Source organism: Lipophrys pholis (assembly GCF_963383615.2).
Source record: "Lipophrys pholis genome assembly, chromosome: 10".
NCBI classification, from domain to species: Eukaryota; Metazoa; Chordata; class Actinopteri; order Blenniiformes; family Blenniidae; genus Lipophrys; species Lipophrys pholis.
Window position 1 is genome coordinate 21,618,411 of NC_137640.1, and position 142,722 is coordinate 21,761,132.

Below are 142,722 nucleotides of genomic sequence, written 5' to 3' on the forward strand. Positions count from 1 at the left end.
AAAATCAGTTTCGCACGCAGGACAGTGACTCGCCGCGTGGAACTGATTGACGCAGATATAGTCAGCGAGTTAAACAAAAAGGCGGAGTCCTTTAAGTTATATTCACTAGCACTGGATGAAAGTAACGACATAAAAGACACTGCTCAGCTCCTAATTTTTATCCGAGGGATTAACGGCAGTTTTGAGATAACGGAGGAGCTTTTGAGCATGGAATCACTGAAAGGGAAAACGCGAGGAGAGGACTTATATGAACAGGTGTCTGCTGTCATCGAGAGAATGAAGCTACCTTGGAGTAAACTTGCCAATGTCACCACGGATGGATCGCCAAATTTAACTGGAAAAAACGTCGGGCTGCTGAAAAGAATCCAGGATAAAGTGAAAGAAGAAAATCCTGACCAGGATGTTATTTTTCTTCACTGCATCATTCATCAGGAGTCTCTGTGTAAGTCTGTATTGCAGCTTAATCACGTCGTGGATCCAGTTGTAAAACTTGTTAACTTCATACGAGCAAGGGGACTTAATCATCGTCAGTTCATTACGTTCCTGGAAGAAACTGATGCGGATCACCAGGACCTACTTTACCACTCTCGCGTCCGCTTGTTAAGTTTGGGGAAAGTGTTTCAACGAGTCTGGGAGGTCAAAGAGGAGATTCGCTCATTTTTGGAGTTAATGGGGAAATCCGACGAATTCCCCGAGCTGAGCGACACAAACTGGCTTTGTGACTTTGCGTTTGCTGTGGACATATTTTCACACATGAATGAGCTGAACGTGAAGCTACAGGGGAAAGATCAGTTTGTGCACGACATGTACACAAATGTGAGAGCCTTCAAATCCAAGCTGGTTTTATTCTCCAGGCAAATGTCAAACAAATCTTTCGCACATTTTCCCACACTAGCCGTGCAGAAAGAGGCCGCCCGAAATGCGAAGAAATACTGCAAATCACTGGACGACCTGCACAGAGAATTTTGCCGTCGGTTCTGTGATTTTGAAAAAATTGACAAGTCACTTCAACTGGTGTCCTGTCCCCTGTCACAAGACCCCGAATCAGCACCGCAGGAGCTGCAATTGGAAATGATCGATCTTCAGTCTGACTCCGTCTCAAAGGAGAAGTTCAAGTCTCTTAAACTGAATGACTTTTATGCTTCACTTAACGAGACCACGTTTCCAAACCTCCGGAGGATGGCACAGAAGATGCTGGTGATGTTTGGCTCGACCTACGTGTGTGAGCAGACGTTTAGCGTCATGAAAATCAACAAAGCCCATCACAGATCCAAGTTAACAGACCAACACCTCAGATCTGTCCTGAGAATTGCCACAACAAAACTAACTCCAGACTTTGATGCACTGGCAAAAAAGGGAGACCAACAACACTGTTCCCACTGAAATTGGTGAGTTTTTCTGCTGTGTTATGAAAAAATGCATATGGAAAGTTTGGAAGTGCGTCTTTTAATTAAGAGTAATGCGCATTTACGCACAGCAGCGGTACAGTAGCTTAATTAACACGCCGCACATCGCTCTTAATTTCAATTTCAATTATCAGCTGCAGGTAGGATATTTAAAACAGCCTATGTCTGTGTGCTTGGCAAAGATACACGTGTACTGTTTGCGCGTGAAGGTGAGGGCGTCCGTGGCGAGTTTGTAGAGCGCGCGGTCAGGACAATCCATCCAAGATTTTGCGGGGTTTAACACAAGTAGATATTATTGAGCTTGAGTATATCGTTGTGTAATAATATGTTTTGAATGTTGAAAGTGATTCCATTTTTCAATAAATGTTGATTTCTTTAACTTTGCACCTTCGATTGAAACTTATTAAAAACAGATGCAATCTTGATAAATCACAGTGCGTATGCTATTTTAATCTATTTACATTTCCTCCTCCCAGTATCATGCAAAATAGTATGTAAACGCCATATCTTGCATATTCCTTGAGACAAACTTATTAACTGATAAGGGATATTTTTCACATTTGAAAGACAGTTAATAAATTGGGTTGTAGTGTTCTTACTGTGCTATGAGGTTTGCACACACTACATGTAATGCTTTAGTATATCCGGCCCAAACACTCCATCCAAATGCTCCTCTGTCAAATTTTAGAACCCATTGTGGCCCGCGAGTCAAAAAGGTTGCCCACCCCTGCACTAGCTTCATGGAGCTAAACTTCCACTTCCCCAGGTTCTTTCTTCTCAGTTGCATGTTTAAGCTTTTCCCAGTTCCCAGTTCCAGCAGCTTGTGTTTGCATCAGGTTACTTGGAGGAGCGCGTCGGTCCCACCTGCTGGGCGTCTCGCCTTCTGCGTCCTGTCTGCTGTGTGGCGAAGCGGTGAGGAGGGAGGATTCAAACACGGTGACCTGTAACAAGCCGCAGTGTTCCGGTAAACACCGACACTCCAACACAGGGGGGAAAAGACGAGAACAAAGCGTCTGTGTTTTTAAAAGATGTTTACAGTCTCTCTGCTCTGATGTCAAATCATCATATAGAACAAAAACCTCTGCAGGTTCTCCTTTAACTTCTAACAAACACTGTGAATCCTCCATTGTTCTTGTTAAATCTACTCACAGAAGAGCAGAAACTATTAATTGACCATCGAGTTCATGAGCAGAACTGAGAGTGCCAAAAAAGTTTCTCTTGTTTCCACGGAGCAGTTTTCAAAAGGTTCTGTTTTAAGTGACCGAGTGTAAATGGGGGGAAAGTGTTGTCCTGATGCTGCTTCGTCTCGGCGAACTTTACGAGCTGCTGTCCTGTGTTCGCAGGCCTGTACTGCCGGCCATGTTTCCAATCTTTAGGAAACACGTGCGTCGCTTGCACGCAACGTCTGACCTTCCAGGATGACAGCGAGGAAGAGCTGTAAGTGTTGTTTTGTCCTCTGACAGACCGCAGCTAACAAAACTCAAACAAACAATGAGATGCTCTCAATGAGTTTCTTTTTCTTCGTTCTGTTACTTTGTGTTTCTTTGTGAGTTTCGGACTGATTTTGTGCGCCTAAACTCTGGGTCCCATTTCCACCCAGAGACTCTTCAGACGACGAGCAGCAGGGGTTATGGCCTGCAGCTGTGCGCTCGCCTCACCTGAGCGACGGGACCCAGCGGCGACCCCCTAGACACGGCGCAGTGCGAGAGGGGGACAACTCAGACTCGGAGCTCAGGTGGGACTCTGAACACTCAGCTTCTACCTTCACAGAGTTGCAGAAGATCAACTTGTCTTTTGCCACTCTGACGGTGATCAGTGAAGAAGATATGACCTACCAGGACCAGCCCAACACTGACGAGTCCGATGGCGACGACTTCAAGGACGATGCGCTCAGCATGGTCCTTGTACACACACCAGAGCCACTGCAAAGCCTCGAGGACCTTCCAAGACCCTCCGGGCCCCTCCAGGACCTTCAAGCAGCACAAGCTCCACTTTGAGCCACCATTTCTGTAAATAAGGCATTTGTTTTTATTCCCTTGTGCCATCCTATTCTTCTCAGTTTCCACTTGATCTGTTAGAATTCAAATTCATTCAGTGACTCTTGGTTGAGATTGTTCATTTTATTTTCTGCAGGTTAAGTCTTGCATTTGTTCAAACTGAACTGTCCTACATAAATAAAAGCACACATGGAACGAAAAGTTAAAGTTCTGCAGGTTTTTATTGGAACATTGTGTCGTCACATTTCTACAGTTTTTGTGTGTGTGTGTGTGTGTGTGTGTGTGTGTGTGTGTGTGTGTGTGTGTGTGTGCTCAGTAGAAACAGTGTGAGTCCTCCCACACTCTTTGCGTGTCTCTGGGGCTTTGCGGGTTTTTCCATGAGTATGGTGGATCCTATTCTGGTGGTTCCTGGGGCTTCCTGGGGGCAGTGGAGGCGCCAGTGATCATTTTCTGCTGGTTATGGGAGCTCGATCTTTCAGTGACAATGCTGGGAAATTTAAGCATCTCTAGTTTATTTTCTACTGTAGCACCGACAATATGCATGCATCGCACCATGCATGTAACAGTCGTGCACATACAGTCAGAGCCAAAGATGAGAGGTTTACAAGCCTGCCACTTAAACACACTTCTGAATGTAAACACAAGTATGTCACTGACAGAGAGGCACAACAGCAGCAGTAAGCAGAACACACAGCAAGTTTTCAATCCCACACACAAATAGGCAATAATCATGCACTTTGCATTAGATGTCATGATAAAACGATACGTTGGTTGTTGTGGTTCAGAGCAAATGCATCAATGATTTTGTGACATTTTTTGTAATAAGTTTTATAGTTAGCGCCCTCTATTGGCCAGCTGTCACTAATTCTAACACAATAATTCCCATCTGACCTGCTGACTCAAAACCAGTGTTGGGTTGTATGACTATACCGATGTTAATTTTGACAAGAAATTCTGATTTAGTCTTTTGAGTAACACACCATTTAGTTTTAGTTTAGTCATCTGAAACCGTTTTTGTATTAGTCTAGTTTAGTCAATAAAATATAAGTTTCAGTCGACGACATCCACAGTGGACTTAGTCGATTAAGTGTTTCTCCAGAATATCCAGTCATTGGAAATATCCACCAGTATGGTATAGAATGGTATTCAAGTTTTAATATGCAATACAGACACAGGTTTAACAGCTGTATATTACAAAACATGTATTTTATGTTATTCTTACACACACACACACACACACACACACACACACACACACACACACACACACACACACACACACACACACACACACACACACACACACACACACACACACACACACACACACACACAATCACTATAATAAAACACATTTGATTCAATTTGAGCACATTTAATATTTATACTTATACTCATGTTAGTTCAGTGAGTCAATCTTCTAATCAATACAGTTCAGAGGTAGTTTCTTTTAGCTTCTCTTTTATTCCAAGTTTAGCTGAAACGTGGTGGTTTATCTAATAAAATAACCTCAGCGTGTGTGTTTACCTTCACATGTAATTCTGGATGAGAAGTCTGTCAGTGCCGCTTGAGCTTGGTGGAGTTTTCCCAGTGATTTCTGCTCCACACTGTTTACAGACGGTCTTCTTGTCCTGGTTGTCACGTGTGACGTGTGGCCAGATGTCATTCCAGTAGTTTGTGACCTGCTGCTGCTGCTGCTGCACGGCAACACACCTTCTTCTAGTGCTTAACGAGCGAACGTAAAGTGATACTGAAAGTAAACTGGAATCAAGCAAAGCTGTGTAACTAAGACTGCAACTTTACACAATATTAATATAATGTAATCAATGTAACTGATGCGTAGACGTCCTGCAAAATGTGTAAAGTTTAGACGTCTCTTAAAAGTCTCAGCTGCTTTCACTTACAGCCACCTGCCCTCTGAGCTTCGCTCTGATTGGCTGTCTTCACAACTTGCCCCGCAATGAGAGCAGCTCTGATTGGATCTTTTGTCTGTTCGTCCCGCCCTAACATTTTCGTCTTGTTTTGATTCGTTGACTATGTCAAGACCGTCTCTTTCTTTTTATTTAGTTTTTATTCAGTCTTCGTCCGTGAAAAAGGTTAGTTGATTAATATTTTTCGTTAGTCTTAGTCGACGAAATTAACACTGAACTATACACACTTGTTCGGACGCACATGCTTTTAATTGTTATAAATTATATTCCGCCTTTTATGAAAAATACTGTATTTTTGCTCAACAGCTCTTATATCGCCTACTGACTCCAAATCAGTGGAAGATCGCATAACTATGCAGGCTGATTAAGATACAGCTCTTTCCATTAGATTGTAATGGTACTAATAATTTAGCTCAATAACTCCCAGATTACATCATCTATCGACTCCAAATCAGGGTTGGATCACATACTGATTAACATAAGGCTCTCTACAACTAACTAATGGAAAACCAGCGGATTAAAAAAAAACAATTTATCTTTTGAGCTAACTGGAGATAATCTATGTAGGCACAGAAACATAATGCAAGCTCTGCATATAAAACCATTTTGGGAAGTGAACCTGGCTCCTCTTGTTGTCCAGTGAAGCTGATAAATTGTTTCACGATCAGGTCCTTGCATCCATCTTCTGTACTGTGGTATCCAACATACAGTAAGGGGCTGGAGCCAATCCCAGCGGATGACGGCTGAAGACAGACACCCTGCAGACGTCACCAGAAGCTCCAGTGAGACCACTCAACCTTCCATCTATGTCTCCAGAGTGAGAGCGAAAGAATCAGGGGATCTTGAGTAAAGCTACACAGGAAGAGGGAGAATATGGAAACTGCACAGAGAAGGATGCTGGTATGGACTCAAACTCAGGCATTTGCTTGTGATGCGACACTGCCACTGTTACAAGAAAAGCCATAAAATGAGTTTATCTTGGGAGCATGTATATCACCTTGTTAGGTGCATCTAAATTGGTTTTAATGTAAATAGATGACGGGATATCCATTACAGTATCTTTTCTTCTTCAGTACTAATTACTTTGACCATCTTAAGAAGACCCAGTTGTCCTTTGATTTACAGTATGGGGAGGATGACCAGCATTTCACACTGTTGTATTCAACCAACTTCTCTTCATGCCTTGGTTTGCAACTCCTTTTTGTCCGTCTGTGTAGATCCTCCTCGGTCAATTTCATGGGCCAGAAGATTCAAAGAATTTTCTGAAAACACTTTCTCTAAAATCTGTTGATCTCGTTTGCCTCGGTCACTTATTTTAAATCCGGTTTAAGTCACAACCTGACAGCCTGCTAGTTTTCTCTTGCATGTCGGTGTACTTAAATCAATTAAACTATTTATATAGCACTGAATACAACAGCACTCTTGCAGAGAAACTTAACTTACTGCGATAATCAGCAAAGTGAAAATCCTCCAACACAGATGTAGATTCCCAGCGTAGATTTCCAGTATACGAATACTGCTGTATTAGTATCAGGTTACATGTAGAACCTGAGCGCCTCTTGCGATTCTGACCATTTCATACAGCAAGAAAAAACATCCAGCATACTCAGTACCCCATGATGCATTTATTTTTCGCCAGACATTTAAAAATAGCATTTACTAAACATGAGCAGACAAGACTGTGCATAGCAGCACCTCTGTACAACATTTTTGAACATGGACACCATAAATAAAAATCTATAAACATTGGTTAAGTAAAAACTCTCTCAAGATCCATTAATGACACACAAAAATAATAATTGTACAAGTCTTACAAAGTATTTCCCCCTTTTCTGCACACATATTTTAAACATTTACATCCCAGTGAGAAGCTGTACAACAGAGAGTCAACATCTAAACCAACCATTCTCCACATTTTCTCCCAGTTAGCTCACCAAGAAAGTGAAAAACAGACGGTGTGTTCTACGTGTAGTCGTCGATGGATTTCCCATTTCGTCCACTGCTAACAAGGCCTCTGTCCTGTGGTGCACCGGCATCAAAGAGTTTACGGTTTGCTTTTGGCAACATCAGCAAGGATGTGAGGGAGGAAAAAAAATGCCCAAACTGAAGAGGGAACTATAATCAGCCACTGCTGATAGCCAGAATAAACAAACATTATTTGCTCTTCAATGCTGGCAGAAGTTCAGAACTTTAGTCCACCAGCATCGAAAGATCAGAATTTGATTGTAGATTTCTTTAAGACAAGCAAAACTAGACAGCAAAACGCATGTGAAAAAGACCTTTAAACCATGATGGGATGTAGAATATTAGTTGGATGGTTTCAGTTTGGACGCCGTTTCCCAGGGTGGGACTGTTGACATAAACTGAAACACATTTAAAATGATACATTTTTCAGAACTCATACAATCACAATATTTTAAAACAGACGTTCCTTTGCTCTTCTTAATGAGTCTTTATTGAACTGTCCAATGTGGATGTAGAGTTAGTCGGATTTTTGATGACCGTCTTTGCCAAAACGGAGCCTGTACTACTAAGAGGACCTCTTGTTATTTGGCTTCACTTAACCAGGAAGCCACAATCTAGAAAAATGGGATTAACGAAGAAGGTTATTAACTCCATGACTGAACCCAGGCTCTTCCAACGCACCCTTGTGGATCCACAAAATGCTGGCTGTTGGCTTCTTAAAGAAAAAGGAGGAAGAGAGCATTACTTTATTGATCTCTTGTTGGAATTACTTTACTGCATTATACCCATCTTAGTGGAGGTGAACCTTAACTGCTCATGCTCGGAGCCCTGAGCTGCCACAGTGCAGCATACAAGAAGCAAAAACCACTGCAGCAGTCAAAAGATGGAAGGAGTTAAGGTAGAAATTCTCCGGATTAAAATATAAATTCCTCTTCATAACGACGCATGTCAAATTTCTGAAATTTGTTCCGACATGACCATTTTAGCCTCATTATTTCAGACACAGCAGATTGTGGATTCACTGCAGTCCTTCTGCAAAAGCCCCCCAATATCAAATATAAGAAATTAATGAGAAAATCAAAGAGCTCTGTCCCCTTTCTGTAAATTCTCGCTCTCATAGACACGCCGCTGACCGTTAATCCACCTACATTCACAGGATTGTCAAAGAATGAATGATACGGTAAAAAAAAAAAAAAAAAACAACCGATTGGATCGTAGGTTGCCTTTAATGCCTAATGGGCTTCAGAAAATAACCCCGTTATGGGACAGGTTAAGCACTCAGCATAAGTTGCCATAGCAGCATACTTTAATTAAAAAGCTAGCCACAGTCATAGCACTAACACTGAGGCCTAACGTCTCGAAGAAATCCTCTCCTCTGATGTGCAAGTTTCTAACAAGATCTAACCGACATTGAAGCGAGGAAGATTCCAATCTTAAAATCTACGAACCGTTGACGATCAAGAGGTGATAACGAGAGATATTTTACTTTCGAATGCTCAAGACTTCAGAAAACCAAAACAAAGCCGTTTCGAATATGTAAAGGTGAAAGCATTAGAATCGAGGTGACGGGCGTGCCTCTGGTCTTAGTGCAAGACTTCTGGCTCTTTGTAGAGACTCTGATGAGTTCGTCGCCTTAAAAAGGATCTTCACTCATCTCCAACTCTGCTCCTGACATTGTTCTTCTCAACAGTCTGGTTTGTTCTCTGTATCTGCTGTTGACGTGATCTCACCTCGTGTCTCAGCCGATCAGTGGCGCTTCAACAAGAATCAGAAGGTAAAAGCAAACATGTGCAAAAACGTGCAGCTCTGAAAGCAAAGCAGCAGAGAAGGGTTTCATCTCAACCGCTTCTGCAACAACTTGTAACACTCACACCACCGGGTCGAGGCTTTCTGAGCTGAATTGTTCTAGTAATGTCAATACCATGTCAGAGAGGTTTTCAGTGATCCGTCCTTTAAGCTGCGGTGTCTGTACGACAACTCTGCATCTTAAAAAGGACAAAACACACTACAGCCACAAAGTGTGCAGAAGTCGACACACGATTCACAGCAAGGGTAAACATCTGAAGCCCGTTGAAGTAAAATACAGCTGAGTCATTATTAATAGCCTGGTCAGTTAGAGACAAAGCTCCTAAAATGATTCAATATGATCACGAAGAGGTAAACGGAATTGTTTGTGAAACTGGCTCGTCTCCGAGGAGTTAACTAAACCCTCCGAGCTCATTGACCGTCCTCTTGGTTTTGTTTTTTTTATACTGAAATACTATGACAGTGCTCAAATGTTAAAACAAATGAAGTCACGTCATCAAAATTTGACCACAAATCCCCGATGAGGGATTGCAGCTGATAAAACAACCATAAACACTCCACCTTATGCTCGATGCTGTCGTCGCTGATAATTACACCCTTTATATTGCATCTTGAGATGATGAGGTCCATCAACAAGAGAAACAAGTGTGAAAAATATATATTCTTTAAATAAAAGATCATTTTCTTCTAAACACCGCAATCAATAATGAAGTAATCCCACCTGAAGTTTCAGCTGGCTCTTTAATCGCAAACCAAAACTCTGATCTCATGCATTTCTCATCTTAAACTGACCTTCTGACACAAGTGTTGTCAGTGAGTAGATGACCGACTGTCACAATCTGCAGAACACATTCGGCTGTTTCATGATGTGCAAACCTGACGAGAGCCTCCGTTTGAAAGCCAAACAGAAACACGAGCAGCTTTGGTTCAGGCTGAAAAACGCCTGACAAGATAGAAAGTTTAAAGTCGGCCTCAGAGGCGTCACAACTCAACAAATATCAATAATCAATTAAGATGTTTTGTTTCAAATCAGTTCTGTGAAGCCACATTATAGCAAAAACTTTTTCTTTACATTATGAATAATTAGATGAAACAAAGGGCAGCAGCTGTTCTACTGCACATGGATGTGTTGTTTCAGTGAATCAAATTTTAACATTTACATCCGACTGTAATTTCTCTATTTCGGTGGGGAAAAAGACTGGCGAGCAAGAGGTCATTGACCTTTCTTGATACAGTGGGGGTCTCGCTCTTAAAACTCTGGAAAAATGGACACTTTGTGCTCACTTTCAGTTGAAAAACGCTTCTCGACAAGTCCGATTTTAATTTTACTGATCTTGCATGTGCAAAATGTTTACAAACAGGAGCTCCTTGTTGACGCCAGGAGTACATTTGTTCGTTTTAATTTAAGGGTAATTTTTTTAATCGTGCGTATGCATTATGGGCGGGCAGATGTGATATCGGGGAAGACGGCGATCACAGATCTTCTGTAATCTCTAAACATTGATGCAGAGATAATAATCATTGACAGTCATGTGATCGTCATTGTGTCATTTTAAGTTCAATGACAATTAAATTAGAAGTTGTTGATATGCATTTGTCTCGATTAAAACAACAAACCAACTGACTCTGGCATCGACAAGCACAAGTACTGATCAAATTATAAATGCCATAATAGAAAATAATGTGTTCGCACGAGTCCCACCAACTTCAAACTTTGAGGTTTACTTACTATTTTATCATCTTCTCATCATTACAAGTGCCTCGTGAAAAAAAATCTTTATCCAGAAATGCCAAACAAAAACAAAACAAGCAAAGAAAAGAAAAGAACCCAACAAAAACAAAGAAAACTTTAAGGCCGTTCATGAGACTAAGTTTGTTACAACTTTTAACACAACAGACCCCTGATTATTTGTACAGTAATGTTCACAGACGCAATCTTTTTCTTTTGAAGATAAACAAAACTATTAAAGAAAAAAAATTAAAATATATATATATATATATATAGCAGGTTTAGGAAACAAAACTCAAATATTTCCCGTCGGTAACGAGGAGATATTTTTTATGAAACCATCTTTCACTCGTCTACCTGCTGGGGCACATTTCTATGCCTGCAGAAAATGACTTAATCCATCGCAAACTTGTTGTGAAAGTGGCTTGTCAAAGTTTTGTTTTCGGTCTAACCGTGCCATACAGGTGGTACCAAAGTAATGAATGAACAATGATGGACAGCAGAGCTGCTCAAAGATGAAGTTTAGACAGGAAGGGGTGTGGGAGAGGTCACGTCTCTGCCCATCAGGATCAACTCGTCTCGTTCTTATGACCCAGAACAAACAGCACTTGCCTTCAGTCTTGAGTTTAGAGTCGGTGGCAAAGTCCCGCTGCAGGGAGGGCGGCTACACACAGTAATGTCTATGACAGCGACCCGGAGTGAGGCCAGACTCCTCCCCTACACCACATACTGGTGGTTGGTGCTGGAGTTCATCGTGTAGGCCTGCCGGCTGTACTGGAAGTGGTCGGTCGGCACATTGTTCCAGCTGTGCTGCTGCTCTGAGCTGTGAGAGAAAGGCACTGACCCGTTGGCCTGGATCTTGTCCAGCGCCGGGTTGTCGAAGGACATCAGGTCCTGCTTGTTGCCCGGCAGCAGCTTCTTCTGCTTGTTAGCGTCATACTTGGCCTGTTGGCAGAGTGAAGAGCAGCAAATGGATTTTAAATGACTGGTTGCTGGTCTCCTGGTGCCGCCCACTCATAATTCACATCAAGCTCAGTAGAAAGGTGCTTCAAGTTTTTTTTTTTTTTTGCTCTTGCTCGTCTAAGGAACGTTTTCATCAGACGATATCTTTGTGAAGTAAAGCACTTTGTCTTTTCTCATCAACACCACGTTTAGATCTCAGATTGACTCACCTTGTTGTAGAGGAAGACTCCGACGATGGCCGTCATCATACCGAGGACGTTTGTGAGGGTGACCGGGTTGCGCAACATCAGCAGAGAGATGCTGATAACCATGATCCTCTTGGTGGCGTTGGCGACGGCGTAGCTGAGTGGGCTGACGAGGTTGAGAATGCTGAACGCGATGACATTCTGGGCAAAGTTGCAGAAGCCGCTGATGAGCAGGAGGACAAAGGTGCCCGTCCATTCAGAGACCTCCGACTGAAAACAAAGCAGCATGTAAGCTTTAGAGTCGCAGAGTTCAGCTTAAAGGGTTAACACACAGATACATTAAAACATTTGTTTATTAAAAAATATATATATATAAATATACATATATAAGAAAAAAAATCAGATAGTCATATGATCCATAAGAGAAACAAGAACATTGACGAACATCAAGACAATTTCATGTAGAAAACTAATAGATGAAAACCAAAACACCATAAAAACAAAGGAAGGCAGATTACATATAAACAAAATATTTCATGCCATTTTATTTTAATCATCTCAACTTGTAAGTCAAGAAAATAAAAAAATAAAAATTATACAACAATATTTCAACACAGATTTTTTTTTCTTTTGTTTTATTTCATACGGGCTGACAAAATTCCAAAAATCAATTCAAAGAGTTTTTTTTTATTTTGAATGAATGCAGAAACATCTAATAAGGTTCATAATGTTATGGTATTTTTATCAGTTGTGTGTGCATATTATTGTGCCGTCGATGAAACAAGCCTGGTAACAGAGATGTCAGGTTGCCACTCACCAGGTCTCCATTTACAAGAAACACAGAAAGGTCCACCAGAACCCAGGTGGGCAGCATGAAGATTACAGCATTAAAACCCAGGATGTTGAGCAGTCTCAGGTGGTGGATTTTTATGTCACGCAACACCTTTATAAAGAAAAAAAATAAGAAGACACCAATTACAAAGAAAGACAGAAAAACAAAAACCCCACAGGAAATGTATCTAGTCACATTTTTAAATTGGCAGTTGGGGAAAAAAAAGGTAAGAGGTTATTTTAGCTGAAAACATCTGAAATCATGCAGCCTGATTATGTCTTGTTGTGTAGAGATAATTTGAATTAGGCTTTCCGCTGACAATTGAAGAAACTGTTAGCTGCAAGTTTGGTTTCTTCTGGATAAGGTCTCTGAAAGAAATTTCAGTGATTTAGGTCTTTTTTTTTTCTGGTTTCTGCTTCACGATTTATTGCCATTTGTTGATAAAACCACTAGGAAATCCTCGTCATGGTCAAAGTTGTCGCTTTGAACGTTATTTTCGGCGAGATCACCAAAGATAACCCAAACTGATAAACAACAGTCAGGTACGATTTACAAATTATATTTGTAGACGAGTTCAAGATGAAAACTTTGTACCTTTTTGGAGAAGATGTTCTGCAGAGAAAAGCAGAGTGTGGCAGCCAGAGCGCTGATCAGTCCTGAAACGTCAAAGGACAGCTCGGTCACTGTGGCCAGCAGCACTCCACCGATGATGGGGATGAGGGATACATACACCTGCCACAAAGAAAACGACAAGACACATAATCACATACACTGGACAGTAAATTACTCAAACACTAATCCCTGCTACCAACAGTGCTTTAGATTAAAATCAAGTTACTAATTAATTCTCTTCGTTTAAAATGTAATTGTACTACAGTATATGTGTAAAGGTAAAAATCCTACAAACACCTATTAAGAGCTAACAAAAACAAGAGGATGTGTAAAGTTATATGTTAGTTTTATTTTTGCTTGACTGGTACCAAGTTTCCTGGTTTTGCATGTAAAACCATGCAGATTAGCTTTTTCAACAAACCGAAGGTCACCAAATGTCCACGTTCACAAACGTCTTCCTTTAAAAAAAACAACAACCCATGAAGTACTAACATTATAGAAACCAGAATAACATGAGAATATTTTACATAGAAGTTTGTGCTAAAACATCTGCTTCACCTATACTCAGGTTGTGTGTCAGTCAGTCCGTCCAAAAAATACTTTGGCAAAAAACCAACAGGAAAAAAGAAAAGGAATTCGCCAAAAATCTTTCCAGCAGGACCTGTGCTGGTGCATTTAAATAGTTTGAGATTGAGTTTCATTTCCAGTCACAAACTACAACAACACTACTTCTACAGCTGCAGCTGGACCGTTCAGTCTAAGTTTGAAATTCATGTCGGCAGAAAATACTATCTGCAGATGCAGGATCAATTTCTATGTTGAAAATGTTGCAGTGAGAATTGACAAGAGACTGGCATGTGTTATGAAAGCCACTTGTGCCATTCCTCCTATCAACCTACTACTCAGTGCAAAGCTGAGAAAAGACAAGACGGAGTACTAACTTTTAGCCGCTTTATGTTCAACTGCCAATGTGTGCAATTATCTTTGAAACAGGAACATTATTACAAAACAAATGAAGCAAAAAAAAAAAAGAAAAAAGCACAGTTAAATCTTAAAAAAAACTATCTCCATTCCTCAAAGAGGAAATAGCACTTTCAATACTTGCTGTACCAGTTGTGAGACGGCACCAGTGGCTTTTGTAATGACTTGGCTGACGATCAAACATGATTCACTAAAAGGGAGCAGCTCCCAGGAGGAATTGATTCAATGCACTCCTGTTAAAAAGTTACAGATTATCTTGAGTACACACATGATTAATTGATCCCACTGCTCTCTGTCATACAAATACCAATGTTTTAGGATAAATACAAGGCAGCTGCCTATCTCCACCACATATAACCTCTGCTATTTTTGTATAGACCTACATTTCTGGCCCCATTTCAGGTGATCTGACTTCTTTAGAATTCATCCTGTAGGCCCATCTTTGCCAATAAAGGACAGTTGGACATGATCCAAATGTATTAAAAGACCATTTAGTCAAATGTTTAGCAGCTTATTGTTTTTTATAGGCCATAAATGCGATGTGAAATTCCTCCAATATAAAAGCAGCCTACCATTTAACCCATTGTTCTGGAAAAAAATTAACCACGTTAAGAACTACAATTAAGCACTGAATTGTTCGTCTCAATTAAACAGCAAATTTACAACTGGTATGACTGTCCGTCCTCAAAACAGACAAAGAGGGACTGAGCAATCTAATAAGAATGTTCTTATTACTAAATGCTTTTCAGAGATATGGTTTTCACAAAAGGGGGCCAAATGTGTGACCACAGTGACCTTTTGGAATTGAAAACTAATTAGATCGTTTCAACAAGTTTCCTTGAGGCAAGAGGCAGATATTACATTGAGAATGGGATCTACCGATGGACAACCCCAGACCCTCCCATCACCAGGCAGAGACATAAAGAAGTGACACCTGGGCTGTCGGCGCTGCCCAGCCTGTCTGAACACTGAGCTGTAAAGTAAACATGACGAGGTGATGCGAGACTCAGAGGGGTTTTTTTATGCGTATTTAGCAAACACAGTTCCACAGACAAGAGGGGGAAACTGTTCAGCAATGCAGACAGTGTGAAACACTGTGAACTTTTAGTTTGACGCAGAAGACGTGACGGATTTCTACAGTGAAATAAAGTTTCTTCAACAGCGACTAGACACTGTCCAGGTCGCCCCTTTTTTTTTTTTTGCTTGGTAAGGAAGAGCAGCAGTGTGAGAAAAGAGTGTGTCGTACATGAATGGATTATGTAGCACAGTGTATAAAGACAAATACTACATATATATACACAGCAGTTAGGAGCTGTGAAATATTTGTCATGCTCATTCCTCTTTAACCAGAAAACAGGTAAATCATCTCTCAACAGTAAAAGAAAACTATCTTTTCATATTGAACTATGTCATCTTTCACAATCTGAGACATTGCCGTTTTCACGTGCATCCATGATACGATACCGATTTCTTGCAGTTTATTAATCATGTGCAGAGAAAAATCTATATTTTAGGCCGGCTACAAACTGCGATTTTAACAATCTTATAGGTTTCCACTGTACCACATGAGTCTAATAACTTTGGGCAGGACTTGAAGTGTGCTGTGAGCAGATTGCACAATGAAAACCTAAGTTGAATCGCAGCCTACGATGTATGCGAGTTGATGTGATTGTGCAAGAATAAAGAGTCATAAGTGTGCGCCACCTATACACGAAAAAGATATTAGCAAAACATGAACGGAGCCCTCACCTTTGTGGCATTTATTTGTTTGGAGAGAAATCCCTCAAAAAGACTAAACTGCACTAGGCTGTCTTCTTTGTTTAATCCCACATACTTTTTTTTCATGTGTTTCACCATTGTAGCTGCAAAGCATCTATTTGGGTTTAGCGCCAGCGTCGCGTTGATAAGTCATTTCATACTGCATTTCTATTGGTTAGTTAGTTGACGTAGGTCACAGCATCAGTCAAACTGAGATGATCACCCCGACTTACTGACATTGTCAGAATTGTATCACAGGTTGTCTTTGGTTGCAAGAGCATGACAACAATCGTCCTTGAACCTCAGTGCAACGTAGGACCACTGATTTAGAGTCAAGACCAAAGACACTGACCGTTTTAATTCAATACATTTTCCCGATATGCAGTGAGGGCCACATGGTGAGACGTTGGTTAGCGCTCTCGTCTCACAGCGGAAAAACTGTCTCTACTTTTTGAGGTGGCTGAGGTCCTTCAACATCAGTCGCACTTTGATGAAGGTCTTCTATGAGTCTATGCTGTTGAATGCTGGGGCAGCAGGCGGGAGGGTGGCCGATGCCAACTGGCTCAATATACCCATCAGAAAGACCAATGACGTGGTGGGGGGTGGAGATGGACACTGTGCAGGTGGTGTCAGAGAGGAGGATCTGGTCCAAACCAACGTCTATCCTGAATGACGACTCTCCCCCTCTATAAAGTCTTGGTTAACTGCAGGAGCTCCTTCAGTAACAGACCCATTCCACCAAAGCGCTCTGCAGAGAGTCACTCCTTCACTCCTGTGGCTATCGACTCAATGAATCTTCCCTGTAAATAGTGTTTGCTATGTTTCGCTGTTAATACATTCTTTCGTGCATTTATTAGTCACTGTTAAGTCTTGTACATTGATATTCAATTCTTTTTCGGACTTATTAGATTTTTGAAAACTCTATTATAATCTATTCTGTGTGGAGCAACGCTGTAAAAGAATTTGCCTCTGGGATGAATAAACTATTTCTACTCGATTCATATTCTCTGGACGTGTTAAACTAGAATTGCTCAGCCTGGATGCATGCAAATATTTTAAGATGGAAGATGTCAGCGTACAAAAAACAAAGAGCCTGTGCACACCTCCAGGGCTGACGTGAGATATATTTTTCCTTTATGCGTCATCTAACCAACTTAACTGGTCGACAAAAGTTCAACCTCCAGCAAACCGAGCAGGTTTGCCATGTATGATGAAAACATGAGGAACATCCATCACACTGATCTCTGTTCCTGTGCTGACAAAAGAGGTTATTGTGGGAACTTAGTATTTAAATGTGGGCTGTTTGTGTCAAAAAGTTCGCATTTCTAAACTACAACCGTGTCACAGAACGTTTCATCTACTTGAAGTACAAAGGTATGACACAGAAGGCTGTAACAAGAGATGCAGTGGTGTGCCACATCACCACTGCTGAGTCTCGGACACGGGGACTGAAACAAAGTGAGCGTTGTGCCGCGTTTCACCAACTCACCTTCGTGGTTTGCTTCTCCCTCATGATAATTCTTGACAACAACACAACCCATATTGGCATTGTTGCTTTGACTGTGAAGAGAAAAGCAAAATCAAATCATTCCGTTTCCCTTATATATATATATATATATATATATATATATACACACACACGTAACAAATGTTATTTAACAGCAGAAAGCACAAACTTAATGACAAAAGTCGAAACGATTTACAGCTTTGATATCAGTCAGATCCACCCTCTGCAAACATTCAACTTGTCACTTAGGCATTTACACGCCACTGCAGCGTTGCTTAGATTTGATGAAGAGTGACGTTCTATTACACTCATCCTGATGTGCATCCGGATTACAGGGTGGGAATAGTACACAACAGTAGTGTCAAACAAAGTTATTAAAATGATCCACACGCCTAAACCATTTGGACTGGTGTCGGCACAAGGCAAGAAGCTGATCACTAAACTAAAAAGACTGAATAGTATTGGCTGCGTGTTCAAAATTGCATTTTAAATAGCATTTTAATAGCATTTAAAAGGCCTACAAGTAGACAAATAGTTCCACTTAAAGTGTTCTGAATTCTTGTGGCGGTAAGGAGAAACTAGCAGCAAAGAAAGGTCTAATTTTATTCCTTCACTGTGTCTTGTTGCCACAGTCACAAATGTTTGTTAGTTTTAAGAGATGATGTTCCACCTATATGACCACATCAGAGGCTGGATCTTCTTCACACTGAATTTCAGGGTGCGCTTGATGACCGTCACCATTCAGCATAAAGAGAAACACTGCAGCACTGTATACAGCCACAAAGTGGACTGTGCAGCGCTGCAAGGCAGCTTTAGCAAATAACTGCACACAAAGTACAATTTAATGCAGGACTAGAAGTTCTAAGAATTCACCAGTGTTTTTTTAACTCAGATATTTAAATTTTGACCTGTTCAGGGTGTACCCTATCCACGCCCTATGTTTAGGTGGGATCGGCTCCAACGCCCTGCGACCCTGCACAAGGTAAAGCAGTATAGACGATGGATGAATGTTTTAATCTGTTCGGAGTAACTTTGAAAGTTGTCACTCGAAGGACAGACACAAATAGCTAGTGATCACCATATTTTTTTCTGTACTTGTGGTTGTGTAAGAAAACAATGTTTTACCATTATTTTAGATAACTATGAGTGAAAAATTAAGGATGATTACAATCAGCTCAACTGGAATGTTGCTGGGTAACTACAAACTATAATATGAAACTTGGTAAGCAATTTTGAGAAAACTGTTCACGATCCAATGAGAAGCATCAAAAACTGTATTATAGCAATAAAGGTTTATCCCAAGACCCAAAGGGTGTCTGAAAACAAAAAAAAAAAAACATGTGCACTTCATTCCGTTTTTAAGTAAAATACAGCATGAAATGGTTTTTGTAGTATCAGTATTTCTAAATAGCTTTCAAGTATTCAATTGGTGTCATTCTATATCCAAAAGATCAGATCTAAGAATATATTCACCAGCTGATCTTCTTGGATTGATTTCAGGGTTTATATAAATAATGTTGTGCGAGTCTGTTATGCATGAAACACTCAGCTTGCATTTCCACTAGTTCGTGAGATTGGGACATCAGCATGAATGGAGTCGGTCTTCATATAAAGCCTTTTTATTTCCAGTCATTATAGTTAACTCTATACAGTATATAAAGCCCAATAACCACTCCTACTGTGTTTTATGCTATGATTATGTTGTCTGACTTCAGCTGACAACACCTGATTTTTTGCAATTAAAAAAAAAAAGAAAAGAAACCCTGCTTCTCCAGTGGTCCAGTTCTTGGTATGACAAAGTTTATCTTGCTTGGAAGACGTTAAGTTGAAAAAGCTGCTCATTAGGATTTTACAATCCTGTGATCATTACAGATTATTTTGGAAAGACTGACTTTAGAACAAATTGACATTGTTCTGGTACACTTAACGTCATCCGAGTGTTTAAATCACCACTTTGATTCCCAGGGTTGTAGTTTGCAGTGGGGTTATTCTGGACATTATGATATTTGTATTTAATATTCTGGTTACCCTGTTAACAAATACAACAAAAGCAGAACGCTGTAAATGCATCACAAGTCATACTCAGAGATGAACATTCTGTTCATTCTAAACACCTCTGATGGTTTTAAACAACCTTGAACATTGCCAAGTCAGGGTTCATTGAAAACCTGCTACACTGGATCACAATGGATTGTACACGTTTCACCATTGCATGCTATTCATATCATGTGATCTCTCTCCCCACTGTGCTCTTTTCCTGTAACCTCCTGCAGTATCTCTGACTGTGGAGGTGGAAGTTGATGATTGGCAGAGTCTGATATCAACATGTTTGAGTTTTGCTCTCTGTCATTTTCTGTTTCACTATCCCCAAGCCCCTATGGCAGCAGCAGAAAAGTTGCCATGTGAGTTTAATTCTGCAGTTTCTTCGACAGTGTTTTCCCCTTCTCCACTGGCGCCTGTTTGTTTGAATGGGAGTGTCGTTCTCCTCTGTAAAACTGCAATGAGATGGGCGATGTTGTAAATGTTGTAATATAAAACTGAATATAGGTGCGCTTAATGAAGTGGCTGGTGACCATAAAACTAAATTTCCAGAATTGCACTTTAAAAATCTGGTCTGAAGTTATAAGAAGAGTGTTTTTTTTTATGTGATGCTTGACCAAAGTACAACAAGTAGTAATTTGTGAATGAGCAATAATTTGTGGAGTATTCAAGAGTTTAAAAGTTCCCATGCTTTGGAAATGTAAGACATTTTTCGTTTTTTGCTAAAAGGCTGAAAATATTTATCTAAAAAGTGAACGATAGTAGGGCCTCTGTTTCAAACTGCATGACCTACCAATGAGAAGAGGGTGGATTATCCGGAGTAATTTATATTTAGTTAGAATGTAACCTGGGAACCTGACACCATTTCCGCGTTGTGCAGAATTAGTGAAAACGTGGAGCTGCGGCGAGATTAAAGTTCGGAAGCAGCTTCAGGAGTCGGACCCTCCCCCTCCTCCGCTGGACAACAGGGCTAATTAAGCATGCTATGCGGCTAACTGGCGCTCCAGAGTCCCTCGGAGAGAAGAACCGCGGTTAACTACAGTCAATAAAACACCAAAGTTCAGCAAATAATCCTCACGAAGGCTCGCGACCTTCAGGCCGCCTGGTCTACACGGGGCCCACGCGCTAGTTAAATGTCCGCGTCCCCAGCTGTTGGGGGTTAGCCGCGGAGCTAACGTCAGCTGACTGCAGGGACACATCATCAAGTTTCCCCGGCTGACGGGCTCCAGGTGGCCGCGCTTCATCCCCCCCAGGAGCGGCGGTACTCACCGGTGTGCGCGTACGAAACAGGCACCTTCCATATGCTGAAGTGAGCCGACACCGACGCGAAGTACTTCCCGAAGGCGAGAGGCAGGATGTACCAGCGGTAGTACCTGCTCGGCAGTTCTGTTTTGGGGACTCCCCAAGCCCGCAGCAGCGGCGGGAGGAAGACGACGATGGAGATGATGTGAAACAGAGAAACCGTGACCGGGTACGGGAATCCATTCAGGATGATTTTGTTCACCACGTTGCCCCCCGAGCTGACCGTGTACCAGCAGAAGCACAGAGAAACTATCCGGATCCCTTCCCTGACCGGGACCCGCTCCACCGCAGCCATCTTCCAGAGCGGAGTGACGAGTCACCGGCGGAGTGTGTGTCTGGATGGACTGGGGGAGGGAGGCTGCTCCGCTACCGTCACACCGCCGGCATTGAATGAAGCGCACCTCCCCTGAGCTCGCGCTTCACAATAAAACAGGAACACGGACGTGCGCACATGGTTGTGACCTGCAGTCCAAAGGCTCAAAACTTGACCGATACGTCAATTTAACAGGCACACTAAGGAATACATTTTCCAATCATTTATATCCCAATGAAATCAATATAAACGGATTTTTTTAAATATTAAAAACAATGCAGTCTATCGTTATTTATTTTGCCAGGTGTCATGTGTTTATCAGCTTCAGTTAATTATTATTTCCGGGGAACCACAGACATTAATGTGTCATGTTCCTGCCATTCAATGAAAATATCATTGATTGGGTGTCAGACATACAATAATAATCATAATCATAATCAACTTCCGGGTTTCCAGAAAGCTTTCATGCTGTTTCTTTCTTACAACATTGCCACCTACTGGATGAAGCTGGTATTACGCGTTGTAGTCGTAAAGACCAATTAATTGTGAAAATATTTTGAGATCCTGTTATTTTGTAACTATCCAAAATAAGTCCAAAACCTGAAGCATTACAGTTCATCTGTAACAAATCTCAAACATATGCTAGTTTAGCTTCATGAATTCAATTGTGGCTTGTATTTATAGACAGATTTAGCATATTTTGATTTTAAGCATCAAAATTTATCTTTTTAATCTTAATAGCATAACATTAAGCATTACCGTTAATACTGCGATTCTTTTTTATAAATTGTATACATACATTGTCATGGCAATATATACAATCTATCTTACAGGGCATTTAAATTTAAATGCACAATTTTAAATGACTTGAAGTCTTCCTCATTCAAATCACCTGTAGAGCTTGTAATCCGACAAAACAAAATCTAAAATGTTACATTTTGAATTACTGAAATATCTGACTTCCAATTTGCAATATATAGATTTTACATAATTTCCATAATCATTTACAGTATTTATTATTTTGCAAATTCATCCCAGTATATTTACCATCTTTCTTTTTGAATTACTTTCTTGCAAATTTTAGTTTCACAACTGACAAGTTTAATTTTAAAGTGCTTCTTGCCATCAAAGTCTGTTAAGCACCAGAAAATAAAAAATAAATAAAAATGGCAGCACCAGGTGTGTGTGACCAACTGTAGTTTTTCATTTTGATAATTGAAATGTTCATTGTGTGTAATTATCAAAATGTTAAACAAACATTTTTATCAGATCTAGATTAAGGTCCACAGTAAAAGTAACTTCTACCAGTGGAATTGTGTTGTATATCTGAATTGTAACTCAAATCATTTCACTTACGAATACAAGTAATAATCAAAAAAAAACCAAGCCAGTCAATCGAAGAGAACACAGATAATCCTTCCGTTTTTTTTATTAACACATAATCAACATGTCCATGTAGAGGACTTAGGTAGCAAATATGTTCTTTTGCATTCAACTGAACACAAAAGGCTGAGCTCTGTACATTCACTAAGGCTCTGTCTTCAGAGAAAACACAGGGGTTTCCATAAGGCAAACAATATCTAAAGGAATGCTATGAAGTACTTCATCCGTAATGTAAATGTATGTTCCTCCTCCTCTGGACAGTACAAAGATGTCAGCTATTCTGCAGTTTCACTTCATATTAAAATAACCCAAACACACAGTTCAGGGAAAAACTCCAATTCAACACAATCATAACATGCACAATTTTGAATCGCATTTCCCCTGCCTGTGTAACATATGAACTTTGAGGAGAAGATGGCAAGTCAATGCTCCTTAATGGAACAAACTATAAACAAAGAAATTGAACAAAAGACGGTTTCATGTCATTAAAACATGTGTAAAACCTTTCTTCATGAGCTGGTGTGGGTTTTTATAAGCTTTAAGCTAAACCAGCTTTATTTTCTTCTGATCTCTTCACAAACGGCTCTCATTTCCAACAGTTTCATTTTACTTTATAAGAGCAGAAACGGTAAAGAAAAAAAAAAAAAGAAAAATGCCTGAAAACCGACGTCAGCTTTTCTTGCTGCTAAAAGTCACCATTTCATGCGGGCATGTAACATTGGAAGAACTGCTATGACAATAGCTTTGATAAACATGGTAACACAGCAAGTTGTTAATATGAACGTTGTCCAATTTAAAATTGCTTTTAATCCAGATTTAACCACTAAAATGCTGCTGGGCATTAGTTTCAGTCATGTCATGACGACTGGGTTATAAAAATTGAATCTCAGCTGTCTGTACAAAACATGTAAACTGTAATGAAGAACCCAGTCAAACAATGTCTTAGTGACAATTAATTTCCACAAAATTACATATATCCAGTGAAAAGACATTTTCCAGATTTGATTGATATTTTCAGTCAGGACACTGGCTAGATGTGCGCCGCACAGCTCCGTCACTTTGTGTGGAAACGGAAAGCCGGCGCTGGTGTTGGCGCAGACACTTTCAAAACTGTATTTGCATTTGTCTTGAACTTAGAATTTCCTCATTCTAAGTTCAAGACAAGATACAAATGCAGCTCTAGAGTGCAGGATGACTTGTCAGACACTAGACACTTTCTTACAGGTTGAAAATACGGCAATATAGATTTTGGGGAGTTATTTGACACAAGTGAAGGGATAAATGTTAAAAGTGTCTTATGGACAAGATAGAAACTAAGGGAAATTACAATGGAGTCTTTGAAGTCCTGCACAGTGCACTAAACATGCATAGGTGCCAGAAAAAGAAAAAAAAAACATTAGTTGCATTAAAAGAGTAATGTGTACACTATTTAAAAAGAGTTTAATATGAATTAATTGTATATAAACTAGGAAATGAACAGCAAGGCTTCGCAGCGCCTCAATAGAACCCCTGCTCTGTCTGATATTCACATTTCTTAAACACTAATAATTAATGGATTAGAAAATGCATAGCCTATTCCCTTCCCTCTCACGCAATGTTAACAAACGTATAAAAACACTGGTTACCTCCCCTCCACTCTACCACACATTAGAGCGGGCAATACACTTACTCCATTTCCAGCAGAAGTTTAAAACAGCAGCAGTTACACATCCGGGGTGGAAAATTCCTTTTCAGAACCGAGTTCAGGCTCAGTCCAGGCAGACGTAGGGCAGTATGTTCAGTCTGCTCTCATCCCCGTGTGGGTCTAAGGAAATGCACTCCGTCCAGTCATACCAGCTCCCCTTCGTATCGTAGCAGCCATTCACCCCGGGCCAATGTTGCATGTGTAATCTACTCAAGTCATCAGTGGTCACCTCTCTGCAAACGCCTGGTAATTCCCCGGGCTGGCTGTCGGATACCAACACGTGGGTTTTCTTGACGTCCTTTTTCCTGTGCTCTTCTTTTTTCAAGAACTCCGTCATGAAAAAGTGAGCGCCGGTGGTGTGAGCGCCCGAGGACGTGAGCACACTGCTTTGTTGGCTGAGATACGACTGGATGATTTCACTCCTCGACAGCTCCTTCCAGTCTGTCTGCTGGAACGGGCTGGGAGGAACCGGAGGACTCTTCTTCAACTGTTCGGACCACTGGAGTTCAGATCTGTGGGCTAATTTCACCTCCTCCTCCTGGAAAGACTCCTTTTGAATGGAGGTCTCAATTTTCCCTGTCAACGGATCATATGGAAGTCTCCTGTCTTTTAATCTGACTGGTTTAGTGCAATCTTCTACAGTCTGCCCATCTAGATTGACCACATAATCCTTAGACCTGTACTTTGTTCTTTTCCTTTTCCCTGTATTGCTCGCGGGACCCTCGTCTTCAAAACTGATTGTGTCACTGCAAGCTGAGGCGGCCGACTTGTGAAGAGGCGCACTGGGGAGCCGGCTTTGAGAGTCCAGTTCCGGCGGCCGAGAACCGTCGGCGTGAAAACCCTGAACTGAGCCACTGAAAGGCTGAGGAGACCGCTGTAGCCCGGAGGTGTCCGCAGTCCCGGACCTCACACTGGTGCTGGAAATACTATGTGCTTGGGGTGGAGATTGTTTAATACCTGCTTCTGGTTTTGAAGTCTGTGGACTGTGCAAGGAAAAGCGTGGGCTCCGTGGTGGACAACGCATCCCGCCGGCAGTTTGCTCCCGTCGGGCCTGCTGCTGCAGCAGAGCTGATGTTTTGAGGGAAGAGGAACCCCTGGGGGGCTTGTTGCATCCCAGGGCACTTGGATGAGGTTTCACAGGATTGATAGGTATTTTACTTAGTCTCTCGCCGTCTAAAGGCTCAGAAATCTCCTTGTCCAAAGGCTCAGAAATGTCTCTGTTTGAAAGCAGATGTGCCCGAGTATCCGTAAAGGTTTCAGAGCCAACACCGTTGCCGTTGGTTATGAGCAAGCTGGCGTTCTGCGTCTTGTCGTTGAGAGTTGTGTGAGAAATCTTGGCCGGTACGAGCTGTCCTGTCTGGTCTCCCTTACGTTTCCTGCTGCTTGGTTTTTCCACTCTTGGGTTGCAGTTGTTGAAGTCATTTCTGCTTTTCAACTCGGGACCCTTCTTACCAGATGTGAGCGTGGCAGCTGCAGCGGAGATACAGGAATGAGCGCCGCCTTTGGAAGACCATGATGCAGCAGCGTGCCCGTTGGAGAACACGTCCCCTTTCACTGGTTCAATTAGCTTCTGCCAGTTCCTCAGGAGCTTCTTGGCCCGTTTCGCAAGGTCCTCGTTCTTGGTTTTCTTCCGGACATCGTTAATGAGCTTGCCAAGACGGGTTTCCTTTGACAAGATGGAATATTTGATTAACAAAAGACTTAATAAATGATCGATATTACATTTCTAAAGCACATGTAAACATGACCTACTTCCAGCGCCTCTTTGGTGATTGGGTATTTCTCCAAAAACGAGATCACCTCCATTACAGCCACCATGTTGCATATCTGCTGAAAAGACGAGACATGCATCATAATCCTGAGAGATTGTTTTGCGATGGTGCTTTTTATCAGCACGGACATTAAAGAAGCGGATGCCGACATCTTCGCTCATCTTCCTGCCTCAATGCCAAACAATTTTTTATGACTTTTGTCACTCTGAACTGCAACACACTGTTGGACAAGCTAAAATTGACCACATCAGATTAACGTTTGGTTGGTAAAACTTGGTCCAAAAATAGAAAATGCTACATTATATGTTCAAACAAAACCAAAAGCACAAATACATCAACATCAGACCCCCAAATTGTTCAATTCAATTTTGAGCCTGTTATTTTTTCACGATATATAGTACATTCTTCCCTTTGGATATATTTTAGGCAAACATTGATTTTGATGGTTATACACATGATTTACTATTTAATATCCCACTGAAACTTGGGACAATGGCTAGAACCTTCTTTTCACACTGTGTTCCTAACATCAGGAATTGGATGTTGAACTTTTTTTGAACAGAAAACCTGAACAGAAACTGATGGTGAAATCATCAGTTAAACTTGCCTAAACTGTCCCATGTCTTTCTGATACTCTCGGGTCGTTTTCAAAAATACCACCGCAACCTCGGTGTGCCTGATGCAAATCTTTGTAGTCGCCATGATTGTGCAGTCTTATTCAGTACTATTACTGCTGAGACTTTCACAAAGAATCACATGATTTCTTAGTTCCGCTGATTTGAAAAATATAACGCTTGATTTTATTTGATCTAAATTAGATAATGTAACTCCCTTTAATCGGTTATTATTTCACATTAATGTAGAAAGGCACCGGCAGAACTGAACACAGCCCTTGGTGCTGCCATCAGTTCCCTGTGATTTAAAAAATGATAATTATAATTTTAAGATGTTACTTGTGTTAAATCCTTTAATGATAAGGCTATTCCCTAATTACAAGATCTTTAACTCTTTTCTGAATATGTTCACTGTCCAGGCACTTTGTAACCATGGATTTAAAAAGGGCTTCACATATAAAGCTATTATGATTGTTTTCAGTTTAATGGATTCAAATTCAAATGGAATGCAAATTTCTCCACATGCGAGATAAATAAAGGGATATCTTATATCTTATATATCTTATAAACCACAGAAATGGAATAGTCACAATAAAGAGCCCAAAGAAATGAAAAAGGTTCATTCCAGTGCAGCACATGTAAATAAATACCTAGTAAAAGGCCACATGAATAAAATCAAACTGTGAGTGAAGAGTTTGAGCATATCTGCAGTGTTCTGTATTCCAATTGTGCTCCATGTCTGATGCAATGCTGGGCACCACACCACATAAAGAGTGATATATCCAAAGGCAAACTCTGCTCCTTCTGGGATGCTATTCTACGGTTAAATCAAACTGTAATGGAGGGCGTTTGTAGCCAACGAAATGCTGGACACACAGCCTATCAGCTGTAGAACACAGTAGAGGCTCGTGCTGGTGGCTTTGCCATTTCTACGAGGGATTGGATGATTAATAGAATGATCAAACCTGGAGATCAACAAGACATTTGAATTGGGAGTGTGTCAACCGCCGTAAGTAAACCTGAGCTGAATATCTTGGTTTTTACGGGAGGTGTTTTTTCCCCCCAAATGATGTGCTCAGAAAATCATTTGTGCGATTTGTTTTGAGATGCAGTGTATACTAAACTAATACAGAGCGGTGTGTGTGTGTGTGTGTGTGTGTGTGTGTGTGTGTGTGGTGGGTGTGTATTCAAATGAAGGGAACTCTTTCATAGAAACATCATTTGAATAGACTTTCAAGTGTGCACCTGCATGTGTTAAAACAATATTCTCGTACTGGTTTCAGGCTCACTATGAAGAACTGAGACGGGATGCAAAGTTGCCTGAACATCCGTCAGGATGAAAAAAAAGATGCAAACGCCTCTTTAGAAATCCTTTGTTGTCAACACACAGAGTTAGTTTAGCATTGTTAGGGAGACCTATATAACGTTGACAAGTGTACCTAATGCTGGTTAGCTCTGCTTTGAACTGGTTGTTGTGACTGAGGGGGGGTTTACCTTTAAATTAATTTAATAAGTGAATATTCAATATTTTGCTCAGTGGGGGTGCAATGTGTCTTGTCTTCACTGATCGCTTTAGTTCTCATCACTTGCTTTGGTGTTTTGAGGGGTGCTGAAAGTCTTGTAATTTAATAAAGACAATATAAATCTCAGCTCCTATGCTTGCTTTTGCTCAAGGTACTGTTCATAGTATGAGGGAGAATCACTGATGCAGAAGATATTACTTTGACAATATCACAGTGGTGATCACATCATTAATGATAATGTCATCAAATCTACGTGCGGGTTTTTATCTGGCTCAAACTCCTTCACGATTGGCTGGACATTTTAAGACAGATTTGTCTATAGTAACGTCCTATGTGAGGTCTGCGGTCCTCCTCCACCTAAACAAACATAAGTTGGTGTCCAGCAGCAGCCAGGTAACACTGCCTCCACGTCCGCCAGCAGTAATACAGAAGTGGTCCAGTCGCTCCACTCGGTGGCTCTCCGTGCCTCTCACAGTGACTCGGCCTCTTTCCACTCCCTTTAAATAAGAGGACAAAAGTATCGGACACACTCACATTGCTCTGGCCGTCGATAGCCAGCAGCAGCCGGTCTCTCATCACCTGCGGAGTCGCTGTAACCGCTGTCATCGCCTGGCGGTGTCGCGGGTCCGGACGGACCCAGACAGCAGAATCTCGCGCACGCTCACAGGCCGCGGCGCGCGCCGCATCGGGAACCGGGCATCACGCTGCGGATGCCGCTACCGCCGCTCCTGCTGGCCGCCGTCACGTCCCGGGCGAAGCGGCACCGAGCGACCGACAACAGAGGTCTCCTCTCCGGGAATCGGCTACCCCCACCGGCCGGCAGCCGCCTCCTCCTCCTCCTCCCCCTCCTCCTCTTCCTCGAGCTTTTTGTCAAGAGCTGGCGAGGAGCATGACGGGAAAGTTTTGACGCAACCGACGTCCGCGCGTAAACTGTGCGTGCTGGTGACGAGTTTAAACAACAATCATTTTATTCTCATTGACAGATCATCTGCTTTATAAACATGATTTCAGAGGCACAAGCTCGGTTTTTTAAATATCAATATTAGATATTCATTTTCTGAGAATGAAGGTCGTCTATTGCATCTTGTTGTTTATCAATATTAGCATCATTAAAAACATATTTTTATCATAGTCTCCAGCAGAAGTCGCTTAATCTCTCACCAAAGATCACTCGTTTCATCCACATCCTTTCTATACCTGTTGATGTTTTTTTTCCAGGTTTGACGTTATTTGAACATGTTATCCGATTAGTTTGATTAAAAATAAAACATTAAGAAAACATAAAACGTCAGTTCCCAAAGAAAATCCTTACGATAAAAACAAGGAGATATTTTAAGCTTTCTTACAGCAACAACACGTGAAATTATAACACCAGAATATTTTAGTACCGATTTGTACAACGGTTACCATCCAGACCAAACTCGAGGTACACTAGTGTCTCCAAACACTGAGCCCCTCATTGTCGTAGCAAAATATTTGAATCTTAATGGAGGAACTGCACCCAGTGCAGCCACAGGAACCAAACACACCACTATGAGTCCGCTGCTTCCACATGAACCAAACACATTAACAGGCTTATCACTTAAGCGCGTTGATGACCTGCCGGCGGGTTTGCTTAAGGACTGTCCAATAACACAAAATCAATGCAGCTGGAGGCTGTTTGACATTTACAATTCAATACATTGGAATCTGATATTGCTTTTACTATAACTATTATTTCCTAACTTTTTGTTTCGTGTTTAAAAATAGTATTTAAATACGATTTGTTTGTACTGATTTATTTCCATCCTTTGTCTGAGTTTATTGTGCATGCATTGCTATTTTCTTACATTGTCACTTGGCGGCACTGTTGCATTCCGTTAGTGACAATGTGTGCCCCCTTTGTTCAATATAGTGTGTATTTGATATACCTCGGGATATAATATCCCAAATATAAAGGGCTTGAAGTACTCCGAGGTTGTTGTCAGAGACATAATTGTTCTTAATCAAGACTGAATGGTATAAACAGTAAATTTGTAAATAGAATAAGTATGGATATAATATTACCCAGTGGTGAGAATTTATTTATTTATTTTTTACAATTTGACCTGATTTGTCGGATATAATCTTTATAAAATACGCTCTGTGTTTTAAACTCTTTTAAATGTCCGTCTGTTTATACTGTTGACTCTTTTGAACATGTTGACTCATTTAAATATAAATTCTAAACGATGTTGCATGCACTTGAGAAATATGAGGACGCAAGATCAAGTGAATTAAGTACGCATGCACACACACGCACACACACACACACACACACACACACACACACACACACACACACACACACACACACACACACACACACACACAATGAGAATATACGATATCCTCTGATCCATCAATAAGATGATGGATCAGAGGGAGACAATCAACAAAATAAAACCCAATTGATTGCCCCCACAGGAAAATACATTTCGAACAGGTTTAAGTGCAGGGCAGAAAGAAAATCGAAATGACTATGTATAGTATAAAACCAACTAATCTATACCACTTTAACATTCATACAAAAAGAAAAGCTCACTCAAATGACAGTGCTGGCTCTCATTACAAGACAAACACATTTCAGAAACTACAAGCAGATTAGAGCATTGATCAAGACAAACAGTTACCGCTTATTAAAAAAAAAAAGTAACAACTGCACCAAAACAGCAAATCTGAGAAAACAAACAAATATCCAAACCTTTAAGTGCATTTGTCATATAGACATAATATGTTAAGTACATTTGTCATTGAAACACATCAAAGCAATTGTAAAATAAATATAATGTGCAATTATTGTTAAAACATGTAGTTCTGTCTAAAAGCAAGTTATGTAAAACAGTCATCATTCGTTTGTTGAGCACATTGATGGAAAAGGGAACAAAGGACATTTAAAATGCTTGAGTCCACACCTTAGAACTCTAAATCATCTCCAAAAAGATACGATTTTACACTTGGAGGACATAAAACATACACTCCTCTCAACAGTGACAACCCATAAAGCTGATTTGGCGTGTGGTTTCTTTATTACAAATAATATCCATGCAGGTCTGAACAACACAGTCAAGTTTCGCTTTTTTACTTTTACAAAAACATTCCCATCGCAAGTCTGAATGTATTTGAGCTTTTCATACAAAGACATACCGTTCTTCTTCCCAAGCAATCTCTGCATTCTTGACAACACAAAAAATAAAACATCCTCAGTTGAAATGTTGAAACAGGCAGTCAATATACATATTCCCAAAAAAAACAATTCATCAATATGTACAGGGCTTTTGTGACCAGCTATTAGGTCAGTTACCATCTCATTTGTTTTATTCACATTAAAAATAAGATGTCAGCGTCACATCAGCTGTCAATTTCAGAAAAATATAAAGTGCCATTATCTCTTTGCTAAAAACTACAATAGTCTAAGAATGTAAAGATGTCGTCCTCTCATTTGTCTATGTTGTGAAGAAAACTGGAGAGCTCAGTGTTAAATGTGCTGATTGACATTCAGTCATAGTGTTTTGAATCGTAACTAATGAGACTATTAGTATTCATCGCAAAGAAAGCCTTTTTTAAAAAGGCTGTAGTGTATTAAATGCAGAACTGAATTCTACAACAAGTATATGTAGATAGAGGATCTAATGCTTTGAAGGTGTTTAAAAACCTTTTCCCTGTTGAAAAGCAAACTGAAATGGATCGAGCAACGGTTTTGTATTTGCTTTAAGTAATGAAGCTATAAAATTCTCTAAACATTTCACAACGGAGGAAAGAACACTGGGTTTGTCATCAGTCTTCTTTATTTGACAAGGTTTTTGAGAACTGTTGAGAAAATCCTTTTTTCCCCCCCTCCAGAGGGCAGGAACAGAATCTAGCAGTCGTTGCAAAACACGGCAACAAGCGGCACTCAACTCCTCAGCCAAGGTCTTCAGCATGAAGGCTCATATGCCATCTGGACCAGTAGATTTTCTTTTACCTGATAAAGCAAAGACTGAACCTTGTTCTCGTTCAAGGGATTCACTATAACTGGAGATGGACTGCTGTACCATATTGCAATTTCTGGAGAAATCATGTCTCAAATATAACCTGTTTTCATGAAGCTCATTAACATAGGTTACCACCAGTTTTGGTGGTGATACATTGTCAGTTACTGGATTTCGATTTTGTTCAGGCTTTCACGGACTTCCTCTTTTTTTCTTTTTTGTGAAGGTATCTTCAATGCCGACTCTTATCTGAGCCTCTACAAACGGGCTCTGTTAGTCCAGTTTTTAACTATATGATTTTAAAGTGGACCCGGACCGACTCAAACCAAACCATCATCTTATTAATATTTTTAACACGAGAGGCGAGATGAAAAGCTTTTTTTTAATAGTCAAAATCTCTCCCCGGAAACACAATCTAAGTTTGCTCAATCAAAATATATTTAAAGGCGTATGTGCGGAAATGGTTATTTCTTTGTTCTATTATCAATATCAAATTCTGACTTTACATGCTCACACATCTTATACAAGTCACTTCTTGCCTTCTACGTCACTCAGTACAGGAAAGCTGATGGGCTTTATGGTGCGTTCAAGACACCTCGGTTCCTTTTTTGTTCTTATATTCATTAGTTGAAATACACACAAATGTCATTACTGTCTTGCTCATTTTCTACATATTATTGTTCTACATGTGCCCAGGCATGTCAGAACTGTCAGTTACTATGATGAAAGTGATCTATTTAAATGTAATGTACTTCTGGACCTTCCACTTATTTTCAATGAATGCATCACACCTGATCCATTTAAAAGGATCAAAAGTGCATTTGTGTTTGTAAAGAGTCTGTCAATAAACATAAGTGATATGAAATCATTTTATTAAGAATACAGACACATTTCCAATATACATTTAGTCAGAGCACATGAGGCTGGAAATAATGGAAAATGTAGATTTAATATAGGAGGATGCAGAGACAGCAGCAGCTGAGGGTGACATCAGTGAACACACATGAATGAGAGGAGATGTAAAGTTAAAAAAACAAAAAAAAAATCACAAAGACGGCTGTGATTTTTCTGTTTGATCTTGATCCGCTCACCACAAAGAGGAGAGAATAAAATAGAATTTCAGGTGAGCAAACTGACACATTTGCAAACCGTTACAGAGGAACACACATTGGGAGTGAGTGACAGCTGAAGAGTAGTAGTATGTGAAAGGGTAAACAAATACATTGCCTCAGACATGTATTGCAAGTCATAAACAAATGTATTAATTAAAAGGGCCAACAGAAATGAAAAGTCCCATCAAAGAGGAGTTTAGAGCATCTATGCTGAGAAGCCAGCATCCTGTTGGAAGTCCAGTAGCCGACGCTGATGATCAAGATCCGAATAACCTGTGCAGATTCACAATATACAGCTTGTTAGATAAACTGTAAGATTACAGACTTGGACTCTTCACAAATATTAAGGAAAATGTTGGAAATCATATATGAGAAGAGCTGTGCATTCACTAAAAAAAAGACAAACCAATCATGTTATACCAGTTCACTCCAATGGTACTTTTTGGTTTCCCTACAGTTGTGCAACCTTGGTTAGCCAAAACCGAGACATAAAGAGACCGCACAACTTTCCTCTCAAAATAATGTGTGTGATAAATTGTCTTGTTTAAGAAGAAAACCCAGCGAAAACCCAGCGAAAACCCAGCTACAACCTGTGACTGAATTAAGACAGTTCACTGCAATCTTTTGAAGAACACAGTATGTGTCAATTACACTGTGTGTGAGGATCACATCCACAACCGCATGACTTCTAGGCTCCAGTGTCAATAACGCCATTGGTATTATAGATTACTATGGTACGCAACCCCACAGGTATCTGCTCCACACTTCGGACAGAACACAGAAACACATACCCTAAGCCGTTAAAAAACACTCAACATTTCTTTTTAACAAAACGCAAAATTTGAGTAAATAGTCACCCGTAAATAATTTTCCACTGTAATTTAATAAACCATTAATATTCAGTGGTGGGACTATACAGCAACTTAATAAGAACATGAGGAGTGAGATGGGGTCATACATGGTGTACTTAAACAGTGGAATAAGTATCATTAAATTGAACAGGGTGTCCCACTGATATGGTGTCAATAGGTTTGAGACAAGTGGAGCTGCATGACACAAAGGGAGGTTGTGGTACTGAAAAAGTATCTCCAGGCATGCCGGTAAGCAACACTTGTTAGTGAGATAAGTTGAGACTTCGCATGGAATTCGGTTGACAGTTTAATTAAACCTTACAGCGATCCTAAAGCCAGAAAAAAGATTCAAGTGTCTTTTAAAAAGAGGCTGGTCGTTTCACATAACATTCACCCACGGGTGGGCAGTGTGATTATGAACAGGAAGAGTTTTACTTACAGGATCATACAGAACATGATGAAAATGTTCCACAAAGCGATAAAGATCCGAAAGTACCGCAGGCTGAGTAGAAACTCTCTGATATTGTCACCTGAAATTCACACAGGTTAGTTTTCATTTAATGTCCCAAAAACAAGCAAGAAGTTTGGCCATATACCAAATAATCTGATCTGTCTGTGAGGTATACAAAAACTTGATATCATTTCAGAAAATGGTATAAAGTAACATTTGCCTTTATGTGTCGGTTCGGATCACAAAGCAGAGCAATACTACTACTAGTACTACTACTACTTCTACTAATAATAATAAAGACAAGTGAAGAAACAAAATGGTGTTTGGTTTGTTTTTGTACTCACACAACACAGCACTAAGGCCAGATTTCAGTGGTGCAGCAGCAACATTATTGTAAACTAAGTATCATGAGCATCAAAGCCTCACTGTGAGGGTGAATATTATTAAAAAAAATCATGGAAAGCAAAGGCTGCAGACATCATGTGCCCTGAGAAGTAAAAAGTTTGATTTTAACATTTGCCTGGAAAAACAGTCTGGCTGACAACATTTCTGATGTTATTTTGCTCTCTTTATTGAAAGCAAAACAAAAAACAACAACAACAATTAAGCACAATAATTGGTTGTAACAAACAAATATTTGAAGGATGAAAACAAACTATACTTGGCAATAAACCTGATTCTGCACAAGCAACACATTGAAAATGATTCGATATGATTAGTTTTTGTTAACAATTGAGCTTTTTTTAAAATGAGATATTTATTCAAATGAAGCAGACATTTGGAGGTGTTATATGTAAGTTATGCTAATATTTTACAGGCCTGGTCGCCCAAATTAAGTTTGGCACTGATGGTTTAAACCAAGTCCAAATCAAACGATCGCCTATCTTGTCCAGGTCAAATCTGAACAAGAATTTACCAGTGAGTGTGCAGGGAGAATAAAACACGGTTTATGATTTGTGAAGTGACACGCTCACCTGTTGTCGGTGCGCTGGACTCATCTCCAAATCCCTGCGCATCCTTTCGTTTACCCCTGGAAGACAAAAGTTACACATTCACGTGTTTGCTTAGCTTTACCATGCTGCTAAAGCTTGGAGGAAAAACTGCCGACTATAGTACTCACAGCTTGAAGTTCAGCACAGCCCCCGCGTTCACCAACAGAGTCCTAAACACAAAAGAGGAGCATGTTTTGTTGTTTATCCATCGCTGTTGTTTACCTGCGTGACAGCTGCTGAGCTGGCATTAGCACCAAGCTAGTTAGCTCGTAGGTTTACGTGTCACTTTACAAACGCAGCTCATAAACACATAAGAATACACAGGTGAAACTACACAGCGTGATATTAGTGTCGTGGTGCGGAAAGAACGCAAAGAGTGAATGAATTACCCGAATAACAACAGATCTGCGATCATCTCGGCTTCACATCACATTCACGGAGCCACGACTTCCTGGTTCGTGACTCAGGCGGCCCGTCGACCAATGAGACGACAGCAGCCTGATCCGCGCGCTGTCAAACCATTAAGATTATGTCAATATGATAATGAAAACTGATTCGTTTGGATTGGTTTGTATCTTTTAGTGATAATATTGTATATTTGTCCGGTTGTTTATGCTTGCTGTGTTTCTTTTGCGTATTTTGTCATTTGATCTGAGTTGTTTGATTATGTTATGATTATTTTAATTCCTCTAGTGTGTGTCATTGAATTGTTTTGCTTCTTGCTGGTAATTTTATGGTTTGTATGTCTCTTTGCAGTGGCCTATGTCTCCTTTGTTTAATTTTATATCTTTGCATACTTTTCAGTCTTATATAAATGTATCTGCTTTGCGTTTCGCTAGACCACTTGGCACTTGTTTATAAGAGCTACTATTAAGAATTGTACATACTAATATTTAATATCCCCTTATTTAATTTTTCTTCTATTGAATATATTTGATATGAATTTCTATTCTATTTATTATATTGTACACTGTGTGAGGCGACGCTCTCAAATAAGTTCCCTCTAGGATTAATATCGTATAGCTATTCAATTCAATTCAATTCAATTCAATTCAATTCAATTCTATTCTATTCTATTCTATTCTAACCCTCCATTTGTTTCCAGGGGTAATCGATAATTGATTGCATGTGCAGATTGAGATTCACTTTTTGAAACTAGTAAAATAATACGTATTGGCAGATGACAGCATATTATCATCATCATCATCATCATTATTATTATTATTATTATTATTATTATTATTATTATTATTATTATTATTATTATCATTATTATTGTTGTTGTTGTTGTAAACAGGGCAGTGAAAATGAAAAAATCTCTGATTCCCTGTACACGTTCACTAAAAGTGGGGAGCAAAGCAAATGAGGGGGATGATAGACTTTCTTCACTTCTTGGGTCTCATACACAGGATATGGGGACATATATCACTGTTAGAAAACCATTATAAAGTGACTTTTGCATGATATGAGACCTTTGAGAATAAAGACAAGGCAGGTATCTCTGTTCTGACGCTTTGGTACCCTCTGGTGGACATAGGTGTTACAGCTGTAGTTTTTTATTATTATTATTATTATTATTATTATTATTATTATTATTATTATTATTATTATTATTATTATTATTATTATTATTATTATTATTATTATTCGGTAGACTGTTGACTACGGCCGGTTTGGTTTCGCTGAGTCTTTCAGTCTTTCACTTCAACATTTGCGCATCGTGCGTGAAACTGTAAACAAACGACAAATGCCGGGATTAAGGCCGATCATATGGCCGTGAGTCCGCCTCGGTGTGGGATCTGATCCGGATTGCCTCATGTTATTATTATTCTTGATGATGAACTGTGCTCAGTAGTAAGCGGATGTTATGGCGTCTCCGAGCGAAGTCAGGCCCCCAGCAGCGTCTCTCTCCCAGCTGAATAATAATGAAGAAAGGAGGACGAGCCTTTTGTTTTTGTGCTCCATTTTCACCTCGCCAAGATCGCCTGTCGCCTAAAAAGCAGAGCAGCTGGCACGACGCGCGCATGAGGATGATGATGATGAGGATGATGAGGATGATGATGCTGAGGTTGTGGAGATGAGTGGTATTAATAGGAGGGCTTGGGTGTCACAGGCTTTCACTGTCGAGACCGGGGGGCTTGGTGGAGAGTCGGCGGACCAGGTTGGGGGGGCTTCCTGACCACACTGCGCGGTTGGAATAAAGGAAAAAGAGGAAAACAGAGCCAGAGGTTTTTTTCTGTGTCGCACAGAGAGGAAACATGGAGGTGCTGTCAGTCCTGAATTTGGGCGATTTCGCCCAGGCTTTCTCCAAATTGGGAATGTTTCCCGTGTTTGATCTCGCCTATTACATCGTGTCCATCCTCTACCTCAAATACGAGCCAGGTGAGTGTGACTGGGTGTCAGTGACACATTTTTGTGGACTTTTCAGTGCGATTAAGTGGTTGTTTATTTTTATATGCACAGTCCACATGGTGGGACAGGTGTATGTACTACAGAGTTGGGGGACTTCTGCCTGAACATGCTGCTTTTGAATAAAATAACGTCAAAGAAGGAAAAACAAATAATCTTTTGAAAATATAAAATTCTATTTAAAAAGTTAATCTAAAGTTTAAAATTACTATTATTTAGCGAGCCACAACTTGGACAAGAAACTATTTAGCTGAAATGTTCTTTAATTCATGGTATTTTCATGTTGTAGCTATACATTGCCTCAATACCCCTACAAGGACTCTGGCCTGCTATTATCCCAGAAGTATACCCTCTCCTTAAAAAGCATGACCTGTTACATAAACTCTGAAGCTCTGCAGCTCTATGTGAGGCAATGGCCCCATTTGCACTGCAGAAAGTCGCTGGAGTAGATCAAACCCACTCAGCCTTGAGTAAAGCTTGATGTTTTTCATAGATTTAACTCTTTTGAGCAAGAGAGGGGGGGTGAAACCAGAGAGAAGGCCTGTGCATACCAGAGACCCAAGCAATAAATAGAGGAGCCTGAAATAGACCGAGTCAGAGGGCCTGTGAAACCCCTCTGCTCACAAACAGGTATAACTTTAACGCCCTAAAGTAAAGACTTTTTCAGAGGGTTTAGTTGATTTTCACTTTGGTTCAGGAGCAACACACACCAACATTATATCATATATTTATATCCTTTTTTTTAGAAAGTTGAAAAAAAACAAACCCTTATTGTTTCTATATCCTTTTCTGTGATACTGAAGTCACCTCTCTGTCACCTAAAATGCAGAAGATTTTGGATAAATAACAACATTTTGAACTAATCGATATTTAATCATGGAGACTTGTTTTATATTAGATGAGCTCTGTGTAGTGTTAGATATTCTATGTTGTTTTGATTTAAAGTCCGTCTGCAGGTTTGTGTGTGGCGATCAAAGTCAGTAAAAATTAAAGTTTCGTGGTTTCGTCAAAAAATATCCCTTCATCGAGTCCAGTCCCCGAAACTAAAACCAGTTACAGTTTTAAATGTGTCTGCAGCCCTCAAGCTTCTTTGTTGTTTTGAATGGAGCAAAACAAGTGATGCTATTCTAAAATACAACCTGAACTGCAAGGGTGGATTCATTTAAAGGGATAAAAAGTCTGATTCTGTCTTGATTCAGATTTGTTTTGAAGCTGCACTTTAGTCAGAGCTGCAGTCATTTTCTATCCCGAGCAGTGAATTTGTACTCCACACATAAAGCTTCGTTAGAGTCCTCGCAGCTTCCTGTGGCCCAATGAAGATCAAACTCTCTACATGTGGTCTCATCACCCTATCCACTGTGTAAAGCACCAAAAGTAGTTTGAAATTAACAAAATAAAAGTTTATACTTTTCAGAGCTCGGGCCGACTTCCTCACGGCAACTGAAACGACTCCATCTCATTTTCATATCTAGAATTTCACAGTCAAATGACGCATGTTGTCAGCATCTTCTGCATGTGTCTTAGCGCCGAGCGCAGATTCACGCCACCTGTTAGACGAGCACATGAATGAGTCTTTCAGTGGTCGACGCAGAGACATAAGTGTAGGGTCAAAGGTTAAGACGGGCCTGACAGTTGCAAGGCGGGAGGAGCGGTGGAGCGAGTTATATTTATAGGACGGCATTTCTCAGGATCGGATTGCTCTCAAACTGAGCGCCAGTCTCACCAGGACACCCTTGCCCACCTGTTGTTGGAGATTTGCACCCGCATCTCGACTTACTGTACTTCTTCAACAATGTTCAACACTTCAACAGAACAGCCCCGGTCGTTTGGACCTACAGTCAGATCACCTGATGCAAAGAAAGATGCTACTTAGGAATCAACATTTGCAACATGAAAGGAATGATGGGAAATCAGCGTCTTTACATGTCATCCTCCTCTGAACCAGTGCAGAGGCACTAATTCCACTGGTGCCAAATGTTTTTTGAGATACTGGTTGTATTTTGATTTTGCTGTTTGTACTTATTCCACCTCTTTTTCAGGATATTATGTTTCGCCGTGTCTATTTGGTCATTCGTTTGTTTGTCAAGCGGTTAGTGAAAGCTCACGATCAACTTATTAACAGCTTAAAAGCGACAAAACAATATCAATCTATTAAAACTTCAATCACCAAAGAAAATTACATGTGTCTGTAATATGAAATACAAGTGGAATTACACATTTTAAATGCATCCCCGTACTTTAGTCGTATTTGTGTTACAGTGCCTGTTTGTTTTAAGTGATACTCACAATTGAGAACATGTCATCTCCCTTGTTAGTTTTAATATTGTGTACATTTCTCAGAGTTTTCTAACATTTTGATCGACATGGAGCCAATGACAGAGAAAGTTGCTTTTATATATTTATCTTTGATGACAAAATAAATTGCTCATAAACTGTATTGTTCATCTGAAATGTTCTCTGAACGATGACGTCTTATTCAAATAAATGGAAATAGATTCTGCATGAATGCTTTAGCCACATGTACATTGTGTTTGCAGCTCTCAGCATGTGTTTTGCCACTGCCTTTACAGAGGAACAGTCACGCCACTGTTTGGCTCATTTGATTTACTATTACCAATGAAAAGTCAATTTGACCACAAGACATTTTTTCCAGGATTTTTCCACACCAGTATATAGATTTGCGTAGCTGTAGATCATGTGTAATTCTAATGACCCAACCACATACTAACTTTGTCCAATTTGTGTCAATCCTTGAAACACTGTACGCGCCCCACACATTATACATTTTACTATAACACCTTAGTCATGCAAAAGAGCTTTCATTCATTTGACTGGAATCATGCGGGAAGTTTTGGAATTTCATAGAGTCGCTCAAGTCTGTATCCTTCAAGGACTCCTCATCTTGAGTTAATATTAGTTTAAGATTGAAAAGGCGGATTATCAGGGTGTGACCTGACATGACAGTCCGGGTGCAGACTTAAGATACAGCTCGCAAGACGCTTCAGGGACCCACTGATAAAACAGAACCTTTTAAGGCCACCGGTAACAGCTTGGTCTTTCGAGGCTGACCTGAAATGTCCCAAATGGACATTCTGGAACATCTTTATGTCCTAGGAAACAGTGAGCACGGTTTCAGAGTGCTCTGCTGTCTCTACTGAGACTAATAATAATATTGATAATAATTATTAGAATAATAATAATAATGATAAACCCACAGGCACATTTAAAGTCTTTATTAACCCTTCGTGGTGATGCTCTCATTTTCACACCCTGGCCTGTGTTTGTGACGTCCACTGACAGCTCAGCCTCTGCCTCTGTGTGTTGCAGGCTCGGTGGAGGTTTCTCGCCGGAGTCCTGTGGCCTCCTGGCTCGGTGCCATGCTCTACTGCTTCGGTAGTTACATCTTGGCAGACATCCTGCTCGGACACAGTCCCCTCGACTATTTCCAACACAACAGCCACATCCTGCTGGCCTCAGCTGTCTGGTGAGAAACTCCAGTCCCCCGGGCAACTTTTAGTCTTTTAGTTTGCTTTTAGTTTGCTGGAAGCACCAGTGTACAGCCACTTCATTGTTTTAATTATTATCAAGCCAGAGATATTTAAAGAATCAGGTAATTTCTTTATTATTTTTTTTTAATTTGAGGTCCTGGAAAAATAGTTTCCAAAACATTTCAGTATTTTTTTAATGTCACACAAGTAAAATGTGTGTTTTTAAATTAGATTATCCTGAATGTATCAATGTTGGATTCAAGTGGGATCAATTTTACATAACTTATTAACTGAGTGAAGATTAAAACAAGCGTCATCGCAAACGTTTACATTATTTTTTCTTTATGAATGATACATTTCTTTTTGAGCTTTTAAAAGTCCTTTAATTTGCCTGTTCAGGTCAGTTGATTTAAAATTGTAGAACTGCAGAGGTTGCAGCTATCTGCATGTCCAGACACAGCACTGCAAAGCTGAAGCTAAACAGTGATTGTTCATCATTGCTCTCAGTTTCACAGCAGAAACAATCAATTTCTCACACTTGCATCTTTATGCTTCAATAATTCAAATTTTTAATAATTTTTTTTTATCTCCGTATAAAATTCGAATGCAGGTACCTCATCTTTTACTGCCCGCTCAACCTCTTCTACAAATGTGTGGCTTTCCTACCGGTCAAGTTGGTGTTGGTTGCACTGAAAGAAGTGGTCCGCAGTCGTAAGATTGCAGCCGGTGTTCACCACGCCCACCATGCCTACCACCACGGCTTCTTCATCATGGTGATTGTTGGATATGTCAAAGGTCAGTTTTCTATCATTTGTGATGCAGTGCCCAAAACAGATTTTAACACAGCAAAGTGCACCCAACGTCAACGTCTATTCTCAAAGGGACGTTTTGCGAGTGCTCCACGTTAACAACAGTCTTCACATATTCCTTCGGCGAAATTGCAGTTGTTGTCTGCTGTGGCAGTGCGGGCCGACAGCTGCGATTCGTGACAGAAAGCGTCATCAGTTGACAGCATAACAGCCAGATTTAAACATGAATGAGCCGCTTGTGTGGAATGCCTGCAAGCGAGGATGACCGACTCAGCAGCCGCCTTCAAAAGGTGCAGCAGCTGCTTTGCGTGAAACGATTTGCAAAGGAATGAATACTCACTAAACCTGATGGGAGCAAAGGTTGTTTGTTTTCAACCAAATTCCCATTTTAATATGTTGTACATAAATCATATATAGTTTTCAGCGGACAAAGTGTCTATATAGATATTTATTATCATTTTCAGAAAAAAATGGGAAATTTAGCAGCTCTAGTTATTTGTGTGAAATTAAAAGATGGATTACTGCAGTTATACACTGTTTCATGGACTACTTCCTGACGGGGGAAATAATTATTTGCAAATACTCATAAAAAGAACAATCTTTCAGGGCTATAGCAGATTCATGTGTTCCTAATGAACAATAATAATTTATGAAACGCTTTATTTTAAATCTACAAAATACTGTTAGAAGCTACTTCATCCTAGTTTGTAGACATCAAAATGCCTGTATCTGTTAATAAGTTTGGTTTTCCATCATGTTAGATGTTGAGAATTAAGTCAACTACTCATGTATACCGTTACTATATGTATGTAAACTGAACAAAAGCTGCATTACTTCAGTGTGGTGGTAAAACAGAAATGCCATTACAAGATATTCATAAAAGGTTCATCCAGGTCAAGCGTTTCGGTTTCTGCCTGCGAAAGTCCCAACCCGCAGAAGAAAAAGTATGTGTGACAATCTGAAGTCGGAAAAAGCTGGACTGATTTAATCCTCCTTTTGTTCTATTTTTATCCCCCCAGGATCTGGAGTTGCCCTTATGTCCAATTTTGAGCAGTTGCTGCGTGGTGTGTGGAGGCCCGACACCAACGAGATCCTCAACATGTCATTGTAAGTGTGTGTGTGTGTGAGATAGAAATCTATACATGAAACCAGAACTTACATTGACGATAGAGATGGAAATAAATTCAAAAAGTGGACAAATAAACAAACTTGATCGGTTCAAAACGTGTTGGTCTGTGGAAGACTTCAGGTCACATTCACGAGTCTTTGGTTCCCCCTAGTGGTCTTGTGTGAACTGACACCATAGATACAGAGTTGCTTACTGCATGAACACAGTTACTGTCGAAATAAATCAAAATATCTCTCTCAAGTAGAGGCAAACATATAAAGTTTAAACCTTTTTAACCAATGTTACCTGGTTCACAATCTGCTATGCCGTCACTCATCTTCACTGGTCTCACATTGTCTTTATTTGTTGCACAATTTATTGTTAAAAAATGGTGGGTGTGTTTGTAAGTGATATTTTGTTTGTGAACATTTTTAAAAAAGTTTTTTTTTTTTTTCTTTTTACAAGCATCCCGAAAGACTATGTGCAAACAGTTTACAAATTAAAGAATAAAAAGGCTAAAATATATATACACACACGGCAATGTAGACCGCCAGTGTGTTCATCAACAAGAATCTCCCTGTGCTATTTATAAATATTTGAAAGAAATGAGTCACAGAAATATGTTTTTTTGGTTTTGATCTATATTGATGTACAGTGTTCAAAAAAAGGAAATTCTATATGTATATACTGAGCTACGATCAGCTCCAGGCTCTGCTGCTCTGAACAGGACAGAGCAGTCGCCTATTGAAGATGACTGGATGGATTATATACATTTCTATGATGTTATTTCTTAATTATTTGCATGTATTGTTTTTGCATATCACCGTCTTTATCCCCGGCGTGCTGTACTGACCGTGTGTGTTTGGTCTCTGCAGCCCGACCAAGGCCAGTCTGTACGGAGCCATCCTCTTCACCATGCAGGAGGCTCACTGGCTGCCAGTGTCCAAGAGCACTCTCATCCTCGTCTTCACCCTCTTCATGGCCACTAGCAAGGTACGACTGGACTATGAATGGGTGATGTTTTTCCTTTTTTTTTTCAGACACAGAGAGATTAAACAATCTTCAAAGTCAAAGAGCGCTCCTGAATACCTCAATTTGTTGTGAGTATTTTCTCATCATCAGCCATGTTGTGTGTCTTCTCAGGTGGTGATGACTGCCCGACACTCTCATGGCTCCCCCTTCGCCCTCATCGAATCCTGGATTTGCCACGTGCTGTTTGGCTCTGCCCTGGGTGGCGGCGAGGAGGACCACCATCACGCTGCCGCCGCCGCTCCGTCTTCACCTCTCAAAACCAAGGAGGAGCTGAGCGAAGGCTCTCGCAAGAGGAAGGCCAAAAAAGCTGAGTAGTGCGCCACGCCACGTCGATGGAACAGCGTCCAACTCGTCCCCGCGGCCTGCGCGACGTGGGACGTCCCATTTCTTTCCTTGGAAAAGGGAGGTTTGATGTTTTGCCAAATGAGACCTTTTCTATTCAAGCAAGACGGTGCGTTCAGCGTTCTTACACAGCAAGAGGACTCTGTGAATACCAAGGCAAACGTTTTCACCCTGCAAACCCCAACCCGGACATTTTTAACCTATTTATTTGTGTCTCTGTGAGCGTCTGCATCTGTGCCCAACACTGTGTGGTGATCCACGTGAAAGAGGCCGCCTCCAGATGGCCTTCATACCACATCAATAGTTGTGTTAACTGAGTGTCAATGGTTTCATTTTAGTCACTCAAACCTTATTTCAGCTCAATCCGACTCATGATCAGGACTTCAAATGATAGAGAATAACATCTCTGGTTGTTACGCTGAGATGAAACTGACTTCATATATTTCAATAAAATCAAGAGAAACGTTGTTTCCCCAGTGTCTGTGTTATTTATATGATAAATGGTCAGAAAACACTACAACTTTTCTTTTTTTATCATCCTGGGTCCACGAACACTAACCAACTAAAAGCCTAAAATAGCATGGTGAAACAAACAAAACAACAAATGATTTAAAATTTACTCTTTCAGTGACATTCCATCATACTACAGCGTTAGAAGATCATACTTTTATGTTATATAAGATGTTGTATGGTCATACCACATATTCCAACTATTCTCAAATCATGAACTCATCTCTGGATTTGTTTTGATTCGAGAACTCAATAACAAACAGAGTTAGTTCTTGTGTGTCTGTCCTGGGCTGGAGGAAGCTGACACAAACACCAAAGCTTCATGCACAGCAGCTTCCTGCGGACTCGTCCAGGGCTCCATGAGTGTTATGTAACACGGCGGCAGCAGGGAGGTGATAGGAAAGATCTGAGGTGAACCTCAGGTCGCGTCCTCAGAAGCTCACGACCCTCCTGTCGGGTCCACAAAGTCCCAGAACGCGGGCAGTAAAACATGTGTAATGAAGTTTGCAGGAGGTTGTTACACTCGACCTTTAACCTGAAAATTCCTCCCAAGCAGCAAAGATCAGGGAGGAGAAACGTCCTTTTGCTTCATTTTCACGAGCACTGATAGACATCACAAGCAGACCTCGGACAACTTAATTAGTCAAGTAATATCCTATGTATTAACAGAAAAATAGACCCAAAGTATGACTGCAAATCAATGCTCAAGAGATTTCAATTCTATTTCAACATCTGCTATAGATGATCAGCTTTGCTCATTGGTCAAGGTGCAGATTTAGTTTTAACTGTTCGTAAAACTGTCGTATAAGAGTAGACAAAACAGTAGAATGTTTACTGTTTATTACAAAGAATATATGTATTTATTGAGGCTGTTATATTTTAAATGATAAAGATCAAGTTCACCTTATAATTTCTAGTTTGTTTTTAACAGATGATCTGTTTTAAAACATTATTTATATTGGAATTTTATAACAATCATTTGTGATACTCTTGGCCTGATATGTTGTTGACTTAAGGTGTGAGTTATTAGTAAAACCATCAGGTAAAAGTATTTTTCACTATTTGGACTCAGATGATCTAACTGTCATGGAAGAAAGTAAGATGAGACTTTTAAACCTGATAAACTGATAAACCTCCTGAGTCACATAGGCTGTTAGTTTATTGCATCATCATGTATCACAGTGGTTTTCCAGTCGATCACAGTGAAGAAAAACTATGTAGAAACACCCAGGACACTTTTCCGCACAAGTCCAACAAAACAGAAAGTACAGAGAGAGAGAGAGAGAGAGAGAGAGAGAGAGAGGAACTGGTGAAAGAACATCTGGTGATGTCATTATGGACACACACGCACACGCACGCACGCACGCACGCACGCACACACACACACACACACACACCTTTATTGATATAGATGTTAGTGTTGCTTAAAGCAAAATAAACGACCAATGATAAATGTGTTGTTACTTTAAAAGAAAAGAAAACCCAAACATAACTTAAAGTTAAATATTTTCAAAACTTGTGGAAACTGTTCTTCTCTCAACAACTAACAAATGAACAAAGATACCAACCATTTCAAAAACCCAGTATTGAAGTGACTGACCATCTGACTCACCGCTCAGCCAACCAACTACTTCAAACCGCAATTTGTTAATCCAAAGAAATCAAAAACAAAAAATGTTGAGGAATTATAAACTCACTAATTTCTGCTTGTCATTAGCAGTTTGTACTACATACAAACATACACATAAACAAATAGCTCGCAAAACGTAATCCAAATAACTAATAATATTAATTAGTATTTGTAGTGCGACAGTGCGTCCACTGCTCTCTGTCAAATATAATTTAATCTCTGATTGGACGACCACAAGAAAGGTCCACATTACTAAGCAATCATCAGAGAAACTATAATCCAGACACAGTGTCATTACCAAAAGAAGTCTTCAACTTCAGCAAAAAGAAACAGACCGTTCTTTAAATGGTAATTCATGGTGTAAGTCTTGCCTTTCTGGGAGCTTCAGGGGAAAGGATGGAGACCAGGAGGGGGGGTGGGGGGGTGGGGGGGGGGGGGGGGGGGGGATATAAAAACCCAAAGCAGGGGAGGAAAACTAAAAAACTTTGCTGGACTCAAGTTTGTGGGGGGGAGTATTGAAACTGAGCAGAGGAAAAGAGAGGAGACGGAGTCGCTGCACTGAACTGATCGACTCAGAGCAGAGATCCAACCATGCTGTGGCTTCTGGGGCTGACCTGTGCATTCTGCGTGGGGGGACACACTGCGGCGGGACAGAGAGGTGAGAAAAATGTGTCCGTTTGAGGTTTTTTTATAGTGATCGCCTTTCGTAAATCAGCAGGGGAGGAACTAGACTGCTACGATTTTATCACGCAGTATAAAATAAAGCTATTGAGAGTCAGCGTACAGTTCCTGTGCCTGAGGTCAGAAGAGGGCAGATACAATAAAAACATGATTTAAAAAACACAAGCACAGTTTGCTTTGGGCTTTTCATCTGGGAAACAATAAAATGAAGTTTGATTGATATTTCCGGGGAAATCGCTTCAAAGTTTTTCTTTTAAAGTTGTGCCCATCCGTTTTTGTTTGATTTGCTCAAATATTAAATTAAATAAACTCAGTCAGCAGAAATCCATTATTGATTTAATAAAGTATAAAACACAAACCTAATTCAAGTTCCGTTTGTTCAAAAGAAGATTGATTATTTAATCAAATATCAAAGAATTGAAAAATAATAAGATTAATAAACAAATGAAAATGAGAATAACGTGTAGATTGTGTAGATAATAATGATTGAACACACTGTGCCAATCTTCGTGTATACTCTGTGAGGGGAAAACAATCTGTGGTCCAGATCTCCACCTCTCTATTAGTGAAGAGAGTGATTTATTTCCAGTATCTCCTCTTCCTGCTGTGGAATTCATTTAGTAAACAGAGTCGCTGCTAACGAGAGGAACACATTTCCTCTGCTTCATGCTCAGAAGGTTTTCTGCCCTCACACAGCTCCTCTGGGGCGGCAGTGATGCCTGGTAGAAAGAAAGGAGCCTGGAGGGAGGGGTGTGGGGGGGGGGGGGGGTTGAGGTCTGTGGATCAATAAATACAAGCAGTACGGGTCATCAAGATGTAACACCTCAACTTCAGAACTAAAACACTGAAGCAGAGTCTGTAAACCCAGGATGTCGGTTCTTTCTTCTGGTGGAAGTGTGTTAATGATAAATTAATAAAAACAACAATTCATATTTACATTATAACAATGAAAACATGTTTAAAAAAAAAAGAATCCTTTTAGAGACATTATGTTATATATCATACTGAAAGTCATCAAGACTTATTACCAGAGGGGGCAAATACATAAGCAGATGTTTCAGGTATGTGTATACGTTTTCTTCTCAGACAGAGACTATGCTCCGGCTGATGGTTGCATTTTGCTTCCAACATCTTTCAACCAGCAACACTGGAAATATTTTATATTTACAGACAGATGCCTATCAGTAGCAAGACTAATACATAAAAAACAATAGTCACAAAATAAATACGAACACAGCACAATACCTGCTCAGAACAATGGAAATGTGTTATCAGTAGGTTTCGCCACTGTATCACAAATTAAAGTGTATCATTAAAAAAAAAATTCTAAACATGTAAAGTATTAATATATATACACAAAGAAAATGTGCAGCTGTTATCACTTTCCCAGACAGTTACACCGATGACACTTTTCTTTTGCTTCCAACATTTGTTTTATCCTCTATGAGGACAAATCAGAGTTTTCAGGGAAGCATATGGCAATATCAGTTATCCATATTAGAGAAGGTTGCAAACAAATGAAAGTGATCTGTTCACACCAAAATCACATTAATGCCAACATTTCTACTTCCACTTCACAAATGAACCCCCCCCCCCCCCCCCCCCCATGAAACATATTGAGTTATGATCCGTGACATTGCTCAAGATTAAGTTGCGGTTTCGGTGCCAATAACATAGCACAAAGGTTTATTAGTTTGGTTGTCTCTGATTGCCCCCACTGTGTGACTTCTGGCGGCTGCGTGTTGTTTTATTTTGAGAAATGGTTTAAAATGTAACTGAGCACCATCTGCCATGCATCAAGCAGCAGATGAACATCGCTGGTAAACATGGTGGAGTATTGGTGGTGAAAGAATGAAGCATTGCCCTTTGAGGGAGGTTCAAAACTGGAGCTGAAAGACGGTAAGACCCCCCCCCCCCCCCCCCCCCCCGCCCCCCAAATGAACCATGACAGGCAGTGTATGGCCCATTCAAGAGGAAACCGCAGGGTCAGGTTTGCATGTTTTTAGGATTCCAGAGAAAATATGCCTACAAGCACTTAGTGATGCATGATAAACTATAGTAGTATTTGTTAAGTTATTCAGGTTGAAACTTGTAGCACACTTTTGCTGCAATGAGTGAGACGCTTATTGAGATATTTAGATATATGTGATTTCTGGGAGAACTTCAGTTTGTATTTCTTTCTCACTATTACATATTTATGAACTGCATCTCTTGACCATATACTATACCAGGTGTGTAAAGTGTTGGTGGAACTGGGAAAGTTACCAGTTGGGAAAGTCCCATCTTCAATTTTGAAAAGTTTACATGACAACAAGAGAAGGCTGAAAAATGGAACCTACAGAAATGTACCAATAAATGAAAACATTTGACGTATCTAAACTAAAACCCAGATGAAATGATGCTTGGAGAGCCAATCATATTTATAGACTTTAATTCACTACACATGTAAATACTGCTGGTTGTTGGCCTCTTCCATCTGCTAATCTCATCAAGTCGTCTTATTTTCACTTTATCTGCTTTTGTGTTTGTTGGTTGCACTGGGAATCATTTAGAAATATGATTACTCATAAGTGTATAAATGCTGTTATTTTTAGTAAAAAAAAATTTCTTAATATTCCAAGAAGTTCCAAGTTCTAAAGAAGTCAGATGTGCTTCCCATTTGTAAGTATTTCCCACTTTCCAGTCAGTCTTTTCAGTCATGCACCATTACAGAACAATAAAAATCATTCTCTTTTTCAATTGCTGACGACTCCTTTGGGAACAGAAAGGGAATGTCTCAGTTAGTTAAAAAGTCAATTTTCAAATGTTTAGTTTTCAATAGCTTTAAATATGTGGAAGAATTGTTTCTTCCCTTTTGACTATGTAGAAATGATCACATTCACACACATTTCCAATACATAAATCACGGAATATTCCGCAATATATAACCAGTAGGTTTTTGGACAACAGTAGTTGCTATGAAAATACATTTGCTATTAAAAAAAAACAACAAAACTATTTAATTGTATTAAAAGTCTGCCTACTGGTACCAAACCAGTTGTTGCAGCTACAGTAGCACAACTCAAGTGAAACACATTTAGTAAAGACAGGATTCATGTTTCAGTCTCTATTTAAAGACAATTTAGTTGTTATTTTCTGTGTAATCTATCTGCAGCTATTTCTGAATAGACGAATGAGTGTAAACCTGCATGGAAAATCTGGATTGGATTCATACTTACAGTGTTGAACCACCAAGACGCCCACAGAGTGTAGTTCCTGTAAGCTTGAGAGCTTGAGAAATGTATCTTCCAGAGAATCTTGTATCATCTCATATCTGGAAAGTCAATTTTGCAGCTGCAAGCAAAACATTTCTGACTCCAGTGAATGCGTGGGTCGTGGATACAAATGAGGCCTGTGGTGACAGAGGAATTCCAGGTATTAGATTTTGGTATAAGACAGGCACAGGATCATACTGAGCAAGACCCTCAAAAACATCTAGATTTTCTCCCCAGAGGGCATCAAGTCCCAGAAATTTGGCCAAACGAAGCTTACCAGAAAAAACATGATGAGGTGCAAATGGAAACAAACCAGTTTTGCACGTTTCTCACTTGAATTATTTACAGATATACCAAAAAAGAATTGCAGGTTGAGTCATTGTTCATTCCAGAGCAGATGTCTGTAACATTCACAACTACAAGAGCCATTTTTGTCCACTTCCCACCACATAAAATGTTTCATATTCAACATGCAAATATATATGCAAGTTTGCTTAATATGTAAAATTCTATTCCAATATTTTGCCATTTTAGCTGTTTGATCTGTTTGACTCTTTTAATTTCATGATTTGGTCATTCTTAATATATCAAATCCACTATAATTTGCTTGAAAACAGTTCGAACAATATCTCGGCTCTGTTTGCGTTTGACTGCAGGAATTTCACTAACGTCTGATCGTTTATTTGTCAAAAGGTGAAGTCACAGAGTGAAAACTGCATGTGACTGCACAGTTGAACCAGCTGATGAAAAGTTTGTGTTTTCTGCTCAAATCCAGATGGAGAAATTATCAGTCAGATTAAGATGACCAACCTCGCTTTGGCCGAGATTAAAGAGCTTCTGAAACAACAGGTAAACATCTTGATTACGTTTGATGACAGTCTCATTCCAGACTTTAAAAGATTGAATCAGTTTTGTCATCGCTGCTGTTTTCTACAATGTCAAAGTAATATCAATAAAAATTGTTATTAGATATTTATATCATACATTTTACTTTTCCAGAATAAAGAGATTGTATTTCTGAAGAACACGGTGATGGAGTGTGAAGCCTGTGGTGAGCTGAACTGCCCCTTTAAAAATGATTTTCCAACATTCATTACTTATGTATTTGTATTGCTGGGTTTAATGTCCTCATCTGGATTCATTCAATCTAAATTCTTTTGTAACTGTATCTGATCTTACATAGTTGCACACAAGCATATGCCGAAGTAGACTGTCATTTGACAAATTCCAGTAATATCTAAGTATTACGGTAGACTATGTGATGGCTAACAGTAGAAGTGAAAACAGAAATAAAAGATGTCTGTGTGCCGTAAAACAGATGACGTGTGATTGTCTCTAATCTCAGGTATGGGGGGTCTGCAGCCTCGGCCATCATGTGTGCCTAACCCCTGCCACCCAGGGGTGAAGTGCCTGGAAACACCTCAGGGTATAAAGTGTGGACCCTGCCCTGATGGCATGGAGGGAAACGGTACCCACTGCTCTGATGTGGATGAGGTCTGTAGAGCTGTGATCGTCATGTGGCAACCGATACATTGCTGAAGCTGATTGAATTGTAAATACAAGTAAAATGTCAGCATAATGCCATCCTTTGTGGCCAAACTAGCAACCTAAAGTTCATAGATTGGCCTGAATGTTGTCATTATAAAGAGTATTGCTAAACCCAATTAATACGGAGCTCATTTAAATGCAGTAAAGCCATTTGGCGTGTCACTGATAGAACTTAAACACACACATTTCTTTCATGAAAAAGGTGTGATGAAATTTCTCTGACTCTCCTACTTGTTCTGTTACATATCTGTCTTTTGTCTTTGGTTTGACAAAACGGTGAAAATCATTCAGCTGGAAAATAATAAAAAAATCCAGAGTTTTTTTCTTATTTATGTTGAATCCTTAAAACACAATAAGGCTAGAACTGGCACTCGGCAGAGCGCATACCTTCGCCAACGCCACATTTGTTAGCAGATCTGAGTTAGCATCGTTAGCACGTTAGCCATTAGCTCATATCGATGCTAAATAGCCTGTCAGACGGCAGCATCACTATGTGAAACACGGAGCGGGGGCTCACAGATAAACTGCTACCCGAGTCAATAATATCTTACCTCTCAGGGAGCTGTTCGATCCCCAAATCTAATCGATTGGTCCTTAGATGACGCCAACTCATCCCTGAAGATTTCGTGCAATTCAGGTCAATAGTTTTTGCAAAAAGTCGGTAAAATACATGCAAACCAATAAATACATGCCGACAAAAACCTAAGCTTTGGCCCCAAAGTTCGTTGGCAAAGGTAATGAGAAGTGTTGTTTGACCTTTTTTTGATAATACTACCTGTGTTTTATTGTCTTGTATTGGATTTGATGTTGTTTTATACTTTCGTGAGATGACCTTGAGTGTTTAGTAAGATGCCCATATATAAAATGTATTCTCTCTCTCTCTCTCTCTCTGTCTGTCTGTCAGTGTACTGTGATGCCTTGCCACATGGGAGTGCGCTGTATCAACACTTCCCCGGGTTTCCGTTGTGGTTCCTGTCCTGCTGGGTACACAGGGCCTCAGGTCCAGGGAATTGGTCTTGCCTATGCTACCGCCAACAAACAGGTTTGCCTTTGTACCAAGAAGCACTTTACCTAAGTTGGTATAGTTGAACATACAACACTAAGAGTGGTAGGGATGGAAGTGTTATTATTAGTATACCTCTATGTAAATCATAAAATCACAGTGAATTATATAGTATAGAATGTTTTGTCTGATTTCAGTATATTGACCTTTTTTTTCACTCATCTACGACCATTTCTAATATCAAGCTTCGATTGAACATCGTCCAGATGCGCTCAGATGTAGAATTGGTCAAATCATCACTTATCGTGTCACTATCCTTAGATTATTAGGCTGAGATATCGCCCATATCTTGCATCCATTAGCAACACCTGCTCACCTTCTGTTTGTCAAAGGCTTCCGCACTGTATCAGCACCAACACAAGTGTCTTCAATCCACTGCTCTTCATCTGTTCCTCTTCGAGTGCAGGAGTTGACTGAGGTTCTTGAATTTCCTTTGCATTCCTCCTCCTCAAGGTGTGCAAAGACATCAACGAGTGTGAAGGCCCCAACGGTGGAGGCTGTGTGGAAAACTCTCTGTGCATGAACACTCCTGTGAGTAGAAGATATGCAGACAACTACAGTATATTATGCTTATAATATCATGTAGGAAATATTACTTTTTATGCATCACACATTTAATGATTAACAAGGAGGGCTCCACCTGGTGTGGGCATGTAATGTACATTCAATATGACTGGTGATGACGTAAAAATCTAAAATAAACTATAACATACCAATCCTTTTCAAAGCGGTTTCAATGGAAATAGCGATACAGGTCTGTCTATCACAGGGCAAACACAGAGAGACAGACAACCGCAAACACTCACAATCATACTTACAAGTAAATCAGTCACCATTTGTTTGGAAATGTGGGAAGAATCCAGAGTACCAAGAGAACAAAGATACATGCACAGAAAGAAAATGCAAACTCCACACAGGAAAGCTTCAAATTGACGGTATTCTCAGTGTGAGACGAGAATGCTAACCGCCACGTCTCCGTGCAGCCTACAACTATACAAAAGTTTAAAACCTGTTTTAAAGCAGGGGTGAGGGATTTATTCCACCAGAGCGCCACATAAACACACTGAAACTATCATGGACAAGTGAGCTCTACGTTTTAATTAGTTCCATTACATATGAATATATGTCTTATTTAAAAGTTGTGCATTAAAATCCATCCCTCTTTATTTAGATAGCACATTAAAGACACCACAGTAGACCAAAGTGCTGTACAAACAAATAAATAAGATTTAAAAGTGCACAGTTCACACGTTCACATAAAAGGGATAAAAGAAACAGGCAGCTTTAAAAAGCTACTGTTGCTGCTCTGCATCGAGACTCTCCAAATCATATTTTGTGTTTTGTCTAATAAAAGGGATTTAAATAAAATCTTTTTTTTAAATCACATTTAATGTAAGTATAAGCCAGAGTGCATATGAGCCATCCATCCATTTTTTAAATTGCCTGATCCAACTAAGAGTTGTTAGGTTATGGAGCTGATACCAGTTAACAATGGACGAGGGCAGGGTACAACCTGAACAGGTCTCTCCAGTCCGTCACAGGGCAAACACTGAGCCAGACAACTCCACAAACTCACATTCAAACAAATGGACAGTTCAGAGTATCATGTACAGTAATTCTCATTCATTCATGATTCAGCATTGACCACAGAGAGCTTACGTGTGGCCTGGGGATCTTGTTCATATACCAGGGTTTCTCAGTTTTTTGTCTCCGCCCTGCCTGTGTTTAGTGTGGAAGGTCAGATTGTGTGTGGGAGGAGTTGATCCCTTCGTGTTTGACCAGGGCTCGTTCAGGTGTGGACCCTGTAAGCAAGGCTACGTTGGGGATCAGCGGCGTGGCTGTAAGCCTGAGAGAGCCTGTGGGAACGGCCAGCCCAATCCCTGCCACGCCAGCGCCCAGTGCATCGTCCATCGAGAAGGGACCATTGAGTGTCAGGTGCACCACATTTCACTTTGTTATTCACACTATCACCTTGCCACCGAACCACTGCTGCCATCAACACATTTCTATACTGTGACTACAATGCAGTGTCTGACTTACAGGTCAGTCATGCTCATATTAAGAAACCAGAAATCTGTTGCAGCACTTGTCCTCATTTGATCCTTTCTGACTGTATTTAGGACACGGAACTGCCAATAAAAACGGTTTCCCCAAAAACATTTTCCATCCTGACAGTGTGGAGTTGGATGGGCTGGAAACGGTTACCTCTGCGGCGCCGACACTGACATTGATGGTTTCCCTGACGAGAAGCTGAGCTGTCCTGACAGGAACTGTAACAAGGTGAGTTTAGTTCATAGCCAGCAGAAACCTCTAAAGACTACTGACACAGAAACACAGTCATTAAACTAAATATTCACTTCTCTTTTTAACTGCAATGAATAAAAACAGATACATAGATGTGACATAATACTGCACTGTACAAAAGTTTTGGGGAATAAAAATCTAAAAATCTAAAACAACAACAAAGTTTGTTTATACAAAGTTTTCAAACAACAGAGTTACAAAAAACAAATGCCGGACAATTAAAAAAAACAAAAAAATAAGTGGCTTTGAACAGTAAAACAAACAGTAAACAGACGAGATAGGAGTTCTCTGGTGTTTTTTGGTCCTTTTTAACAAAAATGAAGACAGGACTCTGTCGGTGTTTACAGTCTCTAAATGTTGATCTCTCTATAACAACTAAATAAGAAAATGATCATATTTGATAACTCAGTTGCAACCTTTTGCTTTCGTTCATTGTAATCCCCAATAATCCCGTTATTTTCACCGCAGGACAACTGCCTCACTGTGCCCAACTCTGGTCAAGAAGACGCTGACGGGGACGGGATTGGAGACGCCTGTGATGAAGACGCAGATGGAGATGGGATTCTCAACACGCAGGTTACTGCAGAAACAACCCAATGAACTTGTCACACAAAGAAACTCGAGTGCAGGAATGTCTTCTATCCCTCACAGGATAACTGCGTGTTGGTGCCTAACGTGGACCAGCGGAACGTCGATGAAGATGACTTTGGCGATGCCTGCGATAACTGCCGCGCAGTGAAGAACAACGACCAGAAGGACACAGACGTGGACAAATTTGGTGATGAATGTGATGAAGATATTGATGGAGATGGTAAGTTCTGTGTCCTTATTTCAATGGACAATCCCCCTCATCAGAGGAGATTCTCTTATTTCCACACTGGTGACATAGAGATGATTTGTTATTAATCTGATGGTTTACAAACACAATGTGACCCCCTCCTCAGTTTCAAAAGAAAAAAAACCAACCTACAAACCAAACTGCACATTCACATTACAATTACCTGGTTGCAATATAAGTCCTGATTGTAGGTTTCATTGACATACACAGACTGTGTGTGTGAAAACATTGAACATGCTTGCACTATTTTGTCATTTTTACTTGAATTCCAGGGATCCTCAATCACCTGGACAACTGCAAAAGAGTTCCCAATGCTGACCAGAAGGATCGGGATGGAGACAAAGTGGGAGATGCCTGTGACAGCTGTCCCTACATTCCAAATCCTGACCAGGTGAGAAATCTCTCTTTACTCTTCAAGTGCACAAGTTGGCATTTAGTCAGTGGTGGAGTCTGAGCAGCTCAACACCAGTTACTCTGAAGAAGAAGAAGAAGAAGAAGAAGAAGAAGAAGAAGAAGAAGAAGAAGAAGAAGAAGAAGAAGAAGAAGAAGAAGAAGAAGAAGCTCTTAAAACTTGGTTTAACAGAAGGTGTTTGTATTTCAGAGGAGATCATTATGGCCATTGCTGTGTTAGTCACCCATATGAGTGCCTCAAAACCAACAGAGGCTCCCAGATAAAGTCCCGTTAAAAACTTGAGTCATGTTTCTCAGATGGATGTGGACAATGACCTGATCGGAGACCCATGTGACACCAACAAGGACAGGTACTGTGTGAAGTTTCCACCATGCAGTGTTGTCTGGTGAGTGTCTGCATCATTTACTGACGGGCAGAATCTTCACAACTTTCCTCCAGCGATGGTGACGGCCACCAAGACTCCCGGGACAACTGTCCAGCCGTCATCAACAGCTCTCAGCTGGACACCGACAAAGATGGAAAGGGAGACGAGTGTGACGACGATGACGATAACGACGGCATCCCGGACTTGCTGCCCCCGGGTCCTGATAACTGCCGTCTGATCCCCAACCCTCTGCAGGAGGACTCTGACGGTGAGCGAAGTCCCTGAGGCATTAAGGTGCAGGAGTGATACATATAATAAAACATCGATCCGTTCATCCTTTCAGGTGACGGCGTTGGTAACGTGTGCGAGAAGGATTTTGACAATGACACCATTGTTGACACTATAGACGTTTGTCCAGAAAACGCTGAGGTCACCCTCACTGACTTCAGGGAGTATCAGACCGTCGTGTTAGACCCAGAAGGAGACGCACAAATTGATCCCAACTGGGTGGTGCTGAACCAGGTCCAGTCACAATATTTTGTCTTGTTCTGTTTTTGCATCTTTAAGCCACCAGATACATGACTTAAGATGACTCTTGTCTGAAACATCCTCTTTCTTCTGTGCAGGGAAGGGAGATTGTCCAGACAATGAACAGTGACCCTGGTCTTGCTGTTGGTATGAACAGTTCACACTAACAGTTTCTCACACATAATTGAATGAACCCAATTCTTCCATAGAATTCTTTCCTCTGACTGTGATGTCAAAACATAGGAGCTTCTGAAATGTCACACTGCCAGTTTGAGATTCATTTAACATTTAAGAGATCACCAATTTCTTGGTCCTCATTTCCAGACCTATGATACTTTAGGCTCCATCATCTAAATAATGTGAATCTGGTTGTTCTTTCAGATACTGAACTCTGAGTGTAATGATCTCTCCCTCAGGTTACACTGCTTTCAGTGGCGTGGACTTTGAAGGAACGTTTCACGTCAACACGGTAACAGATGACGACTATGCTGGATTTATCTTCGGCTACCAGGATAGCTCCAGTTTCTACGTGGTGATGTGGAAGCAGGTGGAGCAGATCTACTGGCAGGCAAACCCGTTCAGAGCTGTGGCAGAGCCAGGCATCCAGCTCAAGGTAGTTTAGAGTTTGATAAACCACTTTGAGCTTGTCTGGCAGTTCAGGCCTGCTTTGTGATAAATATGACTGACAAAAGAGATGTGCTCTGCTAAGGAGGAGCCTGATACTCTCATCCTGTTGCAATAATAAGTTGAGATCAGTCTATAGATGGTCTGTCTCAAAAGGTTTCTCATAGTTTAAAAAAAAACTGCTTTCAGATATGCAAAAGACACAAGAATGAAACTATCAGGACCTCGTTGAGAAAACAAAAGCATGAAGCTGGACTTATTGTATGAGATACTCTTTCTTTTTTAACAGCAGTCCTGTATAAATAATGAGAAAGTAGAGGTGAAATGTCGGTGTTTCTCCAGAGCTGGTGTAACTGAAAACTTAACTCCTTGTCTGATCTACAGTACATATCAGTAGTTGACAATACTTCATTGAATGTCTTTTGCAGCTGAGACAGAGACAAGCAAACCCACAGACTTCTTGCTATGTGTTGTTTTTTGTTTTTTTCAAAGGCTGTTAAGTCAAACACAGGTCCAGGTGAAAACCTGAGGAATGCCCTGTGGCACACCGGAGACACGAGCGAGCAGGTGAAACTCCTTTGGAAAGATTCTCGCAATGCTGGCTGGAAAGACAAGACCTCGTACCGCTGGTTTCTCCAGCACCGGCCTGCAGATGGCTACATCAGGTACTGACTGAAATGAGTCTTTTGAGCTTTGAGGAATTAATTCATCTACGTGCGGCCGTGTCAAAGCCGTGCTGTGAAATCCTTCATAAAATGAACCTTATAAATATTATCCACTCACACCTAACTTATCATCCATCCATCCATATGGGCGAAATCATTCAATTTATTAGCGTCAGCAGCTTCTGCAGCTCCACCTGGAGCCTGGAGATGTTGTTATTAAGTGAAGTTGCAGAGAGGGTGGTGCGGCGATGACTTCATTGTTTTCTGCAAATGTGCATCTTTAAAATTTACCCACTCTTGAACCTGTTATATATAAAAAACACATTTTCGGGTTCTGAAAATGCTAAGGGATGATGGATGATCGGCCAAAAACGATGTGGTTGTGTGAAACGGCGTTCTAGTGTGGACAAGCCCTTAGAATACCTGGAGAAAACATATGCCTGCTCAGCGACAACAAGCAAACTCCAAGGCAAGATTCAAACTGGGATTACTTTCACTTTTGAGGCTGTAAAGAACCACCATGCCGCTACTACCAGGCCAACAAATGTATAATCATTTATCCTTCATTCATGTTTTTTCGTATAAGCTCAACTTGTATTGTTGGGACAAGGACAAAGTTCTGAGACTCGCTGAACTTAGTTTGATTCATCCTCTGGAAACCATAAACCTTAAAGTCAAGGGAATCCATCAGAATAGATACGATCCGTTCTAGTGAACTACCACACACACACACACACACACACACACACACACACACACACACACACACACACACACACACACACACACACACACACACACACACACACACACACACACACACACACACACACACACACACACACACACACACACACACACACACACACACACACACACACAGTCATGTTGAGTAAGACCTTTGTATTTGTGCAGAGTTCGTTTCTACGAGGGTCCTCAGATGGTAGCCGACACAGGCGTGATCATCGACACCACAATGAGAGGAGGCCGTCTGGGCGTCTTCTGCTTTTCTCAGGAGAACATTATCTGGGCAAACCTGCGTTACCGTTGCAACGGTGAGTTGAAGCGTTCAGAAAAAGTCCTCCTCCTTCAGCGGCATTGTTGTCACTCCATGCGTCTGTGCTTCAGCTACTTTCTCACTGAACTCAGAAGAAATGTGTTTCAGTTCAGTTCAAGACCTCCCACATGCAACACGTGGATGTAAAAAGCATCATATTGAGTGTAAAGACATGTCTGCACATTTTTCTTCAGTGTGTTAAAAGCAGAAACTTCTCCAGATTCAGAAGTATCGTACTTCTGTATTAGTTGTAATCATAACAGTCCCACAGCTTCTTCACCAGAAGCATGGAGATACTGGTTTACTGTGAGACATGACACGGTTCCCAGTAAAAGGGAGGGTCCAGACTGACAAAACACCTTTCAAGACTGGCTAACTCTTAGTGGGTTTCTGATTTTGTGCTTCCAGGAGAGATTGTAATAAAAATGCTAAATCAATGTGTGGAAGCAGACCGAAATTAAAATGTGATTTTTCCCAAACTGTGTCTCTTTTTAGACACACTTCCTGAGGACTTCGACACCTACAGAGCCCAGCAGGTCCAGTTCGCAGTCTGACGACAACAAAGAAGCTCGAACAAAACTCTTTCCAACGCACAATTGGGTTTCGGAGAGAAAATCAGTGCAAAAGTTTTCGTGAAAGGTCAGAATTGATCAGGACAGGAGGAAACTTCACAGCTGTAGAAACTCTTCAGAGAGGAACAGAAATATGAGACGGAATGTTTGAAATCTTATCAAATACCTGTCTCAAATGTTGTGGCTACAAAATATTGTACAATGTATATTTTCATTTCAGTTTCTGCAACGATTTTAATAAATGTGAATTTTACTAAATGATGACTATGCGTGAATTTCTTCTGCTGCTCATCCGTGCATATTAAAATGTACTCGTCAGGACTATATACTGGATTTCTGCATCATAACATGGTTTTCATAGCCTTTATAGAGTTACTGAGGGGTGGATTGATTCAGAACGAGCACTGCTGCTCACTCTCAATCTTTCATTATGCTGAAAGACTCGTATCCCCGCACCAACACATCTGAATCTAATGCTTGTGTCATTACTAAGCTCCCATGAAAGCCTGACAATGAGCCACTACTACGATGGAACTGAGAGAAACCTTCAACATAAGAGACCGCAGCCCTCCAGGATCGGGACTGGAAACCTGCGTGGTGAACCAGGCTTTTAGTCCACCGCAGGGCTGACGGAGCGACGCACAGTCACACCTAACCAGCATGTTATCAGGCGGTGGGAGGAGGCTGGAGGAACTCCACACAGGGACAAGGACAACATGCAAACTCCACAAAGGATTTTTGTTTTCCATTTTGTCTCTGTCTGACCATTCCCAGTCGTTTTCAGTCTTACGCATCAAAAGCTGAAAAGACCCATTCAGGATGTTCTCCAGAGGGTGAACCCAGGGCAGCTTTGAGGATCCAGAGTCTCACTATCAATGATGGCTTGTAACACGACGGCGTGAACAGTTTTCACGTCGTTTTGACAGCAAGAGAGACGAACTACAGTGTGGTCTGCATGTATGGCGACAGGCTGTGAATGAAGTGTGGCTCGTCCTCAGAGAGCGAGCACATGAACAGAAGCCTTTTTAACTCTTTTGACTTCAACGTTCCAGTTCAATGGTGTTTAGTGGTCATGGAGACGACTCACGACCGTGTCAAGGCGCCACTGAGGTCGGGAGAGAATCATGTGTGGAGGCAGGAAGGTGACGTCTTTACTATTTCCAGGGGATGTTTTTGGTTTTCCAATGTCACATGATTCACCGACTCAAAATAACTTTGCAATGGTAGGAATGTTTGAGTTACACTGTTAAACTCACGCATCATACGCTGAACGTATGGATCTAATACATGTTATCGTTGTACAAAGGTTAAAGGTGAGTGTAAGTACCAGACGTGGAAGTTTTGAAACTGAACAGCTTTTAGTGGAAATCAACATTCTGAACATTTCACAGGCATGCACATATCCAAAATAATCTTTTAAAATTTACATTTGAGAAATACAGGTTACAAAATAGAAACGATAATAAAGACAATATACAACAGGATTGAAACATCATGCATGTTCACAGCAACATGCTGCGATGTTGATAAATGACACTGGAGAGGTTTTCCTTTTTTCAATTAGCTTATTATGCAAATCAAGACTATGTGCAGAGAAAAATCTGTCTTCGACATTCAATTTAATTGACATTTTTCTTTCATCTTATAAACAAATGGTCACATAAGAAGAACCACATGGCAACAGATAAATAACTACAGATCCTTTACTACGACTTACAGGACAACAGTGATATAATGCGATTCTCGCTATAAGCTTTAAGTGCAACTTAAACTGAGTATTTTTTTCCAGAGCCTCTTACATGTTCTGATGAATTGTAGAGTTGTTTATTAAAAACAAAAAACAAACAAAAATAATAATAATGGTATTAAAGGGACATTTTCGTCAGACCCAACACACTCTGGGGACAAGCAGTACAGGTGGAGCAGCAACTCTTTCCTTTTATTCAGAGGTCAAGGACTCGTCTTAAAACACAGACATCGGCTTGCGCTTCACTCGTCCACTTTTTCAGTTTGAGGCAAAACTTTGCTTCAGTGCGTCATTACTTTTTTGTTTCTTTTTTAAACGCAACATTAAGCTGTGTTGAGAAGTGATTCGTGTAGGGAAAGTGGAGTGTCAAACTAAAAGGAGCAGCCAAGTCCAAACTTAAGAGTAGATAAGACAAAAGAAGTGTGAAATCAGATGATCTGAAGATTTAATATGTCAAAAATGGACCTTTGAGCTTCGCTTTCCACCTTCCAGTGTTCAACCTCAAACTCTGACAAGGCTTCACTTCAGCTCTGACAAATGAAGATTGATTTGTTTTTTCTCACTTTTCTAACAATCTGGTCGGTTTTTCTACTTTAACCAAATGTGTACAAAGTGTGCAACAGCGTGTTGGGGCAGCAGGAAGAAGAAATATACATATGAGGGGAGAAAATTTAGATTCAAGACTGAAGCCGAAACCTTTGGAAAAATCATAAAGAGCACAAAGGTTGAAAATAAATATAAACCCTAAAAACCCTATGAATATGTCACAGAATGTGCAAATAAGGCTGAAAAGATGGAAACCATATTAAAATGTAAAGAAAAATGATTCATTTTAAAGAATAGTGTTAAAAAGTTTAGAATAGCAAAATGAAATGTTAGGAATGGGGCAAATGTTGAGAACAAGGTAAAAAGTTAGGAAATAACTTTAATGGCTTTAAAGAAGTTGCAGAGTGAAATATTGTAATAAATATGTAGAGAGTAGATCTACAATGGTGAACATATAAATTAAAATAGGCAAAAAAGTAAGAAAAATGTCAACAACAAAATTCCCACTTTGATGAAAGAAAATCTGATTGACTTTCCCTAAATTCCAAACTTTCACAATGAATCTTAAATTGAACAACAAAAATGATCCTGCTCACATTTATTTTCATTGTAGCTGTTAATACTGTGACATATAGTATGAGCTGCTTCACCTGATGCCACATCTTTCACCAGGGTTAAAGTTGCCATTGTTGTAGCAGACCTGTGACAATAAATAAGAATATATTACCCTCATCACACAAGTCACGCGTGTCTTCCACTGAGAACAAACACCAGGACTCCACCGGGATGAGAAACAAAGGGATGTCTGTCTGAATCCACCCTCTCCTTCAGTACAACACACTTAACAGATAAAGTGTGCTGGAGGAGAGCACTAAAACCTGCAGCTGCTTTCGTGAAGTGAGCACCACGCGGCAGTAAATATAATTTCTGAGGTTAAAATGAACTGTGAGTGACTTAAAAAAACAAAAACAACAAAAAAAACAAACCCCCAACAACCCTAAAAACAACAACAGATACATTCGGAGCGCCGTTCCTTTCCAGCACAAGAGTGCAAGCTGCACTGAAGTAAGCCCTTTCTAGTTTTGCATCCCCTAAAATCTTCACAGATTAAAGAAAAGAAAAGAATAAACACCAGGAAAAATATAGTTTACAAAGGAAAATAGAGAATTCGTCTTTTCTTTTGACATGAAAAATATCTCCGGAGATTAACATCTGGTGTGAAACAGTCAGCATTCACATCGGGCAGAACAGTCTCTGTTCGTGGACCAGGAAGTGACAATTAAAGTGCGAAAGCTACGAGTGGACTCCACGTTGCACAAAAACAGAACACAACCAAACAAAAACAGGACGAAAAAACTAACAAAACAGACACAACTTCACCCAGATCACCCAGAACCTGACATGATAGGCAACGATAACCACGACGAAAATAAACAATCATATCGGATGTCTGAAAACACACTCCACTTCAGCATAGCAAGAATCAAAGCCCTGTACATTACAAGGTATCACAAGCTGCTCTATCATCCCAGGTAAAAGACGGATCAATTCCGCCGTCTCGTCCGACAGCAGCTCACTACAAATGACTTTCTCCGGCCCTGTCAAGTGTCACATTTGGCTCACGTTTGTGATTTTTGGACTCGCTGCTTTTCACACCGAGTTATGGAACCTTATGGAGGACGTGAACCTGGTTGAGTTTTAGTACCGACACTCAGGCCATCGCTCATGCCCTCCTTCTCAGCCAGACGTGGGCCACTTTGTGCCTGTTCAACCGACGTACCTGGGATGTCATGCGGGGTGACAAACAAGCTGCACAAGTTCTGAGCCCACATACGCAAACGACCGGCGCTAATCTGCGGCCTTTTCACAAGGCGAGAGTCGGATTCCAGTTCCTCAAGAAAGCCACGGAGATTGTGCTAACTGTCTCGCCATGTGTGAAACAGTGTGCAGACTGATGCTACAGAAGGAAAAGAAAGGGTGGAACAAGCAACAGTCTGATTCCTTTGGAGGAACGGGGGAAAAAGGGGGATGACTGAAGGACTGAGAAGAAGAAGAAGAAGAAGCCCGGTCCAGCTGTAATGGGAATTTAAAAAAAATAAATAAAAAAAAACCTCCCAAAACATTGGGTCATTTGACAAACAGGCCAACAGTAGGACAAGTGCCACAGAAAATACATTCTTTTATCATTCGTGAAGTAGCATTGCACAGAGATGGAGGTAACAGAGTCACTTAGGAGTTCACTGTCGCAGAGCAGAAACCCATACATGCATCCCGTCGGACTTTGTGATAGTTATGTTACACAAATCAAACCCGCAGCGCTATAGGAGGCCTTCGTCTAGAGGTTCTGACTGTCAGCTTTAGTCATGCATTTTGTTTCAGCTATATTGTATGTACAAGGTCAGTGTGAACGACGGTTATTCAGCAGGATGAGGGGAGAGAAGGTGTCAGGAAAGCTTCGATCGCTGCCAGTAACGGCAGCACAACAGTGAGGTTTGAACACTTATCTTATTCAGGCGTACAAACTTTTTGTAAAATGTATTTACTCTGTGGAGCTCTACATTACTATTTGTATACAGAGACTTAAAGGAAAAATCCAACACAATTCAAACAAATTTCATTGTTTCTTTTTTTACAGGCTTGTTTGACATTTTCTCATGAGCAGTGTTATATTGGTTGATCATTTCTCTGGTGATTGGATAAAAAAAAAAAAAGGTTTGTTTACCAAGTATTTACATTAGACCGAGGGACAGCACAGAAAGCAGGGTGAGGAAATGACTGTTTTCAGAGAACAGCTGGATTCACGCTTTGCTGCCGTTTTGGTTTTTGTTTATTTCAGGGCACAACGTCATTCATTGATTGTCATTTCGCTACTGCAGCACTCTGAACGCATGATATCCTCCGCTTGTACGATCCCTTTGAGTTCATATGGCCTGTTTGGCTAAGTCAATGGAAGCATCGACACAAGAGATGGCGCTTCCTTGTAAAGTTCAATATTTGTCTTAGGACTAAAGATTTTACTCACTATATTGCATCACCTGAAAAAAAGTTCTAATATCCATTAATCTGTTAAATATTGTATTATTAAATTTATTTATTGTTCAATAAGAAATACAAAGTCGGCGAGTCAGTCCCAAACCCTCAACCAAAAATCAATAACTACATGATATTCAGAATATTATATATAAGAGTACATTAGAAAAAAAAATCTAAATTCAATATATTGATTGCTCAGGTGGTTTTTGATTTATTTATTACATTGTGATGAACTTGCTAAGGATAGAGAGAAAATTCCTAACAATGTTTTATTCAGCATTTGTGCCTGTTCAAGATAAATTAAATCAACTCGCTGTGGGACGTCACAACTTTGAAGAAGTACAAGCCAGTCCTGGCAGCCATCAGGCCACCATGATAAAACCATTTTGTTAGAATATATCCAGCTTCACTCTGAAAACATATCAAACAAAACACTGAGGTGGATTTTTCCTTTAAGGGTCCATTTTCTTTTTTTCCTTCTTTGCATAGGAATCCCAGATCTGTTGAAGGTCAATAAAACCAGCGGTGGAGATTTTAACAGCAGACCATCATCACTTCAACTGTAAAGAATTGTGATCGGAAACCAAACGTGATTCCTTTTTTAGGGCCTCAGCAGTGTGTGTGTGTGTGTGTGTGTGTGTGTGTGTGTGTGTGTGTGCGCACGCGCGCACTTCCCATCAGCGCTTTTGGTGAGTAAATGACGAGCACGTCTGTACAAAATCAAGACAATTACCAAACATGACCTTACAGACCGACACATGACTCTCAGGGAAACTCTGACAAAAGGCTGAAGCCGACTCATTTGGCTACAAAGTCGCTGATTTGACTGATTTCAGAAGACAAAAAAAAAAAAAAAAAAGTATTGTGGATGGTGTCAAAGATGAAGCTGTGTAAGTTGATTAAAGTTGGGAAAGTGTTGTAAACATCCCTGACTGTGTTTTTTTTATTTTATAAAACTAACAGGGCAGGTCATGGTGCTGCTGAGAGGCTGCATTTAATCTATTATCTATAAATAAACAATTTTTTCTTAAGCAGAACGTCTAAGTATTCTCTCTGCTTTCTTTCCAGTGTATTAAATAGGTTAAATAGACATTGAAGAATATAAAATATTCTATTCATAAGCTCTGAAGTGGGATGTTTGCATCCTATTTAAAACAGCCATTTGGAGATACTGAACATCTGAACACGTATCAAAAGTCAGGCGCGATTTTGTGAGAGCTTCCCTGTCAAGGAGCAAAAAGCCTCCCCATAATTGCACTCCTTCTCACACACTTTCAGTCCTTTCTTCTGCTTTTCTTCCCCCCCCCCCCCTTTTTTTGTTGTTGTTTTTGCCCCACTTTAAAAAACATCAACAATTTGGCTATAAAGTGTACTGCTGCAAAATACAGTACATAGATTTGTCAAACTTTACACAACGAAACCACAAAGATCACGGACCAAAATGTTCCTCTGAAATACAAGAGAATGTCACCATACGAAAATACGTTGTCGCAATAGACACTTAAGAACAGTAGAATACTCCTGTAAGGCAAAATCAGGTGAGTTCACAGTGACGACTTAAAAAGATTTTTTAGCGATCTCTGCTTTTGAAACGGACGCTTTCCTCCACTGAGAAGAAGCTCTGACTGAATATACGGAATATACTGTGTACACATTGGCTTTTCTCTGGCAGAAAATTAATTTGGACGCATTCTTCTTTGTTTTGTTGGTTGTTGTTTTTTTTTTTTTTGCGTTTTTGTGAAATACAAAATACCTGATGATTTCTTCGGAAAATAAAAAATAAAAAATTTAAACAGCATGAAACCGACCTGTTTTTTTTTTTTTTTTAAAGTATGTGACATATTCTGAAGCCGTGCGAAAAAGAAAAAAAAACCCCAACTGATATTCAAATTGGTTGAGCCGCAGCTCGGCAACACTGACCACGACCCACACCAGAGAATGGCACATCGAACACCGAAGAGCAACTATGGGGAGGTTTTGCACTCCTTCATTAACCAAAGTTCAACAAACAAATATATAAATATCTTAGTAATTAATAAATAGACACATAATACATCAGTGCAAGTTTACACTTGACAACAGATAGCATTTTGGCATCAAATTGAAATTATGAAATGCAATACAAAACTCTTTAAACAAATAAATAAAACATATAAATACATGAAGCATAAAAACATACAGTACATGATGAAAATAACATTTGGTTGTCAAAAATAAAGCTTTGAATGTGAGATAGAAAGCCATTATGGCATGATGGGGAAAACCGATTCATCTTTTTTGCAGGTTTTTGGGCAAACTGCCTGTTGTTTTTTTCTTCTTCTTCTTTTAAATGCACAGCCGTTTAAAACGGGTTCGGTTTAGCCCAATGTCCTGGCAGCTTCCTGCTACAAGCAGATATCAACAAAACCAATATTAAAGTGGATATGGAAGAAAAAAAATCGGGTCAAATGTGCATTTTTGGAATATATGTGGCATGTAATGGTACACTGTAAACACAGTAGCCTAGCAAAAGCGCTGAGCGACCAATTCTCATTCCAAACGACAGCGAGGCCATTCCCCGGAGAGCCACTGGACGTCTTTTTTCCCTGTTGTCTTTTGGTGGCACATCGTTTTCAAAGGGCTTCACTGAGTTGAGGGCGAGGTTGGACAGCTGGACGGCCATGCAACGAGGGAGAGGGTTCATCCTGCCCTTATCTTCTCTCCATTCACAAGTTAGTGCGTCTTTTTTTCTTTCTTTCTTTCTTTCTTTTTTTTAACTTCCTCTTTGTACCCAGCTCCAGTCGGCCTCTCTCGTTACAGCCTGTCCATCCTGAATGTGTCCTCGGTGGCGGGGTCGGCGAGCACCATGTCGGGGTCGTTGAGCATGTGTAGTCCGTCCAGGGTGAGCGGGTCAATCTTCAGCTCGTCCAGGGGAAACTGAGAGTCTGCGTCGAAGCTAACGTCGCCTACGCCCGCCAGAGAGTTGGTCAGCTCTTTGGAGAGGCTTGGCGGGGATTCACCTGTGACTGAGAGATGTGAGGTCTGTGAACAATGGGCCGACTCAGCAGGAATGAGGCGACTAAGTTCACACTGCAGGGAAATAAGACCCAATTCGGATTTTTCTTTTTTTTTTTTACTCACAAGCGACTCCTATCCGACCTGTTTCGTGGCCGTGTGAAAGCGCCAATTCCAAATTTTTTTCACACCAGACCCAGGCCTCGTTCATATGTGGTACCAATTCTGATGTTTTTCTACACGCGACTGCTTCGTCATTGACGCGTGACTGACGTCACGGATAAGCGCCGGAGGAAGCGGCTCCGCCAAAATGTTACAGGCTGTGCTTTTTCTTCTTTCCCACCTCATTTCGTCTAGAGTTGCGCGCCATCCATATTTACCTCTGTCAACAGGGTCTTCTGACCTGTGGAGCCCGATCACGTTCACACGGGAGTCTGGTGGAGGTCGTGTTTAAAATGCAATGTTAATGCTCACGCAAAAAAAAATTTTTAATCGGAATTGAGCATCAAGACCTGCGGTGTGAACGCAGCCTAACCCATACTAGTTTACCTAAATTGTAGTATGATTTTTCATTTCAAATATGTCGTTGTGATTTAAGATCTAGATTTTAACTCTCAGGAGGAGCATTATGATACGACCACAAACGTTTTCAGGGCAGCTAAATAAAGCAGTTTGGGAAATTGCACGCAGACATAATTTTACATGATGTGATGAAAATTATATGATGAAAATATATTCATCCAGGAGAGGATTGGAACGCCATCTGCATGCTCAATGGAAATGGATAACAGCATCTTTCAAGGTTGGTTAGTGGAAGGAAACTTTGAACCCTGCCACACAATACCTCACTTCACTTATGCAGCATTTGCACAAATTGTCTATTTAACAAGCCATCTTCTTTGGTTAATTTACACTATTTAAAGCAGACACATTCTGTAAACAGTAGAATCCACAGTAGCTGATTGGTGCATATGTTAATATTTTTTCTTATTAAATCCCTAAACATACAAACAAATAATTCTCATTTTATATATATATATATATATAAAGATGTGCCCTACGTGGGTGAGTGCAATGTGATGACAAACACGTCAGTAGAGCTTTAAAGAGTGAAGGCCTGCGGCGGGCAGTGTGGCTACCTGTTAGGATGATGTTGGGGATGTTGCTGTGGCTGCTGTAGCCGAGCTGCTGGGAGTCCTGCAGGCTGCTCCCTGTGAGCCCCATCATGGCTGCCTGTGTGTAGTTAAGGGTGGAGCACTGGCTGTAAAGGCTGGAGGAGCTAATGGGGCTTTCGATCATGTTGAACTGCTCGAGCTGGAAAAAGCGGAGGCGTAGCGTGACACGGAGAGGGGTTACAAAAAGACCTGCGAGCAGCATCAGTGTGCCACGCGTTTGTCTTCCGTGAGCTACTACCTGGTGAGAGAGAGCGTTGGTCTGCCTCGACGCCAACTGCTGATCGTAAAAGGAGTCTCCGAATATGCTGCCCACCACAGGAATGTGCTGGCGGGAGAGAGAAACGTGAGTGAGAAAGAAATTCAGAGCAAGTAACGGAGAGCTGTCGACAATTAAAGCACGCAACCAAAACTGGGCATAGAGGGAGACCGCTTAAGTCCACAGGCAGACAGTTCAGCAATGAATAACAAACAGACAGACAAACGGAAAAAAACAAGCAAAAACACCAAGTCACGAAACTATCGGACTGAGCAGTGAATAAAGCAAATGGTTTTCATGGCGAGGGCTGTCGCGGTTAAGATACAAGAAGATAGAAATACAGAAAATGGGACATTTTCAAATGGATCAGTCTAAAACTGAAACTTAGGAATAATTTTATCATGACATAGAAATAAAGACACAGGATGGACGTGTGAATGTGACGTGTTTTTCTTGTTTCTTTTTTCCCCCCTCCGCACTACAGTGCAGTGGAGTGTGACCCGCGGCAGTCCCGTTCACCATGAAACAAACACAAATTGACTTATTAAAGGGAAATTTTGGTATTTTCAACTTGGGTTTTGTTCTAAAGTTTCTGTTCATTTCTGCTATCAGCCACCGCAACACTCAATTCACCACCACTGTGAAGATTTGATAAAGCAACTACACTTTTTTTTTGATGCAGTCAGGATTATCTGAGAGGTTGCTGAACGTCCTGCTTGACTCTACATGAGGTGGTGAATAAAATGTGGGCATGACTGTTGGATGGTTCACAGAAAAACAAGAACACCACCCGGGTTGACAAATGCTGGAATTTCTCTTCATAGATTTAGTTGCAATGAGAAAAGCACCACTGAACACAAAGTCAACACTGTGTGAATGGTTTATTTTAGTGGTGGAGTCCCAGTGAAACCATTGACAAAACTCTTGTCAGTTGCGACTCAAACCTCTCCAGAAAAGCCCAGAAGCTCAGTGGAGTATCACTCCTCGGTTTTTCATCTCTGCAGAAATGAAAAGACTCGAGTTCTGTGTCACTCTGAAGTTCTCCGCTGTGAAATCTGACGCAGAGTAACGACTTTGAGCGTTTGTGCTGCGACTCGGTCCCTCTTATATTTACTTCAGACAGCAAAGATACTCTGATGGTTTTTATATCTGTGATAATTTGGAAGTAAGGACAGTTAACACAAATAGAAACAAGTACAATTTGACATTAAGAGTGCAGCATTTCTAAAAATATTTCAGTTTACATAGGAGTTTTAATATTTTGCATATTTTTAATATTTTCTTGCGGTTTTTCCTGTCGCAAATAACTTCTTCATACTAAATGTCTTTACTTGATATGGCTTTTTGAGATGAAGTAGTCTTGTACCTAAAAAAAAAACAACAACAAAACAACTGAACACTGAGCACCTGAGGTGCAGTAATAAAACACATGCTGAGCCTCGCTGCCAAACGTTTTCCTGAAGATGAGGGAAAGGCTGTGATGACACTCTGCTGCAGTTGTGACTATGATGATAACAGATGAAAACTGGGGCACATTTTAGTGCTCTAAACATGTTTTGCACTCACGATTAGACCAGTGTTCCTAGACAGCTTTGCTAATGGATTTTCAAAATGTCCCATTCCATTTTATTAGTTAAATTAGTTGATGGAACACGGTACAATTTGAAAGGTTCTGTGAGGAACATGTTTCACATATTGTATTAAATCTTCTTTTAACATATTCTAAGTAATTCTATAAAAAGTGCATAAAGTTTGTTTTGTTTCGGCTTACAGAAAGAAAAAAAAGAGAGAAAGAAAGCATACTTTATGAATCCCCTCTGGGAAATTCCTTCTTTGTAGTCGACCTATTCGATGTGTAGTTGACCTTAACTGTACATATGAGGAGCAGTGGGCTGCCGGGGCTCTCCAGGGAGCTGGCGGGGGTCAAAGGTCTTGCTCAGGGACCCACAGCGGTGACCTGTCTGCTGTTGGGCCCGTAAGCAGTGGGATTTGAACCTGCGAACCGTCTACCTCTCTAACGTCTAGGCCACCACCCTATAACTCTGAAAATATGCGTCTGGCTAAAATAAGTTACAGTGATACCACCCCTCCCTCTTTGCTTGTTTTTCTCATTATTTCTTTTTATCTTTATTTACAAACCCCCCAAAAAACAAACGAAACATTTCATAATGGGAAAAGACATACAGATTTCCACATTTTCAGTACTGCTGCGCCTCCACACTCATCCACCCGTCCCCACCTGACCCCACCTGTCTCATAAGACACCAACTGTGGGAACTGACCAAGATTAAAAAAGAAGAAGGGTGATTATGAGATCTCCCAGGGATCCAAAATATCACTCAAAAATATCACTCATCTGTTATTATAAAAAAGCACTGCAGCCATTTTTCTTAGATTAATAGATATCATATTGATAAATACTATTATTTATCGTATTTTAAATTATATCAAATAAACAAGTATTGTCATGTCTCCAGATCAGTCACACACACACACACACACACACACACACACACACACACACACACACACACACACACACACACACACACACACACACACACACACACACACACACACACACACACACACACACACACACACACACACACACACACACACACACACACACAGAGTAAAGATCAGCATTACTGACTTACTAGTCTAAAGAGGAAGGACGAGACAAACTAATCTGAAACCTGCAGCGAACCCGCAGCAGTAAAACATCTCAGCCGTGTTCACGCACCACGTCTGCACATCCAAGGAGACGCGTTAACATTTCCAACCGACAAATGGTCAGGGCCTCCATCACAAAACTCTCACCATGTTGTCATGCACACAGTGAACAGTGACGGTGGTGATGAAGGGATGAGTTATGCTTCCGCCGACACCATGAGTGGTTAACTGCAGATACAGAGAATGAAAAACAGCCTAACTGTCTACAATTAGCTTTCCCCCTGGAGCAAAGCCCGTCCCCGAACAGCAGCCAGCCAGTGGGTGGGCCCTTACTTGAGGCGAGCCGCCGGGGGAGAAGCCTTGATTGGAGACTGGGGAGGTTGGAGACTGAGTGGCTGGTGAGCCAGTCTGATTGCGATACTGTTGGAGGGAAGAGGGTTAGCTAGCACTATGCTTCATGCCTGTCACACACAAAACGGAAAGGACGGGACGTGAGGAGGCATCAACCTATCATAACGTAAAGAGTGTGCAGGGTGGGACATCACACCAGCCACTACCAGCTAAAAGTGGGAAATCTATGTCATGTCCACATTTGTGTAAAGACTCGTATTCAGATTAGAAATGAGCTACTGACCACACACTGACATAAATGCATTTTTATCTGAATCTTTTTAATAAAACCTAATTCAAATTGAAAATAAATATCAAGTGCACTCTTGTGGGTGGTTAATAAAATTAATTTCTAGACTTGATATTTGATCTTTTTGTCAAAGTAAATGTCACATCTATATTTGTGGTAAAAGCGCTTGGTACCTTAGTGGCTCCTTCTATAATACAGACCACATATCAACTAAAAACAAACGCAAAAGGAAAGTAGAATTTGTTGATTTATTCAATTCAAAAGGGTGCGCAAATCACATCCCTGAAAATTGGAAACATCAAACACCTTTTGAAGATTTTCCTTCAAAGGAAGTGGAGTGAAATTATTAAGTCATCAGTACAGATGTGTTTCTGCTGATAAGATGATTTTTCCCCGACAAAGTAATATATCAAGTAGCACAGAAAGGGAGGCTGAAAAAGTCTCAGAACAACAAAGTGGTCAAATGAACTGAAGCTTAAGGAAAAACAAAACGCTCCCAGTCAAGTCGTCAAACTTTTCACCTCATCTTCCACGTTCTCACTAAAACCGTCTCATTTCTTACCGAGCCGATGCTGATGCTGGCGGTGGTCTGGCTGTCTGGGGAGGGGCTGCTGACTGTGGCGGTGGGAGTGCCAGTGGAGGTGAGAGTCGGCAAGGTGATGAGCTGGATACCCTGCGGCAGGGCCTGCTGCTTCTGGAGATCGCTGATCAGCTGAGCCTGGGCCTGAGCAGTCAGCTGGTTGAACAGAGGGTACTGGGAGAGCTGCTGCTCCAGGGTCAGTGGCTCTGTTGGCAAGGCCTGCACACAGAAGCACACAAGGTAGTTTCATCCAGCGAGGTACGTGCAGCATTAACCGAAGGGCTTGGCGTCATTGCCTACATGCACACCTAGATTTTATGTTGCTTGTTTTACTGTTTTGAAAATATTTGTGTAAAATAGGGACTTGTTGGCGCAAGATATCCAGCTATATGCAGGCAGCAGTGTATGAGGGTGACCGGTTGTGCTAATTCCCAGATTGTGGAGACACGCTAAAGTAAGTGAATGAGATTCTAAGCGCAAAACTCATTACTGGAGCCGAGCCTGGCCATCTGCAGGCCCATTCTGGTTCAAAGAAGCAATTCTAGCGACTATCTCTTTAAAGCTCCTCTTGCAGACTTCCTTCTAATGGGCTGCCTTCCAGGAACATCGGTCTTTTAACAACTCTGCAGACTGGCAGCATTGAGTACTAGTAATTTGACACTAGCCTCTTGCTAGCTGCTGATGTATTGGAAGCAGCTGCAAACAGCATATGAAGAAATCTGTAATACGCTGGTGTCGACTTGTGTCAACCTGGTTCAAGCAAATGATCACAGCAGTCTGAAGCTTTGTTACTCAAAATATTAGGTAAATATGAACAAGGGCAGCGTAATATAAACAATATCAATGCAAGACTGTCAGGTAAAGTAGTTGATTATGATGTGAAGTTTTGACCTTAGTTTCTCTGCAGCATTACAATAGGATGCAGCCAGGAGTAGAACTGCTCTTCTTTAATGGTGAGCGTTCAGAAAGTCTGGAGTTTAACCATAACTTCCTGTTTGACACGAGGCAAGGTGTGTGTGGAATGGGTGCAAGTTAATTGCTTGCGTTTCACTTTCTCAGTCTTTACTCATGACAGCCGACTGCTCTGATTTTATTGGACATTCATTTCGCTGGTTTTGTGCACTCTGCTGGTCAAGCACCTCGCAACGTTATCACCCTGCAAAACAATAATTCAGTGAATTATGGAAGAGAACACATCACAAATCCTAAAACAGCCTGCTGCTACAGTCATTTGTCAGTTTATCTACCTTTAAACTATTAGAAACTATTGAAGTTGCCGAATTATGTTTGTGGTGTTATTTAGGTGAACGCAAGTCCACAAACATCTAAAGTATGGTGCAAACGTACAATTGCAGTTAAGATGGTATTGCGGTTTTACATGTCCAGAGTAGTGAAGTAACCTCGTCACCACTGCACCATAGAAACAAAAAAACGCGCAGTGAGAGAATCTTTTCATAACACAAAGTATTTCAACTATTTGTTAGATAAATGAGGATTCAGCCAGATATATATTTGGATTTCCATTTTTGTTTTTAAATAAAAAAATGTATTTGGTCAGGTTTGAAAGCTGCTTATAAACTGGAGTTTCTATGAAAAGTGAGGATACGCACAGCTTAAACAAGCGGATTTTACTTTTACTTTGTATTGCAATTTCAACTAAACAAATAATTTCAATAGTGACATTAGCCAGTTGCTCTATGAAGTTCATGTACTACACAAATGTGTAAATTAGAGGTTTTTTTGACCGTGTGAAAGCTGTAAAGAAAGCAAAGGTCAACACAATTCATTTTTGGTTTCTTCGTATTTGACTCACATTTGTTTTTAAGCAGACAGAAATAGCAAAAAACTAACAAAAAGCATTTTTGTGCCATATCACATAGCCCTAATGAGTAGGAAATATAATGATTCGTCCTATTAACTACATTTAATATAGAAATCCAATAATGACTTAATGAACATAACAAATTAATCCACTTTTTCGTCATTTACCCATCCTATTGTTACGATGCCGGCAGCCACATTGGGGCGCTCCAGAGAGCTGATGGAGATGTGATCTGTCCACCGAGGGAATCGAACCTGCAAACTTTCCATCACAAGTCCGCATCTCCAGCCTCTAGGCCGCTGCCTCGAATATACGCTGGCTATATATTATCATTAGCAATACTTGATCCCTTATAAGTGAACAAGGTCTAGTGGAGTTCATTCTCACTGGCAGGTTTCCCATAAAAGACAAAGCGATACTTGAAATCTTCCGGCTAATTTACCTGTGTGATGTGAACAGGTGAGGAGAGGGTGGGTGACAGCTGCTGCGGCGACTGTTGAAGATGGAGGTCAGAGGTGAGGGTGAGTGGCACCACGGGAGGCTGACGGCGTTGTGCCGTTACCGTCATGGTAGGCTGAGAGGAGGTGGGGATCCCTGAGAAGCAAAACAAATAAAGATATTTGGAGGCATAAGCGATGGCGAGGAACAATCACGGCTCTGAACACAACACAATGTTGAGCCATGAACGTGATCATCTTGTAGATCAACAGAAAAACAATGAAATTAGGAATTGAAACAGGCGCTTTCAATTTTTCAACAGAATCAGTAAGTTGACGCCATAACTGACATTCCGTGATGTTCTGATGGAAAGACTACCACGAACTCCAACCTGAATACCAATAGAGGTAATGATTACAATGAACGGTAATTGGACATTGTTAAAGCTTTAATTGTCTCATTACACTTCACTGTTGGTCACATTCACCCATTCATGCACACTTAACGCATGATGGGCGAGGTCTAGTGCTCCACCTGCATCGAGAGCCATTTGGGGTGTGGCGTCTTGTTCACATACACTTCAATGGAGGATTGAACCGACCACCATTGAACTGGAAGACGACTCGCTCTAACGACTCAGAGTCGCCACAATTATTAAGTAAATTTATAAAAAAATAAAAAAATAAATGCAGTTAAGTTTTATTCTGCATGTGTGTGTTATTGTTGTGTTTTAACTTTTCCTTCTGAGCTGTATGACGCCAAATGCATATGAAAACACAAGCTACCTGCAGCTGATGACTGTTGATCTATGATTAATGTTTTTCACTCTTCAGGCAATCTAGTATGAGTGGCAGTGACTAGTTGATACTGTTGAGCCAACCCCAAACAGCAAAGCCTTTGGGAAGGCTGAGAATGCAGCCAGCAGCCTGCTGAGCCACACTGCACGCTTATGCCAACACTGCGTGTGCTCACGCTAGTGGGGGTGACAGGAGAGCGTCTAATTGTAGGCTGCTTGCTTTTTGGCGTGGAGAGAACCCTCCCGACATGTTTTTAAGCTTTGTCTGAGAAAGTGCTGCATAATTACACGACTCAAGAGTCTCAATTCTGGCTTTCGCAAGGCAATTCACCAATTTCAGTGATATGAAACCTTCTTTGCGATATTATGGCTTGTGGACACCGGGACTGTGTGATTGATTGATTGATAAGTGATTAGTGATGGAGAAGCTGCACGTTACCGTGACTGGCAGCACTGATGCCCAGGTGGGTGAGGTTGGTGGTCAGGCTGCCCGTGCTGTTAGCGGAGCTGAGGGAGGGGAAGGCCACGGGGTCCTCGGGGTCCAGCGGAGTCGACAGCGGAGGAGGGAACTGGATGTTAGTTAAATCAGGTAGTGAACCACCGGTGTTGTGCGCAGCTGGGAGCACAGATGGGTTCAACTCCTGGTCCGGTGATGGGAATATACTGAAAAACACATGTTTATCTTGTCATTTCTCTTTCTGTGACACTGGATATGTACTTAATCCCACAGCACATAATCATGATTTCCTCTGAGATAATAAGCCTTTAAAATAACTACTTATTGATAAAAACAGATCACTAAACTTGTGAATCAGACCACTGGACACTACCGTTTATATAGTTACACACAGCTTCAATAACGTATTTCAAGCAAAGAGTTGAGTTAATAGTATTTTTGAGTCCAGCTTTTAATATGTGTAGGTATTTTCTGGTCCCTGTTTTTTGGGAGGTATGAACAGCTGGTTGGTATCGAACAAGACATTTATGATTTTATTGACCAAACAACTAATTTATTAATCAGCAACATAAGAACCCAACTATTCTAAAAAGGAGCCCTTTTTTTTTTTTATGAACCCAATCGTGGCCTTGTGGTCATCGACGCAGGCTGCTCTTCTTCAGTGACTGAGTGAACGTCACCTTCACTGACTGGCTGGATGGAGCTACATGTTTTAACCCAATGTAAGGTTTGATTTGTCAAAAACAAAACTTCTTTGAAGGCATGGTTAGGAGAGGAGCACGGTGTGTTAATGTAAATTAAATTATTACAAATAAATGCTGGACCTTTTAGCTCAGATCAGTTGTTAGAAACCCTGTTTTTCCTCCTTTCTTTGATAAGACACTTATGCTAGTTTTATCCTATAATAATACTGTATCTAAGAGTCATTAAAAGAAGCCATGTTTCTGATCTTTGTTGTGAACGTAGCCCATGGCTAAATCTGGCACATTTACACAAAGTGACTGTACTGAGTGTCCGTTAATGTGCACTGTCCTCTCCAAATAAACTAAGAAAGAAAGAAAGAAAGAAAGAAAGATAGAACGAAAGAACATAAATCAAGGCTTGCCACTCACTTGATTCCTGGGACGTCACATGTGTTGGACGTGGAAGAATCATCCTGGGGAGACAATACGATCGTGAGCGGAGCATCTTGCATTGAAAGTGTACACTTTGCAGCCCTTCCCTGTCCCAGCAGTACCTTCTTGTCATCCCACAACTGTTTCTGTGCATCCTTGTCTGCATTTGACTCTGAGCTCTCCGTCCCAGGCACTGTTAGCAGCAGTACTAATTAGTGAAACAGCAAGACTCAGTTGCTTGCTAAAGCAAAATACACAACAATTCAAATCAGTGCAAGAAATGAGTCATCAATATCTGAGCCAGTCATGCAGAATATAGCGCTGTGCACCAGATTCCTGAGGGTCTAAAAATAGCAAGGTGACCACCAGACAGACTGAGTAGGAGCCAGCTAATCTTGGATCCATTTTATCAGAGACTCGCACATAAAAAGACATAATCAACGAACAATCGGTCGATTATCGATTCGCCTTTGTGGATCTTCCTGAATAGGCTTCATTTGAAGATGCAACTTCTGTACAGCCGGCTGGTCTTCACCGCCACGCTGAAACACTGCTTTCCTAAAGATCCGTATCCATTTACTCCATAAATATTTCACCAACAGTGGAGATCTGCTCCCATGTGACATCCACCCTTCTGTTATTCGAGGTTTGCCGCCTGCACCAGCACATTGTACATTAATAAATAAGAACAGCTCAGTGTCTTTGTAATTGGATCTCCTTTTACCTCGTTTAGGCTGCAGCTCCTGTGATCCCCCTGCAAACACCTCCTGGGGCTTGGGATTCATGGCGCTCTGGTGTAAGGCAGAGTCCGAGTTTGTCCTGGATGTGTTAGAAAGATGAGACGTCGTCAAATTCACTGCCAAATACTGGTAGAGAGCCACTTGAAGAGTTTCACATCTAACAAGCACCAGGTTACATTACTGACCTTTATTTGCCACCGCTGGCCAATATGTGGCCTTTGTTTGAAGATTTGAAATTTAGTAGCAGCAGTTTTTTGAAGTGGGCTGTGTCTGGTAGTATGTCCTAGTAATTATTTTGGCAGGTAGAAAAAGGGATGTGGCTTACCTTCTCCAGCTAGTGTCTGGTGGTGGGGAGAGGTAAACTGAGCTGTAAGGACAGCTGTCAATGTGAATTTAGTCAAGGCTCATAAAGCAGAAAGGATAAAGCCTAGATTTGAGATAAGCTTCATTTTCATACAGCACCTGATACATCCAACAAGCGTAGGATTGACCCTTTTATTCTTATCCCATGCAGCTTAGGGGTGTACTCCCTAATTACAACCCTGAAAAAATGTATCATATTCTGAAAAATTTAAAAAGACGAGAAAGCAGAGAAATTGTTCTTCGCCCATATTCTGGTCTCAGCAGTTCCCAGGACATCCTTACTTAGATCACTAAATCACACACCAGCTTCCTCCATCTAACTTCGGCTTCTCTCTACAGTCAGCAGCACACAGTCATATTGAAGAACTGTATACAAATAATAACAATAATAATAATATTAATAATAAGCTTAACTTTAAAAGTAATAACAATTCAAGTTAATTAATTATTGTTTTTTTTACAAAAACCTCATTATGAAAAGTATTTAAAATGCAATTAGAAAATGCTATTGAAGTCCTTTCTATCGCAGTGATTCACTGTTAATTTGTACGATTTCTGTAGTTTTCAACATGCATGTTTCCATAAACTCACCATCGCAGAATGGCTTTCTTGCTACCGTTTGTGAGCAATTAGGTTGTTCGTTTTCACTTTTTTAGAACTATGTGAAATGCCGCCTTGTGCTGCTCTGTTCTGTTCATCCCTACTGAAACATGGAATTATCTTTGTTAGCAGCTACTTTTGTTGGAAAATAGTTTTTAATGTGTTTTCAGCAGCGAGAGGATTTATGACACATCTTGTCGCTCTCTGTCCTTTTCTCCTTTTCTATCCTCTAACAGCAGAAAGCCGCCACCTCTGACACTGGTTCTGCAAGTTTCTTCCAGCTAAAAGGTAGTTTTCTCCCTTTCTGCCGTCAGCTTGCTCAGGTGGATTTGCTGGGTTTTTCTCTGTAAAAGCATCTTTAGATAACAAAGTTGTTTGAGCACTATACAAATAAAGATGTTTGACGCCACAGTTTTAAGGCAAACGTGTGGTGAGGGCACACTTTTAATCATGACACTCTTTAAAACTATTTGCCCCAAAGATGCCTTGCGATTTGCAACAACACATTTGGGAGAATTCACACGTGGTTTCTCGAAAGAGGATCACAGATTTTGCAGTCGACCGTAGACTATGGTGGCCCGTAAGTGTCGACACAATGCGACGCAAACAATTGTTGCTGTTCACAAAATGTTTGAAAAATGAAAGAAGCTGATAACTTTAATGCTTGTTGCTGTCTTTTAGTTTATCATTAATCTTTCCACCTATCCCTCTGCAATTTGCACCAAAACAGCTCACTAGTGCATCACAGGGAAGTTACAGACAGGTAATCACGCCTAGGGGCATTCTAGGGTCACCAGTGAGGCTCAAACGCATGTCTTTGGTCTGTGTGGAGGAACCAGGGGTACTTAGAAAAAACCCACACATGTACAGGACGAGACTCTGGACCCAAAGCCAAAACATTCTCTCTCTGAGGTGAGAGTGCTAACCACTGCACCGCCATGTGGGCCATCTATAACGGAAATAGGGATGAAAATATCTTTTACTGGCAACATTAGGCAAGGAGTGGCACGCCAGACAAACACTGAATATTTTTTGGAAAATGGCTCATGTGAACACTACAAATTTGTTATTATTGTAAAAACCAGGGTGAGAGACAGAAAGTCCAGTCCGCTGTAACAAAGCAGCTCTGGAAGCAGATTCAAATCAAGACTTTGACTTGAAATCAGACCAGAGCAGTAGCAAAATCGAGGCGTCCTCATCACCACGAGCTGCAGCTGAAAGGATATTTGACGTCCGTGTTTGTCGACTGAAAGCGGCCGACGATGAGGAGATGTGATGCGGTTCCGGTCACGGTAAACGCGCTCCACCAACCCGTGGTGCCTGGTTGTCCGACTGGTATCCAGCACCGAGTTCTAGGGTGAACACACCAAGTGAATGAGGCCAGAAAAATGCACAGTCTGCCTACAACTTCAACACTAGCGGTGCACAATGTGTTCATTTTAAAAATGAGTCAAGCCATGGGCCCCCCCATACTGATGCTTGAGTTGGCAAATGTATTTAAAGATGGAAAGCCATGACAAGCAATGGTGTACTTTAAAATTTAGAAACCAAATTTCACTGCAGGGTAAAAAACTACTATAGCTTTTAGTACACAACTTCTCCTTTCACTCTGGAAACGTGATGAAACCTATGTTTTACTGCCTTTACAGCCAACAGAACGCCTGCAGACTTTCTCAAATAGCTTTTTTTTTTTTTTTTTTTTTTTGAAGGAATTAACTCTTTTGAACCAATCTTTCACCAAACACTGCAGTAGCCGCCACCTTTATATGCCCAATGTTAGCACCAACAACTGAGAAAAGTATACTGGACTAGAACAAACCATCGATTTACCAGCCAAGAGAGGCTAAGGGCTCACCTGAAAAGGCAGGTCAATGTTGCCATTTCCAATCTGATTGACATTGGGCAGTGAGCCTCCATAGTACTGTCCACGATTCTGCCCTAGTTGCAAATACTGGGTCTTCTGTAACTGCAACTGTGCAAAGTAAAATTGCATGAAAGCATGAGTGAATGATTGATCCGATTCACAAAAAAAAAAAGAAAAAAGAAAAAGAGGTGCTGAGGATGAATGATGCATGTGGATCCACAGGAGGTGACGTGAGAGATTAATGAATCTATTAATTGACAGATGAAACACGGTGACACAGGCAGATGTTTCATAAATAATCAGGAGGCAGACAATGTTTCACAGCAAATTCAAATCACATCAGCTGGTGTGAATGACACCTGATGGACAGCTGGTGTAATTACAGTCAGACTTTCCATGTAACAAACCGAGCCATTACATAAACTGCATGTCTCAATACAAAGATCAGACACAAAAGTCATGTATGTTACGGAGAAACATGGTGGTGGACAACCTCTGATACCAAAGATGAACTGAACTTGGATGAATGGTGATCAGAACTCGTGCAATGGATTGATGTGTGGGTGGTAACACAAAGAAATCAGGTAGAGACCATAAAACCGAGCAATTAATGTAATTATTCTCTTCCCTCACATTAAATATTAGCACAGTTTGGAGTTACACTGATGTGGCATAGTGAGTTTGCACCGTTTCCAGAAAACGGACCAACAATTAGCTCAAATGTTTCCCGTCAACAAGACAGTCCTTACTTTGTGGTCAACAGAGCCCAAACTATTAGTTGATTCATTGATTAGCTCATCATCAGGAAAATAAGCAGCTATTTTAAGTAGTTTTATTTTTGCTATAAACAATTTATTTGGTGCAGACTTTTCTGGTTGCCAAAGACGAAACAAGGCAACTAAAGTCGGGAAACAGTGTAATGAGCATTTTTATTTGGATTCTTAAAGGCCCTTTACCTTAAATTAATCCATTGATTACTGACTAGTTTTTAAAATGTCAGCAAGCAGTGGAAAATGTCAGGCTTGGCCTGAAGTTGTTGTCTTTATATTGCTTTTGTTCCACCGGTAACTGCAGACCCAAAGCTATTCAGAGTTCACTAAGACAACAAGATAACGTCTACAAATTTGCACATTTTACAAAGTAGTATGTTTTTGTTTTGTAATTCCAAAAAACTACTTGTCAGTAGTGAAATCAACCCCAAAAAATCTCAACATTTGTCTAGGTCAGATTTTATTCTGTTTAGAGGACTGCAGCATTTTTTTTATTTATTATTATAAGTGAAAATGTATAGTCAAGGAAAATTGATTATTTAGGATTATTTTTGTATTTTTTTTCTGAATAATATATCAATACCAATATATCTTCTAAAAAAATTAAGCTAATTACATGTAAAAAGGTGCAAGAGTACACCTGAAAGGAGATTACCATTTCATATAAAGAAGATAATACAAACTCAAAACCAGCCTTTCCAGATGTGAATTGCCAAATAAGCTCTTAATGACTTAAAGTTGGTTGTAAGTTGTAGTTCAATATCAATCATTCACTGCTTAATTTTATAACATTTTAAAAACAAAAGCTGCACAGGTTCTATACACGTGAAAAAAAAGATATGCTTTGGAAAATCAAGTTATTTCTGTCAATTAAAGTGATGAAGAGAGGATAAATTTAAATAGAATGGAATTGTCGTGACCACATTTTTGTTTAATAAAAACATGAGTGCGCAGTTGCATGTTTTTTTTGTCACGCATGAAATAAACTTTTGTCACAATAGCGTTTATCAAATTACACTGGAAATGGAAAATACGCACCAAGAAAAATAAACAAAATGTCATAATGGCATCTGGGCGTTTATTTTCGAGTAACCTCAGATTAGAAACACAGGCATATCGTTGTGAAGGCAAAAAATTCAAAATAAAAATAGAAATGTGCCACAATAATTCGAGAAGAATAATTATCGCGATAACAACAGTTTGTGCCAGTATTGCTTCGTCTTGAAGGTAAAATAAAAAAATAAATCCCAGCTGTTTAACATCTGGCAGGCTGACCAGAGCTGCTCCAGCCAGCACCGCTACGGTCACATTTCCTCCAGTTTACTTTGATAACGTCAAAACACGGTGGGTTGTTTTGCTTTTTCTCCGGCAGACGGTTTGTTAACCATCAGCAGACAGAGAACCAGCTCGAGCAGCCAAACTGGAACAGGTGCACATTATTCACGGCTCCAGCGAGCCCTCCGAGCCGCTCGAGGCTGCGCACCCCGCGGCTGCTTCTACCGGAGCCCGCCGCGTCCGGAGCGGCGCAGCGGGACTCCGCTCGCCGCGTGCCGCGCTGATGCGGCTCGGGACGGTAACGTGAACTTTGGCGACTTGGCATCCCGACGTCCAGATTTATCTCCGCAGTGGACGGCTGCTGCCAAAACAGCAATGCAACACAACGTAAACAGCCCCGGGAGGCGGGGGTCTTACCCGCGCCGCTCTGGTGATGTTCAGGTCCTTCATCACCTCTTCGAACGCCGCGGTCTCCTCCGCCTGCTTCTGATTATGCAAAGCGATTTTTTCGCTAAATTTGCGAGGATTGTTAGAGGACGCCATCTTTCCCTCTTCTTCTCAATGGAATGTTACGCTACGCGACACGCCAGGGCCTCGCGGTGGCGTCATCACGCACGGTCGGCTCGGCGCGTGTCTATTGATGTTGTTGCCTCCTCTCGCTACAGCTGTTGCTGGAGTTTGAGGCGAGGCGGGTTTCACGCCGGACCAGATCCACCGCTAGGGAGGCTGCGTGCCGTAGATCCAAATACACAGTGGGCCAAAATGTAAAACTTGGGTAAAGTCGCGGGCCAACATTGATATTTATTGGAAAAAATAGATAGAACAACGAACCTTTTTATATGGACCCAAAAAAGTTTTGCTTAAACATTGAATATGGAACGAGCAAAGCCTAATACTATACAATATATAAATAAATTTTGCACACATGCACAATTTGATTAAAAAAAAACCCATCAAACCCACATCAATGGCATTCATTTCTTTAAAAAGAAATTCTAATCGAAATTGTATCCCTCTTTTTTGATTTGCAGCCTGCTGATTTACATTTCAGCAGTAGCTTTTTACTACAGGATAATAATACATTTAAAAGCAAAATAATAAACCATTTAACTAATGATAATATCCATTAATGAACGTGCACTTGTGATTTGAAGTATTAGTGGTACATGCACTGTATAATACCTGCAGGGCAGCTCTAGTTGTCATTTGGTATTGCTTTCAAATATAATTACACTCCTGGCCAAATTTGGCCCGCAGACCAGAGTTTGACAACTATGCCATAAATGGTTGATACTTCAATAAAGTCTATCCATAACGTTTGGAAAAAAAAGAAGACAATAATGTGAACATAATAAGAAAAAAAATCAAGTCAAACCAGCAAACATGCATGATAGAGGTGGGCTGCATTCAATAAGTTCACTTGTATAATGGTATTTCCACTGATTTAACAACTCCCAAAGTGCTTTACAAATCTTAGTCACATTTACCCATTCACACAGACATTCACACACCGATAGAGGCGATTGTCACGCAAGTTGCTCAGTCAGTTCATCCACAGGGAGCAACAGCATGCCCCCATTGACATGTTTCTTTTCAGGCATGTTGTTGATTGCATTTTCTAAGTGAACGTAATGAAAGTGAGCGCCATCGATTTCAGACCTTGCCCATGATAAACTCTTAACATTCTGCAACTTTTAGATGTAAAGGCAATTATGATACTGTACAAAACCTAATACTGTGTTGCAACATTCCGTCTAATCTTTGCATATTGTTCAATATCTATGTCAGTTGTGTCGACTGATAGTGATTGAAGAGTATTCTTCAGTAGTCCTCAGAGATGCTCAGGCTTTTTTGGATTTTAAATTCAGAAGTGATGAAGGAAGAGTATAGACTTTCTTCACTTTCTGTACATTTGGCATCATACTGCACTAAAAAACCTTATTTCACCTGGATGTTATACATTCTTATTTTATTGTCTTTACAGAGCCCCTAAAAGAACAATAAGAAATTTCCCTCAATTTCCCCCAAGTTATACACTCAGTGAGAGAAAGATGTGATTTAAATGCAAAATCACACTCCATTAAATATTTCTTACTGGTGTCAATAAAGTCTAAAGATGCATATTCTGGTCAAATTTCTTTTTTTCATCTCAATTTGAAAATGTGATTTGCCCCGGTTAAGCAAATATTACGATGGCAAGCTAATGCCTAGAGGAAGATATTCACATACACCACAAACAGCCAATTTAGTCTGACTGGTTGATCTGATAAGGATCAATAATAGCGTTTAGCCTTATGCAATGAACCCAGAGTACCTTGAGACACACAAAGACACAAGGAAACATGCAAACGCCACACAGAAAGGCAACACTGGTCTATTTGCTGTACATGTCCCTTTGTTTTGAATCAGTTGAACCTAATCACTGAACTCTGCAGATGCATAATAACCTGCTCATTTCAATCATGTGTTAAAAGGAAAATAATTCCTAAAGTAGTGACCTAGGCCTAATGTCTTTCCAACTTCAACATCAGGGTTGGGCAATACTGGTCTTGTGGGGTCAAATGCTTGCACAGTGAATATTTGATAACGAAAACAATGGCACTTGGTGCTTAAAAATGGATAAATATACATATTAGTAAAAACTGAATGATAAAACAATGTATGGAAAATCTACAGCTCTACGTATGTAGTTGCAACACAAAGCCTCTTTCTCTAAAATAAAACACACAAGAAGCACCAGAAGTCTTTTTGAAAGATGACACACCTTTAATAAAGGATGACCATAAAGCTACACAAATGCATACATTCCCCTTTGACTACAGTGGTTTCCTCTGTGTTGCATTTCTGCAATATGATGTGCTTTTACAGGTACAGGTAGAACGTGACAAAGACACACTAAGGCAGACAGGAGGCGATTTCCAAACAGATGCTCCTCACCTCTGTACAGTGGTATTCAAAACCTGACCTGGCTTTTCTCTTTTTAATTCACATTGAATACCATCAGAAATCTCATACAGATTCAAAAAGTGCAACAATGCAGTCATAACAACACAAGCTGCTTCCAGCCACAGCAAGCAGACAGTGGAGTACATTATCAGTGTCATCCTGTAACGACTGGAGCAATTACATAAAATACATTTATCCTCTGCAAGATGTAGCTGCAATTTCTGGACCAATCAGATACTGTGTTAGCTGTAGTGCTTGTTCATCACTAAAAGAGCAGTACACATTGATGTTCTAGTAGACACACATGAAGTATTTATGTAGCTGCCATTAAGAGGTCGACACCGGTTTGTTCTGTTGAGTGTCAGTGTGACGGCACGGTCGTCAGCTGAGGATATATCAGGGCAGTCAAACCTTTCAAAATATTAACACTTTCACACAGAATTTTAAAGCTGCTTCAACACATCTTATGCTCATGTTTGTGCAATCGTTACTATATTTTGATATGAGGTCTGTATAGTAATTCTGTGACAAACGTAAAAATGAAATGTCACACTCATCTCAAGTAACTGAACTGAACGATTGTCTTGGCTGCTCCCTTCCAGGGTTTCCCAGTAAAATAACGACCACTGATGAAATATGGGAGTAGTGAGGTTCGAACCCCGTCTTTCTTATTACGCAAACACAGTTCAAGCCTCGAGGACAGGGGGTGTCCAACCTCGGTCCTCGAGGGCCCCTGTCCTGCATGTTTTAGCTCTCTCCCAGTTGCAACACACCTGATTGCAATGAGGGGCTCGTTATTGGGCCTTTTCACAACCTTGGTGATGACATCATCATTAGATTCAGGTATGAACTAAAACATGCAGGACAGGGGCCCTCGAGGACCGGGGTTGGGCACCCCTGCTCTAGGACAGCCCTGTCTCATCTCACTTATTTGAATAAAGAAAACAAAACAAAAAGAATATCCCAACAGTGTGATAAAAATATCCAATAATAAAAAATTACTTTGGGGGAAAAAAAAGAACACTACCCCTCAGATTAAATGATAGGACAAACTAAAAGGACACAAACAAAGCCTTTATTTATGAAACAACTAATCACACAATCAATAATATTTAAAAGGGGGAAAAAAAGTGTTCATTTGGATAATACTAGTGCTAGAGAACGCGCCCACTGAAATCCCCATTGATAATTTATTATCCAAATGGACATGTGCAGTAATCCTACGAAAAGAACATCAAATTTATCAAAACAGAATCGTAGTGCAACATTTGTACTTTTAAAACACCATCTTGTGTTGATAAATGTAACCCAACAGCTGAATTCTTATTAAATGTACACAGAAGAAAACCTTTAAAAACACCCATTGCAAGAGGTCCAAATGAATATTTCTGCCAATATGACAAAAAAGGGTTTTATGTGATCTCCCTTTTTTTGCAGGTCATTTCTCAAGTCATTTCTTTCCATAAATACATAAGTTTATTTAACGCTAAAAACTTTTAGTGACTCGACAGCTTGCAAAAAAACAACAAAAAACACATGGAACAACATTTTCACAGTCACAGGTCAGGTGTTCAGCGTTGAGTGGTGTTTTGTGGAAGTATAATTGGAGTACATGCAATGCCGGCAAAGGATTCTGGAAAGTGCAAATCCCTCTCCCACTCATCAGTCTCTGTGTTGTACACCTGAATGATGCTTGTTACGTTGTTCAGGTGCCAGTTGTAACCCCCGACAACATAGATCTTCTTGTCGAGCATGCAGCAGCCCACCTCAGACTGCCCTGCTCTCATGGGACTGACAGTGGTCCACTGATCGCTCTCTGGAATGTAATACTCTACCGCCAGCACATTAAAACAGCGGTCCACGTGGTCCATGCGGCCACCCAGGGCATAAACCCGATCACTGGTTCCGATCATGGCGTGCAGCACTCTGGGATGGTTCATAGGAGCTTTGTAGTCCCATTGGTTTGAAGCTGGGTCATAGCAGTGGAGCGTTTTCTTGTCGTCTAACGAGATGCCATAACCTCCTGAGACGTACAACTTGTCGCCGCAGTGAGATCCTGCATGGCCCCATATTCTGCGCTTTAAGGGCTCCACGTAGGACCACTCGTTCTTCTTTGGGCAGTAGCACTCCACAGATGACAGGCTGCCAGATCGGTTGCGCCCCCCTGTCGCATATAACAATCCATGCAGGATGTTGAGCTGAAACTGGATGCGAGCCTCCTGCATGGGTCGCATGCGGAGCCACTGGCTCAGGTGCGGGTCGTAGCGGAAACAGCCGTCGATCGCACCCTCGCCACTGCGGTACTGCAAGTGCTGTCCGCCAACGATGTAAACAAAGTTATCAAGAACGGCGACACAAGCATGACTGCACCCGGCCTCCATCTCGGTCAGTTCTTTGAATTGGCGGGAGGTAATGTCGGGGAGATAGTACACCTTTGAGCTGACTGTGCGGTCATTGTCGGTGTACGGCGTCCCACCGAAGGTGATGAGCGACATGACATCGGAACGGATGAGCGTACGCGAGGACTGCATTTCATGCTGTCGGAATGGAAGGATCTGGTAGTTGAAGGCCTCGAGGAGGTACTGGCGGCACAGCACGTCCTCCACCATGATGTCCACCCTCTGAACGCTGTCCACTAGCTCAGAGGAGCGCATGAGCGGGAAGCGCACATGGCAGAGGACACTGCTGGCTTGAGCCCGGCGGGACTCGTCGTACTGGAGCCACCGGATGGCGGCGTGGAAGAGGTCAATCTCACTGCAGTTCTTCAGCTTGTTGCTCTGAAGGAAGAAAGTGAGGCGCTCCATGGGAATGTGCAGAAAGTCCTCCTCCTCCGCAATCTGGAGGAAGTGACTAAAGGTGAAGGCATCCACTGACTCTTTAAGGGAAGACAAGCTGAAGGTGGTGGCCATCTGCCCAATGTGCAGACACGTCTCTACGCTCATTGCCGATTTGAGGAACTCCTCACAGAGCTCCACGACGGGCACCATCTGGAGGAACACAGCAGCTCCCAGGACGTCCTGAATACAGTCCAGGTCTAAAGTCACTTCTGCGCTGTAGGCAAAGTCAATAATATGTTTCAGGCCTCTGGCAGACAAGCCTTTCAGCTCAATGGTATTTTGATTCGACTCCCTCATGCCTCCGGTAAACATTGCTCTGAAAAACAAGAACAAGTGAGAAAACAACACAATGTCTTATATTTCAACTCCTCTAAATGCAGGACAAATACAATACCTGCATTTGGATTTTGTGTGACCCTGCAAATCCAAGTCTGAGCTTTACTTTGGCATTAATATTGTTTTCTCTTTCTGCATAATTGTTGGTTTAAGGCCTTGAGGTCAGGGCAGATGAACTGAAACACTTGAATTGGGACAAAATTGGATAAATTTTGAGTTACAAATATTTAGCTGCCAATATATGGCATGTTATCAGCTTACAACTATGAAATAAGAATTATAACAATAATAATCATAGAAAATGCTCCTTTCAAAATGAAGCTTTTGTCTTATCAGGTATTGTGACTTTTTTGTTGTTATGCCAGTCCATATTGATGGGCTAGAGCATAACTTAGAATTGCAGACTATTCGTTAATACCAAATAGACACTAGGTTTAATCTCTTTTGATAATTGTAGTTAACACATCATTTCTTCCGGCAGAAGAAAAGAAACGTTAAAAAAAAAAGGTAAATATATCAATTTAACGTAGTGATCTTGGCTACAAAATGCTTTTTTGCTTCACTCGGTCGTAATTGGAAAATAAAAATCCCCCTACTTGACATCCAATAATCTACTCCAGGAAAACCCAACATTTCACATGTATTTACAGTCATATCACTGATGCAACGTTGTTGTTCTGCATACAAGCATCAGTTTAAACTGCTCATGGCCTCATGCTCTGCAGACTAACCTGAAATAATCACTACAGGCGGCCAGCACTGCTTTATGGACCTGGAAGTGCTCTTCATTGATGGCCAGCACAACGTCGAGGAGTTGGCCCTGATCCCGCAGGACGGACAAGCCCTGGAGGAGGGTGGCACTGTGGCTCGCAGCAGAGAAAGTACAGCGCAGGGTGCTATTCTTGTTAGCCATACTGAAACGAGAAGGAGAAAGAAAAACTCATCACAATCAGACATTTCTCCCCTTTCTGAATAAAAGTCACATTTTCTGTAGAACTCAAATTCTCCATTAAACTGTTTTTTTTTTTCCCCCAGAGTCAGTGTTTCAAGAAGCACCTGCTCAGTGAAAGTGTTGCAAAGCCTAAAAATATGTGGCTATGTGTGTGTTGAAAGCATTTCTGTGATGGAAAGTTAATCTAATCTTCTGCAGTCAGCCCGCAGGAAATGTACTCCGAAGTATACAACGTCTTTGCATTAGTGAGAAAGTGTTTGCAAACTGAATGAGGCTAAAGAAAGGAGATATACATTTCTCAATTTTAAGCCCGACTACAGCAGCAGGAGACAAGATCACAACAAAGAGGGAAAATGAAAATTTCCAGGACAGACAACAACATGTGGGCATGGAAAGGCCCACTGTCTAAGTCAGAGACGGAATCTGAAGAGACAATAGCAACATCAAACCTTAAAAAACAAATAGAAATAGAAAGTAAAGATCAGTCATACAGCATCTCCTGTGTTACTTTCTGGAAGCCTGTCCTCTACTGCCCTGTGTTGTTGGACCAGACCAAACGAATGACAACCAATGACACTCAAGGCAGATTACAAATACCACAAATGTATCCAGGCACCAGATGTGCATGAAAAGGGATGATCCCATTGCTCAAATCAAACAATTTCCAAATTCAAATCACACTTTAATACCAAGCAGAAATAAGGTCAGAGGATATCAAATGGAAATATGATGAAGGTAGAAACAATAGAGCATTAAGCCCTATGTGGACATGTATTATCCTACAACACTACATGTTTCCATGAACTTCAGAAACCACTTAATATAACACCAATTTGGTAATGTGTTACCTTCAAAGACACCAAACCTCCTTTTCAACCTGCAGAGCAAAACAAATAAACCACTGTTGGATTGGAATTTGAAGATGTAGATGCAACCAAGAGGCAAAAATATGAGTTGAACTTTATTAAAACACAACGGAGGTAAAAGAGCTTAGAAGTCAACAGTTTTTAAAGTGACTTAAATCTAAATTGTTGAGCTCTTGTCATCCAGCAATTAAACCACTCAATTGTACTTCTTTTACAGGAATGTAGACCAGAAATCTGTTATCATTAGTATAAAGTATGTCAAGATACAGAGGTCAGGAGATTCTGAGACCTAGATGGAAATGAGAAGGTTGACTTACACAGATCAGAGCAAATGAAAATACAACAACTCCAATGAACTTTTAATTTTTGTTGTAATGATTATTAGTATACTTTTCATTCATATTTTATCTAACAGAGAAGTGAGGAGGAGGGAGCAGAAAGGCTACATGAGACTTTTTGCCACTCATTTTCAAACACTTTGTTAGGTCTGTAGGTAAATGCAAAAGATTTTCTTGTTGTGTTTGTTTGGAATATCGCCCTAAATGCTCTCTGCAATTCAATCTTTTATAATGTTTATAATAAGCTCCTGATCAATGGCAAAACTCAAAGATTCAATTCAAAGCTGCTTGAGAGTTTGAACCAGGACTGAGGCTGGAGGATAACAATAGGATGTTGTCCTCAGAAGCATTCATAGCAGCTTAACCTTCACACCTGTACACTTCAAGTCCTGTTTCAGGTTCAATACTGTGAGGCTGGTTTGGCTTCTTCCTTAAGCCTTACACACACACAACAACCTTAAAAATCTTACCTATTACCTGGATGGTAATTTAACATTTTACATGAGCACCTACCTTTATGGACTTTCATTTTCCAACAAAACACACTCCATGTAAACAAACAGGTCGCATTAGCGCTACGATCACAGGCTCACGACCACGACATTGGCCATCCTTGACCCGGGCACACAGTGCGACGGTACGGCCACTGATTAGAGCCGCGACCAAACACTTCACGACGACTTTCCTACGATCGCAATCTTTCATCAGCGATGGCCGAAAATGGTGCGTGGAGGGCTTTACACTCTGCCATCTGATGAGATGCTTTATTAATGCACACCATTATCACACCAGTGTCAGATCTACTTTGACAATATGTTGAAAAAACCTTCCAAACAAAAACCTCTCTATTCATATTGCGACACTCTGGACACCTGGAATAGTGTCGAATATACATCTTGATGTAATTAGAAGTCCAAGTTCCAGCTCTTTAATTCCATGACGCCATCTCCTCCCTAACTGAAAGTCCACTAAAACTGCATCCGTCAATCCGTGGCTCAGTGATGTAACGTCTTTTTCAATACCATTTAATATTAGTTAAGGGCCGACCCAAAATCGCTGTACAAAGAAGCGGCAGCCATTTTAATTCTTCTTTATCTCCCTTCAATCTCACTTTTGATGAGACCACTCCGTCTCTCATTCAAATTATTATGCCATAACTGAATTAAGTTTATCCTTTTTTATTGGTGGAATTGTGAAATGATCTAAAGTTTTTCCAAACATAATTTGGTGGAAAAGTATGGCTTGATTATTCTTTGCTGTGACAATAAATCAGGGAAATGTTCCTTATCACTTTATTGAATGTAAATGTCTTGCCTTCCCAGTGTAATGTTTATCGACAGTAAAAAAGAATAATAAAGAAAAAACAAAAAGCCAAGCGAGAAGAGAGCCCGGTTAAAAACAGTGGACTAACTATGCAATCAGCGATCACTTCTACTACCCAATGGCTTCCACAGACTGTACAATATTAGCAGACATAGAATTTCACCACCTGGCACACTGCAATATGGATTTCACGAACTTGGGCACACATGTGCAATCACAGTTGCCCTCTTCTGTTGTCTGTCAACCCCCACAATGTCCAGCTGGTTATCCAGCAGCTGTTTCTCAATGACTCCGATAGCGGAAGTCCCACTGGATCTTTGCCCCGTTGTTCTCTGTACACTATGTCAGCCACTTGGTTGTGTCTCTCCATGTTCGCCGATCCATCTTACACTCTGCTACTCCATGCTGGACTGCCTCTGGGGCATCGCTGCACAGCACGCACCTCGGGTCCAATCTACTATGTAATCACTCTCCGAGCTTGGATTAGGCCCTCGCCTCTATGGCCCCTGTGCTCAGTGCCTGTTCCGCCATGATTGTCTGTCAGTCCAGCGTTTTCTAGCCATCGGTAGGTCTTCTTGATATCAGCCACTTCCTCTATCAGGTGATGGTGTATGCGATGTAGGGGCTTGTCTCTCCATGTTAACTGCTCCTCATTATATCCATGAGTTTCCAGGAAGTGAGAAAGAGATTTTATCAAGCCAATCTCCTCACAACAACTAAATAAATACACAAATAATATGTACCTTTTTTTTTTATTTTTTTTATAAAGCTTTCTTTGAAGCATTTGCCTCACATCTCCCCTTTGTGCCGTACTCTATTTCTAGTGACACTGAAGAAAAGCCACCTACAGTAATTGCTTGCTCACTCTTCCATTGTTTTACTGGTGTGATTAGAGCTGATTTTGTTGTAAATAGAAAGGCTACAATAACTCACCCACACCCACACACACACACACAAGTTATGTTATAATGGAAAGAAGTAAACTAAATATAGGGCACATCTGTCTGAAAATCTTATATTGCTTTGCTAAATCCTCTCTTTGCAGCGCTGCAAATCTATGAAAGCCGACCATAAACTCTCTTTCACAACTTACATGCTTTTTATCGCAAGAAGCCGACAACTAAGTTTGCCTAACATGAAGCTTATGTTCAGAAAGCGGAATAACATACACATCTTGTTTTATTTGAAATCCATTGTGATGTACTAACAAAATTCAACCTTCATGTTAAAGTTTTTTTTTTAATTCATAACCTAGGGCTTCCCTTTGCATGCTATTTTATTTTATTTTTTTAACTGCGCTACTATCATACGCCTTTACAGTTGAGTGCAAATGAGTGCTTGCAAAGCAAACACCAGATAGTAGGTTTGTGAGGTGAAAAACTAAAGTCTTTCATTTACCACAGGGCCTGTTGCTCAATAGTCAGCGCCTGGAGAAGCAGTGATCAGAATAGGCAAGCAGATGAGGTGATTGACAAAATGACAAAAAAAAAATAAGTGCCCAGAAAAAGCTTCATAAAAATGTGTGATTAATGTTGAAAATAGGCAAAATAAGCATCTACTAATGTGTCCATATTATATGTAGTTGCAACAGTCTGTTTATGCTCCTGACGTTCAGTTATTTCCACAAACAGTACTTGAATGTTCTGTCAAACCCGAGACAGGAGCAGGAGGTCATACATTTCAGAATATCTGCTTTAAATGGTGGTCGGGTATCTCAAATAGACTAGAATAATTCCATGACCTAATAGCACAGCTAATGTGTCACGGCTACACTTCAAGGATATGGATGCATGTGCACATTGAGACGAGTCAAACTGAAAGGGAACATTTTGAGAAATAATGGAGTTGCTCGAGTTAATAAGTAATGAAGTACCTCCACATTAGCAAGTGTCTAGTACTAATGTTGGGGGTGTGGCTGTTCCAATTCCCTATCACTCAGGGGATTCTATTTACCACAGTCATTGTTCGATATCATAGAATAGTTATATAGTTTTTAATTAGGTCTTGTGGCATTCATTAAATTACCTTCACTTATTTAACATGATTCCTCATAAGAAATTTATTCAAATTTAAAAACTAAACCCTTGTTGAAGGCACGCGGGGAAACAGTCTTCCAGCATGTTTTCGAATTTCTTTCGAGGTTAAATAATCCGTCTGCACACTTTTCTAATGTATTTATTTACAGTGGTGGTTTCACCTGTTCCTGCAGGAAGTGATACAACTGGGCCTTGCAATTAGAAACGCCTCCATAAAGATGTCAGTCCACTGGAGCATTGCACCGAGGTGTGTCTGCACAGTCAATTAAATCCCACTTTTACTTGCTCATCCACAGAAAGCGCAGGTTGTGACCGCCCGGAGGCCTCGGCAACGCCTCGGTGTTTCCTGGAATAAAACCCCGCAGCAGCTCGCCGCAAAACCCCGACCCCCGCCGAGCCGACGAGCTGGGGTCGGACAAAACCTCCCGGCGAGGAAAACACCGAGCGCCGCCACTCAACACCGCTTCCATCAGCTCTGGCTTCCACTCACCTGCTCTGTGACTGCTTCGGAGCAAAATCTCCACCATCCGACTCCGCCATATTCTACCACCGAGCAGCGGGCATTGAGCATCTTCGAGGCCGGTTAGCGGGGAGTCAGCGGCACAGCTGGCCTGGTCATGGTGTGTAGAAACTCAGGAGGCAGCAGACCGTCGTTTCTGCGCGGAGAGAAAACAGCTGTGTGCCTGAGGCGGTGATCAGGGAGACCATGACGGAGACGACCTCTCCTACCAGCTGTTTCAGTCGGCATGCCTTCTTTCTGTACTGACCGTGTCTGACCGCCGGGGGGCGCCACAGGCATATCGAATGGTCCTTCCGCTGGAAGTCTGCTGTCGAAAGTTGTTGCTCATAACAAAAACACAAACGCCACCCCTCTCCAAGGCAAAACCTTTTTTTTATTTTTTCATAAATGTCTTTTTTTGAAAAAAAAACAACAAAAAAAACACAAGCCTTTGCTCAATCAGAGCCCCCCTCTACTGTGTGAAAGTTGCAGCCATGATGCAATGACCCTTATCCAAGATCTAAACATCAACATTTCAGGTTCAAGGTAACTGACTTCTTTTCACACCTTATGGTTAGAATCTCTTTTCATTGAAGTACAGCAACTGAAGATATGTATTGTCCAAACAACAGCAGTCGAGCTGTGAATCTCTTTTCATTGAAGTAGTTATAGTAGTTATTATGTATCACAATTACAAAGCATGATAGAATAATAAAAAATACTATTGTAATATTAAAAACTGGTTGAAATTGAAAAATACTTAAGTTAGATATTCATCTATTATGCAAAAAATATTTATATTGTACAATTCAATTTGGTAAGAAATGTGATGTGTATAAGTTACGAAAAATAGTGGGCACCTTTCTTTCTTTTTATTCATTTAAGTCCTGTTGTTTTCTTTTTCTCAGATTTCATGAAGCACATTCCATTGAATATTTACATAATTGGAAATGTTTCAAAATAAAAGCTGCGTATAACGCGCACCTAGCATAATGCGCACCCGGTGTAATGATTTACCTACACAGAGAAAAGATGCCTGGTAAGGTTAGTCTCCTTTTTTTGTTTCAATTCTATCACATTTGACATAGGAACAATGTTTTTGAGTGTGTCCAAACTGACATCATTTAGCTTTTGTTGTGTTTTATCCCAAAACATGTGCAGTTCACTGACTTTGCCATTCAAAACTGAAAAAAATGCAGGGAAAGAAAAGCAACGGACTCTTATAACTATAGTAATTAGTTTATTGTTGCCTTGGTTGAATTATTTGTATTTACTAATTATTTTGAACCTGGGAAGTGTGAAGGTAAGCTCCATTCTTTGACTGACCAGCAGGGAACAGTCAGACACAGTCATAAGGTTTTAAGGACAGGGAGGACATTATATACAGGTGTATTCTGTCACACAGAAGAAATACCAGAGATACTCAAATATGTATGGCAAAATATGGACAAGTAACCATTTCACAGGTCAAAGAAGTGATGCTGTAGTTTTGTAACTTAAAAGTGAAATACAAAGTACTGGTTTCCATACAAAACTCTAGCAAGTCATCTGGTGGCAAGTTGAAGTATGATGCAGCTAACATGTCCACGTGTTTACTGCTATGAACACTGTGCCATGTGTAGACGCAAGGGAGAACTTGCAACGTTGCATGTTAGAAGCATTCATGATGAAAAAAGCCAACAAGAAATTTCCATGAAAAATTTGCAGATGAATGAAGAAAGATGTTTCAGATACCCAAATAAAAATATCCATTGATGATATAATGGTTCACAAATGCAAATACTGCTGTTATTTCAACCTATATTAAATTTAAGCAAATTATGTCAGACTTTTTTTTTTTTAACTGTATCCACAATAGGGTAAGTTTATTACAGAGTAAATACATCAGCTTGTTAGTCATAATTGAACTGCTTTCAGATGCTCTTTTTATTTTGATAATCGCGAAAACAGCTTATGATAAAACAAAACATTTGATTTTTACTGTGCATTACTATGTTATTTCATGACAGAACTTAACACTTTTTTTCCGAGTTAATTTAGAGAGTTAAGTTAGATGAGATGACACAACAAGCCATTGCATCCTGCACTATGGACTTGGTTTAGTTTCCAGGCAGGATGCTGCAACCAGGATTTGAACCTGGTTCCCCACCCTCATCGTCAAGACGCAATGCAAAGTTCCACCACCGTCCATAGCTTAGATAAAGCAGTCGTAGAAGAGGCATGAATGAACTGCATTGAAATATTGCTTATCGGCTGTCTGTCTGTGGTCACGACACCTGATTTTATCTCGATGTGGCACGAAACCACAAAAAGCAATTTGTGATACAAAACTGTGACATTCCGTCTGATAACCATTCTCCTCAGACAGGTCATGAGCAAACAAAACCAGAACCGGGGCAACAATCTGCATCGTGACAAGAACTCAATCTGCAGCGTGGTGGAAAATATAAGGGTCTCCTCACTTCATTCACACCAGCAGGACAAACCCGTTTGTGAATCTATGAACAATTTCCTCTTTCGCAATGACTCATCTAGTGCTTCACCTTGCATGTGCTACTGTTTTGAGGTCATTCGCTGCGTGTGAGTGGGACCCCTTCCTGTCATATGACTTCCTCTCTCATTTCTTAAAATGTAGCTCAGCCTGTATCATGAAGTGCTGTTCTCTTATACTGATGTTGTGACAGAAAACATAAGCGAGAAGCTTCAGTTTCTATTTTGTTTTTCCTCCTCCGAGCTAAAGATTTGGGGATCGTGATAAGTTAGAATACAACTACACTCCCATTCATACCTCTGTGCCATTTATGAAATTCATTCACCAAATAAACTTCACATGCATATTTTAAGAATGTGGGAGGAAACCGGAATACCTGGTCTACGCGCAGGTAGAACATGCAAACTCCGTAAAGGAAGACCCATGAGCTTCTCACTTTGCAGCAAGGCTTTATAAATGATTTTTAATTTTTTTTTTAACAACACGAACTAACAGCATTAATAAAGTGCCCGCAGTTTAATGTAACCATTTGTGAACAGCTGATCGTGAGCTAAAAACTATTGAAAATAAGACAAGTGCCGAGTAAAACTTTATACAACTTTTATTCAAACAAAAAGCTTCAAAGCATCATGACGTCTTAAAGTTTCATTAAAAATGAATGCAATGCATAAAAATAAAAATAATAATTCATAAAACTTAGTTGTGAGTTACTTTAGCTGTTACTTTATGTAAAAGCCTTTCACTAGCACCCGTTAACAAAGGACTTTTGTTGCAAATAGATGAGCTATGGACGATATCTTTTATTTATTATATTACTTACGGGAGATAAAGAATTCAACTGAAATGTATTATTTAGTGTGAGGTAAACTTTGCTTACTTAGATTTTAAAATGTCTTCATATTATGTTGGATTTTTGTTTTTGTTTTGGTCAATTCTGCTGAATCTTTCACGTGGTTAAATAAGATAGAATTTAATAATACTTTTTTTTTTTACCTATAAATGTGTACCAACATTTCCTATAAGCAATTTCTGTGCACAAACTGGCCTACTTAAATAGAAATATCTCTCAACAGTGAAAAGCAACATTGTTCTCATATTAAGACACAGGGAAAGATGGTACAATAGAGATATTCTAGTTTTCTGTATGAGTCAACGAATAAATCAACCTTTGAGGTGCTTTTGCAGTTTTCTGCTGCGATGCAGCAAAAACATTCATCAACTCGAGTCAGTCTTTACATCAAACAACAAACCGTTCCTGTAAATCAATATAGCGAGCTCGTTGTCCCTCTGTTCAAGGTCCGTCACCTCTCCTTCTGGGGTTGTCTTTAGAGTGTCGTGTGTGGAGCCGGCACTCAAAGAATCGTCATCAGATCCCCCCGAGTCACTCTTGTCGTCCTCCATGTCCGAATTAACCCCGTCCTCCCACTGTCCTCTGAGAACAGTCACTTCTTCTGCCTCCTCACTGACGGTTCTACCCTCGGGGTGCAGTTGCAGCAACGTCAGGTCGTGCACCTCCTCCTTGTGCTCTGCCATCTCCTGTTTGGTCACATCGGCACAAATTCCATTCATATGGTTGAAAATGAGGCTGTCGCATGAAAAAAACTTAACTGCAATGTACAATAGAATTATGATATAGCTATTCATGGAATAAACAGAGCTCTGAACAAGTTTCCTGTTGGGGGTTTTTTCCCCCAAATTTTAAGCATCTCACTTTGAAACTCTGCAGTAGCATCTTCAGAATTACTGCTTTGTGCTGACTGTTCGTAAAACAAGTCTACTTTTATTTACTTTTGTGCTTTGAAGGATTCGGTAAAATGATTTGTCTGAAATGCATTAAAAGTTATTTCAATGTTCCATCAATTTAAACCTTTAAAGTCTTGATGATAATGTATATTCCAAATGATTTGAGTCCATATATAAATATAAGTTAGGATTAGTCACAGCTGACTCAATTAGATTGCATCAACTATTTTTGTATTCAATGGTGAAGACAAGGAGTCGTCACTTTCTTTCAATAGGCAGTAAATCAACAGGCTGAGTGATGAGAGTTACTGTCAATGGTGTCCTGAGGCACATTCAAACTTCTGCTTTATGGTCATATTAAAGGTTTGTGGGTCTCTCACATTGTCTTTCACAGTGTTTGTTTGGGAATTTCCTCAGATTCACATGCTTCTCGGCATGAAAACCATGAAAGCGGTACATCCAGTCAAACCCACTGCTTCCTATTCAGTTAAGAGGTTCTTTTTAATTTTTTAAATCCTCCTTTCACCCAACGTGTACAATCACTTCAAAAACTGACTGATCATATATTTTGTTATCCTAATAATTAATTTTTTAATTTTTTTATAATAACTTTTCATTTCTTGCACATTTTACAGTGTTAAATTTTGTTTCACTTTAACTGGAATGTTCCTAGTTACTAATTCACAGTGAAAGACTTTAATTATGCTTATAATCTTGTTTGCTTGTTCATGAACTAAAGTAAAACACAATATAGTTTGATATTGGATACATTCGATACATCAGATCTGAGATTCACTTCTCGCAGTCTTTCAGGTTAAGCAGAAAACAAAATGATTCAACAAATTACAAAACATAAGGCGGCGTACACTGTCCATTGTCCCCTGCCTTCACCCACAGTCAGCTGGGATTGACTTCAGCTCCATGCAAACTTGAACTGGTTAAAGCTGTCGGAGATTGATGGATACATTGATTCTGAAGTACGGTGATCTTCATAAATGACTATGTGTGTAACTATCGGGGACCCAAAGAGGGTAAAATGTGGAATTTTTGTAAACCCCTGTGAAAAAAAGAAGCATTTCCTACCTGAGTCTCTGGTTGATGGGAGGTGAAATTTGGGATGAAAGGTCTTGGAACAGGAGGGAAGATCTTGTTTTTAATTCTAGGAAGAGTACACATGTTGTTAAAAAAGATGCTCTTCAAAAGGTTCAGGTGGTACGTAACGTAAGCATATATTTACGAAATGTTTATAACATTTTATTTAACCTTTTGATGCACATTTGAAATTAAAGTCATTTTGGACTAAAATGAATCGATAAATCTTTTTGTTTTATTTTTCTCATCATTTAATCTAGCCACAGCCCTAATCTTAAACCCTTTGAAACGATTACGTTGTCATGCTTTTGTCATGATTCAACTCCATTTTATAGTGTGAAAAAATGGGACTTGATTCACTATGCAAATCATAGTGAACACAGCCAGTCCAATCATTGGCCTCTTCCTGCCATTCTTCCTTTAATGAATGAATTAAATGAATCAAAATCTGCATTTTGATTCATTTATTTCATTCATTATGTTTGTTCTCTAGAGAATACGCACTCGCGTGCATTCATTCAAACGACAACGTGTCACACTAAAAGCTTGTACAGATAGAGGAGGAGGAGGAGGATGTAGTGTGAGGACCATTGATAGGAAAAACCAGGTATTATCTCCAGTTGCCACATATCATCAATTTAGAAAGATACCTGGGCACATATTCATTACCACAGTTTTGAAATGATGCAGAGACGTTAGAAGATGCCTGCATTTATATTTTCCATGATGCAGGATCAACACTACTGATTTCAATGGGTTGCAGTCTATTTTTGAGCAAGTCAACATCAACGAGTGAATTAAAAAAAAAAAAAAAAGAATCTATGGGTGCATCAGAGGGTCAAATAGCAATCATAGCAGTCATGATAGTTTGCCACTACAATGCCTGCTGTTAGAAATTGGTGGACATTTTACCATTAAATTGAAAAAATGACATTGTATGGATTTATGAGTATCACAAGTAAGAATCACCCACCTCTTCAAGACAACGGTGCACATAATGGAGAAAAAAAAGAATAAAATCAGCAAGCCGAAGCTCAGCCACACTAAATTTGGTGGAAAAGAGATTCACAAAGAGAAAAGAAATTGGGTGATTAAAAGTGAGAAAAGATCAGAAAAAAAAAAGGAGAACACTGTTCTGAATATTGTATTGGTCCGAATATAGGACGGGATATTTTTTCTTTGTAATGGGTCTGAAAAAGTGATCTGTGACAAGCTGCAGCACACTGGAGTCGACCTGCACCTCACCTCCTGGCTCCTGGACTACCTGACCAACATGATATCTGCATAATATCTAATATTTATCTATTTTTATGTTATTATATTGTATTTTTATCCATTTTTTTAGTTTCTGCTATGTGTGTTTCTTTTCTTTTTTACTATCCTGCCTGTTGTACCACTGCAAATGTCTCCACATGTGAGATAAATAAAGGATATCTTATCTTATCTTATCTTCTAAAAGTGATAGGTGAAGCAAAAGGCAGAAAATCTAGGCTGGGGACAATGAAGACCTCAGATTGAATGTAAAACTGTATGTAATGAAAAAAACGTCTTAAAAGTTGCACATTGTAGTTTGTCCAGTATCTAGAAAAGGTGAACAGGTATTCAATTCTAAGTGTATTTATTACATTTATTTCATAAAACAAAATGATTGTTTTCAAAGAAAATTTGTTTTCCCAGTAAAACCTTTTTTCTATGTATGAGCCTTGTACATGTGGGAGTCGTCTTACATTTGGACCGATACAGTGTTTACATTACGAAACTCCACGTGTCATTGTGCTGATGGTACCATACAATTCACAGGCTTCTCAGGCTTTGTGTTGACAGTCACTGTGGCTTGAGGTCCTTCTCCGACTCGAGTCGCTCCGGCCAGGCTGATGCTGTATTTGGTTCCCGGCGTCAAGTTTTCCAAACGATATTTTATCTCAGAGGCAGATATGTTATGGCACTCTAATAGAAGCAACAGAGGAAAACTTTCATAAAGTCACATGCCTTTGTAGTTACAGTGAAACATCTTCCAACATATTGTATTTAATGTAACTGCCAATTCATATTTTACGAAAAATACTGAAAAATACTCCAGTAAAATCAAGTGAGCAATCATATACACTGAAAAGCAAAAACTTCCTTTAAGCACAGAATCATCAGCAGAACCAGACTCAGATTTGACAGAGAATTGGGCCATTTGTGTGTGAAAGTCAGCTTGTAGTTTTAGAACGTAAACAAAGGTGAGTTTAAAATCATTGGACATTCAAACCTCGTGGCTCATCCTGGGAGTTGCTTTTCACGCTGCACAGGTTGTAGTGTGTGAGGAAGCCTCGCTGGTTCGCAAAGGGAATTGCCTCCCAGGACAGGTTGACAGACGTGTGCGTTTCACTGAAAGCCATGAAGCCCTGTGGCTCTTTGTCTGGTGCTGACATGGGAAATAGGAATATCACACTGTTGATAAAAAATACTTTGGTTTTTGCCCTGTAGCGGGTGGAGGTAAACTATTTTGCACCCTTCAACTAATGTGGTCCGTTGCGCTTCATGAATGTTTTCAACCTGTATCCGATGCTTTCTTTGTATTCTGCCCTCACAACACTAGTTCAAACATTTCCATCTAGACATCTGAATTTTCTGCATACTGTCTACTGTTGCTGTTTTTTGAAGGCATGTAGATGCTTTGAGGTTCGTTCTGATGGCAACGTGCTATAACCTCACATCAGCATATGGCCTTTGGGTGTTGCTCAGTGACCAGTCGGGATCAGAACCAACAAACTTCTGGTTACAAGCTTGATGTTTCCTCTTTCATGCCACCACATGTATTCAATTTTGAAGCTTTCTGGCAAAGCACCTAGAAATGACTAGGTTGTATTTGGTGCTATACAAATAAAGTTGAATTGAATTGAAAAAGCCCTGGTTGAAGGTTGAGGATCCGCTTTCAAACAATAGAACATGTTGCCGTTGTTAAGGTCTGTTTTAATTCATAAGCAATAAAAAGAATCAGTGTTATTTGCCTCATTCTAATTTGAAATATCTGGTCAGTCTACCGGACAACAAGGACTTGGCTCATTGCAAAGCTGAATACTTAATTATGTATATGTGTTACACCTAACCACCAAAATTGTTAAAAGAAAACTTGAATAAAAAGAAGTAAAAAAAAAAAAAGAAGAAATATCTGGTAAGAGTATATAGCATATTGTCTACAAATGCTGCAAATTATATAACATCGTCAATAGTTTTCATCTCTTCAAAACTTGCAAGCAAGCGCCCCTGTTTTATTTATATTTGATATGAAATCATTCTATTCTGCTATTAGTTTACAATAGAAGCTGCTGTAGTGATTGGGATATCTCCCTGGTTCAAGCAGCGATTTATGACTTAAAACAGAATTAAAACAAGCTCTTCAAATTCAAGGAGGTAGATCAAGAAACTTTGCTATAGAGTTCTAAATGAGGACAACTTGTTACAACCCTTCCAGCTCATTCTACAGTGACCAGTGCATGTTGATGTGGAGACACTTACCTCCCTCTTTGTGATAGAAGAGGCACATTTTAACAGTCTGTGGCTTCCCATTGTGACATCTTTGCTCAAAGTAAAGGTAGCGGGTGTGGTTCTGCATGGCTGTGACAGAAAAAAGAAAAAAAAAAAAAATGACCCCAAAGGAACCACATTGATATAGATATAAAATAGTGGCAGGAGTGTACATAGTAACACTTACACTTTTTTATTTTTGCATTTCTTGTTTTTGTTTTCCGTCCGGATATAGCGCTCCCATTTGTTGGCATTGAATCTGCATCTAGTTCATACCACTCGAGGCACATCGTTTTTTTCAATTTGTCCTCCAATAATGTTTTGTCACAAACTGTCAAAAAGGAGAAAAAATAACTATTGTACATCACACACACACACACACACACACACACACACACACACACACACACACTCACACACACACACACACGCGCGCGCACACACGCGCGCACACACACACACGCGCGCACGCACACACACACACACACACACACACACACACACACACACACACACACACACACACACACACACACACACACACACACACACACCTTTTAAATCCGTCAGACGCACAGCTGGTATCCGTACACTTGCTGTAGGAGAATCTCCCACTGCATTTCTTGCAATGAGTGAAATGTTGACTGCTGCGCTCGACACATAAATAGTGTATTTCGTGGAGGTGGTGCTATGCACTCTGTTATTTTTACAGGGGCATCCATGAGATGACTGTGTGTCGTTCAGGATGAACGTTATCCTACTGTCTGAGGCTGCGCGAGGTACCGGCTGAAAAGAGACAAGAACTCATGTCAGACAAACAAAGTAAATAGAACCAACTGTGACGTATTTGGATAATATTAGTTGCCCTCTGTTCTCACCGGAAAAATCTGACAATTGCCAACATTTGACACTATTAAGACTCAGAAATAGTCACCAGTGGCATATATGTCCCATTCTTATGAGAAATACCATCCCTCAAGCCTCTAGTTCCCTTTTGGGTATTGTTGAGAGACAAGCAACTCTTTCACTTTAAGTTCACTCTCTCAGTTTATTATTGTGTTTCTGGATTTAGCATGAATATCATAAGAAATGAAGAGGAGCAGTAATTCTCTATATGTTCTACTCATTTGAGCCCTCATCATGTGCCATTGCTTTGTTGCTTGTTTCTCCTCTGACTTACCTCCCAACTGAGTACCACTTTTCTTGTGCCATTTGTAAGTCGTGCTTTCCAACTGACGTTAAGTCTATGTTCAAGTTCTGCAGTGAAACAGTAAACATTAGACATTAGACAAAAAATGAAACAGCTCCAACGTATAGAACGAGCGAACAAACAAACAAATAAATGAATCAATATAAATAGTTGCCTTCCAGTTGTCGATATCACCGTGAACCTATGCATGTTTATGTCCCAAGAAAGTCAAATCTACCTTCTCCCATCAACAACCATAAACATTCTAATAAACCTCAGAATGTATACAACACAACACAGGCTTAAAGAAATATACATATATTGTTTATCACATCAATGGCTTAATGTATCCCCCTCACCTCCAAATTCTTCAAGACAGCCATGAAGCTTCTGGCACCAGCCAGAGGAGGATTGCTGCACACTTTGAAAAGCAATCCAGCAATCCAGCAATCCTCCTCAGCAAATCAAAACAACTATGTTGCAGCTTTAAGAATTGAAATGTTTGAGATTCAAGATTTGAATTAATTCTTACTTTATGGGCTGCCAAAGTAAATCAACTGAAACAAATCGTCACCGTACATTAAAGCCAAGGTGCTACCAGATACATGTTAAAAAATGTAGAGAAAATGAAAGTTCACCTGCTGGAACAAACACAACTTGAGACCAGTTACTCCACAGAGGGGCTCGGACCCGGGTGGACTGATGTCGGATCTGAACCTGGTAGGATGAGTTCTTCAGGAGATTCACAACAATGGCCTGATCTGTTCAGGTAATGAAGAGACATTCCTGTTACCTCTCAGTAACAGTTCCGAGTTTCTATGTTCACAGGCTAGTGTACTATCGTTACTGCCATTTCCATGTTGGTCTGATAAATAAACAGAACTCAAAGAGTACAGGGCGATGGATGAGAAGCCTCACCGAAGAGAAACCTGCCGCACATCTGTCCATGTTTGTTAAGTTTGTATGTACGCTTGCTTTATAACCGGTCAATTACACAACACACACATTTAATCTCAAAAGATATCAAAATCTTTTCACGACATAAATAAGACGAAACAATCAAATCAAACCGAAATCATATCCAGAAATATCTGCTATCTACAATACAGTACATTTAATTGAAGCATATTTATATATTGAACTCTTTGACTCTTTGTCCAGTCTATAAAAACTGCAGCACAATTACACCCTGTAATGAAAATCTATAAAATCCAGTTCTGAATAATATAATCAGTTCATTTATTCCCAAACGTGATAAATCACTGACTGAATAATCTATCCATAATCTACCCATAAGCAACATAAAAATAATAAGAAGAAACTTGAATACAGATGTGGATGTACTTACACTTGGAAGCAACAGTGGTGGTGTTGATTGTTCTCTGTAACAGCAGATGTGATGGTAAATTATTGTCTAAGATAGCATAAACATATGTCATAGTGCTGAGGAAAACCATGTCAGCAGTTGTGAAGAAATACTGTAAAGCCTGACTGTTTCAAAGATGTAGTGGCATTCATAGATTTTCAACCGAATAGCAAAATGCACTGTGGATTAATTTGGAAAAGATCACTATTTGGTGAGCCTTTGCCTTTCATTAATTCTATTATATTATTAGTACACTTGCACTATTAGCAGGAATGCTTCAGTGATTTTTTTGACCCCAAAACACCTTGGAGAATGAATCTCAGACAGACCCTGCCGTGTTAAGACAAACTCCCTGGGGCAGCCACATTGTCTCATCCAGGATCCACTGTTCTTTTTTTTTTTTTTACATTAAAAATAGTTCACGATGACACTGGCTGTATGTTGAAAAACTGGCCTCCTCTTTTATAAGAATAAATTTGAAGTCTAACAGATTGTATTATGTCATGTCTAAGTGTCACTTTTAACATCTGCCAACATGGTTTGCATAGTAGTGTAAAAACCAAATTTAAACACCAAGGAGTGCATCAGTTCTCCTCACTTTCTCCCACGTGTCTGTGCGGTTCTCATCTCTTCCAAACAAGATTTCTGCCAGAGCTGGAAACTTCTCTGCAGCAGGCCACTTCAAAGTGAGGTTGTTTTGCATCCAAGACATTCTAATATTTTCCGGTGCTTCAAATTTAACTGTTGAACAAAAACAAAAGACAATATTTAAAGTATTCAATTGGTTTGAAATCTATGTGGATTTTGTAAAGTGAAATAAAGCCTACTGGCAGTTCAGATCGTATAGGGATACCTGCTTGCCGAAGTTCAGCAGACCTATTGGGTGAAGTGCAGCTGGAGTTTCCAACGTGAGCTTCCACCCAAACGTCAACAGATCGATCTGTAATCAACTGCTCCTCCAACATCACAACCCAAGTCTTGTTGATGTTTTTAAATGTTTTTACGCTAGGAAGTCTGTAAAAACAAGGATGATCAACATATCATATATTTTTATATCATAGACAAGAGTTCATCCCACTGTGTCAAATTTTTTTTAAGAGGAACAATGCGGTTTTCGTCCAGGTCGTGGAACACTGGACCAGCTCTATACCCTCCACCGGCTACTCGAGGGTTCATGGGAGTTCGCCCAATCAGTCCACATGTGTTTTGTGGACCTGGAGAAGGCGTTCGACTGTGTCCCTCGGGACGTCCTGTGGGGGGTGCTCCGGGAGTGTGGAGTCCGGGACCCTTTGCTAAGGGCTGTCCGGTCCCTGTACGCCCGGAGCAGGAGTTTGGTTCGCATTGCCGGCAGTAAGTCGGACATGTTCCCAGTGCACGTTGGCCTCCGGCAGGGCTGTCCTTTGTCACCGGTTCTGTTCATAACTTTTATGGACAGAATATCTAGGCACAGCCAGGGACCGGAGGGGGTCTGGTTTGGGGACCACAGGATCTCGTCTCTGCTTTTTGCAGACGATGTGGTCCTGGTGGCTTCATCAAACCTGGACCTTCAGCGTGCACTGGCGCGGTTCGCAGCCGAGTGTGACGCAACTGGGATGAGGATCAGCACCTCTAAATCCGAGGCCATGGTTCTCGACCGGAAAAAGGTGGCTTGCCCCCTTCAGGTCGGTGGAGAGCCCTTGTCCCAAGTGGAGGAGTTCAAGTATCTCGGGGTCTTGTTCACGAGTGGGGGGAAGATGGAGCGTGAGATCGACAGGCGGATCGGTGCAGCGTCTGCAGTTATGCGGTCGCTGTATCGGTCCGTCGTGGTGAAGAAGGAGCTAAGCCAAAAGGCGAGGCTCTCGATTTACCAGTCGATCTTCGTTCCTACCCTCACCTATGGTCATGAGCTTTGGGTCATGACCGAAAGAACGAGATCCCGGATACTAGCGGCTGAAATGAGTTTCCTCCGTAGAGTGGCTGGGCGCACCCTTAGAGATAGGGTGAGGAGCTCAGTCACCAGGGAGGAGCTCGGAGTAGAGCCGCTGCTCCTCCGCATCGAGAGGAGCCAGCTGAGGTGGCTCGGGCATCTGTTTCGGATGCCCCATGGACGCCTCCCTCGGGAGGTGTTCCGGGCATGTCCCTCGGGTAGGAGGCCTCGGGGCAGACCTAGGACACGCTGGAGAGACTATGTCTTTCGGCTGGCCTGGGAACGCCTCGGGGTCCCACCGGAGGAGCTGGAGGACGTGTCTGGGGCGAGGGAAGTCTGGGCTTCCTTGCTTAGACTGCTGCCCCCGCGACCCGGCCCCGGATAAGCGGAAGAAAATGGATGGATGGATGTATTATCGGAGTGTTACCTGAGCTGTCAATACTGTGTGGGTCTCACCTGAGCTGTGTGGTAACGATTTACATTGACTCTCTTGCATTTACTTAAATAACTTTTTGGATAAATGCTACTTGTGAGATTAGTTTTGAGGCGAAACACTTTTCACTTTTACCTAAGTATAATCCTGTCGGAAGCAGAAGGGGAGAAAACCTCAATATCAAAGACAGCAGTGGGTTTCTTTTGGGGCCGAGGACCATGAACGTTCTGCTGCAGTCGCTCACATTCAGTTCAATATGTGGTCCACCGATTTATTGATACAGTCTGAGGGACAAAAGTAATTTTTTCCAAAAAGGAGAAAACTTACCAAGCTCCCAATTTCTCAAATATGCCTCATTGTTTCTAATTTATTCAAGGTATGCCAACTCCGTATGGATTCTGAATTGAAACAATGATAAAAGTAATAACTTTTTTTTTAAATCTTATTGGACAAAAAAAGAAATAAACAATATTGTGATGTTGTAGTCATTTACAGTTGTAGTATGGTCTCAGCTTTATTCATCGTTTGCAAGCGATCAGTCCACTGTGAAACACTGAGACACTAGTCTTTCAAGTGTTCTGGTAAAAAGAAACGAGCAGTGTCCTGGCGAGCACCTACTCCTCCACATGGTCATGTTGTAGTGCACATGTTGATTCTGTGAAGCTCTTGGATGTGATCAAACTAGAATGAAGGCACTTCTTAGTTCATGGTTCCATTCAACAGTCTCCTTACCAACATGTGCTTCACTCAGCATGCCATCCAACACCCCCAGCCACAGACCTTTCACCCAAAAGGCCACAGTTTACACTTTCTCTCAGATAATCACTGTTACTCACTCTGCACTTGGTAAAAACCGTTCGCTATCCCATAACACATCTCAGAAAGATGTCATTACCAGTCATTTCAAGCCGCTCCACTATCGGTCAAAGCACAACCGACTACCCCTCTAACAGTGACAGAAGTCCTCGTCACCAACACAGATACACACATAAACCACCGTCGGCTCCCTTAGTGACCCTGAACATGACTCTAAATATCAGATTACTTATAAATGACACTTTTTTTTTTATCAATTATTTCATTTTAGAAAATAATACTGTTACATGTTAAACTGGTGCATGGCTTAGCAGACATGGAAACTTAGAGAAAACAACAATGCTTATTGTGGGCTAAAAGCACAATGTCCACAGATAAAGAGGTAAATTCACAGTTGGGCTCTCAACTAGCGGCTGCTCGCAGAGATTTATCAAAGGTGCATTTATGTCTAGGCATGGAAAAATAAATGTGTCTTTTACATTATGTCTGGAACATACATTAGTGGCATTGAAGGTACATTATTCTCAACATTGTTATTTATTATTGCTAGCAATATCATTTGTTGAAATCGTTGTGCACACATTTTCAATAACACAAATGCAATTTTTACAGGCAATTAATTGTCTGAGACAGATATTTTATTCTCTTATCAACAGTATGTCTCTGTGTTCATCCCATCCTATTCATATTTATACTGAACTGAACAGCCCTGCAGCCTGCCACTGCAGAATAGCAGTGAGGAAGCTGCCGGGACCTTGTTCAGAGCGTTACTGTTACTTTTAGGCAATGGGTTTGGAACCTGCAAACCTACGAACCTGTGAAACTGTGAAGATGAGTTACTCTCTCACCTCTCAGGGACCACGATGACCTGAGTGATTCAAATACTGAAACTAAAACAGTGAACAGTACTCACCTAAAGTGGAGATCGTACGTTACATTGCTCTGCCTCCCAGTTTGACTCCATTCACATATATATACAGTCTCCAGGGAATTTCTCCTGAAGCACAGAGGACTAGAGGGGGGCTCACATGAGGATCCTGAAGAGACAAATCATGTTTTATTACACATTCCAATGAAAAGTATTTGAAACTGAGGTTTTATTTTTCTTATTCAAATAAATGCAGATTTTTTTTTTTTGAAAGGCTTCATCTACATATATGACATTCATCTATTACAATATAGTACGGTGGTCAGTAATTTTAATGTACAACATACAATTCTGAAGATGGCTACACTTTCATTGGTTTATTTTCTTCTACATTGTTGACCTCTTGTGAAGTTCTGTCTGTTCTTGTTATTTATTTTTTGTTTTTAGTTATACTCTGACACTATTTGGACTTAAATCTGCACTTTATGAATCATCTGGTTCTCACAATGCGTTTGGAGATTGAAGAAATGTCAGCCCCGAGCTGACTTCCTCCCTGTCAAAAAGCCAAGTATTAGTACAGCAAGGATTGGCAGCACTTTGCACGGAGCAGCGCAGTGTGGAAACCACACGGAGCCGATAAGGTAACAACATTATGCGGCTGTGTTGTCTATAGATTGTCACTTTCACATGTGTTCATTTATCTGTTCTGTTCTAAATAAGGAAAGCATGAAGGTTTCACAGCTAAAGCAAAGTACTTGAAATGTATGATAGTAATACACTTGAATAGATATTTACCTTTATTGATCATCAAGAAAAACATAACATATCCATGTAGTGCCCTCCAGGGATTCAAAGTTTCCATGATGTTGAGTATAGAGAACAAAGTTTAAAAAGAAAGTTACTCAGGGGGAGAGTCCCTGCAGTCAGTCTAGCTTCATGTAACTCAGTGGCATTTCTCAGAAATGTCGCACAAGTTGCGTGTCTCTCAGTTTTCATATTTGTGCAAAGCTCCAGGTATCATAAAGTGGGTGGAGGCAGCATCGCGTCACCACATGTGAGTCTTTCAGGTCAGCAGTTGATTTTTTTTTCATGTTGTTTTGTCTGCACCTGTTTCTTTTCTGTTTGAGCTCCTTGTCAAAGACAAAGCAAGCAACATTCACCCTTCACAGCTGTATGAAAAATGACATACAAAATCAGCACAATAGCGTGTAATTAAGTAGGATGCCTTGGTGCCTCTACTTCTCAATTTAAGTTTTCTTTTTCACTGCATTTTCACTCATGCTGAAGTACACAGAGCCGCCATGTCATCGACTAAACCACTCCTAAATCATTTTGTTGCTGGTGAGAACATCCATAATGAAAATGAATGCTCAAACCTTATGATCTCTCTGTTTGTTGTCAATCAGTCTTCTAACAGAGAAACTCTCTGCTTGCTGCTTGACAGCTGATGTATTTTTCATTATTTTACAATTGAGGGATTTTTCTGCTCCGGAAATTGTAGATATTTTCTATACAGCTGTCCACCCATCTTATTTACCGCTTTGTCCATTTCAGGGTCATGTTGATTTTAAATACAAGTACACTGAATTAAAAACCGGCTACTCTGTTTGCAATAATCACTATTTAAAAAATAAATAATATTAGTTTAATCATTTCTTTTAATGATGGTCATTTCTTCTTCTCCTTAAGTCCTCTTACTTGTAACAGAAAAAAAACGTGACTGATCTGTGCTTGTTCTTTAGTACTCAGGGGCTGCAGTGGTTCGTGCTCTTGCCTAACGTACAACAAATACTGGCTGGACATTTTCTGTGTGAAGTTTGCATGTTCTCCTCATGTGTCCATTAGTTTCCTCCCACAATCCAAAAACATGTATGTGCCGAAAACTAAATAGTTTCATTATTTTGTCATTTTTGCTTATTTGGTTTGAAAAAGAAAACTAAAACATACCAACATTTTACTGAACAGTATTAACATTGTTTCGTCCTCGCATGTCGGACTTTAATTAGAAATCATTGGTTGAGAGGAATAGTTGATTGTAATACTAAAGTTAGATCATGAGAAGCAGACATTACATAAAAGCAACCAGGGATAAAAGGTCAACTCTGCTTAATCAGACACAAAAGGAAGGGAGGGGGTTTTCTGGTGTGAAGGATGAGGGAGGCAATAGGAGAGGGGTGATGTGAAGGAGCCAAAGCAAAGACAAGTAATTGCAGGGTGAGGAGACGGTAATGACTGGTAATGGACAATCTAGCGAGGAGTGGATGAATAAAAGTGCCTTTTATCCTGCAGCAGTATTGATGCTGTAATTAGATATGAAATAAGAGCAAGTGTGCAGGCAGACCTCCTTCACGCCACTGCAGCTCCACATATGTCAACTGCTTTACGTATCTGTCTCTTCATCTATATCCTTCTGTACTCTGAGGGAACCACACCTGGCAACTGATTTACTGTATAGCGGCTTCTCTCAATTTCTCAGGTATGGATGGCCTTGCAGGTTTATTTGTGTACACCACCTATATTAACATTGTCTGCATTAGGATGTTTCACTCTCTGCAGCTTCAGAGAGACTTTCTCATGTGCCGCTGCGAGCTTTGTGTGCTTGACTCTCTTACTTTGTGTACAAAACGAAAACATATCAAGAGCACAGTTTCCCGTTTGACAGCTTTTCCTGTTAGTCAACATCAAAGAAGCAAAACGTCCACAACAGAAGCACTGCAGTAATTGTGTCTAAATATGTGGTCTTTAGGATTTAACATTGTCATTAATTCCCAGAATTGCTGGCCACTATTGTTCTGAACAAACCTTACACAAACATGAGTAACAGTGTTTGTAAGTGACTTGTAATCCAACCTTACAGGGCAAGGAGAGCCTTTTGCTATTATCTCCCACCTCTTGATCTCATATCCTCATTCTTTTCCATATTTCCCATTTACACTGTTTCACATCAAATCACTTGCACTTTCATTTTTGAGAGGTGTTTTAAATCTACATGCAGGATATACACATTTTTAAACTTACAGCCACAGGTATTGCCTAATTCCTTAGTATGAAAATAATCCTTTAATCTGTACTGAAAGGGCAATAAAAGTTTGAGTGTGGTACGACGGTATGATTTAATGGTCTGTGAACGTAAGGAAGCAGCCACTTAAGATGACAGTTTTGAATCCACACAAAGTGAAACCAAGCAAAAGGGCAAAATGTGAACAGACGGAACAGGTTGGGAGTGGATGAAGACAGACTAGAGAAAGACAGACAATACCAAAATAAACTCACACATTGAAATGTGGTAAAGTGACAATCGAGGAAAAAGACAAGTGCAAATAGAGATCCTGTATATCGGAGAAACAGAATGTCAAGGGGCAACGGGCAGCAGGAGCAGACATTAGGACATCCGAAATGAAATGGAGACTAACACATGAAGCCAATGACAAAACAAAGGACACTTAAATGTGATATATGTAAACAAATGATGACCATGAAAGATTAAATTCTCACATGACACTGACTTGGTCAGTTTCTCAACCAGTAAAGTGAAGATTTCTACAAAACAAGGAAAAATAACGTAATTGTGTAGAGATGCCATGTGTTATGTATGTACAGTTTCTCTCTTGATGTGCCGGGGGGCTACTGGGCTTGTGCTAAATATACAGGAATGAAGGAGGATGAGTAAAATTTGTAGTTCCATTCTCTGATGAGGTTTAGTATATATATATTTAAAACATACTTATGCGCAACACAACTCCTGAATTCCCAGTGTTTCTACTCGAGCAAAGAGCTGCTTTTAGGAAAATGAGTTTCCCACTAATGAGACTGACCAAAGCGCAAATTCATGAGGTTTCCAAAATGCACAAGATTCACAATATTTTAAATTAATCTCAGGTACTCAGTTGCTGCTTCATCCACTTTGTCCATAAAACAATTGCAATTTTATAAAAATCTATTTGAAAAAGAGCAGTTGGCTCTGCCAGGAAGAAAGCACCTCATTGAAGTCATTGCAGTGTGTGGCTTCAGTCAAGGTCTAGCAATAGAGACGAGTGCTTTGTGCAACGAACAGTGTTACATACGTAATGTCTGCCTGCTCTTCACTGGAGTCAACAGCCCTAATGCCAATGTAAATAGTGATACTGCTCTTATCGACAGTGCAACCTTTATTGTTGACACATTTCACATCTGATTGTTAGAAAGATGCAGAAGGATCACCACCACCTCTCTCTCTCTCTCTCTCCCCCTCTCTCTCTCTCCCTCTCCAACCCCTCCATGGATGACATCAAGCCGTACACCAAGAATGAGCAGAATATCGAGTCACTGATCCACACCACCAGGATTTACTGTAGTGACGTAGCAGCGTCATCCGGGTTGGACAAGTGTGGTTGGATGGTATCAAAGAGAGGCAGGATGATCAGAACTGAAGGGGTAGATATACCAGAGGGCAACATAGGGGATACCCATAATAAGTACAAATACACTGGGATCCAGCAGGCTAATGGAAACGAAGATAAGGCCGCAAAGATGTCAACCACAACCAAATACTTCAGTCAGCTGAATGGTAAGAACCAGGTCCAGGCCATCCACATGTACACACTGCCAGTCATCAGATAACCAGCTGGGATCATTAGCAGAGATTGAGAATGATACAGATACCATCCTACAAGAGGGTATGAAAATCATGTTTCACTTGTGAGAGAGATGTAACATAATGATGTTCCAAATGTGTTAATCCTCTAATAAGCCAAGAAATTAAATGTGTATTTTTAAAAAAGCGTGGGATGAGTTAGTTTTCCTCCATTGGGGTCTGTGAGACAGGTGGTTACTTCGATCTACTGCTTTAAAAACGTTGGACCAAATGTTACCAATTATTTGTGAATGATTCTGTGTGTTTTTGTTCAATTTATAAACAATATCAGACAGTGTTTTTTCTTTGTTGTTGTTATGAGTTGCTTTCTGGTGTCTGAGTGATGATGTACTCTGTATTATTTCAAAAAATATTGATGTCAGTGGTAAACATAGTCCACGTGTCACAAAATATGCATTCCCTTTTTTTTTTTTTTTGATCAATGTCATTTTATTGTTTCTTAAAACACAATATGCATTCCTTTTATCACACAACTTTCACCAATCCTGTGATGGATGAGGGACTTTCCCAGGGTGTTTCCTGCCTTTTGCTCCCGATAAGGTGGTTCAGTCTCAACGCAACCCCCAGTTGGATAAAGTGGTTGGATAGAGTTGCATGGATGACAGGTATTAAAGAGGCGTGGTGTCTGCAGGATTCTAGTGTTGGTTCACCGCCACTAGATGTCAGTCTGTGCAGCAGTTTGAGACTCTTCACTGCTTTTTGATTACAACAGGTTCATCCATCACCATGTCACGAAAATGTTGACTACCAGTAAATATTTGCTGGTAGTCTGAATTATCAACTAGTTGCTTGAAAAGTAACTTTTGTATTTCATTGAGCTGTATTGTTGGAGTGTTGCCTGAGCTGTCAGTACTGTGTGGGTCACACCTGAGCTGTGTAGTAAAGATTTATATTGACTCTCTTGAATAACTTTTTGGATAAATGCTACTTGTGGGATTAGTTTTGAGGCAACACGCTTTTTTACTACCACATTTATATTACTAGGTATTAATAGGTATATACTTACCTAGCTCAGAATTAGTCAAAAAGGCCTCATTATTTTTAATTTATTTAAGGTATGCCAGCGCTGTGTGGATTCTGAACTGAAACAATGATAAAAGTAATAACTTTTTTCAAATCTTGATAGATAGATAGATAGATAGATAGATAGATAGATAGATAGATAGATAGATAGATAGATAGATAGATAGATAGATAGATAGATAGATAGATAGATAGATAGATAGATAGATAGATAGATAGATAGATAGATAGATAGATAGATAGATAGATAGAACACAAATGCAATTTTTATGGACAATTTTCAGAGACAGATATTTTATTCCCTTATCAACAGTATCTTTCCGTGTTCAACCCATCCTATTTATATTTATACTGATCTGAACAGCCCTGCAGCCTGCCACTGCAGAACAGCAGTGAGGAAGCTCCCAGGATCTTGTTCAGAGCAATACTGTCGTTACTTTTATCCAGTGGGTTTGGAACCTGTGAACACGAGTTACCCTCTCACCTCTCAGGGACCACTATGACCTGAGTGATTCAAATATTGAAATTAAAACAGTGAGCAGTATTCACCTACAGACACATGGCAAAGTTAGATTGTTACCACGAGTGATTCTCAACAATAAAACTATCAAGTCCCAGGAGAAAATGGACTGGGAGTCATGACGCTCTGGAGGCCGCCGTTGTTGGTATTGTTCATCTACTCACGTGGGTGCAGAAGAGCTATTCACCGCAGCTTTGAAGCACAGTAGCATCATACAGACGGTGCCTGAGTGTTTTCATAAAGTATTGTTTTGTGTTTTCACTCGAAAACATTGTCGTGTAACCTGGGCCTCAGACCTGAGCTGAGAAATTGGGCTCTTTGTGGCTGGTGAACAAAAATGTGTTTACACTCCTGGTCTAAGTGATAACTGACGATGCTTAAGTAATACTGTTCTTAGTTTGCATTTATTTTGCTTACTAACTGCTCTAATGAGGCAGACACTGAAGAGCATAATGTTATTAAATTGAGACGTCTAACCCCAAAATGCATCGTCTTTTCAAAGAGAAGCAAAAGCCAGAATGATTAAAGAGCTTGTTTTCACCAAATATTCTTAGATATTACACTGCTGTCAATGGCAAACCCATTTTTTTGTGGCCCCCAACTTTATCTCTCTACCAATGTCCTTCCTCCCACTCTAATGTTTTTATTCTTATATGTAATAGAAAATCCAGCAGCCACAAAGCAATATTACCTGTCATCTTGACAGCAACAGTTGTGTCAGCATGGAGAATTCCACAACAATATTTATTTAATTGACTTTTGTGTTCGATCTTTTTCCTGAGTGAAATATAGTTGTTCAGCACCACCTCGTCCATCATTCACTTGTTTAACCAGAGGTGTTTAATGCCGAGCAGGGTTTTGTTCTGACGAGTGTTCCCCCTCGTGTCCAGTAGGTGTCAGTATGAAGCTGGACGTCGCTTGTGATCCTCCAAAGCAGCGAGAGAAGAAAAAGTTTTGGAGGCTGATTTGTTCACATGTCTCACAAAGGAAATACTTTATCTTCTGCAGCAACAATGAGTTCAGTTCAGGCTTTGAGGGAGTTTATCAAAGAGAGACTAAATGCTGCTGCTGGAGAAATATTCAACATGTTCGAACAAAGTGTCGTCCAGTACGAGGAGGAGATCGTCCGTCTGCGAAAACTACTCGAAATCAGCCGGAAACCTCAAATCAAGTTCCACAGCGCAGGTATGGAAGCGTGGGAATGAACACGTGAGTGTGACTCGAGGAGGATCGTAACTAGGGTCGCCAACTCCCTGAAAAAAACAAAACAATAAGGGATACCTCTCTGACAGGGCCGGCCGACCCGATTGCGTTCACCGTTCCTGGCGTGGTTCATTTGTTCATTTTATTGAGTGCCCCATGAGCTCCTGACCTATTGCAGGCGCTATCCTTCCTGGGATCTCCTTCTTTTTCAGCACACATTTTATTTACAAAAGCACATATAAAGTCACACGCACATACACACGGGACAAACTGTGATCTTACTGTGAAACCAAATAAAACACATGTCAAAAGAACACATAAAACCAAAAACACCACATAATAACTATCCAAAAATCAGAATGAAACAGTAACGGCAATAACGATTATTATTACATTATTATTGGTATTTCTATCATCATTATTAATTGCTGATCACAAATAGTTAACCAAAATTCATTCTTGTGTAAACAAAAGCACTTTTAATTTCTTTTGAAAACAATATTTTGTTATTTTCTGACAACAAACATCCCTGTAGTGAATTCCAGGCAACCATGGCTCTATAATAAACAGCTCGCTGCACACCTCGTTTCACTGCTCACACATGTACCGTAATTGTGAGTGTCTGCAAAAAAATGACAATTTATTATGTATGATTTTAGGTATTTTTGTAACAATAATATTTCTAATAAATGTTACTAGAAAGTACTTAAATCCACATTTGACTGTTAACCATGCCAGACTATTATGCATTGACCTCACATTAGTTCTATATGGGCAACCCAAAACAAGCAGTGACACTTTGTTTTGAGCTACTTGTAACTTGTGGAAGTTATTTTCATTTGTGTTTGTCCAAACAACTGATGCATAATCTAAGTAAGAGAGTACAAGTGATTGAACTAGTTTGGTCAACCACTGAGGAATGTACCTTCTACAGTTTTTAATAGTGCCCGTACTCCTCCCCATTTTCTGCAATACATAATCAATTTGACTGCTCCATGACAATTTAGAATCCACTATTACTCCTTGCAATGTCGCTTGGTCTACTTGTTCAATGATGGTATTTCCTAAAGTCAGTTGTAACATCAGTGTGGTTTTTAATAGGTGTTTTGAACCAACTACCATGCATTTAGTTTTTTTCAACATAAATAACTAATCTGTTGGCTCAAATAATGTAGTGTCATCTGCATATATCGCCGTGGTTGCATATTTTAACACCAGGGGAAGGTCATTAGTAAAAAAATATAAAACAAAAACATCAGAATAATTTCCATTAAAATAAACTTTGTACTCCCGATTACTAAGATAACTTTCTATCCACTTTAAGGCAGGCGATTGAAAGCCATAACAATTTAACTTGCTTAGTAAAATTGTATGATCCAAACCATCAAAACCCGCACTTACATCTAAAAATATTGTGCCAACTATCTTTTTATTATCAATGTCCTCTAACCAATGATCTGTAATCTGAGTAAGAGGAGAAGTTGTGGAGTGACCCATTTTAGTTGCATGCTGATAGATTGTATTTAATCCATGAGCTGTAAAATATTCCAGTATTTGGTCATAAGCTACTTTATCCATTATTTTGCTTAATGCCGGTAACAAGCTTATTGGTCTACTGTTTTGACCTGACAGCGGTTCTTTGTTATTTTTAATTATAGAGGTCATTTTTGCTATCTTCCATTGAGATGGAAAGAAGCTTTTCCTTAAACTTATATTGATTATATAACAAACAGGCAATGAAATGAAATCCACCACCATTTTCATCAATTTTACCTCAATATTGTCAGTACCAGAAGGTTTATCTTTACTTTCTTTCAACAATTGTTTTTACATAATCCTCTGTCACGTCAACAAATTTGAAAGCAAGATTTTTGGTCTGCATTATATAATTTCTTATTAATTCATACATAACATTTTCGTCTTGTCTTAAATCCATGACATTTCTCAATTTCTGAATTTTTCGAGTGAAAAACTGACTCAGGTAGTTACTAGCAAATTTCCTTTGGTTTAGTGAGATAAATTCCACCCCCCTCCAAAAATGTAGGAGCAAACCTTGTTTTCTTTCCCATAAGTTTATTTAAAGTACTCCATACTTTTGCACTATGCGATTTAGCTTCATTAATAAACATTTATAGTACAAACATCTTTTTTTTTAAATTTAATTTGAGTTATTTTTTGATCTTTTTTGTGTGTGTGAAACAGTGTTTTTACTATTTGACTTGAACCTGAATTTTACTATGATGCATATTATTTTTTATATGAACACATTATAAACAAACTATTTCGCAATTAATTTTTATTGCAAAATACTAAAATTAACAGAATGAAATCAGTATTTTTCCTAAATAGAAACCTGTCTTGCTTCCTACATCTTTCTTTAACAGAACTCTGTCTGACTTCAATTACTACAGAATAAATAAAAATGTACTTATAATTGTATAAATTAATAGAAAACAATAGAATGCAGAAGATGTAGTGCATTAAGAAAATTGCAAACAGAAAGTCTGTGGACAAGTTCTAAACATAAAATATTTGTTCCTCCAAGTGAATGGCTGTAGGCTACGGGTAAAGTGAAAAAGAAAACAAAGAATGAACTCATGAACTCAAAAGCTCAATGCTACATCATGTAAAGACGCTCTATTTTTCCATTTGTATTTCTGTTGAGCTCTGGCTGCACTGAGTTGTTTGTCTTTCAGTGTCACAGAGTAAAACTCTGAGCAAGACATTTCATCATTTCGACTGACAATGAGCTCACTTCTAATTAATTCGGCAGAACATTTGTTCTGCACATCGGTCCACTTATTCTTCATGTAAGAATAAATCCTCTCCACAAACACAGTATCAGCTGGATGCTGAGGGCAAAGGACACAACAGCCTGGATGTTGGGGAGGAACTGGGATCACCTCTCTGCTGTTCTCTTGGAGTGTTTCTTTCTCCTGAGGTTCTGCAGTGAGATACTGTTGTGAGGTTCTGTACTGGGGTACTGCAGTGAGGTTCTGTGGTGAAATTCTCCAGAAGGCGGTTTGCAGTCACACACTCCTCATGAAGCTCATCCATAGAGATGTTTATTCTGCCAATAGAGATTTGAAGTTGACCTGAGTCATTTACAATTGGTGAATAAAAGGGAAAAAATCATATTGGTTATTTTCATAATTTTGTATAGTATTTAGACTACTTGTATAGCTTACTTTATTTATTATTTATTCATCGATCAATATATTGAATATATGAACTGTTTGAATGGTGGCTGAACACGAAAGGGGGAGTTGGTCCTGAAAAGAAACTCTGCCTCCATCCTGTGGAAATAGTTTGAATTTGTTTTGTGGGGGGCGACAAAACGCAAACAACCTGATTTGTCGACAGCTACGTTTCAGACGTAATCTGTCATAATGCTCTTCCTCTACAGAAGGAGAGAAAAGCTCTGTCAGATGAAGCAGTAAATTGTTCTAAAGCTGTTGGATTTTTAACAATCAGGTTCTAGGCATTGGAGTTTTATTGTTTAAATTGACGCACGTTAAGAGAGAACCTGAAATAAAGAGGTCAATGACAGATCATGTCTGTGTCTTTCTACATGTGAGCACTGTATGTGTATATACATGTCTAGAATGTATAGAACTATTTACTCTATTGTAATAGAATACATGTATCTGTCTCTATTTGTTATATTTCCAATGGTATTCCATAATCATGATTGCACATTATTATATATATAAAAATAAATTCAAGCCCTGTTGCTGCTTATAATTTATTTGTTAATTCATTTCAGACATGTCAACACAAAGATTCCAAAACACAAAATACAGATTGGAATTTGTCCCGATCTGGGATTTGGACGGGCCAGAATTGAAATCCAATCTGAGCCGCTTCTGATTCGGCCAGATTGAAAAACAATCTCTCTACCACCTGAGCCACAGCCGCCCCACACAATGTTGTGCGAATGTGACCGAAGATAAGTGAATATACCACCAAGAAAAAGTTCATCCAAAAAAGTAAAGGTTATTCCACCAGCTGTTCAGCAGCTGAAAGAAAACATCAAGCAATAATGCAACAACTGTGTTATTATTATTTTTTATTATTATTTAAATGAAAGTTTTCAATTCCACTGCTAGAGTCCCAGTTTTTTTGCTGCAACTGTAGAAGTAAGGTAACTATTCATATTTATGTTCCTCCAGATCTCCAACAGCACCATGACTGTAGGGAGGAGCAGCTCGTTCGACAGGAAACAAACTACGGTCAAGAGCAGGGAGAACCAGAACTTCTACAGGTCAAAGTGGAACAAGAAGAACCAGGACTTCTACAGTTAAAGGAGGACCAGGCGGAGCCAGAACGTCCACAGATCAAAGAGGAACCAGAAGAACCAGGACTTCTACCGTTCAAAGATTACCAGGCAGAGCCAGAACGTCCACAGATTGAGGAGCAGGAGGAACTCTGTACCAGCCAGGAGGGAGAGAGGCTGATACTGAAGGATGAAAGTGGTTCCTTTACGGTTCCTTCTGCAGAGAAGCGAAGTGACCCAGACACTGAGCAGTTCCTCTCTCATGACTCTGAAGTCCACGATGTGAAAAAACATATCGACTCAGAATCAGCTAGAAATGCAGAGCTGAAAAGAAATTCCATATTTCGTAGTGACCGCGTGGACGACGTTTCTGTGTCAGAGAAGCAGGCTGAAAGTGAAAAGCTTCTTGGTGAGGAAACTGTGCCTAAAAAACATAAATTATCTCAGAACTTAAGGACTCTCTCTGACAAGAAATTAAGTTGTCAAATATGTGGTAAAAGTCACGACCGACGGAGTGAACTGTTCGTCCACATGAGAACTCACACAGGTGAGAAGCCGTATTCTTGCGAAACCTGTGGGAAAAGTTTCACTCAACAGAATACATTGTTACGCCACATGAGAACTCACTCGGGGGAGAAGCCGTATTCTTGTGAAACCTGTGGGAAAAGTTTCAATCGACAGAATAATTTGTTGCGCCACATGAGAACTCACACGGGTGAGAAGCCGTATTCTTGCGAAACATGTGGGAAACGTTTCAGTCAACATGGATCATTGCGGTACCACGGGAGAACTCACCAAGAGACGAAGTCATGACAGGTCTGATCCAGAAAGTCCAGCTTGAGCCCAAAATGAGAACGTATCATCCGGTTTAAAGGACACGTTGCTGATTTTAACACAGTTGAGAATGTGCGTCAAGATTTTTTTTTAATCGTTTCTGGATTGTCGCAAAAAATGATGAGATTTAAATATGTTCGGTTTCTCTGATGTGTTGAACTGCACAGAAGTGGACAGACGGTCTGCTGGTTGTATAATGAATCTTGGAGAAGCACATTTTATTTTTGTTTCTAATACAACGGCTTTTTAGTGTGTTTTGATAAATGTGACGTTAAAAGTTTTAAGCCGATGTGAACTTTGTAGAAATTACCCTCAATGACCTCCATTGAGGTCAAATAAACGGCAAAATGTACAGTTTTCAATTCCCTTCCTTCTGATATGCCCCATGATGGAATGACGCCATTACCCTGCTTAGCGTTTGGGAGTCAAAAGTCAGGAAATTGTAAAATGTGTGTACTTCTGTGTCAAACAGTGATAACATAACAGCAACTCAAACGACCATAACAAATGATAGGAGTGGTTTGGTGGAACAATTAACCTGGTAATCCCCTGGTTTCCATGTTGACAAACGTGGCGTTGGTGAAGGTATGCGTGCTTCCGGAGTTCGTTTTCTTTCTCTCCCACGTGAGAATGCAAAGAATTGAAGGGAGTAGAAGACGTTTGTCCAGCATGCTGTCACTGCGGCACTGTGTGGATTATATTAGATTTTAGTTTTTTTTAAGGACTTTAAGTCAACCCATTTAAACCACTTTGAAGTGCAATTGGGTCCTTCTCAAGTTTTACTGAATTCTGTTTATGTTGTAGTTTAAAGTTTCATCAAATTTAGATACCAGTTTACGTGGCTCAGAGATTCCATATAAATGTGTTCTCCTCGGCAGTGTAGAGTCTTGATTTGTTTGTGTGTGTGATTCTGAGAAGAATTTTGAATGAATTATTTAAACCTAATGTTTTTTTTTTAATTCTTTGCACTATAAAAACATTAAAAGACACACTAAAATTTTGATTTGCTTGTCCGTCCATCCATCCTAACGTCACCATTTTACTTGACGCGAGTCTATCCAGGTCCTGGCTGTTGGCAGCTTCAGTCGATCCCAGCCGACTGTGAGGGAAGGCAGAGCGCAGCTCACAAGACGTTTCCGCAAATTCCGATTAAAAATAAAATTAGGTTTCTTAATTGTGACCAATTCAATCAGAGATGGAGGAAGACCTATTTACTGTTATAAAGCATTGATTGTGTGACATTAAGGCCCAGTGGACCTGGAGGGAGAAGCGCCACAACAGGACAAGTGGGGCTTGATTGACTGGTCACTGTTGTGGTGCGGGCTGCATCTTCTGTAATCACTCATCACCCGGCAGAACAACGGCAGTCGGTAAATAAACTGAGGCAGTTTCCTCAGCTGGTGGGCAGCCGCCACACAAAATGACAATCAGTGTCTTTATCTGTGTGCGTCATACCATGAATTCCCACTCATCCTCGTTTCTTTGGAAATGTTATTTCGAGGCTTTCAGCGCCATTGCAATTCATTATTTGTGACTGAAAAATAAACTAATTTGCATAACTAATTCTCGAGTGAGCTTATTCCCTTTAACTGGACATTGTGCACTTCACCTGTTTTTATTGTGACCTGGTGATAATGAAAGCACAAGACCCAGAATAAACGGGAACCAGCGACCGTGTATAGGAATATTCCATTTATTTAAAAAGTTAAAAACAAACCATTTGCTTATATCCAAGCCACGACAACAAGGGATTAAAATGTCAGATAGAACAGGGGGTTGGACAAGGAGTGCAATTAATTAAATAAAACATGCAGGAACAATGAAAAGAAATAACTGGAGTGGGGCCAGACTGCTCAATCGGAGAGGCGAGTATAGAGTCATACAAAAAAGGTCAAGTCATTCAAAATGTAGGCAAACAATGAATGAAGCACCACTTCACACTGATCAATTAAAACCAAATAAAACACAGTTTGCCTACTCACAGCAATCCGAGGTAACTAAAAAACACTCAAACACACACAGGACATCTACTCTACAACCTGACCCCCCTCCCCCCTCTTTTTTTTTTGTTTTACGATTATGTTTTTGATTAATTGTAACTCTGTAAGGTGACCTGGAAGGCGCCTCCAAGTAAAATGTATTAATTAATTTAATTTATTTTATTGTGAAACTTGTAAAATGTGATGGTCTCACTGCAGCAAAGCATCCATCTGTCTTCGATACAACTAAAGCAGATCCCAGCTGACATTGGATGAAAGGGACACCATAGGAAGGTCCCATCACAATGAATATTTCTGTGGTTATTTTTATAGTAATAGTTGTTCCTGAACACTTTCTGAGAAGGGCTCATGCAGAACTTTTATGAAAATACCTTCTGGATATTATTCAAATACAATAAAATATATTTGATACGTTGTCATGGCACTATTCCGAATGAAATTCATCCAATCTAACAGCCATCGTCGTCTATCCTACAAGTACTTTATGTAATCCACGCTCACTCTGCAAAGTGAGCCGATCGGGAAAAGGCAGGGTATTTCCCTGTTTGGAAGGTGGATTGTTTGAGATTGTAATTTGCTTTAATTTCACATTTCACACCGCACCTACACCAAAACAATCAGGAAAGGTCAAGACATGAACAGAAACATGAAACGCATATCAACTGTGTCATTGTCGGTTCTCACGATCACAAAAATGCGACCGGTTGATGAGGAAAAATGAGGTTGGTTTTAGTTTGTAGCAAGCAAAGGTGTAATGTCACAGCATTGAATGGAAAATCACACGTATGCTCTATGCATATACAGCATCAGCGTGGTGACTGAAAGCTGAACTACATGTTAAATGTTTGAACCCAGAAGTCTTTCTTTTTATTCCAAAGGTTTTATTTTCTGTGAAAAGCGATGAAAACATTGACATAAATGGGATCATGAGGATTTGAAATAGTCACAGAAAATACGCTGCCACTAAACATGAAATCTGTCAAAACAAGGTGGTTCACTAAAGATTAACACACCTTCTATGACCAGTGGCGGAGCCAGAGATTTTGTTTTGCTGGTGCTGCGGAATTTAGGGCTCTCGAGTTTATTTTCAACTGTAACACCGACAATATGCGCACACTGCACCGCGCACAGTCACGCACGTACAGTAAAAGCTCTGTGACTTCAAACATTATTATGCGACACAGAAAGATATTTAGCCAAAGTGATAAAGATAAGAGGTTTACAAGCCTGGAACTTAAACACACCACTGAATGTAAACTTTAACACAAGTATGTCACTGATGGAGCCTCAACAGCAGCAGTAAGCAAAACACACACAGCAATTCTTCATTCCAGCCTCACACACAAAGACCACTACCTCCTGCTGCCAGCTCCCAAAACCTCCACTGATTTTTGCTTGTCTTTTCAAGCAACATGGATTTTCAGTCGTACTCATTTCATTATTTCAGATCATCATTTCGTTGCTATATTATTTTGTCGTCTCGTTTTAATCCATCTGTGTTCTATAGCGCTGTATCCAACTCAAGGACACGGGTACCCGTACTTGACTTGAGTATTTAATTCTAATGTGAGGGAAATATAACACCCACACATGCAAGTGCATTACACAAGTCCCACAGCAGTTGAATATTTACTTATTCAGTTTTCCACTTTGCTTTGATCCGTTGTTTTTGTCTGTTTTGGCGGGTTTTCATAATTGTTTTCTGTTTTGTTGTTGTTCCCACATTGTCCAAAATAAACTGTTTCATTCATTCATTCAAAAAATAGCCTCCAAGGGCTGAAGTAAGGCCCTTTTTTTTTTTTTTTTGTCACTTTAGGTTGAGGCTTAACCACTTTAACCAATACAAGGGTGGCGTGAGGCTGAAGGAGCCCAGCTGACTTTTGGTGAATGCAGGGAAATACACCAAGAGACATATGACCACACTCACCAACATTCACGGTCATGGCTCAAGGCAATTTCTATGCAGTTCTAACATATCTCTATCATTATTTTTGTTGTTTTATCTACATATCTTTGAATAATATCTCTCTGTGATATTCCTGAAATTGTGATTTAATAGATTTTATTTCATTCTAATCATTCTAACAGTTTAATGATGTATTTCCTCAAAGAATAAACATCCACCCCTCTTCTTCTACTAAGATGATCCTGTTCTGGGTTGCGGGGCGCTGGAGCCGATGCCAGCGTACTATAAAAAGACTAAAGAAGTACATTTATTTCTGAGGTTGTTTTCCTATTACAACTTTGAAGAGACTCGAGCTGTGTTTTTGATTTACACATAAGAATCCAGGCTTTGAAAATGTGTCTGCATTGTAACAAGCCTTCATAATGGAAGGTTTAATTATGAGAGAAGAATACATAGCTTTGAGATTTAACATTTTTATACATGTGGACACACATCAGACCCAGAAGCTCAACAGGTTTGCTCTTATCTCTTCTCTGGCAGACAGCTGACGACTGCATAGTCTGTATCGCAGGGACTGGGCTCCACGGCCGCAGGAGGTCTTGCAGGGAAGTTCAGGACGCTGTAGACCAACGAAGCCGCTGGCAAACTGGACACCTCAACCGTTTCCTGCAAAGGCAGGTGGAGAAATCGAAGTTGAGGGAATTCTAGTGTTTTGTTCGGCTGCTATTTTAGGCCTTAATGGAAAAAAAAAAAGGAAAAGAAATACCTGTAATGTGGGGTTTGAAGTTTGTTGTTCTTGTTCTTTTTTGTCAGTATAAAAAGTAGAATGAGTGAATATGTACTCAGCACAGATATCAGGGAGAAACATGGCATTGATCACATTGAATGCATATCTTAGCAAAAAATAAAATAAAGTTCACGTTTACAATTCAATATATATATATATGTATTTAAGAATACTAACATTTGTGTAAATCCAGAATGGTTATCAGCAATTATTTATACAATAATTGATACAAAAGTCTCTCAGAGCTGTTAAAACCTTTACAGTTCAAGCTTCCTCACACTACAGATTATGAAAAAGTGGCTGTTATCTCTGCGATCAGTCTTTTTTCTGGGAAACTGCTCGTCTTGACACCGTGTGGGCCTGTTATCAGGACTGATACGACACTGCACAGTCAGCAAAAATGTTGCATTTCTGTAAACACACAGGAAATCTTCAAATGTGGCTTTTGAGGTCACACGGGGTGTCAAAATTTGAAAGTTGCTGTGCGCCTACTCAAAGTAGGCCAGAGGAGGAAGTCTCTGAGATAAAAGAACGTGCATAAAATGTGAAGAAATTATGCCAGCGCCTTTTTTCCATCCATCTATCACTGATGGTAGACAGAGCTACAGTAGCAGTAACCGAAAGGACTTTTTTTATTATAAGTTGTGAGTCATCACATGCATCAGAAGGATGTGAAACTGCAATTTGGTTTGCATTTTCAAAGCATCTCACCGCACAATTGTGCATTTGTTTCCACAGCTAAGTTGTTTGACTGCTGAAGAAAATGTAAAACGTTATTACACGTTATTACAAACTGTATTACTTCTGTTGTTGCTAATGCCAAATGATAAATGGCAGTTTTCTGGTATATCCTGTTAAATGGTAATCATCGTGTTCAGTCACTTCCTGGGTCTTGTTGACACAATGAAAGTTAAATAATTACTAAAACAATGTGTCTATTAAATTTGTCCTTACCTTTGGTTTTGCCAAAGCAACAGATTAAAAGTGGTAGTGCAGCAGTTAACAGCGCAGCAGGGAAAACCACAAGGACGATGACAACGTGAGAGGAAAAGAAGCTGGAACTCCCCCTGTCTTGAGGTATTGCGGAGTTAATCGACGTCTGAGAAACTGAAGGAGTTTAAAAGTGAACATCATGAAAATATTTACTCATCTCCATCTTCCACTCGCATTTCTACAAGACGTAGGTGTTGAAGGAACAGTTCAATAGACGCTGAACTACGCTAAGTTGTACTTGAGATTTGTTTACACAGTGCACCTTTGTTGTTGCTATTGAGGTGTGTTCCAGATCCTGCGACTATTTATTTATTTATTTGTTTGTTTATTTATTTATTTATTTATTTATTTATTTATTCATTTATTTATTTATTTATTTATTTATTTATTTATTTATTCCGTCGTTTATTTATTCGTTCGTTCATTCATTCATTCATACATACATTTTCTCCAGATGTTTCCCTGAGACTAAATCTTTCTTTTTGTTGTTTTACAAACTCTCAGATTTAGGAGCAAGACCGCCCCTTTTCAGAGAATTTGCTGACAATTAAAATAAATTAAAAACTGACTGTAATTTTACTCATTAGTTTAATTCTATACTTGTTTTGCTTTGTTTTGTTTTTTCATTTCCAGTACTTATCCTTATCATTACCGTAAATATAAAATGTAAAATTGGATTTGTGTGGTTAACAGTCTTGATTTAAACTAATGGGTAACATTACAACCAGTGTTTAATTTATTTTAATGGTCAGCAAATTCCCTGACAATGGGTAGTGCTTCAATCAGGGTTCAATCACTTTTTGGTTTCTCACATCACTTTGTACTAATAAAGTGTTTCAAAATGCCAACACTGGCAAAATGTGTTCATTCATTCATTCATTCAATTCACATCTTACTTGTTTTGTTTCAGAATTCAGTCAAATAAACTAGATCTTTTTTGCTTTAATTTTCAGACACCTCTATGCAAAGTGAGGTAAATAAAATAATAAACAACAAAAAGAGAGATTTAGCTTCCACAAAAACATCTGGAACAAATGTATGCTCATACTGAAAATGCTAATATCAAAATATATAAATGGCAGCGGCAGGATCTGGATCACACAGCAAGAATAAAAAGGATATTTTTGTTTACAAACAGAAAAGTGTGTATAAAGAAACAAGAAAATGCTCTATGATAATCTGGAATATCTGAAGAAAGTAGCTGAATAGTACAAGTGTGAAGGCCTACTGCTGGGCAGTGAAAGGTTTAATCAGAGAGTAGCTATAATTGGAGTAAACAACTGTATATTTTCATATCCAATAGGACAAGACATGACTTAATAAACAATGTAGAAAAACTGTCTTTGAGGAAATGTACCTCATTATCATAAAGTGTTGCCGTACCTGTGGTGTTTTTGGCCTCCTCACGAAGGATCAGCTGCACTTTATTACTTTTGATAACTTGGTTTGGCTCCAGCCAAACGGCCCAATACATTTCACTGTCGTTGCTCGTGGGGTTTGTGATGTGGTAAAACACCGAGGAGTTTTCAGGGTAGACATCAAAGCAACTTCTGCAGTTCAAATTATCAGAGACCTTTTTCTCTTTTTCTGGGATATAAATGGCAACTTGAGTCATGTTTGTGATGCTGACGTTAAACGTAAACTGCAGGGTGACGCTGCTGCCAAGAAATCCAGTGACCAGCTCATGGCCTCGACCTAGAGAATACACAAAACAAGACAATATTGCCAGAAAAACATCATATTGCACAGTCACAACTTTGATGCATTCAGAACAGACTTCAATCTATCCAATCCGTCATTCATATGTTTTTCTTTTAATCCGATTGCACAGTTTAGGTAGTTAAAGAAATCAAGTCATTAAAACCTTCTTAATGAGGGATAGTTAGGTAAAGCAGACTTGTTAAATAGCATAGAATGTCACTGATCAAGTTAAATCTGGAATAGATGTCTGGAAACCGTAGAGACGGCAAAAAGTTTGAAACCAGGTCAAGCCACAACAAGTTTGACATATTTGGGTAGAAATACTGCTGTGAAACTTGAAGCAACACCTCATATGAAGAGAGCATTTAGCCACAAGCTAGCCATTACGAGTTTTGAACATTAAAATACAGCTGTACTTCTTTTGTTGTCCACTTCAATGCCTCTGTTTTAATGAAGAGCATCTTGTAAATTAAGCATAATACAATCTCTATTCATGATATATTGTAATCATTAATACTTCTTTGCAGTGTTCTTTGACACTCGTTTCTGGGCAATTGCGTGAAATTTATCTTTCTCCCACCGTACATTTATTTTCATTTGGCTAACACAGTATGATTGGCCAACTTTTGAAGTCACACACACTACCTCAAATTTCAATGGAATATAAACTTCAAATGATACGTAAGAAGCATAAGTTACCACATATATAACATAAAAATGAAATCTGTTTCTGCAGTCATTATAGTAGTATAAGTAGTTAATACATTAATTACATGGACATTTTATTAAACAATAATTGCTTGATTCCCATGGTTATTCTTAAATAAAAGCAATGTATTCCATAAAAGAGTAGATTATAGGAGCTACAATTTGAGGAGGAACAAATTAAGGATATGATTCAAACTCCTGTGATCTTTTTGTATGCGTAACGTCTCAGTGCCTTTTACTACTTTTTTACCAGATAAAACCTGGTAGCTGCTCATGATCTCACTCCTTCAATAAATCATCACTGTCTGGATATATTTGTTTCCACTGAGATCTGCTGATGTTTTTCCACGGTGTGAATCATTAGAAGGATAGTACCACATATTAAAGACGTCAGTAGTTAGGTTACATTTTGAGAAGCCTCACCCAAAAGGTGTGTAATTCATCAGTTTACTAGGACTTTCTAGCAGGTAAATGAATAAAATAAATAACACCAAAATACCTTGTGAATCGTCTCAGAATAAAAGTTAAAAAGAAAAGAACTTACCATTAAATATCATTTGAGCTGTGATGATCAAAACCAACCCGAGTGGCTTTGAGACAAAGCTGTCAACCATGGTAGAAGAAGAAGAGGGCCTGAGCTGCTCACTGGGCTGGAAAGATAGCGCTTCAGTCTTACTGATTCCTTTCTGATGATAAGATCTAAGATTTCTGATTGTCATGGGTTTTTTGTTTTTTTTTCTTTGAACTGTTGGTTTTACCCTTCTGCCTGAGTATTTCTCTGCAAATCTGAGGAGTGGAAACTGTGGACAGAAAGTCACAAAAACATCAGCGTATCTCTCTCTCTCTCTCGCTCTCTCTCTCTCTCTCTCTCTCTCTCTCTCGCTCTCTCGCTCTCTCGCTCTCTCTCTCTCACACACACACACACACACACACACACACACACACACACACACACACACACACACACACACACACACACACACACACACACACACACACGCCTCCTGTTACAGAAAACCTCTGAAAGGTTCATGCCAACAGAGGCTGTCAGTCACATGATTTCAAGAAAAGACAAAAGCTTTGCCACAATACAGAAACCTTTAAACCAAAACAAAGACCATCTGAGACCCAAGACTGTTCAGAAGAGTGACATCTACACCCACCATCGTCTACCTTTGTGGGGAATGAGTCCACAAAAAGATGACTACATCTTTAACTCAATAGAAATGCACACCCCCTCCACAAATACCAAAACCTGTTGTTCTACTTTTGTTACAATATTACGCCATCTTCTGGACAGTATGGTCCCATTACATTTTTCTGACTGGTCGTCACACAAGCCTTTTTTTTTTTTTTTTACTTCCATGATTTTCAGGTTTTTGTACCATAATATATCTGCAATTTACTATACTATACTATACTATACTATACTATACTATACTATACTATACTATACTATACTATACTATACTATACTCATGGCAACCCTGTGTCCCCGGGAGACACACCGTCTCAGCCACACAGCCAGTGTGCTCGGGGGCTCACCTCTGGAACTCAGCCTTCCTCTGGAGCTCCAGTCTCACACACCCTGCGACCTGCTCCTGAGCCCACAACAGGCTCACTCTCTCGGCCACACAGCCTGCTTGTTTGGGGCCTCACCTCTGGAGCTGCAGTCTCACGAGTCTCTGTGAGCTGGGGATGGAAAAGGAAGTTGCGGAGGGGTTGACATCCACATAGCATCTCAACCACAAGATCTCACCCCGTGTCTCACACTCCAGGCGGCCCCGTGTAAAGGGGGTTTAATTTGTTTAAGTGTGTGTACACGGGGGCCGCCTGGAGTGTGAGACACTGGTACTCCGCTCCACACTTTGTCATATTTTCAGACTTCAGTGTCCGGGGCCGTGCGGGGTGGCCCAATTGGCCGATCACCAATGAAATTATATGAATACAAACTTGAACACAAACTTGAAATTTTGTGTTTATATATATGTGTTTATATATGTCTTCTATATTAGATAACATTCTTTCAGTTATATTTACATGTATAATACTAACTATTCCTAATACAGAAAGATATTCATAAAATATAACTATTGAATATTGGAGAAGTGGTAGGATTTGATAGGTTTACTTCTTCCTGACCCTTTTCAGGCATGTTAATCAGATATAGGAGGGGTGTGTGTGTGTGTGTGTGTGTGTGTGTGTGTGTGTGTGTGTGTGTGTGTGTGTGTGTGTGTGTGTGTGTGTGTGTGTGTGTGTGTGTGTGTGTGTGTGTGTGTGTGTGTGTGTGTGTGTGTGTGTGTGTGTAAGGATATTGGTTATGTATGTGATTGCACAAAATGTTTGAAATGTCACATGTCTGAAATGAATGAATAAAAAATAAAAGTTTCATTGGTTTCATTTGAAGTTGGGAACCATTATTTGGGCATTGGGAAGCTCCTTTACTTTTCTGAGACATATAGTCATGTGAAGGACCTGTTTTTCAAACAAGGGTTGATATACCTCGAAGACGGACAGCCAAACAAATGGTGTGAACATGATCAGAAATTCAGAACTGAAAGCAGGAAGGTTAGTTTCTCTGGAGGGATGAGAATTTACCATTAACCAACACTTGCTTGACAGTATTTACCAACGTTGCATAGGTGCAAGATTATCAAATAGAAAATTATCCATCTGAAGGAGTAGTATTTTAGACCACTAAAATTTTATAATGACATTTGAAATGCCCTGGAATCTGTTATTTTGGTCAGAATACTTACGGAACCATTTAAAACAATGATATTTTAGCATCAATCACAACGTCATTCAACAGCTTGGACAGTCAAGATGCTTAATCACACCTGCCATCATGAAGTCTGTGCCTGAAACATCATGCTCTCTATGACAAAAACAAACAGAAAAAAACATTCCCGCCTGAAAGATATGTATGTGAAATTGTTGTCATTTTGTAGTCTTTGTTTAAACTTCCTACTTGATGAAAGCTCCTTATTTAACTCCCACCCATGCAGCACCTCTGACCAAACAAAGCCCCTCACTGTACAGTTCAAAGATTTGCTTGCACGGTGAGTCTCCCCTTATGTTACCGAAGCCTTCAACATCTGTGGGCGAGAATGTATCTGTGAATGAGCTGCTGTGTACATAAACTACAGCTATCCAATAAGTTCTTATCTAAGTCTGTGGAAATCTATATCTGGCCTCATTGACTGCATCAGAAGAAACTTTTCGCCTGAATACATTAACACACAATCATCAGAACAACATAAACAGTTAAATTGCAGTAGAATTTTGTGATGCAAATACACTATCAGTACGAGTTCTTTGTATTTACGACGACAGGTTGTTTCTATACCCTGGTGGTTGAGCATCTCAGACAAAACAAAGCATGATGTAATGTCTAAAATGTGACTGCGCTGCCATTTGCTGCCATTCAGCTGAGCTTCATCTCACACAGTGGAGATGGGAGCACACAAGACTGAAGAGAAAGGCACGAGCAGGAAAGCCCTCATCACCATGGTAACTGAGAAATCGACTCTGCTATTAAATGCTGCTCTAGCAAAACATTTACCAATCAATCGAGGATGGGAAAACCCAGCACCAGCACCACAATACACAATCAGCCACCCAGCGGGCTCCACACACACACACATACATCCCTCTTGTCTCTTTCTATCACACACACACACACACACACACACACACACACACACACACACACACACACACACACACACACACACACACGCACGCACACGCACGCGCGCGCACGCACGCGCACGCACACGCACGCACACACACCCACACACACGCACACACACACATGCACGCACGCACACATTTTTCTGCTGTTTATGTTCAGCAGGTGGGTTCAGAGACGCAGACTGATGTGACACAAAACGGAAACAGCAGAGGCACATTCCTTTCCACAGAGCATTTCCACAGATTTCCTGTTTTGATAAGTATTATTCATGCAGCTCCAATGCTGCCTCGTGAGGCCACTCATTTGTCGGTTTGGTGCCATTTTATACTGTCTAAGCAATTCACAAATCAGTGGGAGTGATCTAACACAGAGGTGATGTTATGCTTATAAAGAATTATGCATTTTGTGTTGCATAGTGAACAACTGAATGATATGAAACGTCTCCGCCAGATCAGTAAATAGAATAGAATAGAATAGAAATACTTTATCCACCCCAGAGGGAAATTGTCGTGACATAGCTGTACACAGAAAAAAATAAGAAAGAAATGCAGATGAATTGTTTAAAACTTCATGAATAAGATCTATGGTGCATTTAACATAGTCCTTACCAGATTTCAGGAGGGATTAAATAAATGCATTTCAAAGTCTTTTTGTGAAGTCGAGCTGAGGACTCTTGAGAGGGAAGCTCACACAGTTAACCCAGAACTCACACTCTCCACACTTTACCTCATGCCAAGTATAATCCCTTAGATTTTCTCATGAGATTGATCTTAAAAGGGATTGTTCGTGACAGTTGTGATCTCTCCAATACAAATAGCATCAGGTCATCAACATCACGATGAGTCTTAATGTAAAGTCTGGAGTCATTACACCTGTAACACATGCTCATGCGCAATAGCTCATGCTGTGATTCATTTGTCTTTATTACGCCTACATTGTTGTGACTCCACTGATGTAACACAGCTGCACTGCCTCAGCAGTCTCAAAGTGCTTTACGTTGCTTGTCACATTCACACACACACACATACTCACCAAAACCTACGGCTACTGCACAAAGGGCCCAACTTCCACTGAGAGGAACTTGGGGATCCGTGCCTTCCCCAGGGCAGAGAAATATGGACAAGGGAGTAGACCTGGTCTACCCAATGAGTCTTTAGAATATGTGCTTTACTAGATACACATTAACATGTGTTGTAACAAAACAGTTATCGATTTATTCCTATTTCATTATGATTTTTGCACAAATGGAATCCCGGTTTGGTTGATTCACAACGTGCAGCCTGCAGACATCAAATAACAGGCATAGTGATCCAAGGATGGCTGTTTGTGTGTGTGAGAGGGAGATAACTGGTTGGTCACTGTTGTTCTTGGTTTTAAACTCCCAGCACCTCGGCAAATCCTCACCAGCTCCCTAGCAACGGGGAAGACACTGGTATAATCACCTTTTCTGGTTGCTGTCGAAGACAGAAGCAGGTAGGCCTTCTCCATGGAAACCAAGCTGCAAAGGTGCAAAAAGTAACAACATACCCAACATGCCTGCACACAGTCTGCAGATCAGATGCCAGTACTGAATGTCCCCCTGCAGGGTTGGTATCTGGAAGAGCACAGAGTATCAAGCACACACATACATTCACAAAGTGGCATAAACACCCACCCACACATGCTCGGGGAATCTTCTTTGAATCGTGCTGCAGAAACGTGTAAAAACCCTCAGTCCACACGTGCGGGCAGACTCGGGGAGCCCTGAATAAACACACAGGCTCAGTAATGTGATTTTACTTTCACAGAGACGGTCCCTGCACGTCCACCTGCACGCGCTGCTCGGCTCGTTCAGGTAATCTACTCTGTCCGTGCAATTAATGATGGCAGGAAAACACACACGCACACGCACAAGCGCGCGCGCGCACACAAACACACACACGGTGTGAAGTGAAGCTTGTGTGGCAGCTGTCACGGTTTCCAGCTTAGGTATTCCCCAGCTTCATCACGACCAGGAGGAGCTTGCCAGTCTTCACAGATGCGCATTTTCCAACACACGATCACACCAGTTTATTAGCCCAGATTCATCCAAGAAGCGTGAAAAATGTCACCGAATACCTGCTGTGGAGAATTATGATTTAAATGCAGAAGGAGAAAAAAAGAGACATTTGTGAGATTGTTTTTTTAAGGGCACACACTTCTTTGTTCTTTTTTTTTTTTAAATAACAATAACCAGATTGATATTTGTAAATAAAATCGCAATCACAACACCCGCTTCTACCCCGTCCTCACCCAACCTCGCCTCCCCTGTCTCCCATCCGATGCCAAAATTGATATGACCCCCCCCCCCCCCCCCCCCCCCCCCCCACACACACACACACGCACACGCACACGCACACGCACACGCACTCGCACACACACGCACACACCGCCTCCCTTCCCCACCAGTCACATGGAGGTTCGCGGTGACCCGTCGCTGGCTCGGTCTCTCTGGTGGGAGTCGCTCTCCGGGTGCGCGAGGAGGCGGACGCACGAGAACAACAAGAAGAAGTAACGCGCAAAACTGCCCGAGGGTACCTTTCGCGACTTTCTCTCTTACTGCGTTTTATTGTGTCTGTTTGCGGGAAAAAAACAAGTCTCTCCGGAATCGTGTGAAGTGGCTGGCAAACGATCCTCCGCTCGACGGGTTATTTATAGTCAGCCTCCGCCGCGATGAGTGGCAGTGAGCCGGAGAGAGCGAGCGGCGGTCGGCGGTGCTGCTGAGAGGAGCTCCACACACGGAGATCTGCCACGATGAAGTCGAGACGCGATAAACTGAAGATCCCCTCTCTCACTTTGGAGTAAGTTCTGGTTTTTTCATTTTAAATTACGCTCGATTCGTTAAAAAAAAAACAAAAAACAGCCTCCGGTGTTGTTTTCAACTTGAAATGACAGCTTCTCCGAGCTCGTGCCGTACTGGCTGTGCTCAAGTGTCAAACTGACTTGTTCATGCGAAGTGGCTCCAGTTCAAACCTGCTCACTAACGCTGAAGCCACTGTCTCATGTTTCTTCTGAAGATTTGTCGCAGTCTAGTTGAAAGTCTCAGTTTAGCCTCATGTTTTCCAGACAGGGTTACATTTGGAGGGAAGAGGATAGTAACAGGTGTTTCCTCATCAGTGGCCTATATTTTTCTTTCCCTTTCAAAATGCAAGAGTTCTCACTGTACCTAATGCTTTCTTTATCAAAACTTGCACTTTTTATGCATTGATAGTATTCTTAACACTTTCCAGTTCTGTTGTGAGACTGCGTTTTTACACAATTTGGGGCCGGTTAAACTTGTTAAAACCAAACAGCATGAATGCCAGTGAAGTAAAACAACTTAGATGAGAATATCAAGTTTTTCTTTTGTTTCAAAGAGCACATTTTTTAAAAACTTAATTCTGGCCAGATGTTTGACTGTGTTTTAGAGGTACAATGAATACAACACTCTGAATTCTGTCTTTGTAATTTATTTTTCACACCAGCATTATGTCATTTTTTTGTAAACCACACACAACCCCCCCCCCCCCCCCCCCCCCCACAATTCCTGCATGAATCACACACTCCTCAACAGTCTTTAGGAGAAAATATTTGATTTTGTCTTGACTGCTAACCTGTGATTTCGCCATCAAAGGACAGGACTGCAGTCTTATGTCCGCCCACTCTTCCTCCAGAGTGACTGTGGTCTTTTTTTGTACAGAGGGGTGGGGGGTGGGGGGGGTGGGGGGGGTATACCTTCTACCCACTAGATGCCGATCCATAAGGCGTAGGAGCTCCCTGCTCACATCCTCACTCTGTGATCCATCTATCTACCTCCTCCATGGACCATCTCAGCTGAGCATGCGCTGTTTTCATTTCATTTTCATTTTTAGGCCCTCGGTAGCGTCTGTTCCCGCGCAGAAATACAGAGGAGTTGCCACAGTCAGAGAGCAGGGAGAGAGAAGTATTCACAATCATCGTGGAGAGTAGAGGGATGCATCAGCAGCAACAGTCACTGAAACATAACACTGCCTCTAGTGCAAACGTGACCAGATTCACGCAACACTTTTGTTTGTGTTTCGACTTATTATTTGGCAGATGTTCAGTAATCAAGTAAAGCGTTTTGGAAATATTATACTGTAGATACATTCTGTGTCTTGCAGCAAGTTTCAAGTCCTTGTTTTGTAATTTCAATGAGATTCCTGTAAAAATAATTCAGGATATATAGAATTTTTTGGTATTTTGTATTAATTTTTTTTGTGTGTGTGCTTCAAAACAATCCGGCTGACATCCTGGCAGAGCTGCCACTGCGCGTAATGTCAGAGTCTCCCTGAACATCTTGGAAAATTAGATATTCAGTGTGAACATCACCAAGTGACTCAGTCTGAGATTTTCTACTCAATTTACACTCTGGACATGAGCGTCTATGAAGTGCAGATAAAATGGAAATGCAATATGGAAATGATGGATAATTACTCACTGAAGCATTGTTGAGGGCTTTGCTTTAGGGGTCTGAAGGAGAAGATGTGTCAAAATAAATGATTAAAAACAACAACAACAACAATGTAATGACTTGCATGTGTTGTGTAATTACCAGCCAAAACTACAGAGTCTTTGTGTAAGGAGTTGTTTTTCCTTCATCCTCGCTGCATTACTATGACAACACATTCATTAGCGTTGTGATAGCCAGTGCTGTGTTGAGCACTGAGAAGCTTCTGCAGCACTGAGACAATAGCAGCTTTGTAGAGCCCATGGAAATCAATAGGAAAAAACCCCTGTGCTGGGTCACATACAGACTTGAGGATGGCTGAGTGGGTTAAGCATGCATATTTTGGTGAGGAAAAAAAAAAGACGCGATAACGAGCGATGCAGCGAATAATTTCAAAATAGATTGAATAAAGAATTTTATATTTACTGTGCACAGGAGTCGCAAGTGTGTTTTTTCGAGATGTGTTTATAATCCTGCTAAATGTCACTGGAACCACATCTGTATCGGCATCGTTTGAGTTAGTGTGGTGCCAGAGAACAGACACTCCTGCACAGAGTTAAATGTGGCATCAGAGGTTGTTCAGTATATGCATGCTGGGTGATGAAATTTCCTTCCTGGTGTGTTGACACACTGCTGTTGACTTATTCTTGTGTAAGAGCTCACATGAGATTGGAAGGAGCTGGACAATCACACACATCTGATGATGGATCTAACAATCAGAGGAAAAATAACACCAAGTGACAGCGACATCACTCCGTGGCCAGGGAGTCTTCAGCTGCTGGTAGCAGCGGTGGACATCAACCTGCAGTCTAGAAGCCAACGCATGAGAGATGCTGGCGTGCCAACATGCTGAGTCAGCGCATTAATACATGCAACCATGTCTTGCCTTACAGTTTATCACCCACTTGCCAGAGCCCCACCCTCCTGAGCCCCTGCAGTCCATGCAGCCCATGCAGCCCCTTACAAACCCTTCACCCCTGGAGGTAAGACAGCCAGGTCACACACAGACTCTCTCTGCATGCAAAAAAACAATTCTGCAAAACACACAGTTAGCTAGTCTGATCCTTTATTAACGGATGTTGTCTTTTTCTTCTGGCACATACTTCCATTTCTCCGCACAGACACATCTATGAGCCCCACCATTGCATAATTTGGACACTGTAGTTTGTCATAAATCTCTCCACATACAGTAAATCAGCCTCTGTAAATTACAAAATACTGTATTGATATTTTATACAATTAACAAAAATATAAATGCAACACTTTTGTTTTTACTCCCATTTTTCACAAGCTGAGCTGAACTCAGAGATTTAAGACTTTTTCTATGTGCACAAAAGACCTATTTATCTCAAATGTTGTTCACACGTGTCTAAATCTGTGTTATTGAGCACTTGTCTTTCGCTGGGATAATCCATCCACCACACAGGTATGGCATATCAAGATGTTGATTAGACAGCAGGATTATTGCTCGTGTGTCTTCGAACGGACACAATAAAAGGATGGACACTCTTAGGGCGTGTTCACATTCCCCTGTTTGATGCGGACCAGAGGTCTCTTTAGGGACTTTCCGGGAAAGTCTGTTTCGTTCGGGGAAATGTGAACG

The 142,722-nt window shown here is 40.4% G+C and overlaps 10 protein-coding genes across 19 annotated transcripts in view; 3 read left to right on the plus strand and 7 right to left on the minus strand.

Annotated features, from left to right (window-relative positions):
- Positions 1–6,939: 6,939 nt before the first annotated feature.
- Positions 6,940–21,406, minus strand: slc35e1 (solute carrier family 35 member E1). 2 transcript variants are annotated; one of them, XM_080473979.1, is made up of 7 exons: positions 20,982–21,406; positions 17,655–17,725; positions 13,409–13,546; positions 12,800–12,925; positions 12,007–12,252; positions 11,679–11,779; positions 6,940–7,697 (listed from the first exon to the last, which is right to left on the minus strand). In XM_080473979.1, exons 1-7 carry the CDS (start codon positions 21,307–21,309, stop codon positions 7,655–7,657), a joined length of 1,053 nt encoding a protein of 350 aa, XP_080330105.1. In that variant the 5' UTR covers positions 21,310–21,406; the 3' UTR covers positions 6,940–7,654. The 2 variants fall into 2 exon arrangements, with proteins under 2 accessions (XP_080330105.1, XP_080330104.1); XM_080473978.1 differs by lacking the exon at positions 6,940–7,697 and having other exon boundaries at positions 11,451–11,779.
- Positions 21,407–22,729: 1,323 nt separating this feature from the next.
- Positions 22,730–29,178, minus strand: LOC308115373 (mediator of RNA polymerase II transcription subunit 26). 4 transcript variants are annotated; one of them, XM_080472822.1, is made up of 3 exons: positions 28,838–29,178; positions 26,147–26,221; positions 22,730–26,060 (listed from the first exon to the last, which is right to left on the minus strand). In XM_080472822.1, exons 1-3 carry the CDS (start codon positions 28,907–28,909, stop codon positions 24,459–24,461), a joined length of 1,749 nt encoding a protein of 582 aa, XP_080328948.1. In that variant the 5' UTR covers positions 28,910–29,178; the 3' UTR covers positions 22,730–24,458. The 4 variants fall into 4 exon arrangements, with proteins under 4 accessions (XP_080328948.1, XP_080328947.1, XP_080328950.1 ...); XM_080472821.1 differs by having other exon boundaries at positions 26,147–26,224; positions 28,838–29,101; XM_080472824.1 differs by lacking the exon at positions 28,838–29,178 and adding an exon at positions 28,661–28,794 and having other exon boundaries at positions 26,147–26,224.
- Positions 29,179–31,334: 2,156 nt separating this feature from the next.
- Positions 31,335–36,165, minus strand: smim7 (small integral membrane protein 7). The gene is made up of 5 exons (XM_080474187.1): positions 36,088–36,165; positions 35,827–35,868; positions 35,681–35,736; positions 34,695–34,785; positions 31,335–33,677 (listed from the first exon to the last, which is right to left on the minus strand). Exons 1-5 carry the CDS (start codon positions 36,111–36,113, stop codon positions 33,662–33,664), a joined length of 231 nt encoding a protein of 76 aa, XP_080330313.1. The 5' UTR covers positions 36,114–36,165; the 3' UTR covers positions 31,335–33,661.
- A 1,275-nt stretch (positions 36,166–37,440) lies between these two features.
- Positions 37,441–45,353, plus strand: tmem38a (transmembrane protein 38A). The gene is made up of 6 exons (XM_080473127.1): positions 37,441–38,080; positions 41,435–41,591; positions 42,206–42,390; positions 43,424–43,511; positions 44,388–44,505; positions 44,656–45,353. The coding sequence occupies exons 1-6, from the start codon at positions 37,957–37,959 to the stop codon at positions 44,857–44,859; spliced, it is 876 nt and encodes a 291-aa protein (XP_080329253.1). The 5' UTR covers positions 37,441–37,956; the 3' UTR covers positions 44,860–45,353.
- Positions 45,354–47,553: 2,200 nt separating this feature from the next.
- comp (cartilage oligomeric matrix protein) lies at positions 47,554–61,191 on the plus strand. Its single transcript, XM_080474323.1, has 19 exons — positions 47,554–47,684; positions 51,737–51,810; positions 51,961–52,012; positions 52,307–52,455; positions 53,414–53,551; positions 54,026–54,103; positions 55,355–55,507; positions 55,748–55,852; positions 56,345–56,452; positions 56,528–56,687; positions 56,987–57,105; positions 57,423–57,475; positions 57,565–57,758; positions 57,834–58,012; positions 58,117–58,165; positions 58,435–58,631; positions 59,135–59,307; positions 60,223–60,362; positions 60,860–61,191. The coding sequence occupies exons 1-19, from the start codon at positions 47,618–47,620 to the stop codon at positions 60,916–60,918; spliced, it is 2,247 nt and encodes a 748-aa protein (XP_080330449.1). The 5' UTR covers positions 47,554–47,617; the 3' UTR covers positions 60,919–61,191.
- A 6,800-nt stretch (positions 61,192–67,991) lies between these two features.
- Positions 67,992–85,408, minus strand: crtc1b (CREB regulated transcription coactivator 1b). Of its 4 annotated transcripts, none has more exons than XM_080472647.1 (14): positions 85,241–85,391; positions 82,770–82,886; positions 82,141–82,266; positions 80,277–80,338; positions 79,936–80,030; positions 79,334–79,419; positions 79,209–79,252; positions 78,079–78,302; positions 76,848–76,999; positions 74,566–74,802; positions 73,697–73,783; positions 70,670–70,756; positions 70,396–70,570; positions 67,992–69,267 (listed from the first exon to the last, which is right to left on the minus strand). In XM_080472647.1, exons 1-14 carry the CDS (start codon positions 85,364–85,366, stop codon positions 69,056–69,058), a joined length of 1,830 nt encoding a protein of 609 aa, XP_080328773.1. In that variant the 5' UTR covers positions 85,367–85,391; the 3' UTR covers positions 67,992–69,055. The 4 variants fall into 4 exon arrangements, with proteins under 4 accessions (XP_080328773.1, XP_080328774.1, XP_080328775.1 ...); XM_080472648.1 differs by having other exon boundaries at positions 68,006–69,267; positions 79,334–79,404; positions 85,241–85,394; XM_080472649.1 differs by lacking the exon at positions 73,697–73,783 and having other exon boundaries at positions 68,006–69,267; positions 85,241–85,408.
- Positions 85,409–87,573: 2,165 nt separating this feature from the next.
- Positions 87,574–97,231, minus strand: klhl26 (kelch-like family member 26). Of its 2 annotated transcripts, none has more exons than XM_080474075.1 (4): positions 96,948–97,231; positions 91,674–91,856; positions 88,679–90,922; positions 87,574–88,502 (listed from the first exon to the last, which is right to left on the minus strand). In XM_080474075.1, the coding sequence occupies exons 1-3, from the start codon at positions 96,995–96,997 to the stop codon at positions 89,341–89,343; spliced, it is 1,815 nt and encodes a 604-aa protein (XP_080330201.1). In that variant the 5' UTR covers positions 96,998–97,231; the 3' UTR covers positions 87,574–88,502; positions 88,679–89,340. The 2 variants fall into 2 exon arrangements, with proteins under 2 accessions (XP_080330201.1, XP_080330202.1); XM_080474076.1 differs by having other exon boundaries at positions 91,715–91,856; positions 96,948–97,221.
- Positions 97,232–100,359: 3,128 nt separating this feature from the next.
- il12rb1 (interleukin 12 receptor subunit beta 1) lies at positions 100,360–113,344 on the minus strand. Its single transcript, XM_080473911.1, has 15 exons — positions 113,169–113,344; positions 112,419–112,542; positions 109,204–109,364; positions 108,949–109,091; positions 108,333–108,366; positions 107,623–107,745; positions 106,976–107,052; positions 106,350–106,581; positions 105,983–106,126; positions 105,787–105,885; positions 104,537–104,692; positions 104,074–104,229; positions 103,256–103,325; positions 102,274–102,349; positions 100,360–100,983 (listed from the first exon to the last, which is right to left on the minus strand). Exons 1-15 carry the CDS (start codon positions 113,233–113,235, stop codon positions 100,663–100,665), a joined length of 1,983 nt encoding a protein of 660 aa, XP_080330037.1. The 5' UTR covers positions 113,236–113,344; the 3' UTR covers positions 100,360–100,662.
- A 15,236-nt stretch (positions 113,345–128,580) lies between these two features.
- LOC308115344 (uncharacterized protein) lies at positions 128,581–133,934 on the minus strand. Its single transcript, XM_080472792.1, has 5 exons — positions 133,502–133,934; positions 131,932–132,243; positions 130,510–130,662; positions 129,535–129,569; positions 128,581–129,434 (listed from the first exon to the last, which is right to left on the minus strand). The coding sequence occupies exons 1-5, from the start codon at positions 133,674–133,676 to the stop codon at positions 129,291–129,293; spliced, it is 819 nt and encodes a 272-aa protein (XP_080328918.1). The 5' UTR covers positions 133,677–133,934; the 3' UTR covers positions 128,581–129,290.
- A 5,380-nt stretch (positions 133,935–139,314) lies between these two features.
- The window catches only part of mast3b (microtubule associated serine/threonine kinase 3b), a 41,211-nt gene continuing 37,803 nt past the window's right edge, over positions 139,315–142,722 (plus strand). For both annotated transcript variants that reach the window (XM_080473570.1, XM_080473571.1), the window contains exons 1-2: positions 139,315–139,473; positions 142,013–142,102. In XM_080473570.1, the coding sequence (XP_080329696.1) occupies positions 139,427–139,473; positions 142,013–142,102 (137 nt within the window). In that variant the 5' untranslated portion in view covers positions 139,315–139,426. The remainder of the gene's footprint in view (positions 139,474–142,012; positions 142,103–142,722) is intronic.

Bases quoted from the DNA above. Each gene is read 5' to 3' on its own strand.
- slc35e1 (XM_080473978.1), bottom strand. From the start codon at position 21,309: ATGGCTGCGGTGGAGCGGGTCCCGGTCAGGGAAGGGATCCGGATAGTT. The intron at 13,547-17,654 runs GTGAGTTGGTGA...TCTTTGTGGCAG, and splicing joins GGGAGAAGCAAACCACGAAG to GTGTATGTATCCCTCATCCC. The intron at 12,253-12,799 runs GTGAGTGGCAAC...CTTTGTTTTCAG, and splicing joins TTCTTGTAAATGGAGACCTG to TCGGAGGTCTCTGAATGGAC.
- klhl26 (XM_080474075.1), bottom strand. From the start codon at position 96,997: ATGGCGGAGTCGGATGGTGGAGATTTTGCTCCGAAGCAGTCACAGAGC. The intron at 91,857-96,947 runs GTGAGTGGAAGC...TTCTCGTTTCAG, and splicing joins CCGAAGCAGTCACAGAGCAG to TATGGCTAACAAGAATAGCA. The intron at 90,923-91,673 runs GTTAGTCTGCAG...CTTGTTTTTCAG, and splicing joins GCCTGTAGTGATTATTTCAG to AGCAATGTTTACCGGAGGCA.
- tmem38a (XM_080473127.1), top strand. From the start codon at position 37,957: ATGGAGGTGCTGTCAGTCCTGAATTTGGGCGATTTCGCCCAGGCTTTC. The intron at 41,592-42,205 runs GTGAGAAACTCC...ATTCGAATGCAG, and splicing joins CTGCTGGCCTCAGCTGTCTG to GTACCTCATCTTTTACTGCC. The intron at 42,391-43,423 runs GTCAGTTTTCTA...TTATCCCCCCAG, and splicing joins GATTGTTGGATATGTCAAAG to GATCTGGAGTTGCCCTTATG.
- LOC308115344 (XM_080472792.1), bottom strand. From the start codon at position 133,676: ATGACAATCAGAAATCTTAGATCTTATCATCAGAAAGGAATCAGTAAG. The intron at 132,244-133,501 runs GTAAGTTCTTTT...TGTATTCTCTAG, and splicing joins AGCTCAAATGATATTTAATG to GTCGAGGCCATGAGCTGGTC. The intron at 129,435-129,534 runs GTATTTCTTTTC...CTGCCTTTGCAG, and splicing joins CTTCAAACCCCACATTACAG to GAAACGGTTGAGGTGTCCAG.
- smim7 (XM_080474187.1), bottom strand. From the start codon at position 36,113: ATGATCGCAGATCTGTTGTTATTCGG. The intron at 35,869-36,087 runs GTAATTCATTCA...TTTTGTGTTTAG, and splicing joins GCAGATCTGTTGTTATTCGG to GACTCTGTTGGTGAACGCGG. The intron at 34,786-35,680 runs GTGAGCGTGTCA...TGTGAATTTCAG, and splicing joins GTCCAGCGCACCGACAACAG to GTGACAATATCAGAGAGTTT.
- crtc1b (XM_080472647.1), bottom strand. From the start codon at position 85,366: ATGGCGTCCTCTAACAATCCTCGCAAATTTAGCGAAAAAATCGCTTTG. The intron at 80,339-82,140 runs ATATCCTTTCAG...GACTAAATTCAC, and splicing joins TCGACAAACACGGACGTCAA to ATTGACAGCTGTCCTTACAG. The intron at 77,000-78,078 runs GTAACGTGCAGC...TTTGCTTCTCAG, and splicing joins CATCAGTGCTGCCAGTCACG to GGATCCCCACCTCCTCTCAG.
- il12rb1 (XM_080473911.1), bottom strand. From the start codon at position 113,235: ATGGAAACTTTGAATCCCTGGAGGGCACTACATGGATATGTTATGTTT. The intron at 108,367-108,948 runs GTGAGGAGAACT...CTGCTGTTACAG, and splicing joins GCACAGACACGTGGGAGAAA to AGAACAATCAACACCACCAC. The intron at 103,326-104,073 runs GTATGGTACCAT...CACCAAATTTAG, and splicing joins GCCTGAGAAGCCTGTGAATT to TGTGGCTGAGCTTCGGCTTG.
- comp (XM_080474323.1), top strand. From the start codon at position 47,618: ATGCTGTGGCTTCTGGGGCTGACCTGTGCATTCTGCGTGGGGGGACAC. The intron at 55,508-55,747 runs GTGCACCACATT...CCATCCTGACAG, and splicing joins AAGGGACCATTGAGTGTCAG to TGTGGAGTTGGATGGGCTGG. The intron at 56,453-56,527 runs GTTACTGCAGAA...TATCCCTCACAG, and splicing joins ATGGGATTCTCAACACGCAG to GATAACTGCGTGTTGGTGCC.
- LOC308115373 (XM_080472821.1), bottom strand. From the start codon at position 28,909: ATGACAGCGGTTACAGCGACTCCGCAGGTGATGAGAGACCGGCTGCTG. The intron at 26,225-28,837 runs GTGAGTGTGTCC...TCGTCTTTTCAG, and splicing joins CTATCGACGGCCAGAGCAAT to CAGATATGCAACATGGTGGC. The intron at 26,061-26,146 runs GTAGGTCATGTT...ATCTTGTCAAAG, and splicing joins TCACCAAAGAGGCGCTGGAA to GAAACCCGTCTTGGCAAGCT.